Source organism: Schistocerca piceifrons, chromosome 8 (genome assembly GCF_021461385.2).
Source record: "Schistocerca piceifrons isolate TAMUIC-IGC-003096 chromosome 8, iqSchPice1.1, whole genome shotgun sequence".
In the NCBI taxonomy this organism is placed as follows: Eukaryota; Metazoa; Arthropoda; class Insecta; order Orthoptera; family Acrididae; genus Schistocerca; species Schistocerca piceifrons.
In genome coordinates, this window is record NC_060145.1 from 71,922,197 (window position 1) to 72,066,375 (window position 144,179).

Sequence of the window (144,179 nt, forward strand, 5' to 3'; positions counted from 1 at the left end):
AAACTTTCCAATAATACCATAATAATACTCGACGGTGAGTGTTCATCGGAGGTGAGGGCATCATCTGGAGTGCCCCAGGGAAGTGTGGTAGGTCCGCTGTTGTTTTGTATCTACATAAATGATCATTTGGATAGGGTGGACAGCAATGTGCGGCTGTTTGCTGATGATGCTGTGGTGTACGGGAAGGTGTCGTCGTTGAGTGACTGTAGGAGGATACAAGATCACTTGGACAGGATTTGTGATTGATGTAAAGAATGACAGCTAACTATAAATATAGATAAATGTAAATTATTGCAGATGAATAGGAAAAAGAATCCTGAAATGTTTGAATACTCCATTAGTAGTGTAGCGCTTGACGCAGTCTCGTCGATTAAATATCTGAGCGTAACATTGCAGAGCGATATGAAGTGGGACAAGCATGTAATGGCAGTTGTGGGGAAGGCGGATAGTCGTCTTCGGTTCATTGGTAGAACTTTGGGAAGATATGGTTCATCTGTCAAGGAGACCGCTTATAAAACACTAATACGACCTATTCTTGAGTACTGCTCGAACGTTTGGCATCCCTATCAGGTCGGATTGAGGGAGGACATAGAAGCAATTCAGAGGCGGGCTGCTAGATTTGTTACTGGTAGGTTTGATCATGACGCGAGTGTTACGGAAATGCTTCAGGAGCTCGCGCGGGAGTCTTTAGAGAAAAGGAGGCGTTCTTTTTGTGAATCGCTACTGAGGAAATTTAGAGCACCAGCATTTGAGGCTGATTGCAGTACTATTTTACAGCCGCCAACTTACATTTCGCAGAAAGACCACAAAGATAAGAGAGATTAGGGCTCGTACAGAGGCATATAGGCAGTCATTTTTCCCTCGTTCTGTTTGGGAGTGGAACAGGGAGAGAAGATGCTAGTTGTGGTACGAGGTACCCTCCGCCATGCACCGTATGGTGGATTGCGGAGTATGTATGTAGATGTAGATGTAGATGTAGATGTAGATGTAGATACGAATTCTCATCAAATAACTATATTTAAAAGTCGAATATTAGCAAGTTCAGACACTTTTCTTTATAATCAGCGCCAAATGGCGTCCAGCTTACAATCTTGACCAATGAAAGCTACCTATTGAAACGTCCCCTTTGAACAATTATACAAGACTGTGCTTAAACTGACACACAATATTTTGTTAGCGCAACGCAATCTGACTTTCAAAATTCCCTACAAAAGAATGGCCCTGACTAACATTAAACTATACCTTTCACAAATCACTTACCTCACAAAAATCTTCGCTGCTCAAGCTACTGCAATACAGCGAGCGCCACTACTGCCAGCTAAATAAAAGATTCAAACTATGGAAGGCACTAACTACTGATAGGGATAGTTAGCAAATGAAAGATATTAATAGAGAACAAACAATGTATTTACCTTGATATCATCATATATAAATATAGCAGTTCATGACAAATTTCAAAACTCCGCCATCTCTCTCTCCACATCCACCACTGCTGGCGGCTCACCTCCAACTGCGCAACGCTACGCGCTGTTCACAGCCAGCTGCCTAACACTACAATGGCGAGTATTACAACAATGCAAAGCAGCCACAGACTGCACACAGCACAGCCAGTGATTTTCATACAGAGGTGGCGTTACCAATAAAAAAAACCTAAACAGCCTACTTACATAGCCCCCATGCTCCCCACAAAAAATTTTACAAATTGGATTGGGCAGTGGCCAATACAGATTTGAAAAATTTTTTTCATAATTACAATAACAAAGAAATCAAATGCACACGCTTATTGATACAATGTTGGTCAAAAGCTAAAATTGTCTCACAGTCCATAAAGACAGTCCTAATCGTACATAACAGGAGAATAGCAGTGTTTTTCTCAAAGTCTGAGCAGTAAAAGAAAATGCACACGGAAGTAGTGGATTTCCATGCAGTCTTGAAGAAGTAGTGTTGTCCTTCCAATGGAAAGACAGTGCTGACTCTCGACATGCAGACAGGTAATGGGCCACAACAGAGCAAACCCACAGCAGAGTCAGTCGAAATTGTGAAGAGTATTGGTAGGTAGGTCATCACAGAGTAGAAACACTGTAGTCCTGGTAGAGATTACGGTATTGGTGGGCCACCAGAGGTGCAGACCCACTGCAGTCCTTGTAGAAATAATGGCATGGTGGGTCATCATAGATGCAGACCCACTGTAGTCCTTGCAGAGATAATGGTACTGGTGGGTCATCAAAGATGCAGACCCACTGTAGTCCTTGGAGAGAAAGCCAGCAGCCATCTGTTGTGACTGCGCAGGTGCACAATCACCGTTGAAGAGTCTTGCGGATAATATAGCAAGTCCATAAACCACCACTTGTGCACTCACAAAGTTTTTGAAATTGTCCTTAGAACCAGCAATGCTGTTATCCAGTCCCTTGCTGAATCATTAACACACGTGCAAACACTAACAGTCCCTACTTCTCACATATTGTCCATATACTATGACCAACAGAAACGTATGCAGTGAAATGTAACTTACAAGTTAATAATAAGATGAACTGGTGTCAATTACAATTTTATAACATGAGAATACAATTACAAAGGTACAAAACACATCATTAAAAACATAATAATACAGATAACGTTTGTAGTAATAGGGGCTTTACAAAAGAATAGAAATAAACATATACATCAGTGTTACAGGAATTATGACATAAGTAAATACATAAAAGATCAGAATAACTTTTGAAACATCAACTTTACACATGAGCATTAAAACAAAACAGAATTAATAATGTCTAACATCTTTACAAAGTAAATAACATATTATTAACGCAAATTATATTTGAGGATAACAGTATTCCTCATCATAGTTCATGTAGCTGAGTATGAGAAAAATTCTACAACAAAAGTCTGATGAGGTAAACATATAAAGACAGGAAGAACATATATACACAAGGGTACCCAAACACATAGTGGGATAACACAAAAGGAAAGGACAGGGTTTGTTTCATTGCAGTATTTTGCAAACAAAACTTTCTTTGCTTCTTGGAGATCTCCCTTCATGCATCATTATTCCCAAAAGTCCTATCTAAGCCTGCCTTCTGTATTTCGTTCACATCCTCTGTCAAAAATAGTTTTTCTCTCTGCTTTCTGTATTCTGTTCACATCCTCTGTCAATAATAGTTTTTTTCCACTGTACAGTATCCTTTTTATTTTGCCAGACCATTTTCTGATAGCTTCTCAATGCATTTCTTATAAATTTATAATAGTTAGTTTCTTATATAGTCTCCTCTTAAGCTAACTTAAATCTACTGAGCTCAGATACTAAACTAAGGGACGAGGCAATGCAGCAGCACATAACAGATTAACACAAACAGCAATGCAAAAAAAATGGAAAATTGCAAAGCAAGCTACAGTAAATATAAATTACCAAGCAATGCAACATTACAACTAATATGAGCCAATGTACAGTAGCAAGAAAAATAAGTCAGTAGTAAAATTAGCTTAACAGAGTAACACAATTTAAAATTCAGTAGCACTATGCCTGGCAAACAGCAGCAGCAAATATAAAAAATATAAAAAATATAAAACTTATATCTATACATGACAAAGCTCAAGCAGAAAAAATATTACAGTAAAAACAACAATGCAGATAAGGGAAGTGTATATTCACATCTTAATATCTATGTAATTAAAGTGGTGCACCACAACAACTGATTGTAAAAAGAAATATTACCATGTACTTGAAAAGAAAATTATGTGTTACTGTTACTAGTTCCTTCTTATTGTTCTTTCCTTTCCAAGTGCTCCTTTTTTAAAGAATGTGGATCATAAAATAATTATTTAATAGATCTGTTGACAGAAAGTGTTCACATTAGCAAATGCATTTTATTTTATAAAAGCAATGCTGCAACACAGCTGGAAACCAGATATCAAGTGAAATAAGCAACTACGAAAAGCAAACCATAAAAATATCATTCAATAGTCATGTGGCATTTCGTAAGTCAGTAGCTCTCAACTCTCATAGAAAGACACTTGTCATAATCAGGTGTGCAGATGTACGAATATTTCCCATCAATTCATAAGCATTGCAGTAATTAGCGCAAAGTACGAGTAATCATATGTTTTCAGGTAATGAGCGTGTAATATTTGCGATGCTTTCTACAAAGGAATGTCAATAGCAAGGTTAATGGAAGTAATGAGGGTGCCGCATTTGCAATATTTTCTCTAAAGGAATGTCAATGGCGAGGATAAAGGCCTGCCTCTTTTCCTTTTTTTTTTTCTACCTGTGCTTCCGGAAAGGCACACCCTAATGGCTTGTTCTCCAGGTGTTTGACACAGCTGCGTGCCCACAACGCATTACGTGCAGGTGGTCAGTTAACTTTCTTACGGAAATATTTACGACACCAGTTTCCGCTACAGTGACAGTCTCACATAAAAATATTTCACAGGTCAAGAATTAGCGTTGCAAATCTGTAGAAAGAAAATCCTATGAATATAACGTTGTCCAAAAAATTTTCGCCGGCATTGTGATACATTCACGCATTTACACACATTTCATAACTCTTAAAGTACGATTCTTGGTTTCCAACATCCTTTTTCACAAGTCAAGAGTCCCTACCCACTATTCATTACTGCTTACCTTATTACACATATACGTATCCATCGACACTCGTCAATATTTCGTCATTATAAATATGAAGCATAATCAAATAACTCATATAGCCTCAGCCTATTAATCGTAAACATACCTCAGCAGCATAATACACATCGTCGTCGTAAAAATAACATCATAACACCTCAGTCAAATCTCAAAATCGTCGTAGCTTCCTCCAATAATTAAAAAAATTCTCTGCTCATGTCAAAAGTGTCATCTGCCTCAAACATACTTTAAAATCATGCTCCCTTACCAAATACATCATTCAAAGCTCTCATAGTATCACAATGATTCCGAAAAAATATGAACAGTTTACAAAGTACAGACAAAATACAGTTTCATAAGTGTGAAGTTACCCAACTGTGTATTGCGTAAACATGTGTCACTGATGTAGTAAAAAATGCTTATCTCTCAGTTAAATGATCAGATAGCTGTGTAATTTGTGTGTTAGAGAAATATGGTACCGATGTGTAAAGTTGTATAAGCAAATACCATATTAGCTAGGGTTCCTTGTGGTTGCCACACACATGGTACACAAAGTAAGCGTGTACCCCCCTGAGGATTAATGTAATTATACCCTCAGGTGTTACAGATTACAGCAATAGAATGAAATATATCACGGAAAACTTTCTTTGTAATTCAAAAATCTTGAAAAATAAATGGCTTAAGTACAAAATCTCTCAAATGCGTGTCCTGTAGCGCTAAATGTGCGTCTTGCTGTAAGATAATTCTGTGGAAGTGTCGTACTTATCGTCCTCCGAAAGCCAAGTTCTGCAGAAGTCAATGTACTTACCTCATGATAAACAAAAGTGAAATGCTTTATGTATAGATATCTTAGTTATTACGCTTATTGCCGTGATGAAGAAAGTACTGTGCTGTAACGTATTGTTGTGCTACGGAAAAGACAATCTCATTGTTGCTGTACCACAAAAGTTACTACTAAAACATGTTTTACTTTCCAGAAGAATTCAGAAAAACTGTGCAGATATAAAACAGAAACACTGCAAAAGCAACATTGTAAATTGTCACTCATTAGTAGCATCGTGATAAAATCGTGTAGCTGACACATAAACTAACCACTGTGCCATCTGGTATCTCACTGAAAGTACTTTAAATCCAGAATATATTTTCAAGTAAACCAAAACGTTGCATTAAAATCTCATTAGCAGTACTGGTAAATGTTCTAAGTATGTAAGCCTTATAGTCGTTCCATAATCGTGCAACTAACAAGCAAGAATGTACACACACAATGACACTGTGACGTCTGTTCACTATAACAATGAATTTGTCATTTCTGTTTAAGTAAGTTCTCTTGGTTCTTGATTGGATATTTAACTTCAAACGTTGTTGTATGTTAACAGATTCTAAGTCTGACAATGCATATTAGTAATGTGAAGCGAAAAATTTTATGGCAAAGACTAAGTTAAAAAGCAGATTATCTTTCAATAAATGGTTTTGCATGTGAAATGTGGTGTAAACCTTTTCTCTACCTATTACGCAGAGTTTCAACTTCAACGCAATTATCATGTGGTATACGTTGGATTCTGTAAGGTCCATTGTAAACTAGAAAGAATTTGTGACTCAAGTGTTTCTTCTTATGTGACAATAAATGTGCTTTAATGAGAACTTTCTGACCAATATACAACTTCTTTGCATTTGCTTTACCGTGTAGTTTTCTCCTTTTGTCTGCTGCAGATTTTATATTTTTAAGAGCCAAATCAATTATGTCTTTGTGTCGAAGTTTACGTGTATTCGGGAAAGGTACAAGCTCTCTGATTCTGTTCGGTGGTTCTTCATTCTTCAGTACAAGAGTAGGTGGTAAAGTAGTGGAGTCGTGAGGCATTTCATTCAGCACATTTTGAAATAAGTGTAAATATCTGTCCCAATGCTGATGCTTTCTGTGACAGTAAAGTCTGCAAAGCTTATTGATTTCTTTCATAATCCGTTCAGACGGGTTGCAATGTGGTGAGTACAATGAAATAAAAACGGGTTTGATTTTATGGTTGCGAAGCATGCGTGACCAAACAGCAGATCTGAATTGCGGTCCGTTATCTGAAATGACTTTACTAACGTGTCCAACTTCACGTAAGAAATTTTTAACAAAGGCGTTGGATACAGATCGTCCAGTGGCTTTACGTAACGGAGTGAAAGAAACAAATTTTGAAGTAAGTTCAACAGCGACTAGAACGTACGAAAATCCATTAGATGTTCTGACAAGCGGTCCCAAGAGATCAACAGCAGCAAATTCTTTTAATTTAGAAGGAATGATAGGAAACAACGGAGCACGATGTGAGACAGTAGATGGTTTCGCCTTTTGACAAAGTTTACAAATAGACAAGACTCTTCGAATTCGCTTTTCCATATTGTTAAAATAACAAGTCGTTCGAAGAATATGATAACATTTTCGTGGGCCAAAATGTGCGTAGCTGAAATGAATGTACCAAATGAGCTTATTGACAAAATCGTCTGGAATGCAAAGTACCCATAGCTTGTCATCAACAGTGCAGCGTTTGAAGAGTATGTTGTTTCTAACCAGGTAATAATGCCGAATCTGTGTGTGTGTCTTTTCATGCCATTTGCTCTTGATGTCTTTCCAAATCGGATCTTTATCTTGTTCATGAGCAATGTCCTTCAAAGATGTGGTGATGAAGTTTTCAAAGGCGACTTTCTGAATGTAAAGAATACTGAAATTTTTCTAAATGTTGCCTTCTGTGTTACTTTTCTCAAGCCCAGCCGGTGCGCGTGACAGTGCGTCCGCAACAATGTTCTCCTTGCCGGGAATGTAGACTATTGTGAAGCGGAATTCTTGCAGAAACAATGCCCAACGTTTTAACCTGTCATGATTTAATTTTGAAGACATAAGAAATTGTAATGCACGATGATCACTGTATACTTTTACGTGCTTACCAGAAAGAAAGAAACGGAATTTGTTAAATGCCCAAACGATTGCTAAAGCTTCTAATTCAGTAACGGAATAATTTTTTTCAGATTTTGTTAGCACTCGGCTAGCAAAAGCAATGGTTTTCTGAACAATAATGTCATTTTCTATGGCTTCTTGAAATAAATGGGCACCAAGACCGACTTTAGAAGAATCCGTGCTAAGGCAGAAATCTTGTGATAGATCTGGATGAGCTAATATTGGCGCATGAAGTAACGCTTCTTTTAAAGAATCGAATTCCAACTGTGCTTGTTCGTCCCAGTTCCAAACAGTATTTTTTCCAGTGAGAGAACAAAGTTTTGGTGTAACAAGAATTTGCATATTCAGAAAACGACGGTAAAAATTTACGAGACCTAGAAAACTGCGGACTTGTCTTTTTGTGGATGGAACTGGAATGGCTCTGATTGCTTCTAACTTTTCAGGATCCGGCTGAATGCCTTTAGAAGAAATAATATGTCCCAAAAACTTCACCTTTGTCCGACCGAATTCAGACTTTTCCAAGTTAACTGTAATTCCAGATTCTGCAAAAATACGTAACAAACTGTTGAGGATGCGATTATGTTGTTCCCATGAAGCTTCTGCTATTAGAATGTCGTCCACATATAAGGTGATGTGACGTTTTAAGAACTCAGGCAATATGGAATTTAGCCCGCGAATGAATGCTGCTGAAGAAATGTTCAAACCAAAGGGAAGTTTCCGAAACTGATAACAAACGCCGAAACAAAGGAAAGCTGTGTATTTTCTACATTCTGGATGAAGTTCGATCTGATAAAAGCTGGATCTGAGATCAATGGAAGACAACACTTTTACACCATTAAAATTTTGAAGAAGTTCTTTCAACGTTTGCGGCCTGTCTGTTTCAGGAATAATGATAGTATTGATTTGTCTCGAATCTAAGACAAGTCTGATCGATCCATTTTTCTTCTCAACAACATGTAATGGATTGTTGTATGAGCTTACTGCAGGCTCAATAATGCCCTCATCAAGCATAGATTGTACTTCTGTTCTAACACGGTCCCTATAATGCGCCAGAATTACGTATGGTCTAACACAAAATTTAGTATGCTCACGAACACGAAATTGGTATTGAAATCCCTTGATTGTTCCTGTTTTGTGAGTAAAAACTGTGGAATGTGCTTGTAAAATCTCAAAGAGGTCCTGCCTATCAGTGTCATTACAATTCTCAATTGTTTGAATTTTATTCTGAATTAACTTATTAGTTTCAAATATGCCGTCGACATCATCCCTGTCAGTACTTGCAGAGTGATTGTTAGTGTCAAGTTCCGTTGAAAATTCCGAACTGTTGTCTAACAGGAGGTAAAGCCGATTAATTTCTTCGTCATGGTTTGAGAGCCAATCTTCAAATTTCAAAGCTACTGACTTACCTTCTTTTTCTAAACTTATTTCAGCATCGTGAAAGCTTAAGATTGCTTTGTATTCATTCAAAAAGTCTACTCCCAGTATAATTTCCGTCGACAGTAATGGAACAATAAGAAAGCTCATAGAGAAGCTGTGGCTTTGACAAAAGAATTCTAAGTTGGTTTGTTGGCGTACATCTACACTTTTTCCAAAGATTGCACCTTGTAATTTAATCTTACGTAACGGAAGTGTGGGACAATCGTTCGATTTGTTGCATTTGCTAAAGGCTGTTTCACTAATTACTGAAATGGGACTGCCAGAGTCAAGTACTGCCGTAAATTTTACATCATTTACTGTAATGTGAATCACAGGATATGCAATGTTGTTATGTTTTATGTCGTGTTCCTGGAGTAAGATGTCCCTAATGTCTTCCATTTTTACGTAATTACTAGCTACGGCAGCTGCGTCGTCAGTTTCATAAGTACGTTTTGTTGCTGCCAGCGGTGTGAGTCATTGCCTATTGTCTCTTTGTTGGCGCGCGTCGTTATTGGGGTTTGGAGACCTAACTTCTACAAATTCACCGTGACGAGAGGGCCCTGCTCTGTTTGAATCCCGCCAGTTCTGATGCAATTCAGGTCTGTCGTTACGATCACATCGTCTGTCGTCATGTCGGTAGTTCCTGTAGTTTCTTTCTTGTCGGTTAAGTGGTGGAGAATTTCTCCCTGAATCGTAACTGCGCGCTGGACCGTTGCGTCTCAAGTTATTCTGTCTCCCGTAATAATAATTGTTTTGGTTCCCATATTGTCTGTTTCTCTGATTGTCTCTGTGATAGTCATTACCGCAGAGAGGTGATCTTTCCCTGTAATTATTACTACTCTGCCAACGGTTGTCATACGGGTGGTGTCTGTTTTGGTCACGATTTGTGTTGTGAGAATAGCCTTGTCGCGTCCAGTTATTATCGAGGAATTTTGACGGATGTGACCTGTAATTGTTGTGTTCCTGTTTCCGCATTCCGCGATTGTCAGTGTCAATTTCCAATTCTTGTAACAGTCCCTGAAAAGCTTCAATGTCGTCTTTGCAACGTCCTGCCAAAATAATGTGTCGTAAATGTTCAGGCAATTTGATTAAGCAAATGCGGATAAGTTCTGAGGGGCTGTATGGGTTTGACAGGTACTGATTCTTGTGCAACATGTCTTCAAAATATTTCATAAGACTGGAAAATTCAGATTGTTCGAAACGTTTCATCATTATGATGCTTTGTTTTACTCGGTCTTGTGTGGCCTGAGACCAATATGCTGAGAGGAAGGCATGGTAAAACTCTCCTTCACTGTGGCAATCGTGAATGACCGATCGCATTCTTACAGCTGGTTCATTCTCTAAGTAGCCACACATAAATTCTAATCTGTGCTCTAATGACCAGTTGGGAGGAAAACACTGAGAGAATTGATGGAGCCATGCTTGTGGATGAATGTCGTTGCCAGAATTCTTAAATGTTTTGAATTTACGTGTAGTAATGAACAGCTTATAGTCAAAGTCATCATGTCGGCGAGTCGCATATCGGTCATTGTTACGTCGTTTCGGCGGTTCCATTTCAAAATTCGGAGCACCTTGCCAATTTCTTTCATAACTTCCGAGGTGTCCTGTGTTATTATTTTGTGGTTGTTCCGTATTTCTAAGTCCCTCTTCCCGTATTGGAGCGCGAGTGGCCTCTGAAATACGTAATTCTTGTATTACCTGAGTCAGCTGATCTTGTACTTCCCGGATTTCTCTTTGGTGTTGCGTATTAATTTGATTCTGATTTTGTTTGAATTTCCTAATTTGCTCGCACTCTTCTGTGTCATTAAGACTACCGGTTTTGTGTCGTTCAGATTATCATCTACCTTCGTAGATAAGTTAGTGAACTGATTCGAAAGTTCGGCTACTTTCTCCGATAGTGAACACATTTCCTCAATGTGTTTTTCTGAACCAAGTTTCAGAGTGTCCATTTGTGTTGAAATCGAATCTACTGTGTTCTTTAAGTTTTCCTCAGTTTTTGCAAGTTGCGTAACCGAATCGGCAGATGCAACTGAGTCAAATTTAGCTTGCAAGGTCTCATGATTTTCATGAACAATAATTTGCAGTTCTTTTATGGCTGTTCGTGATTCTGTAATGCCTTTTCATGCCGCGAAAAAATAGGTTGAAAATGCTCACAAATTTGAGTTTTTACGTCATTACAGACTTTTTGACATTTCGATTCAATGTTATGTAACTCAGTAGTTAAATCTTCACGCGTTTGTTCAAGAGTTTGTTCCAATGAGTCTAACTTTTGAAGCTGTTGCTGTGTTTGTCTCTGATTTTGTTCCACTGTGTCTAACTGTTGCTGTGTTTGTCTCTGGTGTTGTTCCATTGTGTCTAACTTTTCAAGCTTTTGTCCCATTTGTTGCATTAATTGTAATAACAATGCACTGGTGTCTGAAACATGTTCCTCAGTGCTTTTCGGCAGTGAAGTTGCACCGGCAACATTCACATTTTGACAAGCGGAAAATGTGTCTTGACTCATTTGAGAAAACGGTGAGAACCCAAAACCTGAGTCTGCAGTATTTGCAATATTGTGTTCTGTCATTCCCGATTCCTGAGGCGAGCTGTTGCCGACCAATCGATCGATAACGCTTCCCTGTTCACTACCTGTTTCACTGTCTACACAATTGTTTGCCGCCCGCTCCATTTCCCTATGCGCAATTACTACTTTGAACATTAGTTAATTCATTACTCTGCGGCGGTAACACACTGCTTTCGTCTTTACTGTCATTTCTCAGTTTACTTTGGAGCCTAGTATTACGTTTTTCACACGCCATAATTGTCACAATATTTCACACGATAACACAGAAAAGCACAATTTGAAGAGCAAAATAAAATAACATAGCAATGGAAATAATGTCTACTTAATTGCCAGCGCAGCTGCGAAATACTTGGTGCAAATCTACATGCATGCCAGAACTGTTTTACTGTACAACAATGAAAAACTACAACTACAAAGGAAATTCTCTCTATGATTACGCGCTATCAAGAAACAAAATCTACACTAATTACACAAACTACAAGAAAAAAAATCAGAAGATTCCAGTGAGGTATCCTCGGCTAAGGGTCGACATATGAAACGTCCCCTTTGAACAATTATACAAGACTGTGCTTAAACTGACACACAATATTTTGTTAGCGCAACGCAATCTGACTTTCAAAATTCCCTACAAAAGAATGGCCCTGACTAACATTAAACTATACCTTTCACAAATCACTTACCTCACAAAAATTTTCGCTGCTCAAGCTACTGCAATACAGCGAGCGCCACTACTGCCAGCTAAATAAAAGATTCAAACTATGGAAGGCACTAACTACTGATAGGGATAGTTAGCAAATGAAAGATATTAATAGAGAACAAACAATGTATTTACCTTGATATCATCATATATAAATATAGCAGTTCATGACAAATTTCAAAACTCCGCCATCTCTCTCTCCACATCCACCACTGCTGGCGGCTCACCTCCAACTGCGCAACGCTACGCGCTGTTCACAGCCAGCTGCCTAACACTACAATGGCGAGTATTACAACAATGCAAAGCAGCCACAGACTGCACACAGCACAGCCAGTGATGTTCATACAGAGGTGGCGTTACCAATAAAAAAACCTAAACAGCCTACTTACACTATGCGTTAAACATAGCGTCTCTGCGTGACTCCAAGAAGACGACAACGAGAATATTATTCTTACACTACTATTTGTACAATGGATGAGTGTCATGAATTCTTCGAGTTTTTCTTTATTAATTCCTTTTATGAGGCGGTTTCAGAACTCGCAGACACAGATATTATTTCACAAATCCACTACTTAATCCTTTACTAATACAAAATATAACATAATTGTGCCTTTTCTATTATTATTCAGAGTCCACAGACATCTATATATACGTATATAATTGTAATTAAATAGTTATGAAGATTGCTTTCCGAGTAAACGTTAGAAGCAGTCATATTCGATTAATTATTACAGTGTTACGTTGGGAGGGTGGTGCGGAAAAATGGAGTGTCAACTCAACTGTTCAGTGACGTGGAGTGTAAAAGACGCACGAATTTCGTTGCCTAGTGATCGAAGAGCGCCTTATGAATCAGTGCCAGAATCGGCCCGTAATTCCATCTCGATCTCTCCCGCCCCCTAGGGGCTACCACCCCCACGGCCGCCGCCGGCGACAGTGATGAATGGGGAGGCGGTTATTAATCTTGTATATTTCATTATTTGACAGGCTGATAATACGGCGCCGTTGACGGGGGCACGCCACGGCACGCGCACGCAGTAGTCAGCCGAGCAGCCCGGCACGCAGGTAGCTGTGACTGGCCTGCCATCGCGTGCCTGGGGCGCCCCAAGTGTGTCTTGGCTACTGGCTACTGGCTACCGGATCCGTCTCCAGTGACTGACGCAATCTCTCCGGCGCACGGCTGCGATACCTTTCTCAGTGCACATTTTATACACAACAAAAACAGCCACATCTTCACCAACGTACCTGATCAAAACTATATAGACACCTATCGGTCGTGCGGTAGCGTTCTCGTTTCCCGCGCCCGGGTTCCCGGGTTCGATTCCCGGGGGAGTCAGGGATTTTCTCTGCCTCGTGATGACTGGGTGTTGTGTGATGTTCCTTAGGTTAGTTAGGTTGAAGTAGTTCTAAGTTCTAGGGGACTGATGACCTCAGAAGTTAAGTCCCATAGTGCTCAGAGTCATTTGAACCATTTTTCCTCTGATTCCACGTGATGTTTTTGCAACCATCCTTCGCAATGCTAGACGGTCAGCGTCGGTTAGCGTACGAGGTGTGCTTGGTCTTGGTATAGCTGTGGATTTTTCTTCGCTTTTCTATTTCACAATGGCAACAACAGTCGACATGGACAGATTTAGAAGGTTTAAAATGTCCCTGACTGGTTTGTTGCTCAGGGGACATCCAGTGACTTGTCCATGTTCAAAGCCACTGACCTCTACTTAAAGCGTACCTATACTCTCCGATATATAGAAAGATTTTTGTGATACTGGTACCTAGTGTTCCGTAATTATTGGAAACATCGAATTCGAAGATCATTGATTACCGATGAATATAGCTAGTTACAACCTGAACGTTATCGCACGATTGTTTACCGTGCAGAACAACGGCCGAAAACAGAAATAGGTACTAAATGAAAAATTCATTTTAGTTAGCCGTAATTCTGTACACCAAAAACTGTTCGAATGAGCTTATGTTGCACAAGAAAAACTGTCGCCAGCTCCAAAACGAGCAAAAGTTAAATTTGGTAAATGACTGTAACGACTTTCAAACCATGCAAATACTGTACTGGGCAAGAGTGACTATGTGGCAAAAGAACTATAATCTGCATTTTGCTAACTCAATAAATTTTTAACCAAACGTCTAAATGAATCAGTTTAATGATTAACGTCAATGCTAAATCTATTTATTGAAGAATATATGTAGGTCGAAAGGAGTACTTACCAATAACTGGGTGAAATAACGGAAAGTGTAGCAGTGTGTGAAAACTGTTTCAATTGTCATAATATGTAATGGCGAACTGATAAGTAAAAACTCGAGTGGTTGATTTGGGCTCTCCGTGACAGAATAGCAGAACCTAAACTACTATTTAGACTTGGTCTCACTAGAGTTCAGGAGAACGCAGAACCAAGTGATCAGGGAGTCTGGTTTAGGGGGCAGTCCAGTTTAGGGCACTTTCTTCTGATGCCACCAAGAAAGCGTGTTGGTTAGAATTATTGGACTAAGTGTTTCTTCAGTAGCGCCAGTGGCCTTGCCGCATTGGTAACACTGGTTCCGGTGAGGTCACGCGAGTTACAGGCTGTTGGGCTTGTCTAGGACTTAGATGGGTAATAATAATTGGGTGCAGAGTGTTGTTGTCAAGCGGGGATCACTGATCCCTTGAGAGCTAACGTTGTCTGATTTGATCCATTATAAATGGTTTTTGAAAACCTGAGACTGTAGAAATAATAGGTTTGTTTATAAATAAAAGCCAGCCGGGATGGCCGAGCGGTTCTAGACGCTACAGTCTGGAACCACGTGACCGCTACGGTCGCAGGTTCGAATCCTGCCTTGGGCATGGATGTGTGTGATGTCCTTAGGTTACTTAGGTTTAAGTAGTTCTAAGTTCTAGGGGACTGATGACCTAAGAAGTTAAGTCCCATAGTGCTCAGAGCCATTTTTTTATAAATAAAACTTCTGCTACCAGTCACGATTTTTCTTTGTTTTACTTTTCTCCCGACGCGTTTCGAGAAATAATTCCCATTTTCAAGTGCGGTTTTTGTGTATATTAAGCCATTACTTTTGATGTTGTCAGTGTGTGTGACTCTGCTTCATTTCGTTGACTTTTACTGCAATACATAAGAAAAACGCGATTTTTTAATTGGTATCAGTTCTTCTTGTGAAGTTTGGCGAAATTTTAGAAGAATTTGTACCTAACAGTTTTCTAATGGTCACTTTGTGCAGAGTCTCACACACACTAAGCATCACACTCAACTTGCTGTACACTTTACACATAGAAAATATCTTATTTAAACAAAACGGTTACAAAGATCTCCTTACAGGTAGTCCACAGAGATAACATTATAGGTCTTCCACAGATTATGATATGCTTTTGTACAGAGGTTATTTACCTTAACAATTTGGCTCATAAATTACTTACATTGATTTTACAATTGTGCCTATTTCTATGTTTTACTATTTTTATTTAAATATATTATCGAAACATGTAAAGAAATTCACTGATTCACATTCAAGTTTTTCACTTAATATTTTATCTTCATATTTTCTGTGATGTGAATATATCTCCAGTTCTTCAAGCAAATCCATTTTATGTCCTTTATTTAGTCGGTGGAGTACTTTGACATTTTGCTCTATTTTTCCAAATGGGTGTCGTGTATTATGTATGTGTGTTGCTATTGATGATGTAATGTGTTTGTTGTGTGTGTATGCTCTAATGTGCTCTGTGTACCTGGTGTTGAAATTTCGGCCTGTTTGTCCTAGGTAGAGAATTCCTGGCATGTTACCTTGTCTATTCCAGAGTCTGAATATGGATCATGATTACACTTTATATTATGTATAAGTTTTTGCTGTAGTTTATTAGATGTAGAAAACCCTATTTTTACTCTGTGATTTTTGAAAATATTTGCAACCTTCTGTGATACATTGCCTATTTATGGAATACTAGATACACATTTTTTTCTATTGTGTGGTGCAGTTTGTACCTGAGTTTTTCTTCACTTTGTCTAAGATTGTGTCAACCATGGAAGCATTGTAACCATTGGCAACTGCAGTCTTTTTCACTGTGTTTATTTCGTGTTGCATATTTTCTTGGTTCAATGGTATTTTTGTTGCCCTATGCGGCATTGACTTGTATGCTGTCTGATTATGGATATTTGGGCGACATGAGGTTGCAGGGATTGTGGTGTCAGTCATTGTGTTTTTCCTATAGATTTTGAATGTGCATGTGTTTTTGTGTCTTGTAATATTGAGGTCCAGAAGGTTGATGCTTTTATTTTGCTCATATTCCACTGTAAATTTGATTTTCTCATTTATTATTGAAATGATTTAGAAAGTCTGTGATGTCTTTGGTATCCCCTTTCACTAACAGAAGTGTGTCATCTACATATCTCCTATAAAATTCTATTTTCTTTAGGCAAGGTTCTTGGCTGTCAAATAATTTTTGTCCTAAGTGATTTATGTATATGTCAGCTATGGTACCGGATATACTTGATTCCATTGCTAGGCCATCTGATTGTTTATAAATGTTGTCATTAAAGGTAAAGTAGTTGTAAGTTATGGTTAGCTGAAGGAGTTCCATAAATTCAACAATCTCTGTGTATGAAAATTTCTTGTGTTGCATAAGGTTCTTTTGTATTACTGTTAGAGCTTCTTGTATGGGTACGTTTGAATAAAGGACGGTGATGTCAAGTGATATAAACTGTGCATCAAGGGGGAGCTGTCTGGTTCTTAGTTCTTTAGCTAGAATCATGCTGTTTTTTATGGAATATGTTGTTTCATATGTATAATTTTTCATCAGTATGTTATTCAGCTTTTGTGACAGTTTGTATGCTGGGCTAACATTGTGCCTGTTCGGAGTTTACTTTGGTTCCTTTCGTAGCAGTGACACCTTCAGCCAGTATACATTTACATATTCGTCAGGACTTCCGTGAATCGGCGAATTTTAGTGGTTCTATAAAAAAAAGCCAACGTACGGCTGTTGTCGTATACGGTAGCTATAAAGCAGATTTTCTTTGACTTTTAAAAATAATGGATGCCGCAAGGATACACATCAACGTATTGTCTCCATTGCAAATGTTGCTACTTGCGCCGGGCGAACGGCGATAAAAAGCGAGAGAAGAAGAAAAAAATAGTAGGAAGCAGGGGGGATTGAGAGTAGCGGAAATGGAGGAAAGCTGCTGCCGATGAATATCTGAGTCGAATCTGAATAATATTCGGTCGTTTATAAGCGTATATACGGGTGAGTGTGACGCAGGAGTTTGGAGGCGGGGTTGAGGAGTAGGTAGTAAAGAGGAGGGAGAGGGGGTGGAGTTGGACTGTAGGACAGTAAAAGCGTCGCGTGGGGGCGTCGGCCCGCGAGATAAGACCAAGTGACGCCCGGCGGTCGCGACAGCCGTGAGATATCGGCGCCCTCGGCGCCGTGCAGGGTAGGAGGCCGCTGGCGGCCGCGTCGGTGGGCACCGCCTGGGAACCGGGCGGCGGCGCGCGATTTTCACCAGATGTAGAAAAAGACAGGGCCCACCGCCGGCGCCGCGGCTGCTGTGTTATCCCTAATGGCCTGAGACAAACAGCCGGAGCCCCGGGGCGGCGCCTCCCCGCCGCCGCCTCCATTGCTCCTTCTGCTCTCATCCTATCCCTCCCCCCACCTACACCCGGCTCATTCCCTCCCGAGGGGGGAGAATTGAGGGAAACAGAAAGGGATAGATAGGCGGCGCCGGGGGCCGCGCGGGCAGGCAGGAAGGGATCGGGAAATGAAGCAACAAACCTACAAATGGCCCGGAACGGCATTAAAACAACCGCCCGGGAGAGCTGCGGCCTTTTCCTTTCGCCGACGCCGACCGCTGGCGATAAAAATCCGAATCCGGAACGCCTCTCCCCGCTACGCTCTGCTCGATGAGGCTGTGAGGGTGGAAGAGAGCGGGGGCGGTCTGAGGGCGTCGCGGCGATTCCCGATCTGAGTGCTTCCTGCCTGCCGTTCGTAGCTGGCAGCGCACTAAGTTAAGGGCCGTGTGTTGGCACAAGAACGTACGAGTCAGTTACAAGTAATACACTGGAATATCATATCTACCGGGTGATCAAAAAGTCAGTATAAATTTGACAACTGAATAAATCACGGAATAATGTAGATAGAGAGGTACAAATTGACACACATGCTTGGAATGACATGAGGTTTTATTAGAATCATAGTACGTTCCAGTAGGTATTTATCAGCACGGCTGGGGATGATGCGATTCTGTAACATATCGGCGTACCTCTCACCCGTCACGGTAGCAGTTACAAAACCAGAATCACTCATTTCGTCGAAGAAAAAAGGCCCCATAACAGTAGATGTGGTAAATCCAACCCATCCCGTGACTTTCTCGTCATGCAATGGAGTTACCACGACAGTTCTAGGATTTTCGGTAGTTCAAATTCTGCAGTTGTGGGCGTCGACAGACCCTCGGAGAGTGAAATGAGCTTCGTCGGTCCACAGCACGTTACTCATCCAATCGTCATCTTCCGCCATCTTTTGAAACGCCCACACCGCAAATGCCCCCCGCTTCACTAAATCGCCAGGTAACAGTTCATGATGCCGATGGATTTTGTACGGATAGCATCGGAGGGTACGCCTAAGTGCCAAACAAACAGTAGTGTATGGAATGCCGGTGCGACGTGCGACTGCACGAGCGCTGACATCCCCGTGCATAGACGAACCCTCTACAGCCTCCATTTCTTCCTGAACTGTCTCAGCAGCATTACACCTTGTGCTCGGTCAGCCACTACGGGGTCTATCGTCTAAACGACCCGTTGCTTCGAACTTCGAAATCATTCTCGCCACAGCTGCATTGTCAGCGGACCTTTACCCGTTTGAATCCCCTTGCTATGACGATAGGATCGTAACGCTGAACTAGCACATACCCCATTCTGATAATACAGCTTCACTAAAAGCGCCTTTTCAGGTAACGTCAACATGCTGCGACTGCTGGCGCATCTGATTCTCTCTCTCATTACAGCTCCTTTTATACAAGATTGTCATGCTCAGTCATTGACGTTTCGCTGTCCAGCGCCATCTGTCGGAGAATTTGTGCACTTTTTTTTGTTCTAATAAAACCCCATGTCATTCTAAGCATGTGTGTGAATTTTTACCTCTCTATCTACAATATTCCGTGGTTTATTAAGTTTTCAAATTTATACTAACTTTTTGATCACCCGGTACTACGAGTGGCGTCTGGGAAGTAAAGCAAAACATTTTTCTTCTGAAAGCAGGTTGATCTTACTCAGCACTCCAGTACACCAAATTATTCCCTACTCATTTGGCTACAAAACCCTACTTTTCAGAATACTCCGTTCAATCAGACAGCCTTAAGAGACCGTACTGGGGAGGGGGAGAGAAGGTTCAAATGGTTCAAATGGCTCTGAGCACTATGGGACTTAACATCTGACGTCATCAGTCCCCTAGAACTTAGAAATACTTAAACCTAACTAACCTAAGGACATCATACACATCCATGCCCGAGGCAGGATTCGAACCGTAGCGGTCGCGCGGTTCCAGATTGAAGCGCCTAGAACCGCTCGGCCACAGTGGCCGGCGGGGGGAGTGGGGCGGAGGGGGGGGGGGGGCAGTATGCCCACATGGTACCACTCTACTGGTAGACATCGGAACCAACGTCTTAGTGCATCGATAACCTCTCCATCATCAAAAAAAAAAAAAAAAAAAAAAAAAAAAAACTTTACTTCTGAGGTCATCAGTCGCCTAGAACTTAGAACTAATTAAACCTAACTAACCTAAGGACATCACACACATCCATGCCCGAGGCAGGATTCGAACCTGCGACCGTAGCGGTCACGCGGTTCCAGACTGAAGCGCCTTTAACCGCACGGCCACACCGGCCGGCTCCCCATCATCCAAGTACTGCTTCCCAAGGAGTGCATCCATAACACTGGGCAACAATGAAAATGTTTCGGGCTTAAAAATAGTAAATTTAAGCGTATTTTCATCTGCTGAATTCAAAAATCACCATACAAATGACAGATTAGCTCTTGTGCGAATTTTAAAATTCCTGAAGATGGGCGGCAGGTGCCCAGTTGAAATATCGTGCGAAGTATTGAACGACGACAGGCTGCAAGCCCGAAATTTGTTTTAACAGATTAGCTCTAGTGTTGCTTGAGGCTTTCCCGGCGGACTTGTTGCATATATGGTTCTCGGGCTTGACGTCGGATGTCATAGTGAAAACTCCACAATATTTCGTCAGCGCAACTGGCCGACATCTTCAGGTGCGACGAACACCTGAAGATGTCGGCCAGTTGCGCTGACGAAATATTGTGGAGTTTTCACTATGACATCCGACGTCTCGCCCGACAGCCATATATACAGATTAGCTCTTGTTTTGTGGATAAAGTGACATTTCATTATATAGAGTGAAGATTTTAAATTTGGGGGAATTTCTTTTCTGAGTTGGCACACCTGTCAAATAACAAAACACAAATGCTCTTCTGCTGTTTGTAAGTCATAAACATAGATACTGTTGCTGTGACTGTGAATTAGATGTAGTTTCTACTCAAATTAATGCAAAATTTCTGGTTCGCGAGTGCTTTTTTAGTGTAAAATTTGTAAAAATGCCACGAAAATGTGTAAATATGGTGATTAACTTTCGTTATAGTTGTGGTGAAATAACATTTTCCTCACAGGAACGCAATCTGACGCCTCTTGTAAAGACTGCCTATCAGTATTATTTCGGTACGAAAGTAGAGGACGAGGATGAGTAATGGGCTCCACATATATGTTGCAACGCATGTTCAGTTACACTGCGAGAATGGCTAAAAAGAAGAAACGATCTATGGCTTTCGCTGTGCCTATGATTTGGCGGGAGCCTACAAACCATACAGATGACTGCTATTTCTGCCTGACTCCACCTATAAAGGCATGATTGTCTATGAAGAAAAGAAGAACAGTTCAGTACCCGAATCTTCCATCTGCAGATCGTCCCATTCCACACTCGGATAGTTTACCAGTTCCTACTCCACCCGAAAATTGTGTGTTTGAAGTAGAAAATAAAGACAGTGTGGAACAAGAAGAACCAAACAAGCCTTCCACATCACATGACCCAGATTTTGAGGGAAAAGATGATAAACCGCACAGACTGAGTCAAGCGGAATTGAGTGATCTTAATAGAGACCTTGGCCTGTCAAAGGAGAATGCAGAAATTCTTGGGTCTCGACTACAGCAATGGAATCTTCTCCAAAGTGATGTGAGAATCTCACAGTACAGAAAACGTCACATGGAACTGCTTCCCTTTGTTGAGAAGAAAAATAATCTTGTTGTTTGCTGCGACATTAATGGCTTGATGAAATCTTTGAATTTGAACCATGATCCAACTGAATGGAGTCTATTCATAGACTCCTCCAAGCTTAGTTTGAAAGCTGTGTTACTTCACAACGGGATCCTTCTTTCATCTATTCCTGTTGGTCATGATGTTCACATGTAGGAGACATATGCAAATATGACAGCTCTCTTGGACTCAATTAAATATCATGAACACAAATGGAAAATCTGTGGTGATCTAAAAGTCATTGCCATACTCTTAGGAATGGAACTGGGTTACACAAAGCATTGTTGCTTCTTATGCATGTGGGACAGTAGAGATAGGAAATTGTATTACATTAAAGAAGACTGGCCTGCAAGAAATCTTCATACTAGCGAGAAAAATGTCGTTGCCAAGCCTCTTGTCCAAAAGACATTCTTCTTCCACACTTGCATATCAAGCTGTGTTTGATGAAAAACTTTGTCAAAGCTGTGAACCGAGAAGGACGGGCCTTTAAGTACATAAGAGTGAAATTTTCGAAATTAAGTGATGCAAAAGTTAAGGAAGGCATTTTTGTTGGACCACAAATAAGAGAACTTGTAAAGGATCCTGCATTTGACCAAGTTTTAGAGGGGAAAGAAAAGGAAGCTTGGGAAGCCTTCAAGGGCATTGTTCATGGATTTTTAGGCAACAAAAGAGATGACAAGCATTTGGCGACAATGTTCCTGCAAAAAATACCGTAACCTTGGACGCAACATGTCCCTTAAGATCCATTTTCTCCACTCCCACCTAGACTTTTTCACTCTTATTTGTGGAGCTGTTTTTCTCTGCCTCGTGATGACTGGGTGTTGTGTGCTGTCCTTAGGTTAGTTAGGTTTAAGTAGTTCTAAGTTCTAGGGGACTGATGACCACAGATGTTAAGTCCCATAGTGCTCAGAGCCATTTGAACCATTTGTGGAGCTGTTAGTGATGAACATGGTGAGAGATTCCATGAGGACATTTCTGTTATGGAACAAAGGTATCAGGGCCGTTGGAAAGAAGTAATGCTTGCGGATTACTGTTGGTCTTTGTGTAGGGATTCTGCGGAACTCCATTACAAGAGGCAAGCTAAAAGACGACGAAGTCAATAGGCCTCCACATGATTCTCTTCAGACTCGACCATCTGCGAAGTATTTTTCCAGCAATTTAGAACTCTTAGCATGTGATTACCGGTTAAAAAAATCAAATGCACTTTCATTGTTGTTAGCAAGTATGTAATTAAAATGTATGCTTTTCTCTCAATCCGTTAATATTTAATACTTCCACCTTGCGTATATGATAGAAACTCGAGCTAATAAAAATTTTTCTTTGTCATATTTGTTTTTCTCAACCCAAGATTAGTAGGAATTGTCTCATCAAGTGCTCGAAATATTCAAAATTTATTTTTTTGTTGCCCAGTGTAATTGGACCAAAAAGATGGAAATCGGAAGGCGCGAGATCCAGGACGGATGAAGAAGAACAACCAAAAGAATTTTCATGATTTCCTCTCGGGTACGCAGACCTATGTGAGGCCTTGCGTTCTCCAGGAGAAAGAGAAATTCGTTTGCATTTTTGTGGCGGGGAACACGCAGAAATAGTGTCTTCAGTACACTTCAGAATTGATCGTTGTACCATTAGAGAGGACATCAAACAGAGAAGCCCGATCAGAGTCCCCGAAGACTGTTGCCATAACTTTAATGGCTGAGGATGAGACTTTGAACTTCTTCTTCGGAGGAGAGGTAGTACGGTGCCACTCCATGGACTGCCGTTTTTGTTTCCGGATAGAAGTGATGAATCCATATTTCATCATCTGTGACGATGTTCGACAAGAAAATTGTTGCTATCAGCCTCAGCAATTTCGCATGTATGGTCCTTCGTTGATCTTTACTATCTTCTGTTAGGCAGCGAGGAACTGAGCCAGCACACAACTTTGAGTTAAAAAAAAAATGGTTCAAATTGCTCTGAGCACTATGGAACTTAACATTTGGGGTCATCAGTCCCCTAGAACTTATAACTACTTAAACCTAACTAACCTAAGGACATCACACACATCCATGCCCGAGGCGGGATTCGAACCTGCGACCGTAGCGGTCACGCGGTTCCAGACCGTAGCGCCTAGAACTGCACGGCCACTCCGGCCGGCAACTTTGAGTACGCCAACTGGTGGAAGGCAATACCAACAGAGGCGTCCAGTAGAGCAGCCAGGTCTTTGATTATGATTCATCGATCACCTCGAAAGAGCGTGTCCACACTGCAGAAGACCCAGCTTAGTGCGGCCGATCGCCACTTGGGACATCGGAGGGGTTCACGCGACTTTCTTCCTATGACGACAGACCCCTCGCCCAAAGACTCACCGTGGTTTTTTTTCACTGCCAGTTCCCCGTAGACATTCTGCAAGGGGCCTAAGAATATTTGGGATGGTCTAGTTTTCCGCCAAAAGAAACTCAGTGACATCTCTTTGCTTGCAACGTACCTCCGTTACAGATGTCATTTTAAAGGCTACATATAGCGCCGCCACGTAGAGGAACCTCATGAAAGTACGGGGGCTGAAGCGAGGATATTCCACGATATTCTAAAACAAATTCCGCATTTTTTTCAACCGTACTTAGCCGATAAAAAAATGTGTACATTACTTATTGAACGCCCCTCGTATTATCACCTGTGAAGTCTCACACTCAAGTCATTGGAAGAATCCTAAGGGAATGCAGTCCGAAAACAAAGGAAGTAGGATACAGTACACTTGTTCGCCCACTGCTTGAATACTCCTCACCGTTGTGGGATCCGTACCAGATAGGGATGTTAGAAGAGATAGAGAAGATCCAACGGAGAGCAGCGCGCTTCGTTACAGGATCATTTAGTAATCACGAAAGCGTTACGCAGATGATAGGTAAACTCCAGTGGAAGACTCTGCAAGAGAGACACTCAGTAGCTCGCCACGGGCTTTTGTTGAATTTTCGAGAACATACCTTCACCGAGGAGTCAAGCAGTATATTGCTCCCTCCTGCGTATATCTCGCGAAGAGACCATTAGGACAAAATCAGAGAGATTAGAACCCACACAGAGACATACCCGACAATCTTTCTTTCCACGAACAATACGAGACTGGAATAGAAAGGAGAACCGGTAGAGGTACTCAAGGTACCCTCCGCCACACACCGTTAGGTGGCTTGCGGATTATGGATGTAGATGTAGATGTAGATGTAGAAGGGACGGCGAATACAGTGTGAAATTAATTAGGAAGATCTAAAAGACACACCTCAGACAGAAAACTGAACAGAAACTTCTGTTATTAATCACTGGGACAATATGCATATCAGTTTATCGTGTGATGTGAGTGCGACCGAGGAATAATGATGATACATATATACTATCTGATAAAAAGTACACGGACACCAATAAAATGCACAGCTGGCCACTAGATGTCACGATAGGCGGACCCAACAGTATAAATGTCAGTAGAGAGGCTGTAACGACAGAAATGTGTTGGTCTTAGAACTTCGTGTCTTCGAACGTGGATTTGTCAATGAATATCAGCCGGTAGTTAATCCATCAGGGACATTCCAGGCATTTAAAGCTGCCCAAGTCTTGAAGTTGTGACGTGTAATCACGAAGGAACAAACGAAACAAGGCAGACATCATACACTAACGGACAGTGGTGGCCGAGGACTGCGGAGACTGCTTGAAAAAAAATTGCATGACAGCAGCAGAAGGAACCACTCCGGAATCCCGTAATTCTATTATCAATCCAGCTAGCACAATGACTGTGCGCAGGAGGTTAAATGAATGGGGTACTTTAGTCGAACGTCACATTTTGGAGCGAACACTAAGCGACACTTAAGGTGGCGTAAAGAGCGACGGCACTGGAAAGTGGATGACTAGGAACGAGTGATCTGAAGGGGGGAAAAAAAAGTTAGACTCTACCCGATGGTAGGGTTTGGGTTAGTTAGATAAATGCCTGGAGAAAATTACCTGCCGTAATAAATAATGCCAAAAGTCAAGTACGGTGCAAGTAATATTGCAGTATGGGGTTGTTTTTCGTGGCCACCTTATAGACTTTACAAAATGCCGAGTGCAGAGCGACTTGACTACATTTCACTGCATTGTGTTGTACGTACAGTAGGAGAACAGTTCAGGGACTAAGATTGTATCAGCACGACGATGCACTTTTTCATAAAGCTGCATCTGTGAGGCTACTTTTTTTTTATGCGGCCCACTACGAATTTCTTTCCTGCGCCAACCTCTTCATCTCCGAGTATCACTTGCAACATACGTCCTCAATTACTTGTTGGATGTATTCCAATCTCTGTCTTCCTCCACAGTTTTTGCCCTCTACAGTTCCCTCTAGTAACATGAAAGCCATTCCCTGATGTCTTAACGTCCTATCATCCTGTCCCTTCTCCTTGTCGGTGTTTTCCAAATATTCCGTTCAACACTCATCTCTAGCACCATATCGCAAATTCATCGATTCTCTTCCGTTCTGGTTGTCCCACAGTCTGTATTTCACTACCATACAATGCTGTACTCCAGACATTCATTCTCAGAAAATTCTTCCTCAAATTAAGGCCAATGTTTGATACTAGTAGACTTCTCTTGGCCAGGAACGTCCTTTTTTCCAGTGCTGATCTGCTTTTGATGTTCTCCTTCTATGTCCGTCATTGGTTATTTTGCTGCATGGATGGCAGAATTCTTTAACGTCATCTACTTCTTGACCATCAGTCCTGATGCTAAATTTCTCGCTGCTCTCATTTCTACTACTTCTCATTGCGTTCGTCGTTCTTCGATTTTGTAAGTAGGCTGTTTATGTTTTCTTATTGGCAACGTTACGTAGCAGTATGTGGCTGCTTTGCATTGTTGTAATACTCGCCATTGTAGTGTTAGGCAGCTGGATGTGAACAGCGCGTAGCGTTGCGCAGTTGGAGGTGAGCCGCCAGCAGTGGTGGATGTGGGGAGAGAGATGGCGGAGTTTTGTAATTTGTCATGAACTGCTATATATATATGTTATGACTATCAAGGTAAATACATTGTTTGTTCTCTATTAATATCTTTCATTTGCTAACTATCCCTATCAGTAGTTAGTGCCTTCCATAGTTTGAATCTTTTATTTAGCTGGCAGTAGTGGCGCTGGCTGTATTGCAGTAGTGGGAGTAACCAAGATTTTTGTGAGGTAAGCGATTTGTGAAACGCATAGGTTAATGTTAGTCAGGGCCATTTTTTTTTGTAGGGATTTTTGAAAGTCAGATTGCGTTGCGCTAAAAATATTGTGTGTCAGGTTAAGCACAGTCGTGTATAATTGTTCAAAGGGGACGTTTCATATGTCGACCCTTAGCCGAGGATACCTCACTGGAATCTTCTGATTTTTTTCCTTGTAGTTTGTGTAATTAGCGTAGATTTTGTTTATTGCTAGCGCGTAATTGTAGAGAGAATCTCCTTTGTAGTTGCACTCTTTCATTGTTGTACAGTAAAACAGTTGTCACATGCAAGTAGATTTGCACTAAGTATTTAAGTAGACATTATTTCCATGTCTATGTTAATGTGTTATCTTATTTTGCTCTTCAAATTGTGCTTTTCTGTGTTATCGTGTGAAATATTGTGACAATAATGGCGTGTGAAAAACGTAACACTAGGCTCCAAAGTAAACTGAGAAATAATAGTGACGACGAGCGTAGCTTATCAGCACCACTGTGTAATGAAGTAACAGACATTCAAAGCAGTAATTTGGTAACTGTGCATAGGGAAATGGAGCGGGCGTCAAATAATGGTGTAGACAGTGAAACAGGTAGTGAACAGGGAAGCGTTATCGATCGATCGGTCGGCAACAGCACGTCTCAGGAATCGGGAATGACAGAACACAATATTGCAAATACTGCAGACTCAGGTTTTGGGTTCTCACCGTTTCCTCAAATGAGTCAAGACACATTTTCCGCTTGTCAAAATGTGAATGTTGCCGGTGCAACTTCACTGCCGAAAAGCACTGAGGAACATGTTTCAGACACCAGTGCATTGTTATTACAGTTAATGCAACAAATGGGACAAAGGCTACAAAAATTAGACACAATGGAACAAAATCTTCAATAGTTAGACACAATGGAACAAAATCAGAGACAAACACAGCAACAGTTAGACACAATGGAACGAAATCTTCAAAAGTTAGACACGATGGAACAAAATCAGAGACAAACACAGCAACAGCTTCAAAAGTTAGATTCATTGGAACAAACTCTTGAACAAACACGTGAAGATTTAACTACTGAGTTACATAACATTGAATCGAAATGTCAAAAAGTCTGTAATGACGTAATAATACAAATTTGTGAGCATTTTCAACCTATTTTTTCGCGGCATGAAAATGCATTACAGAATCACGAAGCAGCCATAAAAGAACTGCAAACTATTGTTCATGAAAATCATGAGACCTTGCAAGCTAAATTTGACTCAGTTGCATCTACCGGTTCGGTTACGCAACTTGCAAAAACTCAGGAAAACTTAAAGGACACAGTAGATACTCTGAAACTTGGTTCAGAAAAACACACTGAGGAAATAAGTACACTATCGGAGAAAGTAGCTGAACTTTCGGATCAGCTAAATAATTTATCTACGAAGGTAGATGACAATCTGAATGACACAAAGCCGGTAGTCTTTAATGACACAGAAGAGGGCGAACAAATTTGGAAATTCAAACAAAATCAGAATCAAATTAATACGCAACACCAAAGAGAAATCCGCGAAGTACAAGATCAGCTGACACAGGTAGTACAAGAATTACGTATTTCAGAGGACACTCGCGCCCCAATACGGGAAGAGGGACATAGAAATACGGAACAACCACAAAATAATAACACAGCGCATTCCGGAAATTAGGAAAGAAATTGGCAAGGTGCACCGAATTTTGAAATGGAACCGCCGAAACGACGTAACAATGACCGATATGCGACTCGCCGACATGATGATTTTGACTATAAGCTGTTCATTACTACACGTAAATTCAAAACATTTAAGAATTCTGGCAACGACATTCATCCACAAGCGTGGCTCCATCAATTCTCTCATTGTTTTCCTCGCAATTGGTCATTGGAGCACAGGTTAGAATTTATGTGTGGCTACTTGGAGAATGAACCAGCTGTAAGAATGCGATCGGCCATTCACGATTGTAACAGTGAAGGAGAATTTTACCATGCCTTCCTCTCAGAATATTGGTCTCAAGCCACACAAGACCGAGCAAAACATGGCATCATAATGATGAAACATTTCGAACAATCTGAATTTTCCAGTCTTGTGAAATATTTTGAAGATATGTTGCACAAGAATCAGTACCTGTCAAACCCATACAGCCCCTCAGAACTCATCCGCATTTGGTTAATCAAATTGCCTGAACATTTATGACATATTATTTTGGCAGGACGTTGCAAAGACGACATTGAAGCTTTTCAGGGACTCTTACAAGAATTAGAAATTGACACAGAGAGTCGCGGGATGCGAAAACAGGAAAATAATCGCTACAGGTCACATCCGTCACAATTCCGTGACGACAGAAACGATAACTGGACGCAACAAGGCTATTCTCACCACACAAATCGTGACCAAAACAGACACCACCCGTGTGACAATCGGTGGCAGAGTAGTAATAATTACAGGGAAAGATCACATCTCCGCGATAATGACTGTCACAGAGACAATCAGAGAAACAGACAATATGGGAAGCAAAACAATCATTATTACGGGAGACAGAATAACTTTAGACGCAACGGTCCACCGTGCAGTGATAATTCAGGGAGAAATTCTCCACCACTTAACCGAGAACAAAGGAACTGCAGGAACTACCGACATGACGACAGACGATATGATCGTAACGACAGACCTGAATTGCATCAGAAATAGCGGCATTCAAACAGAGCAGGGCCCTCTCGACAAAGTGAATTTGTAGAAGTTAGGTCTCCAAATCCCAATAACGACGCGCGCCAACAAAGAGACAGACAATGACTCGCACCGCAGGCAGCCACTTGCGCCGGCTGGCTCAGAGAAAAATAACATAGACGCTAACCTTGAGAAAAATTCCAGTATTATTTACCGACGAATACTACGCAACGACTATAAGGCTCACATACTTAGAACATTTTCAGTACTGCTAATGAGATTTTAATGCAACATTTTGGTTTACTTGAAAATACATTCTGGATTTAAAGTACTTTCTGTGAGATACCAGATGACACAGAGGTTAGTTTATGTGACAGCTACAAGATTTTATCACGACGCTACTAATGAGTGACAATTTACAATGTTGCTTTTGCAGTGTTTCTGTTTTATATCTGCACAGTTTTTCTGTATTATTCTGGAAAGTAAAACATGTTTTAGTAGTAACTTTTGTGGTATAGCTACAATGAGACAGCCTTTTCCGTAGCACAACAGTACGTTACATTATAGTACTTTCTTGATCACGGTAAGGTATGTAATAACTACGATATCTATACGCAAAGCATTTCACTTTCGTTTATGATGAGGTAAGTACATTGACTTCAGTAGAACTTTGCTTACAGAGGACGATAACTACAACACTTCCACAGAATTATCTTACAGCAAGACGCACATAAATTACACAGCTATCTGATTATTTAACAGAGAAACAAACATTTTTTTATTACATCAGTGACAGATGTTTACGCAATTACACAGTTCGATAACTTCACACTTATGAAACTGTATTTTGTCTATACTTTGTAAACTGTTCATATTTTTTCTGACCCATTGTGATATTATGAGAGCTTTGGATGATATATTTGGTATGGGATCACGATTTTTAAAGTACGTTTGAGGCAGATGACACTTTTGACATGAGCAGAGAATTTTTTTTAGGTTTTGAAATTATTGGAGGAAGCTACGACAGATTTGAGATGTGGCTGAGGTTTTATGATGTTATTATGACGTTGATGATGTGTATTATGCTGTTGCGGTACGTTTATGATCAATAAGCTGATGCTATATGAGTTATTTGATTATGCCATGTATTTATTATGATGAAATATTGAAGTGTCGTAGCAAGATTGACGTGTCGACGAATATATATATGTGTAATAAGGTAAGGAGTAATGAATAGTGGTTTGGGACTCTGACTTGTGAAAAAGGATGTTGGAAACCAAAAATCGTACGTTAAGAGTTTTGAAATGTGTGTAAATGCATGAATGTATCACAATGCCGGCGAAAATTTTTTGGACTCTGTTATATTTACAGGATTTTGTTTCTACAGATTTGTAACGCAAATTCTTGACCTGTGAAATATTTTTGTATGAGACTGTCACTGTAGCGGAAACTGGTGTCATAAATATTTCGGTAAGAAAGTTAAGTGAGCACCTGCATGTAATGCGTTGTGGGCACCCAGCTGGGCGGCAGTCGCCTGGAAAAAAGCCATTAGCGTGTGCCCCTTCCAGAGGCACAGGAAGAAAAAAAAAGGGGAGGCCATTATCCTCGCTATTGACATTCCTTTGTAGAGAGCATCGCAAATACGACACGCTCATAACTTGGAAACATTCTTACATCTGCACACCTGATTAGGACAAGTGTCTATCTACGAGAATTGAGAGAATTTCTACTAACTTATGAAATGCCTCATGACTACTGAATGATTATTTTATGCTTTACTTTGTGCATAGTTGCTGTTTCCAGCTGTCTTGCAGCATTGGTTTCATAAAATAAAATTAAATGCATTTGCTAATGTGATCACTTTCTGTCAACAGATCTATTAAATAATAATTTTGTGATCCACATTCTTCAAAAAAGGAGCACTTGGAAAGGAAAGAACAATAAGAAGGGACTAGTAACAGTAACTGCATACATAATATTCTTTTCAAGTACATGGTAATATTTTTTTTACAATAAGTTGTTGTGGTGCACCACTTTAATTACATAGACATTAAGATGTGATTATACATTTCCCTTGTCTGCATTGTTATCTTTAATGTACTATTTTTTCTGCTTGAGCTATGTCATGTTTAGGTATTTCATTTTCTGCTGCTGTTTGCCAGGCATAGTGCTACTGAATTTTAATTTGTGTTACTCTGCTAAGCCAGTTTACTACTGATTTATTTTTCTTGTTTGCTGCTCATTGCCTTATATTAGTTGTAATTTATGCTGCTTGCTTCGCCATTTGTATTTTTGATCATTGCTGTGTGTGTTAACTGTTTTGTGCTGCTGCATTGTCTCGTCCCTTAGTTTAGCATCTGAGCTCAGTAGATTTAAGTTAGCTTAAGAGGGGGTAGACCACATAAGAAACTGACTATGGACAATAGGAAAAAATGCATTGAGAAGTTATACAAAAAAAAGTACAGAAATCAGGTATAGATAGGACCTTTGGGAATAATGATGAACTAAGGGAGATCTCCATGCAAAATACTGCAGTAAAACAAACCCTGTCGTTTCCTTTTGTATTATTTTGCTATGTGTGTATGTTCCATTGTGTATTTGTCTTTTTCCTGTCTTTAAGTGTTTAGCTAATAAGATTTATGTTGTAGAATTTTACTAATACTATGTCATTTACTTTGTAAAGATGTTTAGACATTACTTGTTCTGTTTTGTTTTAATGCTCATGTGTGAAATTGATGTTTCGAAAGTTATTCTGATCTTTTATGTATGTACTTATGTCATAATTCCTGTAACACTGATGTATATGTTATTTCGATTCTTTTGTAAAGCCCATATTACTACAAATGTTATCTGTACTATTATGTTCTTTAATGATGTATTTTGTACCTTTGTAATTGTATTTTCATGTTGTAAATTTATAATTGTATAGACACCAGTTCTTCAAATTAAGTTACATTTCACTGCACACGTTTCTGTTGGTCATAGTATATGGACAATATGTGAGAAGTAGGGACTAATAGTGTTTGCACGTGTGTTAATGATTCAGCAAGGGACTGAATAACAGCATTGCTGGTTCTAAGGACAATTTCAAAAACTTTGTGAGTGCACAAGTGGTGGTTTATGGACTTGCTGTATTATCCGCAAGACTCTTCAATGGTGATTGTGCACCTGCACAGTCACAACAGATGGCTGCTGGCCATCTCTACAAGGACTACAGTGGGTCTGCGTCTTTGCTGACTCACCAATACCATTATTTCTACAAGGACTACAGTGGGTCTAAACCTTTGCTGACTCACCAGAACCATTATTTCTACAAGGACTGCAGTGGGTCTGCACCTCTGGTGGCCCACCAATACCGTAATCTCTACCAGGGCTACAGTGGGTCTGCTCTGTGATGACCTAACTACCAATATTCTTCAAGACGTCAACTGACTCTGCTGTGGATTTGCTCTGTTGTGGACCAATACCTGTCTGCATGTCAAGAGTCAGCACTGTCTTCCCATTGGACGGACAACACTACTTCTTCAAGATTGCATGGAAATCCACTACTTCCGTGTGCATTTTCTTTTACTGCTCAGACACTGCAAGGTTACTGTGATGAATGATTAGGACTGTCTTTATAGACTGTGAGAAAATTGTAGCTTTTGACCGACATTGTATCAATAAGTGTGTGCATTTGATATCTTTGTTATTGTAATTATGAAAAATTTTATCAAATCATTATTGGCCACTGCCCAAAACAATTTGTAAAATGTTTTGTGGGGAGCATGGGGGCTATGTAAGTAGGCTGTTTATGTTTTCTTATTGGCAACGTTACGTAGCAGTATGTGGCTGCTTTGCATTGTTGTAATACTCGCCATTGTAGTGTTAGGCAGCTGGATGTGAACAGTGCATAGCGTTGTGCAGTTGGAGGTGAGCCGCCAGCAGTGGTGGATGTGGGGAGAGAGATGGCAGAGTTTTGTAATTTGTCATGAACTGCTATATATATATATTATGACTATCAAGGTAAATACATTGTTTGTTCTCTATTAATATCTTTCATTTGCTAACTATCCCTATCAGTAGTTAGTGCCTTCCATAGTTTGAATCTTTTATTTAGCTGGCAGTAGTGGCGCTGGCTGTATTGCAGTAGTGGGAGTAACCAAGATTTTTGTGAGGTAAGCGATTTGTGAAACGCATAGGTTAATGTTAGTCAGGGCCATTTTTTTTGTAGGGATTTTTGAAGGTCAGATTGCGTTGCGCTAAAAATATTGTGTGTCAGGTTAAGCACAGTCATGTATAAATTGTTCAAAGGGGACGTTTCAATTTTACTCTCAGTCCATGTTCTGTACTTATTAGACTGTTCGTTCCATTCAGCATGTAATTCTTCTGCGCTTTCCGTCGTCAGTTAGTTAGTTAGTTGGTTAGTTACACGTTCCGTAGATCATTTGAACGATTCTTTTATCGAAATGGCGTGAAGCGAGTCAATTTACAGGATATCTGTACATGATTAGTGTTAACATTAATGAATACATTATCATTATATTCCTACTCACGTTTTCAAATTTTTTTTACTGGCTACCAGTTTTAAGTAGAAATTAGTCAATGGAATAGACAGGGTTGTCCACGAGATATGATTACAAATTCGAATTAAATCTTGCTTCGCTACCTGTCAGACATTTTATGTCAATGTGCAAATTATCAAAAATTGTTATTGCTGCATACTGAACTCCTGTGTGAACCACTGACAGCTTTAACAGTGGGGAATACAGGTCATTTTCCCTGTCGTGTTGTAGGAATGAACAACATTGTTCTTCTCAAACTGCCATGGATTATTTATGACTAATTTCTTTGGCGAAAATATGTATTGTGACGGCGCAGTTAAAATGCCTAGCTCGTTGAAGAGGTACTTACATGACATCTGTGGGTGAACGCCACATAAAAGTTGTAAGTAGGCTGTTTAGGTTTTTTTATTGGTAACGCCACCTCTGTATGAAAATCACTGGCTGTGCTGTGTGCAGTCTGTGGCTGCTTTGCATTGTTGTAATACTCGCCATTGTAGTGTTAGGCAGCTGGATGTGAACAGCGCGTAGCGTTGCGCAGGTGAGCCGCCAGCAGTGGTGGATGTAGGGAGAGAGATGGCGGAGTTTTGAAATTTGTCATGAACTGCTATATTTATGTATGATGATATCAAGGTAAATACATTGTTTGTTCTCTATTAATATCTTTCATTTGCTAACTATCCCTATCAGTAGTTAGTGCCTTCCATAGTTTGAATCTTTTATTTAGCTGGCAGTAGTGGCGCTCGCTGTATTGCAGTAGCTTGAGCAGCGAAGATTTTTGTGAGGTGAGTGATTTGTGAAAGGTATAGTTTAATGTTAGTCAGGGCCATTCTTTTGTAGGGAATTTTGAAAGTCAGATTGCGTTGCGCTAACAAAATATTGTGTGTCAGTTTAAGCACAGTCATGTATAATTGTTCAAAGGGGACGTTTCATATGGCGACCCTGCCAGGATTCGAACCTGGAATCTTCTGATTTTTTCTTGTAGTTTGTGTAATTAGTGTATATTTTGTTTATTGCCAGCGCGTAATTGTAGAGAAAATCTCCTTTGTAGTTGCAGTTTTTCATTGTTGTACAGTAAAACAGTTGTGGCATGCATGTAGATTTGCAGCAAGTATTTCGCAGTGCGCTTGCAATTAACTAGATATTATTTTCAGTGCTATGTTAATGTGTTCTCTTATTTTTGCTCTTCAAATTGTGTTTTTCTGTGTTGTCGTGTGAAATATTGTGACAATAATGGCGTGCGAAGAACGTAATACTAGGCTCCAAAGTAAACTGAGAAATGACAGTGAAGACGAAAGCAGTGTGTTAGCGCCACCGTGTAATGAATTAACTAATGTTCAACATAGTAATTTGGTAATTGCGCATAGGGAAATGGAGCGGGTGGCAAACAATGGCGTAGGCAGTGAAACAATTAGTGAACAGGGAAGCATTATCGATCGATCGGTCGGCAATAGCTCGCCTCAGGATTCCGAAATGACAGGACATAATCTTGCAGATACTGTAGATTCAGGTTTTGGGTCATCACCGTTTTCTCACATAAATTAAGACACATTTTCTGCTTGTCAAAATGTGAATGTTGCCAGTGCAAATGCACCGCCGAAAAGCGTAGAGAAACAGATTCCAGACACTAATACATTATTATTGAAATTAATGCAACAAATGGAACAAAATCAGAGACAAATGGGACAAAATCTTAAAAAGTTAGACACAGTGGAACAAAATCTTAAAAAGTTAGACACAATGGAACAACACCAGAGACAAACACAGCAACAGTTAGACACAATGGAACAAAATCTTCAAAAGTTAGACACAATGGAACAATACCAGAGACAAACACAGCAACAGTTAGACACAATGGAACAAAATCTTCAAAAGTTAGACACCACACTTGAACAAACACGTGAAGATTTAACTACTGAGTTACATAACATTGAATCGAAATGTCAAAAAGTCTGTAATGACGTAAAAACACAAATTTGTGAGCATTTTCAACCTATTTTTTCGCGGCATGAAAATGCATTACAGAATCACGAAGCAGCCATAAAAGAACTGCAAACCATTGTTCATGAAAATCATGAGACCTTGTGGGCTAAAATTGACTCAGTTGCATCTACCGATTCGGTTACGCAACTTGCAAAAACTCAGGAAAACTTAAAGGACACAGTAGATTCGATTTCAACACAAATGGACACTCTGAAACTTGGTTCAGAAAAACACACTGAGGAAATGTGTTCACTATCGGAGAAAGTAGCCGAACTTTCGGATCAGGTCACTAACTTATCTACAATGGTAGATGATGATCTGAATGACACAAGACCTGTAGCCTTCACTGACACATAAGAGTATGAACAAATTAGAAAATTCAAACAGAATCAAAATCAAATCAATACACAGTACAAAAGAGAAATCCAGGAAGTACAAGATCAGCTGACACAGGTAATACAAGAATTACATATTTCAGAGGATACTCGCGCCCCAATACGGGAAGAGGGACACAGAAATACGGAACAGCCACAAAGTAATAACACAGGGCATTTCGGAAGTTATGAAAGAAATTGGCAATTTGCACCGAATTTTGAGTTGGAACGGCCGACACGACCTAACAATGACCGATATGCGACTCGCCGACGTTGCAAAGACGACATTGAAGCTTTTCAGGGACTCTTACAAGAATTAGAAATTGACACAGACAGTCGCGGTATGCGAAAACAGGAAAACAATCACTACAGGTCACATCCGTCACAATTCCGTGACGACAGAAACAATAACTGGACACGACAGGTCTATTCTTACAACGCAAATCGTGACCAAAACAGACACCACCCATGTGACAACCACTGGCAGAGTAATAATAGTTACAGAGAAAGATCGCATTTCTGTAGTAATGACTATCACAGAGACAATCAGAGAAACGGACAATATGGGAACAAAAATAATTATTATCAAGGGAGACAGAATAACTTCAGACGCAACAGTTCGGCGCACAGTTACGATTCAGGGAGAAATTCTCCACCACGTGACGGACAAGGAAGAAACTACGGAATCTACAGACATGACGACAGACGATATGATCGTAACGACAGACTTGAATTTCATCAGAACTGGCGGGATTTAAACAGGGCTAGGCCCTCTGGGCAAGGTGAATTTGTAGAAGTTAGGTCTCCAAATCTCAATAACGGCGCACGCCAACAAAGAGGCAGACAATGACTCGCACAGGAGGCAGCCGCGTGCGCCCGCTGGCTCCGAGAAAAATAACATAAGACGCTAGTCTTGAGAAAAATTCCACTATTTTTTACCGACGTATACCACGTGATAATTGCGTCGAAGTTGAAACACTGCGTACTAGGAAGAGTAAAGGTTTACACCACATTTCACATGTAAAATCATTTATTGAAAGATAATCTGCTTTTTAACTTTGTCATTGGCATAAAACTTTTCACTTTACATTACTAGTATGCTTGTCAGACTTAGAATCTGTTAACATGCAACAATGTTTGAAGTTAAATATCCAGTCAAGAACCAAGAGAACTTATTGAAACAGAAATTACGAATGCATTGTTATTGTGAACAGACGACACAGTGTTATTGTGTGTGTACATTCTTGCTTGTTAGTTGCACGATTACATAACGACTATAAGGCTCACATACTTAGAACATTTACCAGTAGTGCTAATGAGATTTTAATGCAACATTTTGGTTTACTTGAAAATACATTCTGGGTTTAAAGTACTTTCTGTGAGATACCAGACGACAGAGTGATTAGTTTATGTGACAGATACACGATTTTATCAAGACTCTACTAATGAGTGACAATTTACAATGTTGCTTTTGCGCTATATCTGTTTTATATCTGCACAGTTTTTCTGAATTATTCTGGAAAGTAAAACAGGTTTTAGTAGTAACTTTCGTAGTATAGCTACAATGAGACAGCCTTTTTCATAGCACAACAATACGTTACATTATAGTACTTTCTTGATCACAGTAAGGTACGTAATAACTACGGTATCCATACACAAAGCATTTCACTTTCGTTTGTGATGAGGTAAGTACATTGACTTCTGCAGAACTCAGCTTTCGGAGGACGATAACTACGACACTTCCACAGAGATTATCTTACAGCAAGACGGACAGTTAAGCGCTACAGTACACGTATTTGACTGATTAATTTTGTACTTAAAACATTTATTTTTAAAGATTTTTGAATTACAAAGAAAGTTTTCCGTGATACATTTTGTTCCATTGCTGTAATCTGTAACACCTGAGGGTATAATTACATTAATCCTCAGGGGGGTACACACTTACTTTGTGTACCATGTGTGTGGCAAGCACAAGGAGCCCTAGCTAATATGGTATTTGCTTATACAACTTTACACATCGGTACCATATTTCTCCAACACAGAATTACACAGCCATCTGATCATTTAACTGACAGATAAACTTTTTTACTACGTCAGTGACAGATGTTTACGCAATTACAGAGTTGGATTACTTCACACTTATGAAATTGTATTTTGTCTGTACTGTGTGAACTGTTCAAATTTTTTCGAACCCATTGTGATACTATGAGAGCTTTGAATGATGTATTTGGTATGGGTTCATGATTTTTAAAGTACGTTTGAGGTAGGTGACACTATTTAAATGAGCAGAGAATTCTTTTTATTATTGGAGGAAGCTACGGCGATTTTGAGATTTGACTGAGGTGTTATGATGTTATTATTACGACGACGATGTGTATTATGTTGTTGATGAATGTTTATTATGCTACGTATTTATCATGATGAAATATTGAAGAAGTGTCGACGAATAAGGTAAGGAATAATGAGTAGTGGCTAGGGACTCTGGTTTGTGAAAATGGTTGTTGGAAACCAAGAATCGTACTTTAAGAGTTATGAAATGTGTGTATATGCGTGAATGTATCACAATGCTGGCGAAAATTTTTTGGACGCTGTTATATTTACAGGATTTTGTTTCTACACATTTGCAACGCAAATTCTCGACCCGTGAAATTTTGTATATGAGACTGTCACAGTAGCGGAAACTGCTGTCGTAAATATTTCCGTAAGAAAGTTAAGTGACCACCTGCACGTAAGTAATGCGTCGTGGGCACGCAGCTGTGTCAGACGCCGGGAGAACAAGTCATTAGTGAGTGCCTCATCAGAAGCACAGGTAGAAAAAAAGAAAGGGGAGGCCATTTTCCTCGCTATTGACTTTTCCTTGTTGAAAGCATACTGTGGAGCTCGTAATTTATGATATTTACTAAAATGCCTAATGAAATGATTAGAAACATTTTACATCTATTGTCTTTGTAGTTAAGAGATTGCTCATTTTGTTAAATATCTGGTTTCCAGCTGTGTTGCAGCATTGGTTTTATAAAATAAACTTAAATGCATCTGCTAATGTGAACACTTTCTGTCAACAGATTTATTAAATAAGTATTTTCTGATCCACATTCTTCGAAAAAGGAGCTCTTGGAATGGAGAGAACAATAAGAAGGGACTAATAACAGTAACTGCATCTATAATTTTCTTTTCAAGTACTTGGTAATTTCTTTTGTAGAATAATTTGTGGTGCACCACTTTAATTACATAGACATTAAGATGTGAATATACATTTCCCTTATCTGCATTGTTGTTTTTACTGTAATATTTTTTCTGCTTGAGCTATGTCATGTTTAGGTATAAGTTGCTGCTGTTTGCCAGGCATAGTGTTATTGAATTTGACTTTACATTATTCTGTTAAGCCAGTTTTACTAATGATTTATTTTTATTGTTTGCTGCACATTGCCTTAGATTAGTTGTAATATTACAATTGCTTTGCTAATTTCTTAATGCTGCTAGCTTCGCAAATCTGCGTTTTTTTTCATTGCTGTTTATATTAATTGTTTTATGTGATGCTGCATTGCCTCGTCCCTTAGTTTAGCATCTGAGCTCAGTAGACTTAAGTTAGCTTAAGAGGGGGTAGACGATATAAGAAACTGACTATGGACAATAGGAAAAAAATGCATTGAGAAGTTATATGAAAATGATTTGGACCAAAATGAGTATTGTGCAGTGGAGAAAAACTATTTTGAAAGAGGATGTGAACAAATACAGGCAGCAGGCTTAGATAGTACAATTGGGAATAATGATGAACAAAGGGAGATCTCCATGCAAAATACTACAGTAAAACAAACCCTGTCCTTTCCTTTTGTGTCATCCCTCTATATGTTTGTGTACCCTTGTGTATTTGTGTTTTTCCTGTCTTTATGTGTTTATCTGGTAAGAATTGTAGAATTTTTCTAGTACTAAGCTACATTCACTATGATGAGGAATACTGTTATCCTCAAATATAATTGGCATTAATAATATGTTATTTACCTTATAAATATGCTTACACATTATTTATTCTGTTTTGTTTTAATGCTCATGTGTGAAGTTGATGTTTCGAAAGTGATTCTGATCTTTTATTTTTGTACTCATGTCATAATTCCTGTAACACTGATGTATATGTTTATTTCTATTCTTTTGTAAAGCCTGTACTACAAATGTTATCTGTATTGTTATGTTTTTAATGATGTATTTTGTACCTTTGTAATTATATTTTCGTGTTATAATATTGTAATTGACACCAGATAATCAAATTAAGTATCTTGTAAGTTCCATTTTACTGCACACGTTTCTGTTGGTCATAGTATATGGACAATATGTGAGAAGTAGGGACTGTTAGTGTTTGCACGTGTGTTGATAATTCAGCAAGGGACTGGATTACAGCATTGCTCGTTCTAAGGACAATTCCAATAAACTTTGTGAGTGCACAAGTGGTGGTTGTGGACTTGCTATATTCTCCGCAAGACTCTTCGATGGTGATTGTGCACCTGCACAGGCGCAACAGATGGCTGCTGGCCGTCTCTACAAGGACTACAGTGGGTCTGCATCTATGATGACCCACCAACGCCATTATTTCTACAAGGACTGCAGTGGGTCTGCACCTCTGGTGGCCCACCAATACCACAATCTCTATCAGGACTACAGTGGGTCTACTCTGTGATGACCTACCAATACTCTTCAAAACTTCGACTGATTCTGCTGTGGGTTTACTCTGTTGTGGCCCATTACTTGTCTGCATGTCAAGAGTCAGCACTGTCATTCCGATGGAAGGACACTACTTCTTCAAGACTGCATGGAAATCCACTACTTTCGTGTGCATTTTCTTCTACTGCTCAGACTTTGAGAAAAACACTACTATTTTACCGTGATGAACGATCAGGACTGTCTTTATGGACTGTGTCAAAATTTTAGCTTTTGACCAACATTGTATCAATAAGTGTGTGCATTTGATTTCTTTGTTATTGTAATTATGAAAAATTTTTTCAAATCTGTATTGGCCACTGCCCAAACCAATTTGTAAAATTTTTTTGTGGGGAGCATGGGGCTATGTAAGTAGGCTGTCTAGGTTTTTTTATTGGTAACGCCACCTCTGTATGAAAATCACTGGCTGTGCTGTGTGCAGTCTGTGGCTGCTTTGCATTGTTGTAATACTCGCCATTGTAGTGTTAGGCAGCTGGATGTGAACAGCGCGTAGCGTTGCGCAGTTGGAGGTGAGCCGCCAGCAGTGGTGGATGTAGGGAGAGAGATGGCGGAGTTTTGAAATTTGTCATGAACTGCTATATTTATGTATGATGATATCAAGGTAAATACATTGTTTGTTCTCTATTAATATCTTTCATTTGCTAACTATCCCTATCAGTAGTTAGTGCCTTCCATAGTTTGAATCTTTTATTTAGCTGGCAGTAGTGGCGCTCGCTGTATTGCAGTAGCTTGAGCAGCGAAGATTGCGTTGCGCTAAGAAAATATTGTGTGTCAGTTTAAGCACAGTCATGTATAATTGTTCAAAGGGGACGTTTCAAAGTGACGAGTTACCTCTAAAAATTGTTCCGTACAACATTACTGAGAGCAAATATTTGAAATATGTCCTGAGGCTGATACGTTTGTTTCCAAAATTAGCAATTGTTTGAAGAGCAAAAGTAGAAAACCTTGTTTGAGACGCTCAATATCACGTTTCATCCGTCTCAGTTTTCATCAATATGTTCGCCCAAAATTTTGGCGTATTCTACCGCACTTTCTGGCTCCAGCTTATGTGCTACAAAAAATGCTGGTATTACCCTGTGTGTTGTACAGAAATGAATGTAGTGTGTTTTTTCCAAAATTTAGGGACAGTCCATTTTCTGAGTACCAGTTAATAATTCTTCTGTTGCTGTCCCTCTAATTGGAATTATTACTAGTATCATCTGCAGAAAGGACCAATTTTAAAACTCTTTGGAACTTTGTTCCAGAAAAACAGCGATCTGTTAATATTATAACTAATATAGTAATCACAGTCTTGGTCACATTTAAGTTGTTAATTTCTATTTTTAGATGGCCAGTTTCGATTTTCTAAAAAGATAGTATTTTATCGGTCTTCAGCGACTGTAGTCGTATATAATGAAATAATAAACAACTAGTTACATTAAAGAAATTTAATTTATTTACTGACTTCGGTCACTTAGTGCTCTTCTTCACTGCCTTGTGCGGTAGGCATAACCTTCCGGCCGGCCGGTGTCGCCGTGCGATTCTAGGCGCTTCAGTCTGGAACCGCGCGGCCGCTACAGTCGCAGGTTCGAATCCTGCCTCGGGCATGAATGTGTGTGATGTCCTTGGGTTAGTTAGGTTCAAGTAGTTCTAAGTTCTAGGAGGCTGATGACCTCAGATATTAAGTCCCATAGTCCTCAGAGCCATTTGAACCACAACCTTCCGAAAAAAGGGCACTAAATTCCCGAAACCAGTAAAGAAATCAAATTTCTTTTATGCTGTTGGTTTCTTATTATTTCATTCTAAAATATCATCATCAGACCTACATTTCTTGATGACAGTAGGAGCAGGTGTTCAGAACTCTGCAGTGTTCTCCACGCCTGCACGGACGGAACCTGCTCCACGCCATCGATTCCTACTGTCATCAAGGACTGCAGACCTGATGACGATCTCCTCAGAAGATCGAAACTGGCAATCTAAAAATAAAATTTAAGAATTTAAATGCAACGAAGACTCCGTCTACTAAATCAATATCAATTTTGGCTATTGAATATTGAGTGGAAGGTCATTCACATATGTAAGGAATAGGAGTGGACCCAGAATTGGGCCCTGTGGGACTCCCTTTGTAATTCACCCCAGTTACTAAAATTTTCCACCTTTCTGATATATATATATATATATATATATATATATATATATATATATATATATAGAGAGAGAGAGAGAGAGAGAGAGAGAGAGAGAGAGAGAGAGATCAAGGGAGTGGGCGAGAAAGAGATCGACGCCCCGCCTACGCTGTCACCGGGTTCGGATGCGGCAGTATCTCCGGCCCGGAGAGTCGCAATCAGACGGCGGAGCGGCACTCGTCCAGACAGCGGGCCGCCGCACTTCCCAGAAATCCATCTCCGGGGATTTAATCATAGACGCCGAACGGGCGCCGCTCTGAATTGGGACGACTGGAGCGTCGCGGCGGGGCGGTATGTGGCCCGGGCGCAAATCAAGTTCGCGCGCGGATTTGATTAAACCGCGTGGGCCGCCGGTTCGCTCTCCGCCCGGCGCCGACGGCGCCGCCGCCATCTGTCTCTGCTCCACACGAATCGCCAGACCGTCGGCCGCCTCAGGCAGGATTTTTGTTTCCGACAGCGAGGAATCCTCGGCACTTGTGCCTCTCATCTCAGTGTAATCTGACTGGTAGTATATTTTACAACTCCACAGTTCTTAAGGAAAACCTCGCCTGCCAACGATTAGAGGCCGGGTGCAATTATCGGTGAACCGCTTCATATTAATCCTACAAGACATTCGATCCCACTGGTTAAAAGGTACAGGTACCGGTGGTCTCGTCGTCGTCGTTGTTGTTGTGGTTTTCAGTCCTGAGACTGGTTTGATGCAGCTCTCTATGCTACTCTATCCTGTGCAAGCCTCTTCATCTCCCAGTACCTACTGCAATCTACATCCTTCTGAATCTGCTTAGTGTATTCATCTCTTGGTCTCCCTCTACGATTTTTACCCTCCACGCTGCTCTCCAGTACTAAATTGGTGATCCCTTGATGCCTCAGAACATGTCCTACCAACCGACCCCTTCTTCTAGTCAAGTTGTGCCACAAACTCCTCTTCTCCCCAATTCTATTCAATACCTCTTCATTAGTTATGTGATCTACCCATCTAATCTTCAGCATTCTTCTGTAGCACCGCATTTCGAAAGCTGCTATTCTCCTCTTGTGTAAACTATTTATCGTCCATGTTTCACTTCCATACATGGCTACACTCCATACAAATACTTTCAAAAACGACTTCCTGACAGTTAAATCAATACTCGATGTTAACAAATTTCTCTTCTTCAGAAACGCTTTCTGTGCCATTGCCAGTCTACATTTTACACCCTCTCTACTTCGACCATCATCAGTTATTTTGCTCCCCAAATAGCAAAACTCCTTTACTACTTTAAGTGTCTCATTTCCTAACTTGATTCCCTCAGCATCACCCGACTTAATTCGACTACATTCCATTATCCTCGTTTTGCTTTTGTTGATGTTCATCTTATATCCTCCTTCCAAGACACTGTCCATTCCGTTCAACTGCTCTTCCATGTCCTTTGCCGTCTCTGACAGAATTACAATGTCATCGGTGAACCTCAACGTTTTTATTTCCTCTCCATGGATTTTAATACCTACTCCGAACTTTTCTTTTGTTTCCTTTACTACTTGCTCAATATACAGATTGAATAGCATCGGGGATAGTCTATAACACTGTCTCACTCCCTTCCCAACCACTGCTTCCCTTTCATGTCCCTCGACTCTTATAACTGCCATCTGATTTCTGTACAAATTGTAAATAGCTCCCTGTATTTTACCCCTGCCACCTTCAGAATTTGAAAGAGAGTATTCCAGTCAACATTGTCAAAAGCTTTCTCTAAATCTACAAATGTTAGAAACATAGGTTTGCCTTTCCTTAATCTTTCTTCCAAGATAAGTCGTAGGGTCAGTATTGCCTCACGTGTTTCAACATTTCTACGGAATCCAAACTGATCTTCCCCGAGGTCGGCTTCTACCAGTTTTTCCATTCGTCTGTAAAGAATTCGCGATAGTATTTTGCAGCTGTGACTTATTAAACTGATAGTTCGGTAATTTTCACATCTGTCAACACCTGCTTTCTTTGGGATTGGAATTGTTATATTCTTCTTGAAGTCTGAGGGAATTTCGTCTGTCTCATACATCTTGCTCACCAGACGTTACAGTTTTGTCAGGACTGGCTCTCCCAAGGCTGTCAGTAGTTCTAATGGAATTTTATCTACTCCCGGAGGCTTGTTTCGACTTAGGTCTTTCAGTGCTCTGTCAAACTCTTCGCGCACATTCATATCACCCATTTCATCTTCATCTACCTCATGTTCCATTTCCATAATATTGTCCTCATGAACATCGCCCCTGTATAGACCCTCTATATACTCCTTCCACCTTTCTGCTTTCCCTTCTTTGCTTAGAACTGAGTTTCCCCCTGAGCTCTTGATGCTCATACAAGCGGTTCTCTTATCTCCAAAGGTCTCTTTAATTTTCCTGTAGGCTGTATCTATCTGACCCCTCGTGAGATAAGCCTCTACTTCCTTACATTTATTCTCTAGTGTCTCGTCGTAATCTCCTCTCTTTCTAAAGCATTACATCTACATCTACATTAATACGGATACTCTTCAAATCACTTTTAACTGCCTGGCAGAGGGTTCATCGGATCAGCTTCACAATTCTCTATCATTCCAATTTCGTATACTACGCGGAAAGAACGAACCCTTATATCTTTCCGTACGAGCTCTGGTTTCCCTTGTTTTATCATGGTGATGGTTTCTCCCTATGTAGGGTGGCGTCAACAAAATATTTTCGCATTAGGAGGAGAAGGATGGTGATCGGAATTTCGTAAGAATATTCCTCCGCAACGAAAAACGACTGTGTTTTAATGATGTACACCCCAAATCACAGATCATTTCAGTGAAACTCTCTCCACTATTTCACGATAATACAAAACGTGTTGCCCTTCTTTGAACTTTTTCGATGTATTCCGTCAGTCCTGCCTGGTGAGGATCCCACACCGCTCAGCAGTATTCCAAAAGAGGACGGACAAGTTTTAAGGTAAGGTGTCCGTAGGCGCTTACTATAACTTTGCACTCGGCACAGGTCGATAGGGTGAACAATCGATTGTGACGTGTTGCGAGAGCGAGTGTCGAGATGCGCCAGAGTGGTTGGCCGGAATGGTGAGTGTGTGTGTGTGTGTGGAGGCCATTATTGGAATACAGGGTTAAAACTGAGAAGGGTGTCACCATCGCCGTGGCTAGACCCCTAAATAATAAATAAATACCGGGAAAGTGGTGAAGTACCTTTATAAAAGTGATCAGTGACGTTACTAGTGCCGATATTTAGTTTCGCGTCTACCGCGCCGGCCTGACCTTGGATTGCAGTGTTGGATGCAGTGATGGATTAGCGTGTGACGATAATGGCAAATGAAGAAAGCCTGTGCTGAGATTAGCCGTAATTAGATATGTATGACGAAGGCAGTGGCTGTCTCCTTTTTGTGTTTTGAGAAGAATATAAGTTCGTAATTAGTAAAACTGCGTTGGTGTTCCTTATTACCATACATTCAGTATGATAGTATTGAACAGGACGAACTGGAAAGTAACAACTTCTGTAGCAGTCAATTCGGATTACTAGCCCCATCAGGTTCACGGTCATGTTAATAATAGATACTGGGCTGCTATTCGATCAGATCAAGTCGGGATAAAAACGGAGGTGTTACGAAGTGTAGTGTAGGCAGTCTCCTCAGTAGAACTGTTACAGTTTCTTAGTGTCCTGCCAGTAAAACGCAGTCTTTGGTTAGCCTTCCCGACAACATTTTCCATGTATTCTTTTCGATTTCAGTTGTCCGTAATCGTAATTCCTAGGTATTTAGTTGACTTAACGGCCTTTAGATCTGACTGATTGATAGTGTAACCTAAGTTTAACGGATTCCTTTTAGCACTCATGTGGATGACCTCACACTTTTCGTTATTTAGGGTTAATTGCCAATTTTCGCACCATACAGATATCTTTTCGCCGGCCGCGGTGGTCTAGCGGTTCTAGGCGCTCAGTCCGGAACCGCGCGACTGCTACGGTCGCAGGTTCGAATCCTGCCTCGGGCATGGATGTGTGTGATGTCCTTAGGTTAGTTAGGTTTAAGTAGTTCTAAGTTCTAGGGGACTGATGACCACAGAGGTTAAGTCCCATAGTGCTCAGAGCCATTTGAACCATTTTTAGATATCTTTTCTAAATTGTTTTGCAATTTTGTTCTGATGACTTTATTAGTCTATAAACGACAGCGTCATCTGCAAACAACCTAAGAGGGCTGCTCAGATTGTCTCACAAATGGTTTATATAGGTAGGGAACGGCAAAGGGCCTATAACACTACCTTGGGGAACGCCAGAAATCACTTCTCTTTTACTCGATGACTTTCCGTCAATTGCTACGAACTGTAACCTTTATGACTGACAATCACGTATTCAGTCACTTAACTGAGAAGATATTCCATAAGTACGCAATTTCACTACAAGCAGCTTGTGTGGTACAGTGTCAAAAGTCTTCCTGAAATCCAGAAATACGGAAACAATATGAAATCCCTTGTCAGTAGCACTCAACACTTCATGCGAGTAAAGTGCTGGTTGTGTTTCACAAGAACGGTGTTTTCTAAATCCATGCTGACTGTGTGTCAACAGACCGTTTTCTTCGAGGTAATTCAAAATGTTCAAACACAAATATACGTTTCAAAATCCTGCTGCATATCGACGTTAATGATATGGGCCTGTAATTTAGCGGTTAAAGGTCGTTGTGTACATATCTCATCCTCGTGTATCAGAGGAACGTTTGCTGATCTGCTGCACACATGCTGATGAACCAAAACGATTATAACCACGGCCCAGTGCGACAATGAAATATCGGCTGGTGGCTTTGTTAGGACGGGATGGGGCAAGGAAAGTGTGTAAGTGGAGGAGACAGAAATGGGGAATCATTCTGGCGACGATAGTGGCAGCAGATGGGGAAATCCACTGCTATGACAATGGGCTGATTGCTACGGCCCGGCACCTGACAACGAGCATCTGTGAAAAGGAGAAGCTGGTGGACTGTATCACGTGCTGCTGTCATGAGCATCTGCGGAAAGTGCGAGTAGGCAAAATATGAAAAATGCGCTTACAGACAAAAACATGTTTTAATTCCTGTTTTCTGGTCTTTGTCTATGTCTTTCTTGTTCTGTGTCGTCCCTTGTCATCTCCGTTGCTTGTTTTTCTTCCTTATGGGTGTTTCATAGTGATGGAAAAAGGGACCGATGGCCTTTGTAGTCTGGTCCCTTCAGCCCCCACTAAAACATGTATTTTGTTGTTGGAGGACAGTAAAACCATGAGTGGGCTACAACATGTTGTAAGTCCACGTCTTATCACAGAAAGTGTTGGCCGGAAACTTGCCCTCTATGTAAAGAAGGTTAGACGGCTGTCTGTGGCAGATCTGATGTCAGTTTCGAAGCACACCGTCCAGTGTACATTGATGAACATGGGGACCCACAGCAGAAGACACCTACGTGTCCCCGTGAGTGCAGTGGACCAATGGAAAAGAGTCGGATTAATCGCGTTTCTTGTTACATCAGGTCGATGGTCGAGACATGCACCAAGCAGTGGACACAGGGCGGAAAGGGCAGTATTATGTTATCTGAGACATTCAGCTCGGCTGCCTTAGGATCCGTGATAGTAATCAAAGGTACCTTGACAACATAGAACTATGTGAACATTATTGTGGATCTCCTGGATCCCCTCATGCTTGCCATCTTCCCCAACAGTGATGCATCTTCAGTAGTATAACTGTCTAAGGCGATAATCGCATTCTAGTGGTTTGAGAAATATAATAATGAACTGACGTTGATGTCTTGGTCATGAATGTCTGCCTGATCTTAATACAATGGAACACATCTGAGACACTACAGTTCTGCGACTATACATCACCAGCCTGTAATTTAGAGAATTTTGTGAACATTTGGTGCCACATACCTTCGAAAACCTACCAAGGACTAGTCGAATCTATGTCACGCAGTATCACTGCCGGATTCCTTTCCAAAATGGATCAAGAGACTATTAAAAATGTAGCTATAACTTTTCATCTAAACAACAGCATTTGTCCAAAATACCATGACATCACTCTTAACCGTTCTTTCACATAAAAATCCACTTGCAGCCGACTGGACAAACGCAAAGAATACTAGAAATAACATAACGGACACTTGGTACCTAGTCAACATTCCTTCACAACAGGCAAGTAGAAACTTGAGTTTCCAGTTACCAGTTGTGAAGGAATGTTGACTAGACACATCCATTTGGAGAAGTTTCTACTGAATCAGAGTAATGACTTCAAGCATTTGCCTTTATTATGATATAAATATGAAACACGTGAGGTGTATTTGGATAATAAAATTGTGGTCGAGACATCTCCATAAGTTTAAGTGCATCCAATGGCAGCTTTGTCTCACAGTGAAAATAGTAGCTAAAACATCACCTACTACACAAATATCACTAGGAAGAAATGCTTCAGTAAACTATTAAACACAGATGATCAAATAATAATTCAACAAAATAAACTCCTGATAGCCTCCATTTGTTTACCTTAATTTATTGGCTTCTATATCTAACTTGAACATCTCCATAAATAAAGAGAGGGCTACGGATTTCAAGGCAAAATCTCTTATAAGACCCAAAATTATAGTAAATAAATATAGAGGAGGTAAATAAGTATAGAGGAGATAATCTACTATCAGTATCTTGGCTTTGGCATTGGACGAAATACTGATAAAAGCTGTTAACAAAATCCCAAAGCTTAACACGATCTATGGCGCAATAAAGTAAATAATTAAAAAAAACCTTTTATGGAGATACAGATGAAGTTTTACAAAGTCATGACAGTCTCTGCTGACCTCCATGGATATGAAACCTTGGTTCCCACGCAAAAGTATATGAACAAGATTCAAGATGCAGAAATAACATTTCTCTGTAAAGGTAGACTAGAAAAGTTTGCTGCAGAACTGAAGACATTAGAAATGAGTTAGAAGTTGATTCAGTGCACAAGAAAATAGATGTAAACAGGACCAGATGGTGAGAACATGTAGTTAGACTGCATGAAAGCCTTGCAAAATAAATTCTCGACAGTAAACCTAGAGGGACAAGACAGAGGCGTAGACCACAGGAGAGATGACTGGTCCTTGTTGAGCGGAACAGGTGTAACCACATATCCATGAAGGGAGAGTGAGAGTAAGTGGCTTAAGAAGATTTGTTAGACTGATCCTTAAGCCTTGCTCTCAAGTCTGGTGCACTTAGAAAAGACAGAGAATATCCAACGATGAACCTCGCGTTTCGTCTCGTGATCATTTACGCAGCGCGAAAGCGGCACGGAGAGGATCAACAAACTGCAGTAGCAGACGGTACAACAGAAGCGATTTGCATCACAGAGATGTTTGATGTTGAAATTCCGAGAGAATCCTTCCGGAAAGAGTCGTACAACGTATGACTTCTGCCCACATATGTCTCGCGAAATTACCAGGAGGAGAAAATCTGAGAAATTAAAGCTCATATGGAGTTTTACCGACAGTCGTTTTTCCCACGCACCATTCGCGAATGCAGTGGGGGAACAGGGGAAGAGAGAGTGGTACCAGAAGTACCCTCCTCCGCACCACAATCGGCTGTGTGCCCACAGAGTGGAAAAATGTAGCCGTTGGTGTTTCAAATGCCCGTGGTACCTGTATAGGAAAGGTAGTAGGATCTGAGCCGTAACTTCTCTGAAACGATTAGTGTGTCGGCTCTTTCTCGCGCCCTCGCTTTGCCGCGGTGCGGTTGATTGAGGTGGCCTATTTAGGTGCGCACGGGACGATTCGAAGGTTCGGCGCATCAGCGAGACGTGGTGCAATTGAAAGGGTACAGTACCGCCCGACATTGAAAATAGGTACAACATACTTCATTATTTTTGTCAGAAGAACACGTTTTATTTGTAAAATAACTCAATTTCAATTAATACAGCGAAGCCGGATACCAGTGTGGGAAAGAATGACAATTTATTTATTTAATTGATCACATGTGCAATCCCACAAAGTAAATCCCTACATCCAGTTTGGTGAGATCTGTGAAATGAATGAATGTATGGTCGTCTGCTAACCGCAGATAGTGAATGTGAATATATGATCATCTTTGAGTCGATCCTTTGAGCGCCTGAAATGTGGCTGACCAATGCGGTAGAAAGGTGCTCCCCACTTCGACAGAGGTGGGAGAGAACCTCAAGAACGGCCATGTTTCAGCACTCTGCCGCTGGATCTTGTGCTGTTAAGACCAGTTTTAGTTGTGCTCCGTAATGATGAAAGAGTGGAGACATGGTATGCATGTGGAATATTTAAGAGTAGTTTGAAATAATAATTTCTCTATTTCAGGAACTTTTGTGGGGAGAATTAAATGTCAGGCAGGTAATATTAAAGGGATTGTAGTAATCTTCGGAAGTGACCAACGGTCACAATGAAACCACGTGTAGCAATAAGTTGAAATACTTCCGTGTGCTTAAGTTAAGCTGAATTACTAGCGTATGTACAATAAGTTGAAATATTTAAGAAATAGCGTGTGTACAATAAGTTGAAATATTTAAGAAATAGCGTGTGTACCATAAGTTGAAATATTTAAGAAATGGCGTGTGCAGGACTTGAAATTAGAGACGAGTACTTCCACGTGGTGAGTACTGTGTGAGTCTCAATCTGTGTATGAGACAAAGTATAAAGAGAAGTACACATCCATGGTATCAGTTGAGGACTCGCGTGTGTGATGAATACGTTCTTAATATTACCTTACGTGATATAATTCCGTGTGACGCTAGATTCAAACTCTGAGAGAGAAGCAAGGTGAGTCGGTCGTCTATCCAGCAACGCCACTTGGCTTGCATTGCACAGGAAGACGTGCATATATCTCCAGAGTTCAGAGTAGGAAAGTAGAATTATGAAGTGGGGCAGTGTCGTGTGAAACTGGGATAAATATTAATTGAAGTGGGAAAGCTGAAAGTGATAGTGTTGTGACTATTTAGTGTTTTATATTTCTTATTGCAGTGTGATGTATGTCATGTAATTTGGGTATGTGTGGTTTGCATGGGAGAGAAGCAAGGTAGTTTCAAAAGATTAGTGGGTTATGCTTGTTCCTTCGGTACCGCTCGGTCTGGAGGAAAGTTTCGTGATGATGATTGTGAGAGTCGAAGTGTGAGGTATAATAAAAGATCCACCATCCTATCCAGAAAGTGCACTGTAGCGTTAAATAATTACGAGACCATAATATAGAGATACACCAATGTAAAGCCATGCCCACTGGGCGGAATTTCTCATGTGATATTGTTGTAGGTTATAGAATTCGTGTGTTTAGGTTAGAGAATTTATCGGAATAAATAGAATAGTGAAAAGAAAAAGATTGGTGGACTTTTCCTTCGAATTGTATGTTGTCATAATGTCCCAAATTTATAATGTGTGCGCCATTCATATTCAGTGCGGTGGCCACGTGTTGACAAAAGCCGTTAAATGAAAAAAGAAAGAAAACGTGGTATTGCCAGTGCGTAGTGTACAGTCAGAGTTCTGTAAATTACTGATAGTCAGATGCGTGTTTCCGTTGCGTATTAATCATATAGGAGGATAACTTGTAACTTAAGTGTGAGTACTAGAGTTCATGTTACTCGATAAATATGAATGAATCCACTCGCTTGGCAGACCGCTCATCTTGCAGGCCTGACTACTTGATGCCACAGTATGAGTAAGGCATGTGGGTGCCTCTCACAATGTTCAACTGTTCATACGTGTGTGAATTCCTAAGGGACCAAACTGCTGAGGTCATCGGTCCCTAGACTTACACACTACTTGAACTAACTTAACGCTAAGGACAACACTCACACCCATGCCCGAGGGAGGACCCGAACCTCCGGCGGGAGGGGCCGCACGATTAACGCCATGGCGCCTCCAACCGCGTGGCCACTCCGCGCGGCGACGTGGTGACAGTTACGCTGGTTGTGAAGAGAGGGCAGTGACCCTGTCAGTCGTCTTTGTGGAGTACTGGTCGTGCCGCGATCGTGCCGTGGTCGGCGCTGGGTCGTGCGAGCCCGGAGTTCATTTTGGCCGAGTACGGACGTTGCAACGCTCTCGAGGGGCAACGTGGCATGTGACACGTCATGCTGGTAACGGAACTGGAGCCTTGCTAGGTCTGGAGGACGGTGTAGCCGCGCAGAGGCCTGAACGCAATCACCTGCATCCTGTTACCGTGCCAAGACTTCTATCCGCTGCTCTCATCTTCAGCTGCGTTAAATCTAGTGGGTAAGCTGTTTTCCCACTAAGGATCGTTCTTGTACGATTAACTGTCGGGTGGCCCTTTATGACTTCCGCGTTGAGTTGTGGTACCTCAAATGTACTGTGGCGTTTGTGTGCGGGTGTTCCTCGCCCTGTAGGCGCCATTGTGCTTACAAGTTCTAACTGTGTCTGTTGGGTGATTTACTTACGAAAGCCGTGCGAATTGTTCAAACTGTATAGAGCTTGCGTCCGGGAAATGTTGTTGGAGTAGTATCTATTTAAAGCCCAGGGCCTGACAAGTTCAGTACTCGATACTGTGGTAAAGTCTGCTGTGTTCTTTGAAGTATGCTGTATTGAACTGCAGCGTGTGTGGTTTGAATTGTGAGTCACCAACTTACTGGTAAACCTTGCTCTTGCAGCAGTTGATTACGCACTGGCTACCTCCACTCAACTGTGTGCGCAAGCAGCTCAAATTATGCAATGCCATTTTAGTGGTAAATCTAAAGGTGTGATTTTTTTCTTAACGCTGTAATGAACTGTGCATTTACTGCTGTGTGCACAGCTGGAGTATATCAATAAGCATCCTACTTAAATCATTTGGTGGTTAAAGTTGCAATGAAAATGTCTTGGTGCTTTAAAGTGTTACAATTTGCTTTAAGAACTTGGGGCTTATTGGCTGTTTGCATGGCTGTTCGTTAATATCTGATTTAACACCTTGCATGCAAACGATTGGCTGGCTTCACAGTTGTCGTAGTACGGGCCATGTTCTAATAGCTGTCTGGTGTGCTACAGAAGCAACTTGTTGACCGAGCGGTGGGGCCGAGCGGTTCTAGGCGCTACAGTCTGGAACCGCGAGACCGCTACGGTTCTAATCCTGCCTCGGGCATGGATGTGTGTGATGTCGTTAGGATAGTTAGGTTTAAGTAGTTATAAGTTCTAGGGAACTTATGACCTCAGCAGTTGAGTCCCATAGTGCTCAGAGCTATTTGAACCAAGGAACTTGTTGTTTTCTAATCCGGCAGGACAGCTGTTCACGCGTTGCCACGGAAGGATGCTAAGTTTGAGAAGTACTATAATGGATGCATGTATTGTGTCTGTAAGAAAACTGTAGTTTCTAAATCATCATTTTTTGTGTTTTAAAATATTTAAAGAATTTGAATCGCTTTTGCAGCCGCCAGGTTTGTCAGTCTTCTGGCAAATAATTTTGTATGAAGTATTTGCACTGAATGAGTAGAACACCTGTAAAGTCTTTTCTTGAAACTCATTGCTTTATCTTTTAAGAAAACTGTATTTTGCAACTAAGTTTGCTCAGAAACTAAAGCATAAGTTCCACGTTGGAAGAAAAATTCTTTTATTGAAGGAAATTGCTGCCAGTTGTCTCAAATTAAAGTATATATTCTTAAACGTTACGCTATTTGATTGGCAAGATTTTTCTGAATTTTTTGATTTCATTTATTATTTGCACAATTAGTAAGTTGTAATATCATTGTACCTCTGCGCTGTTACCATTGTTGGTTGTTTCGATTCCTGGTAAATAAAGTTTGTTGTTCAGAATCCTCTATGGGCTTGGTTCTTTCTCTCTATGTAGCCTTGAGACCTGTTATCAACATAGCAGGGTCTCAGTTGTTTACCTCGAGGTACAGTGCAGATGTTGATGCAGATAGCGGTTTTATTGGCAATACCTTACGCGTACCTATGAATCGTAGCTCGAAGAGCCGAGAACAGGACGACAGCAGCGGGAAGTGGCAACGACTTGGAAAGGGTAGGACCCGGCCGGACAGAGGGAGGCGCGGGAGACACGAAAGGGCGGTCTAAGGAAGGGAAGCGGAAGTCGTGCGTCGGGCAGCGGAAGCAGCACGGCGGCCGAAACAAAGTGTTGGCCGCTCCCCCGAGGACCGGCGGGGGCGGCGGCGCTGTTGCTCGCCTCGGATGGCCCTCCCACGCAAATGGAAACGGCCGGTGGCGCTGCCGGCCCGAGCCGGGCCGGATTTATCGCGCTGTGCTGCTGTGGAGCCGCTGCCGGGGGCGGCGGGGGCGGGCGCGGGGGCGGCGAAAAGAAGGACGGCCACTCCTCGGGGGCGGCCTGCACGGCACTCCGTGGCCTCGGCAGGAACAGGCCTCCTCTGGCTCAGGGTACCTTCTCACGCAACCCGCCTCTGGCAGCCGCGGGAGCAAACCCGAGGCGCAGTCCTCCAGCCGGCCGATAGTTGCGAAAATCCCAGGTTCCTCGAGTTCTGGAGGTACCGAAACAAAGCTGACCGCGGCTGCTGTAAAGACGTCATCATTGCCAATTGGGCGGTGACTATCGACCGCTCGGTTATTTGCATCCGCCGAGGCACGCTATCCAGGAGAGGTCTTTCGTTTCCTCGACACCGCTTACCGCTAGGGAGTATAAACCACAAGGCTGTAGCCGGAAGGTTACGTCATGCTGTCCAACTTGCTTTCATCGTCCGTTTACCTTCCCCCCAAGTGGATCCTCAGTTCCCATCCCCCCACTGCCATATCGAACACCGCACATCCTGCTCTGGATTGTAAGGGACAGTGAAATGGAAACCAGTCAGATGGAAAAAAAGTAAGTCAACCGTTTATTATTTTCAAAGCAATCACCGTAACTGATCATATGTTTATCCCACTGTGAGACAAGAATACCGTCAAGAGTGACACAGAAACCACTGTTGTTCTCTATATACACTTTTTTTTTTTTTTTTTTTTTTTTTGTCATCAGTCTACCGACTGGTTTGATGCGGCCCGCCACGAATTCCTTTCCTGTGCTAACCTCTTCATCTCAGAGTAGCACTTGCAACCTACGTCCTCAATTATTTGCTTGACGTATTCCAGTCTCTGTCTTCCTCTACACTTTTTGCCCTCTACAGCTCCCTCTAGTACCATGGAAGTCATTCCCTCATGTCTTAGCAGATGTCCTATCATCCTGTCCCTTCTCCTTATCAGTGTTTTCCACATATTCCTTTCCTCTCCGATTCTGCGTAGAACCTCCTCATTCCTTACCTTATCAGTCCACCTAATTTTCAACATTCGTCTATAGCACCACATCTCAAATGCTTCGATTCTCTTCTGTTCCGGTTTTCCCACAATCCATGTATCACTACCATACAATGCTGTACTCCAGACGTACATACTCAGAAATTTCTTCCTCAAATTAAGGCCGGTATTTGATATTAGTAGACTTCTCTTGGCCAGAAATGCCTTTTTTTGCCATAGCAAGTCTCCTTTTGATGTCCTCCTTGCTCCGTCCGTCATTGGTTATTTTACTGCCTAGGTAGCAGTATTCCTTAACTTCATTGACTTCGTGACCATCAATCCTGATGTTAAGTTTCTCGCTGTTCTCATTTCTACTACTTCTCATTACCTTCGTCTTTCTCCGATTTACTCTCAAACCATACTGTGTACTCATTAGACTGTTCATTCCGTTCAACAGATCATTTAATTTTTCTCCACTTTCACTCAGGATAGCAATGTCATCAGCGAATCGTATCATTGATATCCTTTCACCTTGTATTTTAATTCCACTCCTGAACCTTTCTTTTATTTCCATCAATGCTTCCTCGATGTACAGATTGAAGAGTAGGGGTGAAAGGCTACAGCCTTGTCTTACACCCTTCTTAATACGAGCACTTCGTTCTTGATCGTCCACTCTTATTATTCCCTTTTGGTTGTTGTACATATTCTATATATGAGCCGTCTCTCCCTATAGCTTACCCCTACTTTTTTCAGAATCTCGAACAGCTTGCACCATTTATATTGTCGAACGCTTTTTCCAGGTCAACAAACCCTAGGAAAGTGTCTTGATTTTTCTTTAGCCTTACTTCCATTATTAGCCGTAACGTCAGAATTGCCTCTCTCGTCCCTTTACTTTTCCTAAAGCCAAACTGATCGTCACCTAGCGCATTCTCAATTTTCTTTTCCATTCTTCTGTATATTATTCTTGTAAGCAGCTTCGATGCATGAGCTGTTAAGCTGATTGTGCGATAATTCTCGCACTTGTCAGCTCTTGCCGTCTTCGGAATTGTGTGGATGATGCTTTTCCGAAAGTCAGATGGTATGTCGGCAGACTCATATATTCTACACACCAACGTGAATAGTCGTTTTGTTGCCACTTCCCCCAAAGATTTTAGAATTTCTGATGCAATGTTATCTATCCCTTCTGCCTTGTTTGACCGTAAGTCCTCCAAAGCTCTTTTAAATTCCGATTCTAATACTGGATCCCCCATCTCTTCTAAATCGAGTCCTGTTTCTTCTTCTATCACATCAGACAAATCTTCACCCTCATAGAGGCTTTCAGAGAATTCTTTCCACCTATCTGGTCTCTCCTCTGCATTTAACAGTGGAATTCCCGTTGCACTCTTAATGTTACCACCGTTGCTTTTAATGTCACCAAAGGTTGTTTTGACTTTCCTGTATGCTGAGTCTGTCCTTCCGACAATCATATCTTTTTCGATGTCTTCACATTCTTCCTGCAGCCGTTTCGTCTTAGCTTCCCTGAACTTCCTATTTATTTCATTCCCCAGCGACTTGTATTTCTGTATTCCTGATTTTCCCGGAACATGTTTGTACTTCCTCCTTTCATCAATCAACTGAAGTACTTCTTCTGTTACCCATGGTTTCTTCGCAGCTACCTTCTTTGTACTTACTGGTCATTAAAATTGCTACACCAAGAATAAATGCAGATGATGTCATTGGACAAATATATTATACTTGAACTGACATGCGATTACATTTTCACGCAATTTGGGTGCATAGATCCTGAGAAATCAGTACCCAGAACAACCACCTCTGGCCGTAATAACGGCCTTGATACGCCTGGGCATTGAGTCAAACAGAGCTTGGATGGCATGTACAGGTACAGCTGCCCATGCAGCTTCAACACGATACCACAGTTCATCAAGAGTAGTGACTGGCGTATTGTGACGAGCCAGTTGCTCGGCCACCATTAACCAGACGTCTTGTGACGAGCCAGTTGCTCGGCCACCATTGACCAGACGTCTTCATTTGGTGAGAGATCTGGGGAATGTGCTGGCCAGGGCAGCAGTCGAACATTTTCTGTAGCCAGAAAGGCCCGTACAGGACCTGCAACATGCGTCCCTGCATTATCCTGCTGAAATGTAGGTTTTCGCAGGGATCGAATGAAGGGTAGAGCCACGGGTCGCAACACATCTTAAATGTAACGTCTACTGTTCAAAGTGCCATCAATGCGAACAGAAGCTGACCGAGACGTGTAACCAATGGCGCCCCATACCATCACGCTGGGTGACACGCCAGTATGGCGATGACGAATACACGCTTCCAACGTGCGTTCACAGCGATGTCGCCAAACACGGACGCGACCATCACGATGCTATAAACAGAACCTGGATTCATCCGGAAAAATGACGTTTTACCATTCGTGGACCCAGGTTCGTCGTTGAGTACACCATCGCAGGCGCTCCTGTCTGTGATGCAGCATCAAGGGTGACCGCAGCCATGGTCTCCGAGCTGATAGTCCATGTTGCTGCAAACGTCGTCGAACTGTTCGTGCAGATGGTTGTTGTCTTGCAAACGTCCCCATCTGTTGACTCAGGGATCGAGACGTGGCTGCTCGATCCGTTACAGCCATGCGGATAAGATGCCTGTCATCTCGACTATTGGTGATACGGGTACGGGTCCGTTGGGATCCAGCACGGCGTTCCGTATTACCAGCCTGAACCCCCCCCCCCCCTCCCCGATTCCATATTCTGCTAACAGGCATTGGATCTCGACCAACGCGAGCAGAAATGTCGCGATACGATAAACCGCAATCGCGATAGGCTACGATTCGACCTTTATCAAAGTCGGAAACGTGATGGTACGCATTTCACCAGGCAACGCCGGTCAACTGCTGTTTGTGTATGAGAAATCGACTGGAAACATTCCTCATGTCAGCACGTTGTAGGTGTCACCACCGCGCCAACCTTGTGTGAATGCTCTGAAAAGCTAATCATTTGCATATCACAGCATCTTCTTCCCGTCGGTTAAATTCCGATCTCTCCCTGTGCGATTTCCGTATTTCTGGAGCCCTGAAGAAAGACAATCGTGGTCATCCATTTGCTTCGGGCGAAGTAATGCACGCCTTCGTACTATCATGGTTATGTAGATAACCACAAACGATTTTCCATAAAGGTATTGACCATCTTGTCACCGTGGGATAAATGTATTATCAGTTATGGTGATTACTTTTGAAACAAAAAGCAGTTTACTTACTTGTTTTCCAGAATTCTTGTTTCCTGTTGAACACCCATAAAGGTTCCAGTTATGAGCAATTGCACACGCAACAAAATAACCTTCTGAATTTTTTTATATTTTCTATAGACTATTGGAATTGTGAGTAACCTTACTCGTAACTATGGAACCTGCGAATAAGCTATCTGCGCTTCTTGGAAAATTAGAAAGTGTTTCGAAAGAACTGTTGTATTTGGTGGACAAATCCACCAGCATACTGCGCTCCCTAACTAACCAGCTCTCTACCGAACGTTTCACGAATGCTTTCATACAGTCCTTACCGCGTGTCTCCAAGTACACTTTGTGGTCAAAGGTATCCGGACACCTCCAAAAAGATAAGTTTTTCATATTAGATGCATTGTGCTGCCATCTACTGCCAGATACTCCATATCAGCGACCTCAGTAGTCATTACACATCGTGAGAGAGCAGAATGGGAGGCTCCGCGGAACTCGGACTTCGAACGTGGTCAAGTGATTGTGTGTCACTTGTGTCATAAGTCTGTACACTTGATTTCCACACTCCTAAACCTCCCTAAGTCCACTGTTTCCGATGTGATAGTGAAGTGGAAACGTGAGGGGACACGTACGGCACAAAAGCGTACAGGCCGACCTCGTCTGTTGACTGATAGAGACAGCCGACAGTTGAACAGGGCCGTAATGTGTAATAGGCAGACGTCTACCCAGACAATCACGTAGGAATTCCAAACTGCATCAGGATCTACTGCAAGTACTATGACAATTAGGAGAGAGGTGAGCAAAATAGGATTTCATGGTCGAGCGGCTGCTCATAAGCCACACATCACGCCGGTAAATGTCAGCGATGCCTCGCTTAGTGTAAGAAACGTAAACATTGGACGATTGAACGTGGTGTGGAGTCACGAATCACGGTACACAATGCGGCGATCGGATGTCAGGGTGTGGGTATGGCGAATGCCTGGTGAACGTCATCGGCCAGCGTGTACAGTGCCAACAGTAAAATTTCTGAGGCGTTGGTGTTATGGTGTGGTCGTGTTTGTCATGGAGGGGGCTTGAACCCCCAGTTTTTTTCCGTAGCACTGTCACAGCATGGGCCTACACTGATGTTTTAAGTACCTTCTTGCTTCCCATTGTTGAAGAACAATTCGGGGATGGCGATTGCATCTTTCAGGACGATCGAGCACCTGTTCTAATGCACGGTCTGTGGCGGAGTGGTTACACGACAATAACATCCCTGTAACCGACTGGCGTGCACAGAGTCCTGACCTGAATTCTATAAAACACCTTTGAGATACTTTGGAACGCCGACTTAGTGCCAGGCCTCACCGACCGACATCGATATCACTCCACGGTGCAGCACTCCGTGAAGAATGGGCTGCCATTATTCAAGAAACCTTCCAGGACCTGACTGAATGTATGCCTGCGAGAGTGGTAGCATTCATCAAGGCTAGGGGTGAGCCAACACCATACTGAATTCCAGCTTTACCTATGGAGGGCGCAGCGAACTTATGTCATTTTCAGCCACGTTTCTGGATACATTTGATCACATAGCGTATGTGATTAGTTGTAAATAACTGTGCACTGTTCATTTCAAAAGTACGTGGCCCACAAGCTCAAGATAAAATTTATCAAAATGTTCGGCTACTAGGAAACCATTTGCAACCATTCATGAACTTCGCGTGCCCAAACAAAGATGGAAACGTTTATGCATCTACATCTACATCTACGTGATTACTCTGCTATTCACAGTGAAGTGCCTGGTAGAGGGTTCAATGAACCATCTTCAAGGTGTCTCTCTACCGTTACAATCTCGAACGGCGCACGGGAAAAACGAGCACTTACATTTTTCTGCGCGAGCCCTGATTTCTCTTATTTTATCGTGATGATCATTTCTCTCTATGCAGGTGGGTGCCAACAGAATGCTTTCGCTATCGGAGGAGAAAACTGGTGCTTGAAATTTCATGAGAAGGTCCCGTCGCAACGATACTCCTGAATAGGGCGGACAAGCGTGGTGTCAGCAGTCTCTTTAGTAGACCTGGTGCACCTTCTAAGTGTTCTGCAAATGAATCGCAGTGTTTGGTTTGCTCTATCCACAACATTATCTATGTGATCATTCCAATTTAGGTTATTTGTAACTGTAATCCATAAGTATTTAATTGAATTTACAGCATTCAGATTTGTGTGACTTATCGGGTAATCGAAATTAGGCGCATTTATTTTAGTACTCATCTACATTTACATCTACATTTATACTCCGCAAGCCACCCAACTGTTCCACTCGCGTATGGTTCACGGGAAGAACGACTGCCGGAAAGCCTCCGTGCGCGCTCGAATCTCTCTAATTTTACATTCGTGATCTCCTCGGGAGGTATAAGAAGGGGGAAGCAATATATTCGATACCTCATCCAGAAACGCACCATCTCGAAACCTGGTGAGCAAGCTACACCTCGATGCAGAGCGCCTCTCTTGCAGAGTCTGCCACTTGAGTTTATTAAACATCTCCGTAACGCTATCACGCTTACCAAATAACCCTGTGACGAAACGCGCCGCTCTTCTTTGGATCTTCTCTATCTCCTCCGTCAAAGCGATCTGGTACGGATCCCACACTGATCAGCAATACTCAAGTATAGGTCGAACGAGTGTTTTGTAAGCCACCTCCTTTGTTGATGGACTACATTTTCTAAGCACTCTCCCAATGAATCTCAACCTCGTACCCGCCTTATCAACAATTAATTTTACATGATCATTCCACTTCAAGTCGTTCCGCACGCATACTCCCAGATATTTTACAGAAGTAACTGCTACCAGTGTTTGTTCCGCTATCATATAATCATACAGTAAAGGATCCTTCTTTCTATGTATTCGCAATACATTACATTTGTCTATGTTAAGGGACAGCTGCCACTCCCTGCACCAAGTGCCTATCCGCTGCAGATCTTCCTGCATTTCGCTACAATTTTCTAATGCTGCAACTTCTCTGTATACTACAGCATCATCCGCGAAAAGCCGCATAGAACTTCCGACACTATCTACTAGGGCATTTATATATATTGTGAAAAGCAATGGTCCCATAACACTCCCCTGTGGCACACCAGAGGTTACTTTAACGTCTGTAGACGTCTCTCCATTGATAACAACATGCTGTGTTCTGTTTGCTAAAAACTCTTCAATCCAGCCACACAGCTGGTCTGATATTCCGTAGGCTCTTACTTTGTTTATCAGGCGACAGTGCGGAACTGTATCGAACGCCTTCCGGAAGTAAAGAAAAATAGCATCTACCTGGGAGCCTGTATCTAATACTTTCTGGGTCTCATGAACAAATAAAGCGAGTTGGGTCTCACACGATCGCTGTTTCCGGAATCCATGTTGATTCCTACATAGTAGATTCAGGGTTTCCAAAAACGACATGATACTCGAGCAAAAAACATGTTCTAAAATTCTACAACAGATCGACGTCAGAGATATAGGTCTATAGTTTTGCGCATCTGCTCGACGACCCTTCTTGAAGACTGGGACTACCTGTGCTCTTTTCCAATCATTTGGAACCCTCCGTTCCTCTAGAGACTTGCGGTACACGGCTGTTAGAAGGGGGGCAAGTTCTTTCGCGTACTCTGTGTAGAATCGAATTGGTATCCCGTCAGGTCCAGTGGACTTTCCTCTATTGAGTGATTCCAGTCGCATTTCTATTCCTTGGACACTTATTTCGATGTCAGCGATTTTTTCGTTTGTGCGAGGATTTAGAGAAGGAACTGCAGTGCGGCCTTCCTCTGTGAAACAGCTTTGGAAAAAGGTGTTTAGTATTTCAGCTTTACGCGTGTCATCCTCTGTTTCAATGCCATCATCATCCCGGAGTGTCTGGATATGCTGTTTCGAGCCACTTACTGATTTAACGTAAGACCAGAACTTCCTAGGATTTTCTGTCAAGTCGGTACATAGAATTTTACTTTCGAATTCACTGAACGCTTCACGCAAAGCCCTCCTTACGCTAACTTTGACATCGTTTAGCTTCTGTTTGTATGAGAGGTTTTGGCTGCGTTTAAACTTGGAGTGAAGCTCTCTTTGCTTTCGCTACTCATGTGAATAACGTCACACTTTTCTTTATTCAGAGTCAATTGCCACTTTTCTCACCATACAGATATCTTATATAAATCATTTTGCAATTCGTTTTGGTCGTCTGATGACTTTGTCGGTAAATGACAGCATCATCTGCAAACAATCTAAGATGGCTACTAAAATTGTTTCCTACATCGTTAATATAGATCAGGAACAATGGAGGGTCTATATCACTTCCTTGGGGAACGCCGGATATTACTTCTGTTTTACTCGATGACTTTTCGTCTATTACTACGAACTGTGACCTTTCTGACAGGAAATTACGAATCCAGTCGCACAACTGAGGTGATATTCCCTAGGCACGGAGTTTTGTTAGAAGACGCTTGTGAGGGATGGTGTCGAAAGCCTTCTCGAAATCTAAAAATATGGAATCAATTTGACATCCCCTGTCGATAGCACTCATTACTTCATGAGTATAAAGGGCTAGTTATGTTTCGCAAGAACGATATTTTCTGAATCCGTGCTGATTATGTGTCAATAAATCGTTTTCTTCGAGGTGCTTTATAATGATCGAATACAGTATATGTTACAAAACCCTACTGCAAATCGAAGTTACAGATATGGGCATGTAATTTAACGGTTTACTCCTACTTCCCTTTTTGGGTAGTGGCGTGACTTGAGCAATTTTCCAGTCTATCTGTACGGATCTTTCTGTGAGCGAGCAGTTGTATATAACTGCTAAATATGGAGCTATTGTATCAGCATACTCTTAGAGGAACCTGACTGGTATACAATCTGGACCAGAAGCCTTGCCTTTATTAAATGATTTAAGCTACTTTGCGAAACCGAGCTTATCTACTTCTATGTTTCTTACCTTGGCAGTTGTTCTTGGTTGGGATTCAGGAATATTTGCTTCGTCTTCATTGGTGAAGGAGTTTTGCGGAACCATGTGTAGTAACTCTGCTTTAGTGGCACTGTCATCGGTGACTTCACTGTTGTTATCGCGCAGTGAAGGTATCGATCGCGTCTTGCCACTGGTGTGCTTTATATATGAGCAGAATCTCTTTGGGTTTTCTGCCAGATTTCGAGACAGAATTTCGTTATGGAAATTATTGAAAGCATCTCGCATTGAAGTACGTGCTATATTTCGAAGTTTTGTAAAACTTTGTCAGTCTTGGCGATGTTGCGTCCTTTTAAATTTGGCATGCTGTTTTCGCTGCTTCTGCAACAGCGATCTAACCCGTTTAGTTTACCATGGGGCATCAGTACCATCACTTATTAATTTATATGTTATATATCTCTCAATTGCTGTCGATACTATCTCTTTGAAATCATTCCACAACTTTTCTACGCTTACATGATCAGATCGGAAGGAGTGCAGACTGTCTCTTAAAACGGCGTTAAGAGCATTTTTATCAGCTTTTTTAAATAGATACACTTCGCGTTTGTTTTTGATGTTCGTAGGTGTTACGGCATTCAGCCTAGCAGCAACTGCCTTGCGGTCGCTAATCCCTGTATTCGTCACGATACTCACTATTTGTCTAGGATTATTTGTTGCTAATATGTCAAGTATGCTTTCGCAACCATTTACGCTTAGAGTGGGCTCATGAACTAATCGTTCAAAATAATTTTCTGAGAATGCATTTAGTACAATTTCGGATGACGTTTTTTATACCTGCTTCCGGCTTTAAACGTGTAATTTTTCCAGCTTATCGAGGTTAGATTGAAGTCACCACCGACTATAACTGTATTAGTGCGGTACCTAATTGAAATGAGACTCAAGGTTTCTTTGAAGTGTTCAGCAACTATATCTTCTGAGTCAGGGGGTCGTTAAAACGATCCAATTAATAGTTTAGTCCCATTGTCAAGTATAACCTCTATCCATACTATTTCGCAGGAACTACCTACTTCGATTTCATTACAACTACTTCCGACAGCAGTAAATACTAGACCACCAACTGTATTTAATATATCCTTTCCAAACCCTTAGATCACCTGAAAAAATTTCGGCCGAAATTATTTCCGGCTTTAGCCAGCTTTCTGTATCTATAACTGTTTGAGCTTCAGTGCTTTCTATTAGGGTTTGGAGCACTGGTTCTTTCCAAACACAGCTACGACAATTTACAACTATAATACCGATCGTTTCTACAACTAACTTACTGTGTTTTACCCGTCCCCTTTCAGACAGACGCCCTTGATGTGGTTTCCTGAGACCCTCTAACCTAAAAAACCGCCCAGTCTTTTCCATACAGTCCCCGCTACCCGTGTAGCCGCTTCCTGTGTGTAGTGGACTTCCTCGAGCTGAAGCAGTCATCACATTCAAACATTTAATTTCCACGTGTCTTACCAATGTAGCCCTTACCTTTCGAACTTGCTCTTGTATTCACACGCGTTGGCAAGATATTCATCAAACATGTCAAAGCATGTCATATATGTTATTTTTACTGACAAAAGCTTGAGTCAAACGTTTATGTGGACTTTTCTTCTCCTCTGAACGCTACGAATATATTCTAGATGGATTTGATAAGACAGATATTACTTTAATTTGTTTTCCAAATTAATTCTGTTGTTGAATCTTCGTCATAGACAGAAACGATGTACCGGATTATTGGCGATGGTCTTACGGACTGAATTATTTTGGCACGACTCCTACGCCCTCCTAACAAATTTAAAACAAAGAATACTGCGAAGCAGTGGCTTAGCACAGCCCGGAGGATTGTTTCGAAATTCAGCCCTCAGCGGAGCAAGCGCTGATTTGAAGCTTCCTGGCAGATTAAAACCGTGTATCGGATCGGGACCCGTACAGTCTTAACATGCCCAGAAGTTTGAAACAGGCGCACACTCCGATGCAGCGTAAAAATTCATGCTGTGGCTTGATAACGTATTGCGCGAGATACTGTCGTTTTTGAACAATCATTTGTTATTGACAACAAGTTGCGTAAGAGGAATAAAGACACTGAGCTATCTTTACAATGGTGTGTTACTTATAAGCCTTCGCCCTACGAACTGTAATGGAAGAAGTCGTTGATAATATGTATCTACATTCTGATATCGTAAGAAGAGACAAATGACACTACATTTTCTGTGAGTAATTTTAAGAATTAACTCGATCTACGCTTCCAGCACTTATAGCAAATTTTCTAGGTTCTGTGTATACTGGAACGAAATGCCAGTGGTGTGTGTTCATCGTGAAATGAGAGTACGTACGCGAAACTTATCGTATTCAGTCACATGGAGACAAAAACAGTATAGTGTTGTGGATATAATTACGAAGGGTTCCATAACCTTATTGGAATGTTGTTCCAGTTAATGGAACATTTGTCACTGTCTCTAGGAGCTATAATTCGTCCACTTCTGCGTAATGCGGAGCGCGTTATGCTGTTGACCACGAAGCGTGACCTAATTAAGCACCATCATCCAATCAGCTCTGTGTCCCTCGAGACAATACATTCGATAAAATACTGCCATACTCGAGTGGTCCAGACATTTTCAACGCAGAAACACAGTCCGGTCGTCTAAAACAGCAGCAGCACCTCTTTTCCAATAAAATACGATCACAACTTATCACGCAGAACCTAAGAAAACCCTTTATTTCCGTTATGTAGTTAAAACTTGTTTCAGGTGATTTTTATGTATGATGTACATACAGCATACAACTAAGCGAACCGGAACGGCGGGAAAGGGAGTTCACGGGGAAAGTGTAAGAGTGCGTAACAGAGGAGAGAACACTGATGCCTATTCTATATATCGGTTTTTAATGTAAAGATTGTAATAAAGGGTAAGACAATGAACAGAAGTACTACAGTACATACTGCTGTGAAGCTGTCCGAGTTACTTCATCTGTCTGCCTGAAAATACTGAACTGGGAAAAAGAAATCTATTTAGCATGAGACACGGTTTTTTCTTATGATTCCTTCTTCCGAAAACTGGTGATGTTTATGGCTATTACACGTACAGAGAGTTCTTGGAAAGTGGAATAATAACACAGATGCGCGGAATATAGCAGCAAATGGCACTTGTATCATTGAGGACTGATTGTGTGGGCAGTATCAAACTTGACAAACGTGCAGATTTCCACACTGTCTGAAGCAGAAAGAACTGTAATTTTTTCTGTGCTATATGTGTCATACCCCTTAAATATTCGTTCAGCGCAAATGCATTCATTTTAATATAACCACAGTGTTACCTATACCCGCTGCAGGAACCCTTTACAGTCAAATTAGAAGGATTTTTATAATGAGAAGCACTGCTATTGCGTCTAAAAAAATACACTATAGTTAGCTAGTTATTTGTTTACGTCGTACTGGAGTCCTCTGCAGGCTCCAATAAATGTTTTGCAGAATTATAGCTGTAAGGTTGTAAGACCTTCGAAAATACTACAACACACTTTAGGCTTCCCTTCACAAACATGTCCACCTTCTCATGTATGTATGTGCCCAGAGCTTTGACGTCGCCAAATGTAATCTTGAAATTTAAATAAATTACAAATCAGAGTAAAACTTACTTAAAAGTCTTACCCAGTTAACCGCTAACCGACTTTTGCAGCGAGAACAGTTCGGTTTATAATTCCCAATCTGGAGTAACTACAAGCTAATTTGCTGCTGAAGATTATGGAGAGTGCGACCATTATGAAGTATGGAACTAATGAAAAATACTCAATTTGTATTCCCTATCTGGTACACCGGAACCTTGAGCAATGCTCTTGCACCAATGGGCTCTCCATGAATAATTAGTGGCCGACTTCGAGCTTCAAGTCCGGTTCTACCTTCTGTTTTCAGATCTCTCTTCTGCGGCCTGCTTATTGTAATTAGGCTCCGCAGTCTACTGGAGTGAGGTAGAACATTCTTGTATGCGATTTCCAACTACTGTAACGTATTTCTGGAACGGTATAACCCACAACCATATTAAGGCTGTTTCTCTGCCAGCGGTTACAGTACAGTTCCATCGTCTCGGAATGAAAAATTCAGTGCTAATCAATACATACTTTGCAACAGAATTAAAGGATCACTTTTACGAAACACTGTAATGCCCACCCACTGCGACGCATAAGTCTGAAATTTGACTCAAAAACCGTGCCTTCAACATTTCTCTTTAATAGTGCAAGAGCGTGGCGCCCTACGACGGCACACTCGGGCTCTAAGACGCTTCAAACACCTAGGTGTCGACACCTGCGTGAAGAAAGGTCATAGCTGAGAAGTTCATTGGACGTGTAAGGTAAGTTATTGATGTCACAGTGGCATCATGTTTACCACAATTCTGCTCAACGTTACCATGGATGTCTCACATGATGGGCAGGTCATCACTGCCCCTCTTACCCCTGACATTTAACCCCTTCTTTTGGCGCCTCTGCGATGGAGGTTAGAAACGCGACGCCAAGGGTTGAAATCATGCGATTTGCTAATGAGTGGCTGACGAAAACATTGAAGACATTTCGCCGCTCAGATATGGCACGAAAAAGCCTCAGTGGTGGCATAAATGGCGTCATTGTAACCACACCTTTCCCTGGGATGTTGATTCTCACACATTTCATGGCCGAAAGCGACAATTCGCAATGTGATAATCAATAGGAAGATGTTCTTATCGAATTTTAACATAGCTGACACCTTATGTTCTATGAATCCTTCTCTGTGTATATTTTGGGGTTTAAACGTGATCTGACGCCTTTGGAGCACAGCGCGAGCGCAATTGTTGCTTTGGTGTATATGTTGGAATCACTAGGGTCTGATCAAAACCATTGGGTGAAATCTGAACGTGATTAGTGGGTGGAAAGGATACTTATGCATTTTCATACCTCGTATTGGTACTACAGGGAGCTGCAGAAGGTTAAAAACTGTAGAGGAAGACAGGAAAAACACTCCTCTTTCGTCTCTTCCTGTGCCGTAATCGCGCGGTGCGCGAGGGTGGAAGGGATGGCTTGGGGGGGGGGGGGGGGGGGGGGAAGCCCTGGGGGGAGGGGAGGGGAAGGTTGGGGGGGGAGGGGGAGAAGTCGCGACATTCACACACAGCAAACGGCAAAGTGTCCCTCTCAGACTCCCCAGTTCGGCAAAACCCTCGATGGAACCTGCCCACTTTTACTGAGAATTTTAAAAGCCATCGTGTGAAGAAACAACCCATAAAGTAGTTCCAGGCGCCTGCAGGTGGACAACTCGCTGGCACCTCTGCAAATCCAGTTACCTGCCTACGAGCGCCTCTCACGGCCCCATTGACTGTTCCTCTTCACCTTCATTTCTAAAATTCCCAATAAAAGCTGGCAAGTGCCATCGAGCGTTTTGCCGAACTGGGGGAGGGGGGGTGGCTCTTAGAGGGATCCTTCGCTATTTTATTCATGCATGTGTCAGTGGCGCATCCCGCTGTGATCACCCCACAGGAGGACTCGAAATGGAAGGGGAGAAAAAAACATAAGATGAATCACTTTAAAATTTCGTCGAATGCTTTTGTATGATCTCTAGTGTTTCCAACCTGCACAAAAAAAGTAGTGTTCGCACTGCGCTTAAAAGTAAGTCAGATCACGTTTAACGGGGATGCAGCCCCACAATGCCCTTACAGCAGGATGGAAACGTCCGAGGGTATCAGCAATGTGAAAGGTTCTCAAGAACGTCTTCCTATTGCTCACAGTACTGCGGACTGTCGTTTTCGATCATGAAACGTGTGGGAATCAAAACCCCAGGAAAAGGTGTGGTTACAGTGACGCCCTTTATGCCGCCCCTGAGGCCTTTCCGTACCTATTCTGAGTGGCGGTGTGTGTGTGCAACGTCTCTCTTGACCATTCATAAGAAAATCATGTGATTTCAACGCTGAACGTCGGGGTTCTAATCTCCTTTGCAGAGGCCTCAAAGGAAGGGGTGAAATGTGGGTAGGAGGGGCTGTGACGACCTTCCTATCATGTGACATATCCATGGTGACTTTGGACGGAATTCTGGTGAAGTTTATTGCCAATGTGACATCATTAACCCACCCTGTACGCCACTGAACTTCTGAGCTGTTACCTTTCCTTCGTATGTGGTGACACGTTGATGTTTGAAGTGTACTCCAGCAAGCCGCAAGCTGCAACCTTTTGTGTAATTACAGAGGAATGGGAGAAAATTATGAGATTGCGAAAACGTGATCCTTTAACTCTGATGCGTAGAGTGTTTTCAGGAGGTGGTCCCCAGAAGCTTGTAGATATTTGGAAAACGTCACGGTCACCGCCTTGAGCTGCTGATGAAATCTTTGTTTCAAGAACCAGCTTCGGTCGCCTGACCATCATATGGTATTTAAAAGCACTCACATGCATGATATTATAATCACTGACGTCAGATAATAGAAACATATATTTATCACTGTTGCCACATCGTAACAAAAACAACAGTATATAAACTGTAGCAGTACCTTCTTTCCCGTCACACTAGCAGTCGGTGTCTAGTCTGCAAACGGACTGACAGCATTTGGTGGCTGTATGCACTCTACTGCTTGCGTTGACATGGGACTAACTTCATTGCTGGTTCAGTATCATTCACGTAGCATCAAATGTTTAGTGTTCATCACAGACTGTACAAGCAAGTAACATCGACTGTTACTGTTTAGACAAATTTTGTTCTGGTTCAGTGCAATGGAACTGTACTAAAATGCGGAGTTGGCAGATGTCCACTTGCTGTACGGATTAGCAGGTGTCACTGGCCGTTGCACTCAACGATTGTATCCTATTGTATCGTATTGTACCGTGTAAGACCGGTGCTCCGGCAGGAGGATGCTTGAAGCACTTGATCGTCGGCTTTGGGAGCATGGGACGTTTAACCCAACTTTTCGCGAATGGGGAAGCGCTAGAAGGCTGAAGACACCTCAGCGGTTGGAGAAGGAACTTGTTCGTGCGGTTGATGACAAGGTTAGCGTCAGCGTAGGACAATTCCTGCAGCAAGTCAAGTTGACCCTATTACTGTCTAGAGAGGGCTCCGTGACAACCCGCTGTGTCCGTACCGTGTACAGCGCGTGCAGGCACTATTAGCTGTTGATTTGCGTGCTCGGGTACATTTCTGCGAATGAGTCATTCAACACCGTGTCAACTCTCACTTTATTGCAAGTGTACTGTTCAAGGATGAAATTTTCGTGTAAGAGCGATGCGATTGTAAATTTTCACCATCAGTTTGTATGTGCTGCTGAGAATACTCACGTCATTACGGAATCACGTCATCAACAGAGGTTTTCTGTCAAAGTTTGGGCCCGCATTGTTGCTGACTATTGGGTCTCATGTTCTCTCACGAAATAAAGATTTTGCGGACGCTTGTCCATGTAACGCATTTTTTCCCTTTTAGTGTGAGGAAGGTTTCGTGAAAGTTTGTGCACACCCTTTCTTGCACCCTGTATACAGTTATACACTGATCAGACAGAAAATTACGACCACCTACCTAATAGCCGATATGTTCACCTTTGGCACGGATAACAGCGGCGATGTGTCGTGGTTTGGTAGCAGACAAACCTTGGTGGGTCGCAGAAGGGAGTTGGCACCAAATCTGCACACACAAGCCACCTAATACCCATAAATTCCGGGGAGGGGGTCGATGAGTTCCGGAGCCACGTTCAGTCACCTTCCAGATGTGCTCTATCGGGTTCAGATCTGGCGAGTTGGAGGACCAGCCAGCATACCAGCTGGAACTCGCCCACTATGTTCCCCGAACCTCTCAATCACAGTCCTGGTCTTGTGGCTTGGCGCATTATCTTGTTGAAAAATCCCACTGCCGTTGGGAATCATGATCGTCATGAAGGTATGTACATGATCTGCAGCCACTGTACAATGGATGTTCCCCAGAGGATAACGCAGCCCCTGCCAGCTTGCCCCCGTCCCGCAGTACACGTGTGAAGGAGCTGTTCCCTTGGAAGACGACGGAATCGCGCCCTCCCATCGGCGTGATGAAGAAGGAATCGGGTTTCAACACACTACGCAACGCTCTGCTACTGTGCCAACGCCCAGTGCAGTGCCCATTTCAGTCGTAGTTGCCGATGTCGTGGTGTCAAGACGGGCACATGCGTGGGTCGTCGACTGCGGAGGCCCATCGTAATGGTGAGTTCAGACACACTTGTACTCTGTCCATCATTAAAGTCTGATGTTAGTTCGGCAACAGTTCGCCGTCTGTCCTGTTTTACCAGTCTGTCCAGCCTACGATGTCCGATATCTGCAATGAGTGGTCGCCGCACAACCCCACGACATCTGGACGTGGTTTCACCTTCGTTTCGCCATATGTTGAAGTCACTCACCACAGCACTCGTCCAACACTCGGCAAATCGGGCAGTTTCCGAAATGCACGTGCCGAGCCTCTGGGCCTTCGGTATCTGCCCTCGGTCAAACTTAGATAGATAGCGCGTTCTACACATGGACAGCACGCTCGCTGATATTGCACGCGCCGTGCTTGTGTCTGAGTAGCCGTTATTTGGCGCCAGGTGACGGTGCTATCGTGTGGAATACTTTATATCGATATTATGTCGGAGGTATTAATGTTCTGTCTTGTCAATATGTACGAGGGTCACTTCAAAAGAAATGCACACAATTTTTTTAAAAATCCATCTTTTATTCTACATGTTTGAAAGTTTTACAGTGTTTAGATACATCCTTTACGAACAATATTTTCATTTATCCACGTAATTTCCATCCCTCTCAACTGCCTTACGCCAACTTGGAACTAGCGATGTATACCCGCACGGTAAAATTCTGGACCAACCTGTTCGAGTCACTGTTTGGCAGCGTGCACAAGGGAGTCATCATCTTCAAACTTTGTTTCACGAAGAGAGTCTTTCAGTTTCCCAAAAAGATGATAGTCACGTGGAGCCAGGTCAGGACTGTAAGGCGGGTGTTTCAGTGTTGTCTATCCGAATTTTGTGATCGCTTCCATGGTTTTTTGACTGACATGTGGCCGTGCATTTTCTTGCAACAGCAAAACATCCTGCTTTTGCCGATGTGGTCGAACACGACACAATCGATCTCGAAGTTTGTTCAGTGTCGTCACATATGCATCAGAATTTATGGTGGTTCCACTTATGTCCACAAGCAAGAGTCCTTCGGAATCGAAAAACACTTTTCCAGCAGAAGGTGTGGTTTTGAATTTTTTTTTTCTTGGGTGAATCTTCTTGATGCCAGTCCATTGATTGCCTCTTCATCTCTGGTGAAAAATGATGGGGTCATGTTTCATCACCTGTCACAATTCTTCCAAGAAATTCATCTCCACCATTCTTGTACTGTTCCAAACGCATACCGCTTTTCTTGTTTCTTTTTGAGCCACCACTGTCAACATCCTGGGAACCCACCTGGCACAGACCTTTTTTAACGCCAACACTATCAGTATTCTGCAAACACTTCCTTCCCCTATCCCAACGTAGCGTGACAGTTCATTCACTGTGATGCGTCTGTCAGCAGTCACCAATTCGTTAACTCTCTGCACATTGTCTGGAGTCTGCGCAGTAAGAGGCCTGCCGCTGCGAGGACAATCCTCAATATTGCCGTGCCCGCTTTCATCACGTAACTTGCTTGCCCACCGACTAACTGTACTGCGATCGACAGCAACATCTCCATATACCTTCTTCAACCTCTTGTGGATGTTTCCCACTGTCTCGTTTTCACAGTACAGGAATTCTGTGATAGCACGTTGCTTCTGACAAACGTCTAGTGCAGCAGCCATCTTGAAGACGTGCTGTGACGGCGCCACTCACGGGAACAGGTTGAACTAAGTTTGAAAACAAGCGGGAAGGATGTATCTACACAATGTAAAACTTGCACACATGCAGAATGAAAACTGTATTTCTACAAAAGTAGTTTGCATTTCTTTTGGAGTGACCCTCGTAGCCAATAATGAACGTAACCGATTTTATTTGTCCTGGGAGATACTTTGTTTATACTCGATTACAATCTGCTGCGTTCACTCCATGAAGTAATTCCATATTTAGTGTTGTAACCGCTACAAATTCAGTAAGTCTTTCTCGGTATTGCAGTGGTTACAGACACGACGAAGCTAGTCACCGGCTTTCCTTAATATGACGTCTGTTCACATACTTAGTGAAACCACCAATTTTAGAAGCTATCTGTATACACTGTGAATGTACATTACACGTTTTTTGACGTCTTCAGAAATACCGTTTTCGACTTTGTTATGTTTGGAAGAAATAAAAACTTTGGAAGAAATAAAACTTTGAGGTTGGCCGATGACATTGTAATTCTGTCAGACACAGCAAAAGACCTGGAAGAGCAGCCGAACGGAATGGACAGCGTCTTGAAAGGAGGATATAAGACGAACATCAACAAAAGCAAAACGAGGATAATGGAATGTAGTCGAATTAAAGCGGGCGATGCTGAGGTAATTAGATTAGGAAATGAGATGCTTAAAATAGTAAATGAGTTTTACTATTTGGGGAGCAAAATAACTGATGATGGTCGAAGTAGAGAGGATATAAAATGTAGACTGGCAATGGCAAGGAAAGCGTTTCTGAAGAAGAGAAATTTGTGAACATCCAATATAGATTTAAGAGTCAGGAAGTCGTTTCTGAAAGTATTTGTATGAAGTGTAGCCGTGTATGGAAGTGAAACGTGGACGATAAGTAGTTAAGACTGAAACGTCCCCCTAGAAAAATTAAAAATGACTGTGCTTAAACTGACACAAAATATTTTTTAGCGCAACGCAATCTGACTTTGAAAAATCCCTACAAAAGAATGGCCCTGACTAACAATAACCTATACCTTTCATGAATCACTTACCTCACAAAAATCTTCGTTACTCGGACTACTGCAATACAGCGAGCACCACTACTGCCAGCTAAATAAAAGATTCTAACTACTGAAGGCACTAACTACTGATAGGCATAGTTAGCAAATGAAAGATTTTGATAGAGAACAAACAACGTATTTACCTTAATAGTGTTCAAAAGTCATAATATATATATATATATATATATATATATATATATATATATATATATATATATATATATATATATCAGTTAATGATATCCAGTATTACAAATTTACTCTCTCTAATGGACACACGTCCAGATCATCCGCTCTCAAAACTCCGCCATCTCTCTCCCCACATCCACCACTGCTGGCTGCTCACCTCCAACTGCGCAACGCTACGCGCTGTTAACAGCCAACTGCCCAACACTACAACAGCATATCTCCAAGAATGCAAAGCAACCACAGCCTTCACACAGCACAGTCAGTGATTTTCATATAGAGCGCTACGTGGCGTTACCAACATAAAAACCTAAACAGCCTACTTACAAGGCAGGAAGAGAATAGAAGCTTTCGAATGCTGAAGATGCTGAAGATGAGATGGGTAGATCACATGACTAATGAGGAGGTATTGAATAGAATTGGGGAGAAGAGAAATTTGTGGCGCAACTTGACTAGAAGAAGGGATCGGTTGGTAGGACATATTCTGGGGCATCAAGGGATCACCAAATTAGTGTTGGAGGACAGCGTGGAGGGTAAAAATCGTAGAGGGAGAGCAAGAGATGAATACACTAAACAGATTCAGAAGGATGTAGGTTGCAGTAGTTAGGCTACTCGGAGATGAAGAAGCTTGAACAGGATAGAGTAGCATGGAGAGCCGCATCAAACCAGTCTCTGGACTGAAAACCACAACAACAACAACATTTTGATGTCTCGGCCCGAGACTGGTCACTGAATAAAAAATAAAATATTTCGAACTTGGAGTGGTTTTTCGCTGTGTTAGAAGATGTTGTTTTCCATTTGCGGGTTTCTGGAGAGGCTCTCCCTCCACGGAAGACGCTTCGGCCGGCAGTGTGCCCTGGCTGCAGCTGGCTCCTGCTGGAGTGCCTTCCGTGCGGCACGTGGCGGCCGGTCGGAAGCGAGCGGGCCGCCGCCGCTTTAATTGGGCCTCCGCTGCCGACGACCTGCCTAAGTAGGAAACGATATAAACGATCCCCATTATCCAATCACGGGCGATCACGCGCCCACCGGCAGGCGGACCGACCGACCAGCGAGCGAGTGGGCTGGGCGCTGCTCCTCTCTGGCCCCGGGCGCCGCCGCAGCTCTGCGCTGCGCCAACACCGACTCAAAGGAAGGCCTCGGCGCTTGTTGGTGACGTCACGTCAGCTAGGCACGGCGAACGCCAGGTCTGTTGCAGGCAGAAACGCCTGGGCGTGCTTATCACTATCAATCTCTCATTTTTGTACAAGATGTTTGGTAGTGTTTTGGATTGTGCAGTTTTATTTTTATTTATTATTTTTATTATTTATTATTTATTATTTTTATTTATTATTTTTATGAAAGATTTTCTTACCATCGTAAAGCTACAAATGAAGATCATAGTTCTGTATTACTGAATCCTGCCGAAACAAACGTAGATCAATACGACAAGATGCTTTGCCCCATTGCAAGCTTCGGAAATTTTACATTCAAGTAACTATATTTACTTGATCAATCCTGTTATCGAAACTTACCCCAACCCTCTCACAATGAACTCGTTTCTTTTATTTATTTTCGTTTGAAAACGTCACTGGAAACGTGAACTAATTTACATGTGTAAATGTCCAACTGTAGCCAGTCATTAGATTACAGTCGTTTTCAAAGAAAGGAATTCCAAACAGGAAACAAAATAGCTTCATATATCGAAAATACTGCTGAGCTTAAACTTTTTTAAACATGCAGGTTAGAAAAGATAAATAATCCCCTCTTGCAACTGAAAGGAGAAACTTAATAAGATTAAAAAAAAATTATTTGATAAAACAAGTATCTCTCTTTTGTTTCTTCTTCCGTCCACCACCCCACCCCCTCCCCCAACGTGTACAATCGCAAGAAATTTCATTAACATTCAATGCTCCTCACCCCATAGTCAACCAAGATACCTAAAGAAGAGCACCAATATGTCCACAGTTTTCTTGTAAAGGCAACCCAGTACAAACGTAACTTCCTCAGATATACAAATAAGGTAAAGAACCACAAATTCTGTTGCTGCTGGACCATGAAGTTGTTTTTTTATGTCAACCCTTAAAACAGGTGGAAATTTAAGTTCAGGAGTACACCATTTGTTAAGAAGTGTAATGAATTGCACAATTAATTGAGTGCAGAAATCTCTCAGAACATTGTGTGTTGGTCAACTAACGCCAATAGTTTCACGTTGTCTTGTGTCAGAGAGGGAGACACCACCATTACGAGTATGCCTGCAGCAGACCTGGCGTTCGCCGTGCCTAGCAGACGTGACGTCACGAACAAGCGCCGAGGCCTTCCTTTGAGTCGGTGTTGGCTGCGCGCGCCGCGAGTTCCGCCCCCGTACAACAACGCGGGGTACCCGTGTTGCTGAAGCGCGCAGGGCTGCTGAGCGGCGATTGCACTGAACACTGAAAACAAACCGCTGCTATCAGCTCGCAGAGAACTGTGTTAGACTGGGTTATATTCAACCCTAAATTGCGTTAGTTTCAGGCACTAGTAGCCATTAAAATTGCTACACCACAAAGATCACGTGCTACAGACGCGAAATTTAGCCAACAGGAAGAAGATGCTGTGATATGCAAATGATCAGCTCTTCCGAGCATTCACAAAAGGATGGTGCCGGTGGCGACACCTATAACGTGCTGACATGAGGAAAAGTTTCCAACCGATTTCTCATACACAAGCAGCAGTTGACCGGCGTTGCCTGGTGAAACGTTGTTGTGATGCCTCCCGTAAGGAGGGGAGATGCTTACCATCACGTTTCCGACATTGATAAATGTCGGATTGTAGCCTATCGCATTGCGGTTTATCGTATCGCGGCATTGCTGCTCGCGTTGGTCGAGATCCAATGACTGTTAGCAAAATATGGAATCGTTGGGTTCAGGAGGATAATACGGAGCGCTGTGCTGGATCTCAACGGACTCGTATCACCAGTAGTCGAGATGACAGGCATCTTATCTGCTTGACTGTAACGGATCGTTCAGCCCCGTCTCGATCTCTGAGTCAACAGATGGGGACGTTTGGAAGACAACAACCACCTGCACGAACAGTTCGACGACGTTTGCAGCAACACGGACTATCAGCTCGGAGACCGTGGCTGCGGTTACCCTTGACGCTGCATCAGAGAGAGGAGCGCCTGCGATGGTGTACTCAACGACGACCCGAGTGCACGAATGGCAAAACGTCATTTTTTCGGATGAATCCAGGTTCTGCTTACAGGATCATAATAGTCTCATCCGTGTTTGGCGACATCGCGGTGAACGCACGTTGGAAGCGTGTTTACGTCATCGCCTTACTGGCGTATCACCCGGCGCGATCGTATGGGGTTACACGTCTCGGTCACCTCTTGTTCGCATTGACGACACTTTGAATAGTGGGCGTTACATTTCAGATGTGTTACGACCCGTGGCTCTACCCTTCATTCGATCCCGGCGAAACCCTACATTTCAGCAGGATAATGCACGACCGCATGTTGCAGGTCCTGTACGGGCCTTTCTTGACACAGAAAATGGCCGACTGCTGCCCTGGCCAGCACGTTCGCGAGATCTCTCACCAATTGAAAACGTCTCATCAATGGTGGCCGAGCAACTGGCTCGTCACAATATGCCAGTCACTACTCTTGATGAACTGTGGTATCGTGTTGAAGCTGCAAGGGCAGCTGTACCTGTACACGCCATCCAAGCTCTGTTTTACTCAATGCCCAGGCGTATCAAGGCCGTTTTTACGGCCAGAGGTGGTTGTTCTGGGTACTGATTTCTCAGGATCTATGCACCCAAACTGCGTGAAAATGTAATCACATCTCATTTCTAGTAGAATATAATGAATACCCGTTTATCATCTGCATTTCTTCTTGGTTTAGCAATTTTGATGGCCAGTAGTGTAGAAATACACTGAAGCGCCAAAGAAACTGATTTCAGCATGCGTATTGAAATACAGAGATATGTAAACAGGCAGAATGCGGCGCTGCGAGCGTCAACGGCTATATAGGACAGCATGTGTCTGGCGCAGCTGTTAGATCGGTTACTGCTGCTACAAACGCAGTCTATCAAGATTTAAGTGGGTTTGAACGTGGTATTAGTCGGCGCAGGAGCAATGGAACACAGCATTCTGAGGTAGTGATGAAGCAAGAATTTTCCCGTACGACCATTTCACGAATGTACCGTGAATATCGGGAATCCGGTAAAAACATCAAATCTCCGACATTGCTGCTGCCGGATAAAGATCCTGCAAAGATGGGACCAACGACGACTGAAGAGAATCGTTCAACGTGACACAAATGCAATCATTCCGCAAATTGCTGCAGATTTCAATGCTGGGCCATCAGCAACTGTCAGCGTGGGAACCATTCAACGAAACATAATCGATTTGGGCTTTCGGTGCCGAAGGCCCACTCGTATGCCGTTGATGACTGCACGATACAAAGCTTTACGCCTCGCCTGGGCCCGTCAACGCCAACATTGGACTGTTGACGACAGGAAACCTGCTCTTGGTCGGACGTGTCTCGTTTCAAACTGTATCGAGCGGATCGACATGCACGGGCATGGAGGCAACCTCATGAATCCATGGACCCTGCATGTCAGCAGGGGACTGTTCAAGCTGGTGGAGGCTCCGTTATGGTGTGAGGTGTGTGCAGTTGGTGGGATACGGGACGCCTGATACGTCTAGATGCGACTCCGACAGGTGACACGTACGTAAGTATCCGGTCTGATCACCTGCATCCATTAATGTCCATTGTGCATTTCTATGGGCTTGGGAATTTCCAGCAAGACAATGCGATACCTCACTCATCCATAATTGCTACTGAGTACTCCAGAAACACTCTTCTGAGTTTAAAGGCTTGTGCTGGCCACCAAACTCCCCAGATCATTATTTAGCATATCTGGGATGGCTTACAACTCGTTGTTCAGAGGAGGTCTCCATCCTGTCGTACTTTTGCTTATTAATGGGCAGCCCTGCAGGATTCATGGTGTCAATTTCCTCCAGCACTACTTCAGACATCAAGTGCAATCGTAGGAGGATGAGTGTCTGACAGTGACAGACAATCAGCTGCGATTGGCAAAGTCAACTATCCGACCGTAGCGTTCCTCATGCCGGTCACTTAGGCGAGGTCAATTGATCCAGACTTTCCTCCGAACTGACCCCAAACGTATGGCTTTTCACTCCGGTGAACGGAGCCCTCCGCCCCCCCCCCCCCCTCCCACTCAGTGATGCCTGTGGCATGCAATGTACGCCACGTTTTAAGTCGGTGCGTTTTATGATCTGATAAGTTGGCAGAAGCAAATTTAGTTGAAGACCTGCCCTGCATTTTAGCTGATGACGAGACGAGTGTGACCAAGCTTTCACGATTTTCGCGGTAAATGATAACAGCCAAAGAGTTGGGGGATATAGATTTATTGAAATCCTTGACCACGGTTTCGGTATATCTAAATATACCTTCATCAGAAGCAAAAACACACCTGAACAGGAAGACACATTCATTAGCAAAAAACTTAGCACCTTAGCTGCGAGTGAAAAAAAAAAAAACACTTATGGCTGTAAGTAACCGTAAAATTACCAAAGTATTACAAGCACAAAAACTTTTAGTCACCTACTAAAATCACATCCTGCAGTGAAGATAAACAATCGTGCCTAAGGTGTCGTCAGTAGTTAAAATTAAAATATCACCTCTATTTGTACAGCATAATTATGAAGGAAAGGTCGATGCGAACACGGCATTGGGATTTTACGTATTTTTGATGTTTGTTGTTCGCGGTTTTCGATTTGTATGTGTGGTTTAAATGATTGTTATGTTTTTATTCACGACGACAGATGGTTTCGATTTACTACAACATTTTGGTTGTTTTCGCTAGTATGTTCCTAGTCTTTAAGTCGCGCGAGATTCTCACGCATGTCACTAGTGCCCTCTCTCGTTAGATGTGTTCCTTAGCGCAAGCGTCATCAGCTTGACACTAGGACACAGTCAAATTAGTTTCATATTTATATTGTATGTTCTGATATGTTTTATTTATTAAGACAGAGGGTTTGAATTAGCACACCTTTAAAATTTTGATGTCCCTGGGTTTTAATGTCCGCGTGTGTCTCACGCATACCACATGTGCCCGCTCTCCATGAAACTGTCTGCCCTAGGGCTTCCACACCCTCTTTGCGCTAGTTCACAGGCTAAGTACTGATAAAATGCCGTGTTCGCATTGACCGTCTCTTCACAATTATGCTGTACAAACGGAGGTGATATTTTAATTTTAACTATTGGCAACACCTTTGGTACGGTTGTTTTATGTATCTTAACTGCAGAATGTGATTTTAGTAAGTGACTAAAAGTTTTTCTGATTGTAATACTTTGGTAATTTTACGGTTACTTAAAGCTATAAGTGTTTCTTTTCTCTCTCAGTTATGGTGCTAAGTTTTTTGCTAATGAAGGTGTCTTCCTGTTCATGTGCATTTAGATATACCGAAACCGTGGTCAAGGATTTCAATAAATCCTTATCCTGCGACCGTATGACTGTTATCAGTTGCTGCTTCAGCCATGTTTAAAACTTTCGAAATTTTATAATTCTGGTATAAGCTGGGTATTTTACTGTGTTGCGGAGTGGTTGGCTCATCCATTTTCATCGCAGCGGTCAGACAGCCGCAGCGATCTGTTATATCACTTCTTTCCATTTTCACTGCTTTTTTCCGTTTTTCTTGAAAGTTTTACAAACGACCACTTGATTTTCTTTGTTTTTTCAGTCCATCTCGCTCTTTCTCTCTCTCTCTCTCTCTCTCTCTCTATCTTTCTCTCCCCCTCCCCCGCTCTCTCTCTCCGTGTGTGTGTGTGTGTGTGTGTGTGTGTGTGTGAGAGAGAGAGAGAGAGAGATAGAGAGGGTGTGTACACGTGTTTAGGGCGTTATAAATGTCTTTGCTTGCGATTCACGTTTAAATAACTGTGCGACCATTATCAACCCTCGTTTCAGAAACTTTTGGCACGAGGGCTGAGGACCTTTCATTCGTACGGCCACACCATAATATCGTCACCATCTTCCATCAACTGCATCATTAGCTCCCTGAGCATCTCTGTTAAACTTTTGTTTTGGCTCTGTCGAGAATGTTAGCTTGCGGCATGAGTCTCTCCGAAAATACTGCGACAGTTTCCGCCCACTGCCAGCACTATCTTCTAAAGACCACAAAAGCTGGGGCAGTACTCTAGAGTAGGTCAGACTAGATTGTTGTAAAAAGCTTCACTTTTATTTTATTCTATTTATTTTCTCGTGTGTGTGTGTGTGTGTGTGTGTGTGTGTGTGTGTGTGTGTGTGTGAGTGGGTGGGTGTATGTGTTTGTGTGAGAGAGAAAAAGAGAGACAGAGAGATGGAGAGGTAGAATAAGTAATTACAAATAAAATAAATCTTTCTATATCCTACACTTCAGCCTTCTGACACACAGATGTACAGAATGAGTTGATAAACAAACTCGCATTGATCGTGTGGTGCAGTCGGTAACGTAATGGACTGTATACCGTACTTAAATGCGATTAGTCGTGCGTTAGTTCAAATTTCCCCCAGTATCATTTTTTTTCGTTCAATTTGAAATACCTACATCTCCTAATTATAAAACTCATCATCATTTTTTATGAATAATGCACGCCTTCTTGTTTCTAATTACCATCACGCGCAAAATTCCTGTTTTCGTTTCTAATACAAGTTCTTAGTTATCGATGTTTATGAAAGACTGTTCATAAAAGTTGCTTAAATTAAGAAAACATAACAATTTAATTTTTAAGGCAGAAATGAAAAACCAAATCTCTTTTTTGGACTATGTCCATCGTTTTGTACCACAGAGATAGATAAATACCGTAGAAACCTGGAAAACAATCATTTTGACAGCATCGAGGACATGATAAAAATGCTGCATCTTTACAAAAAATGTTTCAAATGGCTCTAAGCACTATGGGACTTAACATCTAAGGTCATCAGTCCCCTAGACTTAGAATACTTAAACTTAACTAACCTAAGGACATCACACACATCCATGCCCGAGGTAGGATTCGAACCTGTGACCGTAGCAGCAGTGCGGTTCCCGACTGAATCGCCTAGAACCGATTGGTCACAACTGCCGGCTCAGAAAACAAAAAACAAAATTGTGCTGCGAGTTGAACCAGCTGATGATATCACAGCGGCCGGCTGCATTTTTACATTTGCTACTGTACCATCACAATATGAACCCAAAAGAATTGATCTAGAACCAATTTAAGGGATTTGGCCCGAGAAGTAAACAGACTGTTAAGGTGCCACACTGTACTGGAAGTGAGGCACACAGCTTTTTCACACGTCACTGCCGAACGCTGGCGGGATATACACTCCTGGAAATTGAAATAAGAACACCGTGAATTCATTGTCCCAGGAAGGGGAATCTTTATTGGCACATTCCTGGGGTCAGATACATCACATGATCACACTGACAGAACCACAGGCACATAGACACAGGCAACAGAGCATGCACAATGTCGGCACTAGTACAGTGTATATCCACCTTTCGCAGCAATGCAGGCTGCTATTCTCCCATGGAGACGATCGTAGAGATGCTGGATGTAGTCCTGTGGAACGGCTTGCCATGCCATTTCCACCTGGCGCCTCAGTTGGACCAGCGTTCGTGCTGGACGTGCAGACCGCGTGAGACGACGCTTCATCCAGTCCCAAACATGCTCAATGGGGGACAGATCCGGAGATCCTGCTGGCCAGGGTAGTTGAGTTACACCTTCTAGAGCACTTTGGGTGGCACGGGATACATGCGGACGTGCATTGTCCTGTTGGAACAGCAAGTTCCCTTGCCGGTCTAGGAATGGTAGAACGATGGGTTCGATGACGGTTTGGATGTACCGTGCACTATTCAGTGTCCCCTCGACGATCACCAGTGGTGTACGGCCAGTGTAGGAGATCGCTCCCCACACCATGATGCCGGGTGTTGGCCCTGTGTGCCTCGGTCGTATGCAGTCCTGATTGTGGCGCTCACCTGCGCGGCGCCAAACACGCATACGACCATCATTGGCACCAAGGCAGAAGCGACTCTCATCGCTGAAGACGACACGTCTCCATTCGTCCCTCCATTCACGCCTGTCGCGACACCACTGGAGGCGGGCTGCAAGATGTTGGGGCGTGAGCGGAAGACGGCCTAACGGTGTGCGGGACCGTAGCCCAGCTTCATGGAGACGGTTGCGAATGGTCCTCGCCGATACCCCAGGAGCCACAGTGTCCCTAATTTGCTGGGAAGTGGCGGTGCGGTCCCCTACGGCACTGCGTAGGATCCTACGGTCTTGGCGTGCATCCGTGCGTCGCTGCGGTCCGATTCCAGGTCGACGGGCACGTGCACCTTCCGCCGACCACTGGCGACAACATCGATGTACTGTGGAGACCTCACGCCCCACGTGTTGAGCAATTCGGCGGTACGTCCACCCGGCCTCCCGCATGCCCACTATACGCCCTCGCTCAAAGTCCGTCAACTGCACATACGGTTCACGTCCACGCTGTCGCGGCATGCTACCAGTGTTAAAGACTGCGATGGAGCTCCGTATGCCACGGCAAACTGGCTGACACTGACGGCGGCGGTGCACAAATGCTGCGCAGCTAGCGCCATTCGACGGCCAACACCGCGGTTCCTGGTGTGTCCGCTGTGCCGTGCGTGTGATCATTGCTTGTACAGCCCTCTCGCAGTGTCCGGAGCAAGTATGGGGGGTCTGACACACCGGTGTCAATGTGTTCTTTTTTCCATTTCCAGGAGTGTAGAACGGCTCGTTTTAAAAGTAGAGAAAGTGCTGCGCCTGAGTGGCTTCGTGGATTCTGTTGCTGATAGGCTCGTTATCAACGTAGCAGGTGACACGTCCAGAACTGCATTTCTCGGATTCGGATAAGGAAGGAACTAAGAGATTACCATACGACTGACTGTAAGTAATACCTTCAGTGGCTTCAATATTTAACTATATGGTGAAATCCTTCAGTATTCTCTTACGTTACACACAGTTGAAGCAGAAGAATAACCCGTGATTAAGTCAGGAGCCGGCCGAGGTGGCCGAGCGGTTCTAGGCGCTACAGTCTGGAACCGCGCGACCGCTACGGTCGCAGGTTCGAATCCTGCCTGGTGCATGGATGTGTGTGATGTCCTCAGGTTAGTTAGGTTTAAGTAGTTCTAAGTTCTAGGGGACTGATGACCTCAGAAGTTAAGTCCCATAGTGCTCAGGGCCATTTGAACCATTTGATTAAGTCAGGAATTTTCATCATTCTTGTTTTTAATTACAATGGTCTTCAGCTAAAAAGGATAACGAGTTTCGGATTTCGTGTAGTCGTCTAAGGAGCGTATTGTGGAAGATTTGCTGTGTATTATTTAATTCTGCTTAATAATTAAATGACATTTGAAGCTGTGTTGCTCCTCTGCTCGGCCCTTTTTACGTGTGAGCTGCAGCTCGCCACGTCACTGATGGCTAGCTGTACCAGCTGACCGGCCAGTGCTGTCCAAGTTAAATGCTGTTCTCCATTAGTACCGCTAAGTAGATGAGCGCGTAACGCACAGCACAAAACGTAACCATATTATCGTACCTGACAGTACTCGAGACAGCTTGGCTGCAGCCCCACGTGAAACCGAAATGCAGTGAGGTTCCAGCAAACGCGGAATGTTTACATCAGCTTTATTCTTATTATAGTATCTTAGATAGGAGAGAGGTGTGAGGGAGGGGGGAGGGGGGAGGAGGCTAGAACTCATGTGAATGACGAAATAGTCTCGAAATTTCACGGCAAAGTGTTTTGGATACACTTGCTGCTAGTCAGTATCCACTGCGTTTTCCTGTTTTCTTCAGATGACGAGCTGTTGTGTCTGGAAGCGGGACACACTGTATTTTCCCCGTACCCTTTCAAGAAATTAAGTGTTTAGTTTTACCTGTTCTGTGGAACAATTATCCGTATACAGCATACACTTTTACCTTGGAATAAATGTCGCTTTCACTACTTGGCCTCCTCTCGTTCTGAAATCGTAGTAGCGAGACGCTTACGACTCACGCCCGGGTTCCCGGGTTCGATTCCCGGCGGGGTCAGGGATTTTCTCTGCCTCGTGATGGCTGGGTGTTGTGTGCTGTCCTTAGGTTAGTTAGGTTTAAGTAGTTCTAAGTTCTAGGGGACTTATGACCACAGCAGTTGAGTCCCATAGTGCTCAGAGCCATTTGAACCAGCTTACGACTCATTGCAAGATATCGATACACGCGCGACTAGTCCACTTAACATCGAGCCCCTACCCCATCACATGAACAGACGGAGCGGTTGGTTCAAATGGCTCTGAGCACTGTGGGACTTAACATCTGAGGTCATCAGTCCCCTAGAACTTAGAACTACTTAAACCTAACTAACCTAAGGACATCACACACAACCATGGCCGAGGCAGGATTCGAACCTGCGACCGTAGCGGTCGCGCGGTTCCGGACTGAAGCGCCTAGACGAAGCGTCCTTGCAGGAATTCTTTCACGGTCACCGCTCGAGCCTTTGACTTGTATTATCCCGCGCACCACCCTCTGCCGAGGCGCGGCCGCTGCGCGTGAAATTTTCAATATACGGGGAGAGGATATGCAGGAGAAGGAGATGGAGTGTCTTGATATTGTGTACATATTAAATGTAATAAAGTCGGAGCCGCGAGCCACCGCCGCCTCTACTGCACTGCCTTTGTAAGCCGACCGTGAAACCAACCCTACCTTCCCTGTCAACGGGGGCCGAAGCCTCCCGCGACTCTATTTCTGCCCCCCCCCCATCTCCCCCATTCCCCCTCCTCCTTCATCTGCTTGCACCCGCCCCCTCCCCAGTAACCGGCTTTGGCTGCTAACCTCTTCGCCGCAGTATCTCGAGACATCCTATACTTGTATTTGTCATCCGCCTTTTGAAGTTGTAGCGTCCCTCCCACTCCGCCCACGCGCGGCAGCCAAGTTGACTATTAAAACCGAGTCGAGTCGAGTCGACTACCAATTCTGCAGCAGCCCCCACCCCGACCCTACCCATCCAGCGGAGAAGACGGCGCGGCTCAGACAGATATTAACATGCAACTGGCGATGGCTCGGCTGAGCTGCGCCCCGCTTCTGTTATACTACCGCCGCGCGCGGCAAACATCATAATGAAATTCGCGATTTATGATTTGAACTCCGGAACTGACGTCTTCGCTCGGCGATGCCCCAGCCTAGCTATTGCGAGGCTCTGCTTCCATATATTATATCGCGCTGTCTTCTCGTGCTGCTTCTGCCGCTGCCGTTTGCAGTTCACCGTTGATTGCCTCAAAAGCGTATCCAATTCCGCGATTCGAAGGAGCGGAGGAGAAGGACCTCTTTCTGGTGCACAGAAGAGCGGTCTCTGCGCTCTCGATTCGGTCGCTGGACAAAGTGCTGGAGAAGGGGAGTCCCTCCCCCCTCCCCCGATTATCTGTAGGAGGTCAAAGGGAAATTTCACAGTGAAATCGCTCCCGCAGTGTGCCGGCGTCAAAGGCTTCAAACGTTCGATTACACACAAGTCGTGTTGTATGCGCGTAACAGACTAATGTATATGACTTCCGTTAAGAATCCAAGGTAGTTGCAAAATGCAGTGTAAATGAACAGTTTCAAACATTACTTACGGAAGAATGAGTTTTCAGGTAAGAGGCCAAACAGATTGTTCATTGTTAATGGTGCATTCAACATCTGCGCATGTAAATGAACTGGGAAACTCTCAACCTCCTATGCTTACGAGAGTCTTTATTGAAATCGTCATGATAACAAAAATTAGTAACTAGGTCGAGGGTTTCAACTGGTAAGTAGTCAGAACAGAAAAGACACAATTCGAATAGTTATTGCAAAATCCATACGTACTATAAAAATAGATGTATGTATGTAGGTATGTATGTTCCACGTCTCCTTGTAAACCACTAAACCTGTTTCAATCAAATTTCGTTCACACGTTATTTACTGGCGGGAAAGAATCGCTGCGAGGATAAGAACCACGTATTTATCGAGGGGTTGGGGTGGCGCAAAAACCCGTATTTTATCCATCTAACGTTTGACAATGAGAGCACTTAGTGACTTTCAAGAAATTTTACACATAATTTCACCCTTAACTAAACTTTGTACTGTTAAGAACCCCGCATAATGATGAAAGGAAAAAAGTTTACCGCTTACTACATTTTCGCTGTTGATGCAGTAAAACTAACGCATGAAGCTTGGAGTTTCAGTTTATTTCTTCCTGATTACTAACTTCGGCGCGACGCACTGGGCACACAGTATTCCTTTATACCACTGAATGTACCAGCAAAGTCATATCGCTGGAGGGCACATACTTCAAGAGATATTACCTCATAAATACTGAGATGCGTGAAAAACTACTGCATAACGCATGATGTTTAAATTTATTACGTCTTTGCTACTCACTCTGTTCGCAACACATTTCGTAGAGAGTATCCAAGCACGCGTAAAAATGAAACAGGAGGGCAAAATACGCTAGCGATATAGCTGAAATATGTTAAATATATATGTGAAATAAATTTGGCATGTGGTAGCGCAGGCAAAGCCATGTGTATTAAGCACATCCTAAAGCACTGGAAAGATTTCAGTCTAATTTGGTACATATCAGTTACGATATGGAAAGAAATAGTGTAGAGGTATGAACTGGCGATGACTTGGACGGAGAATGTTGGTAGAAGGAGATGTACAGACGGAGAGGGGCAAGTAGAAGATGGACACAAGTAGGAGGGAGTAGGAGATGAACAGAGTAAGGAAAGAGGAACTGATGGACAGAGAAAGGGAGGAAGATGGATAGGAGGAAGAGGAGGAGGAGATTGACAGAGAGAGAGAGAGAGAGAGAGAGAGAGAGAGAGAGAGAGGTAGAACTGGAGATAGACAGGGACTGGAGAGACGAAGAGATGGGCAGCGGGACGGTGGATGAGGGGATGGACAGAGAGAGGGTGAGAGTGTAATGACACAAATCGACTTAACATGTGAGAAATGTGCTAATTTTGAGATGGATTGTTAATATCAGCTGTACTGGTAGTGTTTAAGGCACAGACTGTAGTTCAACGAACTTCGCTCTATGCGCACTTAAGAATTAACGTATTTTCGGCAACGAAAGAAAGTGAGTGCGGCAGTAAACTCTGTGTAGGCGATGCTACTCTTTGGTATTATAGCATCTTTGACACTGGATTAGTAATACCTTTTACTATGCCCTGAAATACTAGACTAGAAAAACTTGTTATATGATCGAGTCTAGTGGTATTGTTGCACGGCAACCATTAGGGAATTAGAGAATTGAGTTTATTTAAACGCTGAGGCGTAATATCTTATTAACAGAACTAAGAAACTGGTTTTTTGTTAAACAGAGCTATAGTATAAATAAATATTTATTCAAAGGTGAGAAATTTAATCATTTCAAGAACTTTGGACATATCTGCGTCAACTTTACATGTACGCCTGATTACACTTCGTCCCGGCAGCTTTGTGTTTTCGAGCATGTGCGCGGTTCGGTTTCGTGGCAATAGGTCGTCCTTGGATTGGAGCTGTGATTTCCTAACATTTTCTTCCTTAACAAATTGGGACGACCACATTCTTACGTTCCAGAGCATACTACAACTGTAGGTGACCATTCATGTCTAACGTGAGAAATAAGCTTTTCAGGAGAGTGGCGTGCAAATGATTCAGATGGCTTTGAGCACTATGGGGCTTAACATCTGAGGGCATCAGTCCCCTGGAACTTAGATCTATTTAAACCTAAGGACATCACACACATCCATGCCCGAGGCAGGATTCGAACCTGCGACCGTAGCGGTCGGACGGTTCCAGACTGAAGCGCCTAGAACCGCTCGGCTACAGCAACCGGCAGCAGCGTGCAACGGCAGTGATGCGGAGGCTACAGCCTCGTACCGCTACCATGTGATCATTACGGCCACTGTTCGATCCTACGTCATACAAGTAAACTTATTAAGCAAAGGGAAAGATGGACAGTCCTGAAAACTTAGATCCATCTGAAGGCACTCTTGATTAAGGGGAAAAACTTCTTGAGAAGCACATTAACATTTAACTTAACATTCCAGTAACAATCATTCCAAATTTAACATTCAAGTTTATCATTCATTGAAGTAAATCGCAATTTAAATGGCTGTCCTTTTAGTTTTTTGTCGCTATATATGAAGTGGCGACCATGACAGGACTGTCAGTAGAACTTTTAGGGGAAATTTATGTATCTCTCCTTTGTAAATTTTGTTCCGTGCTTGTTGTGGAGTTGTGTGTACTCGCGGTACTTGAGCAGCCTGTTCCATCACAAACGAACTTCTAGACTCAACGATTATTAATACAGGCAAGATTAGAGAATTGTATTTGATTATAGAATCCTGTACCAGTCTTCTAACACACGAACTCTCTAACAGGAAAACGTGCTGCGTTTTATATATCTTCTAGAACCTAAGGTTATGTAGATACATAATAGTGCTGTGTGTTATATGCGTGTTATGTTTGATTTTGGTATAATGTAAGTTCAATGTGAGGATAGGTCAGGTGCATGATTTATTTACTGTCACTGGGTTATCATAAGGACTCGTGTTCAGTTTTACAAAATGCACAGTGAACAGTAACCGGATGTTCAGCCAGCTAGTGAAGCTTCTGCAGATCAGCTATTAACTGCATCCAGATCGAATGTAATTCCTTTAATGAAATATTGAACAGATTGACTCTCTTGGCCACTAAAGTTGACAAAAGAGATGAGATCAGTACGAAGATAGACAAAATGGACGAACTTGGTGCAACAATGTCTAGTCTTACTACTACTGTGAAAAAAATAATTAGTAATCAGGCTGACATAAGTACTAAGGTGGAAAATATCGTCACTAAGCCGGTCTTGTGAGAGATTATGTCATGTGTACCAGAGATAGCTTCACAGAAGGCGAGTACGGCATTCGAAATATCTGTTTTGCAGAAACACCACAGTACAGCTGAGTCTACAGTAGAGCGTCTGAATACACAGATTACTACCATGGCGTCATGTTACGAAGCAGCCGGCCGAAGTGGCCGTGCGGTTAAAGGCGCTGCAGTCTGGAACCGCAAGACCGCTACGGTCGCAGGTTCGAATCCTGCCTCGGGCATGGATGTTTGTGATGTCCTTAGGTTAGTTAGGTTTAACTAGTTCTAAGTTCTAGGGGACTAATGACCTCAGCAGTTGAGTCCCATAGTGCTCAGAGCCATTTGAACCATTTGTTACGAAGGGTTAGTTATAGAAAAATTTGACGAGCATCGAAAACATTTTTCTAGCAAACTTGAAGAGTGGACTAGAATTTAAGAGGAGCAAGTTGGACTTGTGTGCAACAAACCATACAAGCAACCGTAGATAATTTACCAAGAGATGGTTTACGCTCAAGTACCAAATGCAAAGCTTTTTTGGAAGAAGTACAGTTGCAAATAGTTCCAGTGGAGGGAACAGATTAATGAGTCGGAGAAGATAGACCCTCAGGGCGGTGCAAACACCGAAGGTAGAGGAATGTGGAGCTCAATTCCACAGTCCTCGAGCGACGTATCAAACACAAATGCGAGTAATAGGCAAGCGTATCGAACATTCATGAACTGCAGTGAAGGTGTATTGTCACCGACAAACCTACAAGCGAGCACGTTCATGGAAGAAAAACTACAGAAACACAGGCAGTTTGGAAATTGGAAATTTGTGGTAAGGTCTTATGGGACCAAACTGCTGAGGTCATCGGTCCCTAAGCTTACACACTACTTAATATAACTTACGCTTAGGACTACACACACACACCCATGCCCCATACCCGAGGGAGGACTCAAACCTCCGACGGGGGCAGCCGCTCGGACCGTGACAAAACGCCTTAGACCGCGCGGCTACACGCGTGGCTCACAAGGACAGTTTCAACCGTTTACTAATGAGAGAAAATCTATGAACCAGGTTGTTTTCAAACGAACACTTCGTTGAGTTTTGCCAAGAGCATGGTCTGAAGCTCAGAAAGTTACCTATATGGCAGGCTATTGCCAAGGAGCATTGTGGGCTGCAGATAAGGTTGAGCAGTGCACTAATTATAAAGAGTATGAAAGAGATTTTCTTGCGAAATATTTGTCAAGTGGCAAATAAGAGAGGCTAAAAGACAGGTGTTCAATCCAGAAGTCTTCTCTTACAGAAATGGGAATTTGAGACGAACTTTTGGAAAGTACATAAATATGTCGTGGTATTGGGATGAGCCTATTGCCCAAAAAGATTTCTTGCGCACACTAAAATCAAAATTAGAATCGAAATAAGGAACAAGATCATCCCTGTCAATGACGACAACGCCGAAGAGTTCTGGCAAGATGATTCAATAGATGTTATTCAAGAGGACATTGAAGTTAGACACGAACCAATGAGTAGTAATATACCCGGTCCTGGTCAGCAGAACGACCGTGCGTCCACTGTAATTATAACCAAATCAGCGGTCAAATGGTTAACATTAGTAACAATATCAGCCATAAGACCACCAGTACCGAAATAATGGTAGTTACCATAACACCATAGTGAATGGAAATGGTTCTAGTTTTAGACCGAATCAGAGTAACCATAGTCGGCCAGACCTCAGTTCAACCCAATGTATGAGAACAACAATAATATGAACCATAACCCCCAGTGGAATCAGGAAAACAATCAAATGCCACAACCACAACCAGTGGATGCGAACTGATGGGAACAGACACCACGGATGTGACCGAGAATGCCGGCCCTTGTGGCCGAGCGCTTCTAGGCGCTTCAGTCTGGAACCGCGCGACCGCTAAGCTCGCAGGTTCGAATCCTGCCTCGGGCATGGATGTGTGTGATGTCCTTAGGTTAGTTAGCTTTAAGTAGTTCTAAGTTCTAGGGGGCTGATGACCTCAGATGTTAAGTCCCATAATGCTTAGAGCCATTTGAACCATTTTTTGAGCGAGAATAGTGCTCCACAACGGGGCACTGTCCCGTGTCCCAGAAGAGCGGTCGGTGAGGACTGCTGGCGCTATCAGTAGAAGGTTAACTTCTGCCGATATAATCAAGGTGTTGACGTGAAAGAAGAGCTCTGTGCGGATACTAACCAATATAGTGAAGACTGTCCAACAGTACCAATTTCCGCGCTGAAAACGACTATGGGCGGGATCCCAGTTACTGTTGCGTTGGATGTGGGTGCACCAGTTAACGTGACCTTTCTCAGTTTGTTGGACAAACTATCGCCGAAGAAAAGATTTCCTATTCTTCCAGTATACAGGATAGTTGGTGTATCTGGCAGCCAATCATAATTAATTAAGATGAAACCGACGTTGGCAGTCGAATGCACGATCCTTGTCATAAATAAGTTATCAGTCGATTGTCTCGCTGGTTGGGAAACCATTTATGAGAGGGACGAAGGTATCGACTTCCTGGCAGGAAAATTTGCATTCAAAGTGGTCTGCGCCGAAGTCCAATTAGACAATCTCACGCAGGAGAGTAATCACGAGCGATACTGCAGAGGGGCACATATTAAATTCATTATGGACGGCAAGCATAATTACTCCATGCCTATTAATAAAGGTAAGAGGCCTCCAAAAATTTAAATGGCTCTAAGCACTATGGGACTTAACATAGGTCATCAGTCCCCTAGACTTAGATCTACTTAAGCCTAACTAACCTAAGGACATCACACACATCCATGCCCGAGGCAGGATTCGAACCAGCGACCGTAGCAGCAGCGCGGTTCCAGACTGAAGCGTCTAGAACCGCTCGGCCACAGCGGCCAGCAAGAGGCCTCCCAGTTTGGAGGAACACGTCTGTAAGAAATTAGAAGGGCCAACACACATTAATGAAGATCAGAAGGATCAGTTAGCTAGTTTATTTAAGTATTACTATGAAGTCTACCAGGAAAAGTCTGGTCGTGTAAAGGGATATATGTGCGACCTTGAAGTTTATCCACATAAGACCTTCTGCAACAGTTTCTATCCAGTCCCCTGGAAGCTCAAATCTGCCGTGGAGGACGAATGGTTTCATGGGACTTAACACAGATTTCGATCAATCCCTACTGTAGCCCACTCCTCGTGGTACATAAAAGTGACGCCAAATTTTGCTCAGCACTCGACGCCCAGTTGATTAATACAGTACAAACACAGAGAACATTGATGAGTGAATATAAATGTTTCATGGCGTACAGTACTTGACCATTGCAGATATGTGTACATCGCACCGACTGATTAATCTTCATCAGTCTTCACGAAAGTATACAGCACTCTTATATGCAAGAAGAAGCTACGATTTGAAAGTTCTCCCATTCGGCCTTAATGTAAGCGCTGGAGTATTCATTCAAGCTTTGGATTATATGTTCAGACCTGCATTGAGAAGTCGCTTGACACTCTTCGTGGACGATCTGCCAAGAGCAAGAGTCACCTGGCAGGATCGCCAAAAGCTATTGTACAGAATAATAGAGATTTTTGGAACAGCTCGAGTGAGAGTAAAATTTCAAAACTGATACTTTGCCTTGGGAAAGACGGAGTTTCTTGGTCATGTGACTGACACGAAAGGCGCCGAAAGGCGTTCTTCCCGATTCTGAGAAGATCCGAGCGATTACGAACTTCCCCCCCCCCCCCCCCCAAAGTTGAAAGGGTTACTGGGACTCGCCTCGTTCTTTCGAAGATTCGAGCCGAATCAATTGCTTAATGCTGAACAGTGTATCTGTTGGGGAAGAACCCCGCCTGGCACTGGAAGAGCGAATGTAATGAAGCATTCAATGCTGTCAAAAAGGCGTTAATAGAATCCATGCTGTTGTACCATTCAGACATGTCATTAGATTTTTATCTGATGAAAAAGGCCCCTTCAGTTGGATTAGGAGTCTGTCTATTCCAGACGAGGATGAAAGGCACAAAGCCAATATTTTATCAATAGGATCTGCAACCAGAGCATTGTCGCGTTGCAGAAAGTCAGACACTACGGCAGAACGGGAAGCGTTGGCTTTGGTCTGGGCTTTCCGCAAGCCCAATTACTATCTCTTTGGAGCCGACACACCACTATATTGTGACTACCACGTTCCGACGTTCTTGAAAACTTGTAACTTAATGCATTCTAGGCCGTCAGGATGACTTTCGTTAATGCAACAATACAGTTTTACTATCGCTTATGCAAGATGAGTCACCTAACGTTACCGCTGGATATATTTCGTAAACCACATCAAATACTGACGAACCCATTCCACAGACCGAACGTGAGCAGAGGGGCTAGTGTAATTGTTTAATGCAAACCATACAAAAATGCACGGAAGTATGTTTTTTAACACACACCTACGTTTTTTTAAATGGAACCACGTTAGTTTTGCTAGCACATCTGAACATATAAATAAGTACGTAATCAGTGCGTTTGCTGCATTGTAAAATGTTAATTACATCCGGAGATATTGTAACCTAAAGTTGACGCTTGAGTACCACTCCTCCGCTGTTCGATCGTGTGTATCGGAGAACACTGCAACATACATCGCGTTTCTACAGAATGATCTGCCAATGTTGCTCGAAAATGTCCCACCGGAAACGCGTCGACGTATGTGGTATCAGCATGATGGTGCACCTGCACATTCCGCAATTAACACTAGGCTGACCCTTGACAGGATGTTCGACGGGCGTTTCATAGCACGTGGAGGACGCATAAATTGGCCAGCCCGTTCTCCTGATCTTACACCTCTGGACTTCTTTCTGTGGGGTACGTTAAAGAAGAATGTGTACCGTGATGTGCCTACAACCCCAGAGGGTATGAAACAACGTATTGTGGCAGCCTGCGGCGACATTACGCCAGATGTACTGCGGCGTGCACGACATTCATTACGCCAGAGATTGCAATTGTGTGCAGCAAATGATGGCCACCACATTGAACATCTATTGGCCTGACATGTCGGGACACACTTTATTTCACTCCGTAATTGAAAACGGAAACCCCGTGTGTACGTGTACCTCACCCCTCAAGGAAATGTACATGTGCGTCAGTGAAAAAGACCAATAAAAAGGTGTTAGCATGTGGACGAAATGTGCTGTTCCAGTCTCTTCTGTACCTAAGGTCCATCACCGTTCCCTTTGGATCCCTACGTAATTCGGTGCTCTCCGATACACACGATCGAACAGCGGAGGAGTGGTACTCAAGCGTCAACTTTAGGTTACAATATCTCCGGATGTAATTAACATTTTACAATGCAACAAACGGCACTGATTACGTATTTGTTTATATGTTCAGATGTGCTAACAAAACTAACGGAGTTCCATTTAAAAAAACGTAGGTTTGTGTTAAGAAACATACTTCCGTGCATTTTTGTATGGTTTGTATTAAACAATTACCCTAGCCCCTCTCCTCACGTTCGGTCTGTGGAATGGGATCGTCAGTATTTGACATGGTTTACGAAATATATCCAGCGGTAACGTTAGGTGACTCACCCTGTATAAGTTTGAAGGAGAACTTAGTAGCGGATGCCCTATCGGGACCTCCCGAAGGGTTAAATCTGGAAAAGACTGTGGATGTAGAAATGGGTGATATCCTTATCTTGCTGATGCAGGATCAGTTAAATAGGAGATACTACCTGGAACTTTTCTGGAGTGTGGTTGTGCTGCAAGAAAAGGACAACAGTCGGTCAAAGGTAAGGCAGTCGCTGCAACACCAACAAGAGCACGAACTGTACAAATTTATAAGACCGTAAATCAAGTATTATTCCAACGTAAGAGTGAGAATGTACAAGACTGATGTGTCTACATTCCTCAAGAGCACGAAAAACAACTCACTACGTTTGGCGTACGGAAGTGTGCCAGGAACATTAGAACCTATTGCAACTTTCCTGATATGAGATGCAAAGTGTTGAAAGAAATCAAGTCTTGTCAAATATGTCACAAAACAAAACCGAATAATTGAAGGATTAAAGTATCGTTACACCCCATAATACCGGATAAGCCCTTGGCCATCGTGTGTGTGGACGTCTGTCGGCCGGTACCCAGAGCCAGAGGTGAATGGCAAAAAATTATACATTTACCAAACTCATTTACGTTTTCGAAAATTGTTCAAAGTGACCACATTCGGCTTGCGTACATCCCCATATCATGCGATGCCATGCTAGTACAAGCATTACGGAGAAGTGACTGCAGAAAATTTTTACCTGAACAAAATAAGCCTCTGAGAATTGAAATTTTAAATAGAGTAAGCGTTTCGTGAATCTCCCTCCAAGATGCCACACCCGGCCAAAAAGTCCTAAAAGTTGCAAAAAATGTTTTTTCTTAAATAAGCAAAGAACTACAGCTCTGATCGAGAAACTTTAAGTGAGGAAGATGTAGGCCTTAAAAATATGTGTACAGCCCGCAGTAAGTAAAAAAAAGACTTGTCTGAAAAATTAAAAAATATAGATTATTTTCAAGATATACCGACTCCTTGAAGAAAAGTGTTCTCGATAACTGGCTTAATCTTCCCAGCAGATGGCCCTACAGTAATGGTCTCAGGCTTGATTCCTTCACAAATATTTGTGATACCATGCCATTAAATAATTTTTACGATTTTATTAATTGCAAGGATCCAAAAATAACTTCGACGAACTTGGATTTCTGTTGGGTGTGCTTTTTCTAAATAACCACCTCAATATTTATTTTATGAAAATAACTTTCCAAGATCTTGCGCACATTTTTTCAAGAATTAAAGACATTTTACGACTTTCTGAATCCGATATAATTTGAAAAAATCTAGTGGACGCGATTAACATTTTACAGTGATGGCACCGATGGAGACTAATATTTTATACTTACATTTTCTAAAAGATATACTGGGATATGCTTAACTGATTTTTGGTATTAGTAACTGAGTAATAAATTGATGCGTGTAAGTGCGCAGTGCGTCAGCTAGAGGGGGTCGCGGTGTCGGGGGTGGAGGTGACGGGTGAGGGTGGGGGAGGACCAGTGAGCGTTTGCTCTGGAATCTGATTCTAAGCGCCCCACGCTTGAATGATTTTTGATGTTTCAGCTCCTGGATCACTTAGCAAAATCCTTTTGTAATTACTCTGGAGTAGTTTGATCAGATAAACACGAATATTATAGTCATTTTCGCCTTAGAATCGAAATAGCCTAGAAAATATTTGATTTTCATTTAATTTACATTTTGTTTACACAGATAGTCATTTGAATAATTTTTTATTATTACAACAGTATTTTTCATGTATTATCTTAAATATTTTGATTAATTAATGATACGAGTACTTACATTATACTTGTTGCTAATTTCCTTAACACTTGCTTCATTATTGTAGCACTTAATTATCTTTGGCACAAAATTAAATAAATGCAGTATATAAGAATGAGTTCAAAGTCGTTTATTTATTTACATAAATATTTAATAATACATCTATCTACAAATATTTTTTAACATCATATAATGAAAACTGTGCGTCCGCTACAATTTTTTAAGTTGTCTCGGCTCCAGAAGGTCATTGATTCTTTTTAAATTTGTGAAAAAAGTGCTTACAGTTAATAAAATCTAAAAAATATTTGCTACAATGGTAGCAAAACTCTTTGGAAAAAAATAAGTCTGAAACGTTTACTCTAGGATCATCTGCTGAGAAGATCTAGCCAATGATCGGGAGGGCTTTTTAACATATCTTGAAAAATAATAGTTTTTAACTTTTCAGATAAGTACATTTTGGACTTATCGCGGTCATACAGTAAATAGTAAGTTCGGGAACGTGAGTGTTAACGAGTTATAGAGAACCCGAGCTTAACAGGTTTTTTGTCATGTCTTGAAACGCAAGAGAGCAATCGATACTATTTAATCCTACATTTATCTCATTCAATATTTTTATTGGCGCTATGGTTTCTTACTGATTTAAGAAAACCGTTTTTTCTTTCAATTCTTCAGATATTTTTGTCCATGTCCACCGTCTTGGATTGACATTAATGAAAAAGAAGCTCTGTCTAAAATTTCATTTCCTTTAAGCTCACATTTTTTGATTTCAGGTACTAAGCTTCACAAATTTAACCTTAGGCCGTCACAGTATGCTTGGACTATACGCTGTGGCAAACTTCTGGCGTTTTCCATGTTTGGTCAGTTTCCCTTTGGATACGCTCCCGTAGAACATCGACGTTGGACATTTTAAATGTCAACAGAGACAAAAAAAAAATTTAAAAAAAAATCCGTTGGATTGAGATATGGAGATCGGGTGTACAATGCGAAGGGTCCCTCTCAACTGCTTATCAAGATTCATCATCCTGTTAATGTTGCAACTCGTATCTGACAAACAGTAGATACTTTTCTTCAATAAGACATTTCGGAAAGAAGTAGAGATCAATGAACAATCCTGCATCATTATAACCTATACTCTGAGGCTGAATCTCTTTGATGTTTGTCTTATCGCACTTTATGAGGGACTTCACAAGCCCAGATGTGATTGTTATGGTAACTGAAGATCCCATGAATTGAAAAGCTAGCATCATCAATGAATAAGGCACCTCCAAAGAACAGCAGAAACATAGCGCACTATCCTAATGTATCTTCACAGAATGTTAATCTTGGCTGAAAGTCTTCCCATTTAATCCTTACACCCAATGAAGGAGCCACGGTTACAGATGTTCTTGCAGAATGTTCCAGATTGACATGCGATTAACCCATTGTTTTCTCGCAGTTCTTATTCTGCTGGTTGATGGAGTTTCATCCGCAGTATGAAGGACCCGTTCTTCACGCTCAGGCGTTCGTACGTCGCGTTGTCTCTGATCATCTACAACACGCTTCTCAAACGATCCCTCGCAAGCGTTGCTGGAATTGTACAAACGTTCTTGCACAAGGTAGATGCCTCCCAGGGTAACATTCAGTATAAACATGTGTTGCGCCCGTATTCCTATCTGCTAGACCGTAAGCGTAGTGCATAGCAGTCATTTCAGACGCTGAATACTATTGTACAACACAAAACAACCATCAGACAAAACCAAAAAGTATCAAGATCAACTATAACCGACAACATGAGTAAAAATGCACATTTCAAGTAAATTACACAACTATTGTCAGTACAGAGAATTCTTTTCATACTACTCTAACGAAAGGTTTTCTGATCCCTGCTCGTACGAACTTTTCAGTTCTGCCGGCCGCTGTAGCCGAACGGTTCTAGACGCTTCAGTCTCGAACCGCGAGACCGTTACGGTCGCAAGTTCGAATCCTGCCTCTGGCATGGATGTGTGTGGTTTCCTTAGGTTAGTTAGGTTCAGGTAGTTCTAAGTTCTAGGGGACTGCATTCCGTGTAAAAATCGGGGGAAGAAATCCTGTGGTGCCACGGGACGGAACTGCCCCACTTACCGGATGCTTGAACAACGCCTGATCTCAAGAATCGACTATGGCTGAGCAGAGCACAGCTAACAGGATGCTCAAACACAAGTCCCCGAGTAAGAGAAGGAGGGATGCTGTGAGAGCTAATAAATTTAAAGAATTTCTAAGGTCGCTTTCGGGCACCTTATGCATCACAACAGTTGAGAAGGAAATACAAACAGATCCCTTTATGGTGGACAGAGGCATACAAACCGATCCTCCGGACAGAAACACAGCTCCCCCTCCCCTAAATCGCGGAGAAAGGCCGAACAACAACATCCAACGGCAGAAGCATCCTGTAGTGGTAGCGGCCTCCGGGGCCCCTGCACAAAAAGTTGAACAAACAAAAAAACCTCTTCAAGAAAGTACAGTCACCAGCACCAACCCAACTGAGGCAGAAACTCCAGTAATCAGGCTACCGCCTGTAGATCCGATCAGGGTGTATCCCAATTTAGAATTCACCATGCAATTGGCAAGATTGGAGCAGCCGGCTATCCTGACCACTGCCTTACGACATGTGGTCCGGGTAGGACACGAAGACGGAAGAAAGGTCACCTTCTCGGTAATGGAGGCTGTGGACAGGATACAATTAAAGTCAGTGAATCTTCCCACCGACTTCGGGGCCCTGCGGGACTTACTTAAGAAAGTGTTCGACAGACGTGGGGAGAAATTTGACTTGAATGACATCTATACTCAATCAGTCCTAGCTCATGGTCGAATCGCCTTTGATTGGAGCAAGACATGGCCTGATGACAGATTACATACTTACTTCCCATAATGACAAAACTAACTGTTGGACAGTTGAATACGCATAACAGCAGACTCGTGATGCAGGAGCTCCGAAGAGAGGCGGAGGAGAAGAGGCTTGACGTACTCTGCTTGCAGGAGCCGTACTCTCAAGCTGGAAAACTCTCATTTGCAGCCGCTACATGGCAGATAGCTTGTAACGGGGAAGCCCCCAAAGCGGCAATTGTCATTACCAATCAGTCCATACGAGCAACAACACTTGAACAATTTTCCACCACTCATTGCAACGTCGTGGAGGTACAGGCTCCCACGGGAATTATAACTTTTATAAACATGTATTTCCAATACGGGGATAATATCGAACAACATCTGGATCACCTGACCAGAGTAGCCACGGCGTTGCGAGGTCGCAAGCTGATAATAACAGCAGATATAAATGCAAAATCCCCCCTGTGGTACAGTGGCACAAGAGATGAAAATGGAGAAAAAGTAGAGGAAATGATTATGGCTCTGCAACTTGTGGTTGCAAATAGACCTGGCAACCCTCCCACTTATGCAGCGGGAGGGGGGCGCGGCACTAATATAGATGTAACGTTAGTTACACCAAATTCTGCTAACATCATTCAGAATTGGGAAGTAAAGGAGAATGCGACAACAAGCGACCATAATCTAATAATGTTCAGCTTAGGAAACGGAGGCTGTCACTGGGCCACAGGGTGGGAGTTGCAACTGAACTTCAAGAGAGCGGACTGGGAGAGACTAGCGAGAGAGTGCGACATACCTCCATTGCCTGAAGGTGAAGCACGACAGGACCTGGACATAGACAAGCGGGCCGAAGAACTGGTAGACGCAATAACCAGAGCGGTCAAGGCAGCTGTTCCAACCAGGAGGAGAGCCATGGCGGCCTCCCCGTCACCATGGTCAGCTGAACTTCAGGAAATGCGTCAGTCTGTCAGAAGGCTGAGGAGGCACTACCAGCGCAGTGTCGTCTGGTGGGAAAAACAGCGATGGTTACAGCTATACCGGGAGGCAAAAGACGAATTTCAAAAAGAACTAAAAGAAGTCAGGCTACGTAGCTGGGAAAGGTTTGTGATGGACCAGCTGGCCATGGACCCATGGGGAATACCCTATAAATTAGTGAGGGAAAAGATCCGGTCCCCAATGATGTTATCAACAGTTAGACGCGGGGATGGGATGACAGAGTCTTGGCAGGAGACTGCCGAGGTTCTTCTCCGGTCCCTGCTGCCTGATGACGATGAGGCCAGCGACACAGAGGGACAGTCCCAGCTACGAAACCAAGATATGGACAGAGTTGATAACGACAGAGCGGTCTACCCCTTCTCTGAGGAGGAGGTGGCTGGCCATATTAAAGCAATGAAAACTGGAAAAGCCCCCGGCCCAGACGGCATTGTGGCGGAGGTGGTGCAGTTCCTGGCACCTCAACTGGTGGCACCATTAACCCAGTTATACAATGAATGCCTAAGACAAGAAAAATTTCCGAAAATCTGGAAAGAGGCAAATGTTGTTATAATAAAAAAGGGACCCAACAAGGACCCAGCGGATGTTAAGTCGTATAGGCCAATTTGCCTATTGAACATCCTTGGGAAATTATTTGAGAAACTGCTAGCTGACAGATTGACTGCACACCGAGTGCTGTGTGGGATGAGTGGCAGGCAGTTCGGCTTCAGGCCGGGCAGATCGGCAACTGATGCGATCGCTCTGGCGGCCGAGGTCTGCGACTCTACCCCATACAAGTACGTTGTTGGCATCATGGTTGACATCAGTGGCGCCTTTGACAACCTGTGGTGGCCTTCGCTCTTCTCCTGCTTGCGGGAGAAAGAGTGTCCAGGGTCGCTATATGGTTGCCTGAGGAGCTATTGTGAAGGGCGGGAGGTCTGGCTATCATCCCCTAGCGGCAGAGTAGGAAAATCCATAACTAAAGGATGTCCCCAGGGCTCCGTACTAGGTCCCCTGTTCTGGGACATCCATATGGAACCACTTTTGGACAAATTAGAACAGAGTGAAGATGTGCTAGAGGTGATAGCCTACGCGGATGACCTCCTCTTGCTGGTCGGCGGCCGAAGCCGCGAAGACATCGAACCAAAAATAGACAGAGCGATGACCGAATTACAACTGTGGTGCACAAATACTAAGATGACGATCTCACCGACCAAATCGACTTACTTATTACTGAAAGGACAGCTGGCGAGGAACCCTACAGTCAGAATAGGAGGCTCACCAGTAATAAGACGACAAGAGACTCGCTACCTAGGCGTCATCATCGATGAAAGGTGGAACTTTGGAAAGCACATTGAGTCCGTATCCCAAAAAGCATTACAATTATTAAACAATCTCATATCAATCGGTCATAAACGATTTCATCTTCCACCTCACCTAATCAAGTTGTATCATAACAGTATATTAGCATCAGTAGTGGGTTACGGATCGGGAGTCTGGGCACATAGGCTCACAAGGGTGATGCCTGCCATGGCAGTGAGAAGAGTACAGAGAAACATGCTTCTAAGATCCATAGGGGCGTATAGAACTTCTCCAGGAAGTGCACTCTTAGTAATAATGGGGCTCTGTCCTTTAGATATCAAAATTCGTGAACAAGCGGCTTGGTACTGGGTCAAAAAGGGGAACAACGTGAAAACAGAAAACATCATGGGAATACCGGTAATAGATAAGAAAGAAATACGTAGAAAGGGCGAGGACCTATGGCAAAGGTCTTGGGAAACAGATGAAACAGGCAGAAGAACCTTTGAGTTCTTGCCAGACGTAAAAGAAAGGTTGGGGATAAAGTACTTTGAGCCAACGCGGGGTTTAATACACTTTCTCACTGGTCATGGGCCCTACCCGACATACTTGTGTCGGTTTGGGAAAAAGGCTACACCCGAGTATGACTGTGGTGCTTCGGAGGGCACTCCCGACCATGTGGTTTATGAGTGCCCCCTTTTCGATGATGTAGCAATGACGCTGAGACAACAACTTCCGCACAATAATACATACGACCTATTAAGACAAAAAGAAACTTTCGAAACTTTAAACAAATTGGCAGACGAGGTTTCACGGAAAGTATTAACGGCATATCTGAGTGATTTACACGTTTAGGACATTTACCAAATGTGTCCCACTAGGGGATACATGAGGGTAGTTCACGATTAGTGACATTTTACCGAACGCGACAATTACCCTCATCCTATACCGCCTGTACGTGGACTGGTCGACTTCATGAGTTGCAATCCGCCACGTGCAGGACTAGGGGGATGGGGGTTCCCGAATGAAGACCAAAGCACCGGAATTGACGTAGGTTAGTAATAGTTGTAGCTTTAGATATAGATACTAAGTTAGGAACCTGCAGCGACAAACAGTCCTGGCCAGCCCAGTGTCAGGGGCACGCTCATCGGGATTAGCTCGATGAGCAAGGCCACAGTAGTAGGTTTATATTTATGCTGACACACCTGTAACGCTGCAGGCAGTTAGAAATTAACCAGTAGGAAATATTAAGTAAGTAGATTTTAGCTGTAGTCTGCCCATTATCTTATTCTGTCTGTAGCTTCAATAACTAACATAGCGTAATATACAATAACATTGTGAATTAGCTGCTGAATATGTATTATATATATAGATTAGCTACGACCCACTAATCACTAAGGTAGTGGGTTCTTTTGTATAAATATTAATGATGAATAAAGAGATATATTTTTTTAAAAAAAAAAAAAAAAAAAAAAGTTCTAGGGGACTTCTGACCTCAGATGTTAAGTCCCACAGTGCTCAGAGCCATTTGAACCATTTTTCTGGTCTGATGTCAAGAATAAATTCCTTAAGATCGTGATACGTAATTTTATACACTCCGTATGAGTAAAAAGATCGACGCGGAAACTGTCTTTTCAAGCAACTTTTTTCCTTTTGATAGCTGACAGTGTCCGTTGCGTTTCGTCAAAAGCAAATTGTGAGATGGATTCAGATATAGTTCTTATATTATTAGCATCAGCTACTTGTTACAGGCAAATTGTGTACATCTTAAATATAGGTTATGATGAACGAAAAGCCTTCATACCCAGGCGTTTGGCTGGGTATCGCTCGAGAGTTTGCAATCGGTATTTGACTTACGAAAAGAATGGAGGATTCAGTGGAGAATGACGCAGATGCGTACACCAAGAACATGACATGCTCTATCAGATGTAAAAATAGATTAAATTTTGGAGAAAAGGAATCATATCAGACGAACTGTCATTGATGTGGCTAGAGGAAGCGCTATACAATATTATCAACATGAAACGCTTGTTTTTAGATATCGATCTGCACAACAACACAGCAGTCTGACAGTGATACTCTGAATTGAAAGACTGAATTGCTATAATAATAATTATAAAAGGTGGCAAGTTTATTTACGCACTGTCTTTTAAATAGATATGATGGTATCTGATACTCAAGTACTAATGTAAAGAAACGTAATGATGCTAAAATGTTTTAAATTCTTGCTATGATTTAATCTTTAAAATTTAATAATTCTCTTCCTGTTAATATTTAATTAATTATCTTACGTCGTTCAGATTTCGTAACGCTGACGACGTTAAAATTTAAAGTTGTTAAGTCCCTGTTTTGTTTTCTTTCAATTGTTGGGAGCCAGCGATGGTGCAATGCTGTTCGCTTTCAAGTCTACACATTTATAAAAATCAGGTCCAGGAAACACCTTTGTGATCTCGGTTGCGATTTAGACGGTAATCGCGTAATTGTACTGATTAAGAGTCATTGTTTCCGAAAGATGCAGGTTCGATTAAAGCTGTGTGCACTTTTGTGCGTTGTTGTTGTTGTGGTCTTCAGTCCTGAGACTGGTTTGATGCAGCTCTCCACGCTACTCTATCCTGTGCAAGCTTCTTCAACTCCCAGTACCTACTGCAACCTACATCCTTCTGAATTTGCTTAGTGTATTCATCTCTTGGTCTCCCTCTACGATTTTTGCCCTCCACATTGCCCTCCAATACTAAATTGGTGATCCCTTGATGCCTCAACACATGTCCTACCAACCGATCCCTTCTTCTAGTCAAGTTGTGCCACAAACTTCTCCCTAATCCTGTTACAGGGTGTTTCAAAAATGACCGGTATATTTGAAACGGCGATAGAAATACACCGTTTGTTGCAATATGCTTGGGACAACAGTACATTTTCAGGCGGACAAACTTTCGAAATTACAGTAGTTACAATTTTCAACAACAGATGGCGCTGCAAGTGATGTGAAAGATATAGAAGACAACGCAGTCTGTGGGTGCGCCATTCTGTACGTCGTCTTTCTGCTGTAAGCGTGTGCTGTTCACAACGTGCAAGTGTGCTGTAGACAACATGGTTTATTCCTTAGAACAGAGGATTTTTCTGGTGTTGGAATTCCACCGCCTAGAACACAGTGTTGTTGCAACAAGACGAAGTTTTCAACGGAGGTTTAATGTAACCAAAGGACCGCAAAGCGATACAATAAAGGATCTGTTTGAAAAATTTCAACGGACTGGGAACGTGACGGATGAACGTGCTGGAAAGGTAGGGCGACCGCGTACGGCAACCACAGAGGGCAACGCGCAGCTAGTGCAGCAGGTGATCCAACAGCGGCCTCGGGTTTCCGTTCGCCATGTTGCAGCTGCGGTCCAAATGACGCCAACGTCCACGTATCGTCTCATGCGCCAGGGTTTACACCTCTATCCATACAAAATTCAAACGCGGCAACCCCTCAGCGCCGCTACCATTGCTGCACGAGAGACATTCGCTAACGATATAGTGCACAGGATTGATGACGGCGATATGCATGTGGGCAGCATTTGGTTTACTGACGAAGCTTATTTTTACCTGGACGGCTTCGTCAATAAACAGAACTGGCGCATATGGGGAACCGAAAAGCCCTATGTTGCAGTCCCATCGTCCCTGCATCCTCAAAAAGTACTGGTCTGGGCCGCCATGTCTTCCAACGGAATCATTGGCCCATTTTTCAGATCCGAAACGATTACTGCATCACGCTATCTGGACATTCTTCGTGAATTTGTGGCGGTACAAACTGTCTTAGACGACACTGCGAACACCTCGTGGTTTATGCAAGATGGTGCTCGGCCACATCGCACGGCCGACGTCTTTAATTTCCTGAATGAATATTTCGATGATCGTGTGATTGCTTTGGGCTATCCGAAACATACAGGAGGCGGCGTGGATTGGCCTCCCTATTCGCCAGACACGAACCCCTGCGACTTCTTTCTGTGGGGACACTTGAAAGACCAGGTGTACCGCCAGAATCCAGAAACAATTGAACAGCTGAAGCAGTACATCTCATCTGCATGTGAAGCCATTCCGCCAGACACGTTGTCAAAGGTTTCGGGTAATTTCATTCAGAGACTACGCCATATTATTGCTACGCATGGTGGATATGTGGAAAATATCGTACTATAGAGTTTCCCAGACCGCAGCGCCATGTGTTGTTGAAAATTGTAAGTACTGAAATTCGAAAGTTTGTCCGCCTGAAAATGTACTGTTGTCCCAAGCATATTGCAACAAACGGTGTATTTCTATCGCTGCTCGTTTAGTTTTTATTGCCGTTTCAAATATACCGGTCATTTTTGAAACACCCTGTAAATACTTCCTCATTAGTTATGTGATCTACCCATCTAATCTTCAGCATTCTTCTGTAGCACCACATTTCAAAAGCTTCTATTCTCTTCTTGTCCAAACTATTTATCGCCCATGTTTCACTTCCATACATGGCTACACTCCATACAAATACTTTCAGAAATAACTTCCTGACACTTAAATCTATACTCTACGTTAACAAATTTCTCTTCTTCAGAAATGCTTTCCTTGCCATTGCCAGTCTACATTTTACACCCTCTCTACTTCGACCATCATCAGTTATTTTGCTCCCTAAATAGCAAAATTAATTTACTACTTTAAGTGTCTCATTTCCTAATCTAATTCCCTCAGCGTCACCCGACTTAATTCGACTACATTCCATTATCCTCGTTTTGGTTTTGTTGATGTTCATCTTATACCCTCCTTTCAAGACACTATCCATTCCATTCAACTGCTCTTCCAAGTCCTTTGCTGTCTCTGACAGAATTACAATGTCATCGGCGAACCTCAAGTTTCTAATTCTTCTCCATGGATTTTAATACCTACTCCGAATTTTCCTTTTGTTTCCTTTATTGCTTGCTCAATATACAGATTGAATAACATCGGGGAGAGACTATAACCCTGTTTCACTCCCTTCCCAACAACTGCTTCCCTCGACTCTTATAATTGCCATCTGGTTTCTGTACAAATTGTAAACAGCCTTTCGCTCCCTGTATTTTACCCCTGCCACTTTTAGAATTTGAAAGAGAGTATTCCAGTCTACATTGTCAAAAGCTTTCTCCAAGTCTACAAATACTAGAAACGTAGGCTTGCCTTTCCTTAATTCACCTTCTAAGATAAGTCGTAGGGTCAGTATTGCCTCACGTGTTCCAACATTTCTACGGAATCCAAACTGATCTTCCCCGAGGTCGGCTGTTACTAGTTTTTCCATTCGTCTGTAAAGAATCCGCGTTAGTATTTTGCAGCCGTAACCTATTAAACTGATAGTTCGCTAATTTTCACATTTGTCAACACCTGCTTTCTTTGGGATTGGAATTATTATATGCTTCTTGTAGTCTGAGGGTATTTCGCCTGTTTCATACACCTTGCTCACCAGATGGTAGAGTTTCGTCAGGACTGGCTCTCCCAAGGCTGTCAGTAGTTCTAATGGAATGTTGTCTACTCGATTAAGAAACTTTTGCTCGTATAATGATAATATTCCTAACACGTCGCGTAACAAAAAGTAACATGCGAATCACAACCGTGGTCAAACGAAGAAAATATATGATGACATAAATGTTCTTCGCTGTTATTCAGGACAGGTTGAAAGGTGGCTACACTGAGCCACAGCGCCAGAGATTGCGCCAAAGAGTATTATTCAGCCGCCTCCACTGGCAGTGTTTGTTGAGATGTCGTAGTGGAGAGTGCTTATTGAGAAGTAGCAGTAGGCAGTGCTTGTTGAGATGTAGCTGTGGTGAGTCGTTGTTGAGAAGTTCCCATAGAGAGTGCTTGTTCAAAACTTGTAGTATTGTTTTGATGGGCTAGACACCAGATGTTATTGGATTGGGGATGCTGTAATGTGCTTTTCGTCCAAATATATGAAGGTAAAAAAAAATTCCTTTTTTTTGTATTATTTTAATGTCTTAAACAATAATGCCTCTTGGTCACAGATTCAGTCAACAAAGCATCTGGCTCGTGTTCTTGTATTAGACTGTATTTCTGGTTTCTATGTGCAATTATAGTATTTCTGGTTTTTTTAATTACTTCAGTATAAATGGTGTTTAAAATATCTGGTCTTATTGAGGAAGAACCGTGCCAGATGTGTACGTTGAATCACACTTCCACACCCAGAACAGCTACACTTGTGTTTTGTTGTTTCCTAGGTTTTATAGTTGCTGGGGACTTAATTAATTAATTGTGTTAACGGAAGTTTTCTTTCATTCTTTGTTGTTATTCTATGCAGTCAGATTGCGTACTAATACTAGTCAGGGCCAACCGGTTACGAGACTGCGTAACCGAACAGACAGCTACTAAAAATATTTGCATTTTTAATTTAATTAAGCCCCCATGCAAGGTTTAGATTAAACACCGCAATTTTCAGTCTTTAGAAATCGCAAGACGATAGACTTTAGAGATATTTGTTTTGAATAAATTGTATTTGCCTTTTATTACACAATATGGTGATTGTCCGCAAGGATTATCTCTTTCTCTCTCTCTCTCCTTTTCGTAGTCTTTATACATTCACATTACATACATCGATTAAGAAACTTTTCTTTCTCTACCGACCAGTTCGAGAACAAAATCCGCCACGACCAAATGTCTTACATAGAATCAGTTCTCATTTAACAATGATACATAGGGTGTTACAAAAAGGTACGGCCATACTTTCAGGAAACATTTCTCACGCACAACTAAAGAAAAGATGTTATGTGAACATGTGTCCGGAAACGCTTAATTTCCATGTTAGAGCTCATTTTAGTTTCGTCAGTATGTACTGTACTTCCTCGATTCACCGCCAGTTAGCCCAATTGAAGGAAGGTAATGTTGACTTCGGTGCTTGTGTTGACATGCGACTCATTGCTCTACAGTACTAGCATCAAGCACATCAGGACGTAGCATCAACAGGTTAGTGTTCATCACGAACGTGGTTTTGCAGTCAGTGCAATGTTTCCAAATGCGGAGTTGGCAGATGCCCATTTGATGTATGGATTAGCACGGGGCAATAGCCGTGGCGCGGTACGTTTGTATCGAGACAGATTTCCAGAACGAAGGTGTCCCGACAGGAAGACGTTCGAAGCAATTGATCGGCGTCTTACGGAGCACGGAACATTCCAGCCCATGACTCGCGACTGGGGAAGACCTAGAACAACGAGACACCTGCAATGGACGAGGCAATTCTTCGTGCAGTTGACGATAACCCTAATGTCAGGGTCAGAGAAGTTGCTGCTGTACAAGGTAACGTTGACCACGTCACTGTGTGGAGAGTGCTGCGGGAGAACCAGTTGTTTCCGTACCATGTACAGCGTGTGCAGGCACTATCAGCAGCTGATTGGCCTCCACGGGTACACTTCTGCGAATGGTTCATCCAACAATGTGTCAATCCTCATTTCAGAGCAAATGTTCTCTTTACGGATGAGTCTTCATTCCAACGTCATCAAATTGTAAATTTTCACACTCAACATGTGTGCGCTGACGAGAATCCGCACGCAATTGTGCAATCACGTCGTCAACACAGATTTTCTGTGAACGCTTGGGCAGGCATTGTTGGTGATGTATTGATTGGGCCCCATGTTCTTCCACCTAGGCTCAATGGAGCACTTATCATGATTTCATACGGCATACTCTACCTGTGCTGCTAGAACATGTGCCTTTACATGTATGACACAACATGTGGTTCATACACGATGGAGCTCCTGCACACTTCAGTCGAAGTGTTCGTACGCTTCTCAACAACAGATTCGGTGACCGATGGATTGGTAGAGGCGGACCAATTCCATGGCCTCCACGCTCTCCTGACCTCAACCCTTTTGACTTTCATTTATGGGGGCATTTGAAAGCTCTTGTCTACGCAACCCTGGTACCAAATGTAGAGACTCTTCGTGCTCGTATTGTGGACGGCTGTGATACAATACGCGATTCTCCAGGAATGTATCAGCGCATCAGGGATTCCATGCGACGGTTGGTGGATGCATGTATCCTCGCTAACGGAGTACATTTTGAACATTTCCTGTAACAAAGTGTTTGAAGTCACGCTGGTACGTTCTGTTGCTGTGTGTTTCCATTCCATGATTAATGTGATTTGAAGAGAAGTAATAAAATGAGCTCCAACGTGGAAAGTAAGCGTTTCCGGACACATGTCCACATAACATATTTTCTTTCTTTGTGCGTGAGGAATGTTTCCCGAAAGTTTGGCAGTACCTTTTTGTAACACCCTGTATAGTTTCGTAGTACAAAGAGTGCTAGTTTATTCCGTGCACTAGAAAGTCTTTGATTCACTGAGCACAAAAATTAAAATAATAAAGTTATAATTACATTTTTAATATTGTCAGTTCTTCTTTATATCATGAAAATAAGGTTTGACATCGTCGTAATATTATTTTTCATCGTTGTAGCACTATAAGATCGACATGGAAAGAGACGTTTGAAGCAATTTTGTAGCTGAAAGTGTCTGCTACGCTTCGTCAGAAGCAAATTGTATTTAGCGAAAATTTAGGTTACGTTCAACAAAAGGTTTTCTTATCTAAGTATTCGATTGGCCATGGATCGAGGGCTCGCTTGATTTACGAAAAGAATGGAGTAATCAGTGGAAGTACGTAACGACGTACTCCCACTCCCGAAGAATTTCCATTGATGTTCCTACTTTCTACCCCTGTGCTCGAATACCCCTTGCAGTGCTACCACACACTTCCCTTCCGGGATCCAAGTGAGGACAACATAAACTTTATTATGTAGATTTCCCATTTCATTCGCGTATATCTCCGATAACTGTATAGTTTCTTCTCGAGACCTTCTCTTCCCTCTTTCCACTTGCTTTCTCACTTTCAGAGCCGCATCGTCAGGTGGTCCACAGAGATGTTCTAATACGCTCAACACTTCTCCGTTCCTCGAAAGCAGCTTTTCCTTTCAATGATCCGCTTTTCTGCGTGAGCACATCCATGTAACAACACCTTCTTTAGATTCCCTCTGCTAAAGATACGCGTAGCCTTTCTAATGATCAGGAGGCAACGCTTGTTCGTTGTAATAACTTCCATACTGATGGTCACGTTGGGAACTTCGAAAGCAAACTGGGCGGGCGGGTGAGGAGGAGGAGGAGAAGGAGGAGGAGGGGTGGGGGGACTAGGGACCGGACCCATCGGAGCAGGTAAAACCGTGGCAAATGTCCGGCGTGGCAACTGTCCGGACACCGAGGACAACAAGTTACGAGCCACCCCGGCCGCGCCTAATATGCTGTACGAGTGTGAACGAGCATCATTTACGGGGCAAGGGCACAACGGAGATTTCCCATTGACAACGACGACGGCGGCGCTACGTGAAATAAATAACAACGCTCTATTTATAGCGGCGGGACCTGATCGGCACATTGAGCGAGGTGATCTATTCCGGTACGGGGTCACCGCCAGCCGGCGAATGGAACTGCGTCCTTGGGCCAATGTGCGAGGTCAGCGCGCGCCGGCCGGTGGCTATTGGAAGCGGCAGCTGCCCGTGTCAAGTGGGCAGGGTCAATGGACAGCGGCGGGTGACTCGGCTCCGCAGAGCTGCTGCGTCGCTTCGACTCGCGGCCAATATTCGTCAAAGAGGCTGTGCTAGGAGGCCTGGTAAGGGGGAAGGGGGGGGGGGGGGGGCACGCGCTGCGCCCCATCAGCTCCGAAATAGCGGTGACGCGGCGGCGCCGGCGCGCTGATTGGCGGCAGCCCTGAGTCAGCGAGTGGCGCGTGCCGCCGGCCACGGGGTCAGCACTCGGCACGCTCATTGAGAACGGCGCCTCGGCGCGGATTCCAAGCCGCGCACATCATTGATACTTCTGACGGCTGCGGGGGCACCTCCCGTCAACGGCTGCGGCGGCCACGCCCCGAGGCGGTGAACGAGACAACTCGTGGATCCAGGGTTCGTTTCTGGGGTAAGGGGTGGGGTGTCTTAGTTACTTACAGCCCCACCCACCCACTTCACCGTAACACGTATCGCCGCCGTCCAAAAGAGATGCACACTATTTATTTTTAATCCATCTTTTATTCTACATGTTTGAAAGTCTTACAGTGTGTAGATACATCCTTTACGAACAATATTTTCATTTCTCCACATAATTTCCATCCTCCTCAACTGCCTTATCCCATCTTGGAACCAGCTTCTGTTGGAGCCACTGTTTGGCAGCGTGCACAAGGGAGTCATCATCTTCAAACCTTGTTCCACGAAGAGAGTCTTTCAGTTTCCCGAAGAGATGATAGTCACATGGAGCCAGGTCAGAACTATAAGGCGAGTGTTTCAGTGTTGATCATTCGAGTTTTGTGATCGCTTCCATGGTTTTTAGACTGACATGTGCAATGTCGTGCAACAGCAAAACATTCTGCTTTGGCCGATGTGGTCGAACACGACTCAGTCGAAGTTTCTTCAGTGTCGTCACATATGCATCAGAGTGGTGGTTCCACTCGGCATGATGTCCACAAGCAAGAGTCCTTCGGAACTGAAAAACACAGTAGTCATAACTTTTCCAGCAGCAGGTGTGGTTTTGAATTTTTTTTTCTTGGATGAATTTGCATGACGCCTCTCCATTGATTGCCTCTTCGTCTCTGGTGAAAAATGAAAATGATGGAGTCATGTTTTATCACCTGTCACAATTCTTCCAAGAAATTCATCTCCACCATTCTTGAGCTGTTCCAACAGTTCGCTGCATACCGTTTTTCTTGTTTCTTTGTGACCCACTGTTAACGTTCTGGGAACCCACCTGGCACAAACCATTTTTATCGCCAACACTTCCAGTATTCTGCAAACACTTCCTTCCCCTATCCCAACGTAGCATGACAATTCGTTCACTGTGATGCGTCTGTCAGCAGTCACCAATTCGTTAACTCTCTTGCACATTGTCTGGAGTGTGCGCAGTACGGGGCCTGCCGCTGCGGGGACAATCCTCAATATTGCCGTGGCCGCTTTCATCGCGTAACCTGCTTGCCCACCGACTAACAGTACTGCGATTGACAGCAGTATCTCCATACACCTTTTTCAACCTCTTGTGGATGTTTCCCACAGTCTCGTTTTCAAAGCACAGGAATTCTATGACAGCACGTTGCTTCTGACGAACGTCAAGTGTAGCAATAATCTTTACGAAATGCTGTGACGGCACCACTCACGGTAACAGGTTCATCTAAGTTTGAAAACAAGCGGGAAGGATGTATCTACACACTGTAAAACTTTCACAAATGCAGAATGAAAACTGTATTTTTACAGAAATAGTGTGCATTTCTTTTAGAGTGACACTCGTATGACGGGCTTTCCATATAGTACTACGCTTTACTTCTTTCCAATAATCCATTGAGCGCCGTTTGACTCAACGTAACAGTTGCAGATACTTAGTACTTTCGTCAAACCGTAAGTGGCAGGATACTAGAATTGTAATCCATGACCAGTACAGGCCAATTTCCCAACTGCTCTCAGTACGTGAGAGAAATGCGTGGAGTGTGATCATCAAGAACAGCGCTGGACGGCGGAGTTTCTCTGGAAGAAGGGTATCATCACTGCAGATATTCACAGGCGACTGGTGGCCCTGTATGTGTGCAGACTACACGACTGGCCATTAAAATTGCTACACCACGAACATGACGTGCTACAGACGAGAAATTTAACCGATAGGAAGAAGATGCTGTGATATATGATTAGCTTTTCAGAGCATGCACACAAGGTTGGCGCTGGTGGCGACACCTACAACGTGCTGACACGAGCCGGCCGGGGTGGCCGAGCGGTTGTAGGCGCTGCAGTCTGGAACCGCGCGACCGCCTCGGTCGCAGGTTCGAATCCTGCTTCGGGCATGGATGTGTGTGATGTCCTTAGGTTAGTTAGGTTTAAGTAGTTCTAAGTTCTAGGGGACTGATGACCTCAGAAGTTAAGTCCCATAGTGCTCAGAGCCCTTTGAACCATTTTGCTGACGCGAGAAAAGTTTCCAACCGATTTCTCATACACAAACGGCAGTTGACCGGCGTTGCCTGGTGAAACGTTGATGTGATGCCTCGTGTTAGGAGGAAAAATGCGTACCATCACGATCCCGACTTTGATAACGTTCGGATTGTAGCCTATCGCGATTGCGGTTTATCCTATCGCGACATTGCTGCTCGCGTTGGTCGAGATCCAATGACTGTTAGCAGAATATGGAATCGATGGGTTCAGGAGGGTGATACGGAACGCCGTGCTGGATCCCAACGGCCTCGTATCACTAGCAGTCGAGATGACAGGCATTTTATCCGCAGGGCTGTAATGGATCGTGCAGCCACGTCTCGATCCCTGAGTCAACCGATGGGGACGTTCGCAAGACAACAACCATCAGCACGAACAGTTCGACGACGTTTGCAGCAGCATGGGTTATCAGCTCGGAGGCCATGGCTGCGGTTACCCTTGACGCTGCATCACAGACAGGATCGCCTGCGATGGTGTACTCAACGACGAACCTGGGTGCACGAATGGCAAAACGTCATTTTTTCGGATGAATCAAGGTACTGTTTACAGCATCATAATGGTCGCATCCGTGATTGGCGACATCGTGGTGAACGCACATTGGAAGCGTGTATTCGTCATCGCCATACTGGCGTATCACCCGGCGTGATGCTATGGGGTTCAATTGGTTACACGTCCCCGTCACCTCTTGTTCGCATTGACGGCACTTTGAACAGTGGACGTTACATTTCAGACGTGTTACGACCCGTGGCTCTACCTGGGAAACCCTACATTTCAGAAGGATAACGCAGGACCGCATCTTGCAGGTCCTGTATGGGCCTTTCTGGATACAGAAAATGTTCGACTGCTACCTTGGCCAGCACATTCTCCAGATCTCTCACAAATTGAAAACGTCTGGTCAATGGTGGCCGAGAAACTATCTCGTCACAATACGCCAGTCACTACTCTTGGTGAAGTGTGGTATCGTGTTGAAGCTACATGGGCAGCTGTACCTGTACACGCCATCCAAGCTCTGTTTGACTCAATGCCCAGGCGTATCAAGGCCGTTATTACGGTCAGAGGTGGTTTTTCTGGGTACTGATTTCTCAGGATCTATGCATCCAAATTGCGTGAAAATGTAATCACTTGTCAGTTCTAGTATAATATATTTGTCCAATGAAAATCCGTTAATCAGCTGCATTTCTTCTTGGTTTAGCAATTTTAATGGCCCGTAGTGTACGTACCGTCTCGCAAAGTTCTGCTTCAAAACGATAACGCTCGTCCCCATACGAGTCACGAAACTATGACTTCCATTGCTGAAAAGGGATTCTATCTGTTGTCACACCAACCGTCTTCTCCCGGCTGTGCCCCCTCTGATTACCACCTGTTAGGTGGTATGAAGAAACCTCGGTACGAACATTGTTTCGCAGACTTGTAGGAACTGCGAGCAACTGTGTTGCGGTGGTACGACAGACTCCTGAAAACTAGCTCAAGGAGGGCCTTCAGAAATTTAAGAGGTCGATCTAGAAGAATACGGTGGTTGTGGCAGTAGCTGGAACCCTGTTTCAGCGATAGCAGCCGTGGTCTGCCGACTCGTATGAGAGCGAGCAGTGTTGTGTTGCAGTCGCACCTTTCGAGACAGTGCACACTCTCCACATACTTCCACGAATCGTCTGTGAATATCCGCAGGGCTCTTACCCTCCTTCCGCAGAAACCTGGTCGTTCAGTGTCATCTATGGTGATCACACCCCGTGTTGCTCACGTTATGACAGATATTGGAAAATTTGGCTATACGTGAAGGGTTTACACTTCTAGAGACTTTCTTGCCACCTACTTGTTAAACTGTAATGATGAGTCAAATGACGCACCATAAATAATGGCAAAAGGTAAAGTGTAGAAGAGTATGGGACGCCCCTCGCATAACTTTCCCGCACTAACACCTTCAGCTTGATACGAGATGCAACGAGTATTCGAAACTTCACGTGTTGTACGACGGCAGTTCATAAATTCACATCCTATTGGTTATTAGAAATAAACAAATGCTTCTAGCTTCATAGTTCAAGCCTGTTTGGAAAAGGAAACTTTTGAATGTCACTTTTCGTCAGTCAGCTGTCTGTTCCGTTCGTCAGTTTGCAAGTCGCTGAAACAGAATGCGTTAACTGCGTCTTCCGCCTTTTACGAGGTAAGTTCTGTTATTCCCTTCCTGCAACCGGAAGATGCCAATGCAGCCGAGATTCATCGTAGATTACGAATTTGTGGGCTATGACAGATGGTGTTGCGAGAGAGTGGTCTAGAAAATTCGAACCCGGTCACACACATGTGCACGATGAAGAGGTCAAGGGAGACACTGAGATGTGGCTTATGAACTTGTGCAACAAGTTGACGAAATGGTGCCTGCGAATCGTCGGATCCACAATTTCTGAACTTTCTGATGACGATCATCAGATTTCAACGACAACTCTCTTTAACATCGTCACAGACCATAGGTTTGTGAGCGGTGGGTATCAAAATTTCCAACCAATGAGCACAGAACAGGAATAATGGTGAAACTTCCTGGCAGATTAAAACTGTGTGCCCGACCGAGACTCGAACTCGGGACCTTTGCCTTTCGCAGGCAAGTGCTCTGCCATCTGAGCTACCGAACCACGACTCACGCCCGGTACTCACAGCTTTACTTCTGCCAGTATCTCGTCTCCTACCTTCCAAACTTTACAGAAGCTCTCCTGGATATCCTTTCTTTCAGGAGTGCTAGTTCTGCAAGGTTCGCAGGAGAGCTTCTGTAAAGTTTGGAAGGTAGGAGACGAGATACTGGCAGAAGTAAAGCTGTGAGTGCCGGGCGTGAGTCGTGCTTCGGTAGCTCAGATGGTAGAGCACTTGCCCGCGAAAGGCGAAGGTCCCGAGTACGAGTCTCGGTCGGGCACGCAGTTTTAATCTGCCAGGAAGTTTCATATCAGCGCACACTCCGCTGCAGAGTGAAAATCTCATTCAGGAATAATGGTGTTGGTATTGACATTCTTCCAGCGCTACCAACAAGTCAGACGGCGTCGGGTGAGTACCAAAGGAATCATTCGTCTTCATGACAATGTAAGACACCATAGTGCAAAGCGAACGGAGGAAGAACTCTGACTTTCTGGCGGGGAGATTTTGAAAAATTCCTCCCTTTGGTCTGTAGTTGACACCTAACAGTTTTCATGTCTTCTGCAAGATAAACTCCAGGCCGGATACTCAGTTCTAGACGACCGAAGATGTACTAAGCGTTGCTGTCAACAACTGGATGAAGCACCAGACAGCTCCATTCTTTGATGAAGGGATAAAGAAGTAGGTGAATATCAGGGGGATTAAGTAGAGAAGTAATATCAACCCTGAAGTACACACCGTGTACTGATCAGCCAGAACGTTATGACCACCGACCTACTGTCGATACAAATTCATCGCCGGTCGGAGTGGCCGCGCGGTTAAAGGCGCTTCAGTCTGGAACCGCGCGACCGCTACGGTCGCAGGTTCGAATCCTGCCTCGGGCATGGATGTGTGTGATGTCCTTAGGTTAGTTAGGTTTCAGTAGTTCTAAGTTCTAGGGGACTTATGACCACAGCAGTTGAGTCCCATAGTGCTGAGAGCCATTTTTTTTTTTTTTGAACAAATTCGTCCAGGCGATAGCAGCGTCACCTGCCGACAAATGACTGCTCGTCAGACGCACGCACAGTCCTTGTGCGCCGGCCGCTGTGACCGGGCAGTTCTAGGCGCTACAGTCGAACCCTGCCTCGTGAATGGATGTGTGTGATGTCCTTAGGTTAGTTAGGTTTGAGTCGTTCTAAGTTCTAGGGGACTAATGACCTCAGATTTTAAGTCCCATAGTGCTCAGAGCCTTTTGAACCATTTTTGAGTCCATGTGCTTTCAGTTCGCGTGATCTTCGTGTTTAGAATGGTCAAGACACGCGATCCATCTGAGCTTCACCAAGGGCAGACTGTGAGGGCCCAGAGGATCGGCACGAGTATTCTGGAAACTGCACTTCATTTTTGGAAAACAACCTACGACCAGCCTAGAGACAGAAGTGATGGCACTTTGTGCAGGACCTGACCATGATTTTGCAGGCCAATGCTCAAGCACGTACAGTCCAAGCTGTTACTGATTTGTTTGACTGATGGGGCTGCTAAGTGCTGTACCACCTACTGCGCTTCCCTGAGTTAAGCCCTCGCAGGTTCAACTCGAATTCTGAACTGGAGGAAACACTTCACGGAATTCGCTTCAGAACTGCTACAAATTCGTCGGGCAATATACCGCGCCGCTCAAACTGTCAGCATAGCCGGCACTGCTAAGAGTATCCAACGAATGCTGGCAATGGGTTATACACAATGCTGGTGACTACTTTCAAGGTCAGTAAAACTTTGAAACACGTTATCTATTTTATACGAGCAGTAAATAAAAAGTTGCCACTATTAAAGTTCCAATCCTCGTAATTGTACGTTCGGTCTTACATGTGTTAATGTGTTGGAGTGAAGAACTACGTGTGCAGCGGTAACATGTTCATCACATTGCCAAGTGTCAGTTTCCTTCAGTCTCACAGATAGGGATGGGACTCCAGACTGTGACGTGAGTGACCACATGACAACATATATAGGAAAATTTATAGGCGAAGATAATCACGAGACACCAGAAGTTAGTGGCCCTGAAGAGGACCACAGCAAAGCAATTTGAAACATCGGTGTTATGGTTTTTATTATTTCATACTTGTTGCTATTGTGGTGTTCAGTCCAGAGACTAGTTTGATGCAGCTCTGCATGCTACTCTATCTTGTGCAAGCTTCTTCATTTCCGAATAACTTCTATCCTTCTGAATATGTCTGTTGTAGTTGTGGCTCTCAGTCCAGAGGCCGGTTTGATGCAGCTCTCCATGCTATTCTATCCTGTGCAAGCCTCTTCATCACCGAGTATACACTACTACCTACATCTCACTGAATCTGCTTACTGTATTCATTCATCTCTTGCTCTGCCTCTACCATTTTTAACCTCCACGCTTCCCTCCAATACTCTATTGGCGATCCCTTGATGCCTCAGAATGTGTAATACCAACCGATCCCTCCTACTAGTCAAGTTGTGCCAAACATTCCTCCTCTCCCCAATTGTATTAAGTACCTCCTCACTAGTTATGTGATCTATCCATCTAATCTTGAGCATTCTTCATTAGAACCACATTTCGAAAGCTGCTATTCTCTTCTTCTGTACACAATTTATCGTCCATGTTTCACTTCCCTACACGGCTACACTCCATACAAATGCTTCCATAAAAGATTTCCTGACACTTAAATCTATTCTGGATGTTCGCAAATTTCTCTTCTTCAGAAGCGCTTTCCTTGTCATAGCCAGTCTAAATTTTATATCCTCTCTACTTCGACCATCGTCAGCTATTTTGCTCCCCAAATAGCAGAACTCATTTGCTACTTCCAGTGTCTCATTTCCTAATCTAGTTCCTTCAGCATCATCTGTTTTAATTCGACTGCATTCCATTATCATTGTTTTTCAAATGGTTCAAATGGCTCTGAGCACTATGGGACTTAACTTCTGAGGTCATCAGTCCCCTAGAACTTAGAACTACTTAAACCTAACCAACCTAAGGACATCACACACATCCATGCCCGAGGCAGGATCCGAACCTGCGACCGTAGCGGTAGCGCGGCTCCAGACTGTAGCGCCTAGAACCGCTCGGCCACTTCGGCCGGCCTATCATCGTTTTACTTTTGTTGACGTTCACCTTACATCCTCTTTTCAAGACACTGTCCATTCTGTTCAGCTGCTATTCCAGGACCATTACTGTCTCTGTGGGAATTACGATGTCGTCGGCAAGCCTTAAAGTTTTTATTTCTTCTCCTTGGATTTTAATTCCTAGTCCAGATCTTGCTTTTGATTCCTTTACTGCTTGCTGAATCTGCTTACACAGCGTAATACCCAAAATGATTTTATTGAAAGTGACACTGGCAATGTAAGCCTAGGAACTTATTTCAAACGAAAATGGTTCAAATGGCTCTGAGTACTATGGGACTAAACATCTGAGGTCAGAAGTCCCCTAGAACTTAGAACTACTTAAACCTATACAACCGAAGGACATCACACACATACATGCCTGAGGCAGCATTCGAACCTGCGACCGTAGCGGTTCCAGACTGTAGCGCATAGATCCGCTCGGCCACAGCGGCCGGCACACTCCGTAATACCCTAAATGATTTTATTGAAATTGACATTGCCAATGTAAGCCTAGGAACTTACATCAAACAAAGTATGTTCAGGTGTACCTGACAATCGCCGGCCGGAGTGGCCGAGCGGTTCTAGAAGCTACAGTCTGAAACCGCGCGACCCCTACGGTCGCAGGTTCGAATCCTGCCTCGGGCATGGATGTGTGTGATGTCCCTAGGCTAGTTAGGTTTAAGTAGTTTCAAGTTCTAGGGGACTGATGACCACAGCAGTTAAGTCCCATAGTGCTCAGAGCCATTTGTACCTGACAATCCATTGCTCTGCCCGTCAGTGTGCCTCAGTTCACAGATCTCCTAAAATCGTCGTAATGACGCAGTATCTACCCCTGTGCTAAAATCCATAGCACATGGTGGAAGCGCCACTACCAGCGGGTAGCTCCCGCGAGCGCCCACGCAAGTGTTTAGGGACGTGTAGCGGCATTAGGCACTCGGGCCGTAGCCTCCGGGCCACTGTGCGCGCGACGAACGAGCGGCTGGGGCTCAGTCTTCTCCCGCAAACCCAATCGTATTTCGTGGAAGCCGGGCGTTTCCTCGCAGAGCCGGCTAAGGCGACCGAAAGAGCTCCCTGTTTTTGTCGCCCGTTAATTACCGCCGGCCGTCCGGTCCGTGCTGGCCAGCGCTCGGCTTATTGGCCGGGATTAGGCCCAGGAGGCGCGCCGCTGCCTTCCTTGGGGCCGTCGAAGGAAGCGGCCGGCGCGGCGCCTGCGGCGGCGGCGGCGTCGTGTCGTGTCGCGTCGCCCCGGCGGCCTACGGGCGCCCCGAGTAATGGCCCCAGATTAGCGGCGGGAGCCGAGCCGCTGTTCCGCGCCGCTGCTTAATAAATAAGTGAGCGAACACGACCGCGGATAAATAGCCCGGCCTCGACCGCCTTTACTTACGCCGCGGCTACTGTGCGGGAAGGGGCGAGAGGGGTGTCCCCGGGCTGCGAGAAGGACGGGCCGGCGCCGGGGCGAACAGTCCGTCAGTTGCGGGACATCAAGTAGCCTGAATAATTCGTCCGCCGCCTCTCCTCCGGCGACCGTCTCGCTGGAGAGCGGCAGGGGCTATGAATGGGAAAGCGGCCCACGGCGGCTGCCAGAGTCCTCCCAGCTACCGGCCTCTCCCATCGTTCCTTTTCGTTGAGGTATAGTGTCATACAGTTTGTTTTCTTTAAATCACTTCGTTTCCGACTACTTCGACACCATCTTCCATCTAATCATACAATGAAGGCTTTCACGACCGGGTGGTACTGTTGTTGATAATTCTTCCGGGTCTACATCTACATCTACATCTACATGATTACTCTGCAATTCACATTTAAGTGCTTGGCAGAGGGTTCATCGAATCACAGTCATACAATCTCTCTACCATTCCACTCCCGAAGAGGGCACGGGAAAAACGAACACCTAAACCTTTCTGTTCGAGCTCTGATTTCTCTTATTTTATTTTGATGACCATTCCTACCTATGTAGGTTGGGCTCAACAAAATATTTTCGCATTCGGAAGAGAAAGTTGGTGACTGAAATTTCGTAAATAGATCTCGCCGCGACGAAAAACTTCTTTGCTTTAATGACTTCCATCCCAACTCGAGTATCATATCTGCCACACTCTCTCCCCCGTTTTTTTCCGGTCATCAGTCTACTGACTGGTTTGATGCGGCCCGCCACGAATTCCTTTCCTGTGCTAACCTCTTCATCTCAGAGTAGCACTTGCAACCTACGTCCTCAATTATTTGCTTGACGTATTCCAATCTCTGTCTTCCTCTACAGTTTTTGCCCTCTACAGCCCCCTCTAGTACCATGGAAGTCAGTCCCTCATGTCTTACACGACCGCTACGGTCGCAGGTTCGAATCCTGCCTCGGGCATGGATGTGTGCGATGTCCTTAGGTTAGTTAGGTTTGAGTAGTTCTAAGTTCTAGGGGACTTATGGCCACAGCAGTTGAGTCCCATAGTGCTCAGAGCCATTTGAACCATGTCTTAGCAGATGTCCTATCATCCTGTCCCTTTGCCCTCTACAGCCCCCTCTAGACCATGGAAGTCATTCCCTCATGTCTTAGCAGATGTCCTATCATCCTATCCTTTCACCTTGTATTTTAATTCCACTACTGAACCTTTCTTTTATTTCCGTCATTGCTTCCTCGATGTACAGATTGAAGAGTAGGGGCGAAAGGCTACAGCCTTGTCTTACACCCTTCTTAATACGAGCATTTCGTTCTGGATCGTCCACTCTCATTATCCCCTCTTGGTTGTTGTACATATTGTATATGACTCGTCTCTCCCTATAGCTTACCCCTACTTTTTTCAGAATCTCGAACAGCTTGCACCATTTTATATTGTCGAACGCTTTTCCCAGGTCGACAAATCCTATGAAAGTGTCTTGATATTTCTTTAGCCGTGCTTCCATTATTAGCCGTAACGTCAGAATTGCCTCTCTCGTCCCTTTACTTTTCCTAAAGCCAAACTGATCGTCACCTAGCGCATTCTCAATTTTCTTTTCCATTCTTCTGTATATTATTCTTGTAAGCAGCTTCGATGCATGAGCTGTTTAGCTGATTGTGCGATAATTCTCGCACTTGTCAGCTCTTGCCGTCTTCGGAATTGTGTGGATGATGCTTTTCCGAAAGTCAAATGGTATATCGCCAGACTCATATATTCTACACACCAACGTGAATAGTCGTTTTGTTGCCACTTCCGCCAATGATTTTAGAAATTCTGATGGAATGTTATCTATCACTTCTGCCTTATTTGACTGTAAGTCTCCCAAAGCTCTTTTAAATTCCGATTCTAATACTGGATCCCCTATCTCTTCTAAATCGACTCCTGTTTCTTCTTATATCACATCAGACAAATCTTCACCCTCATAGAGGCTTTCAATGTATTCTTTCTACCTATCTGGTCTCTCCTCTGCATTTAACAGTGGAATTCCCGTTGCACTGTTAATGTTACCACCGTTGCTTTTAATGTCACCAAAGGTTGTTTCGACTTTCCTGCATGCTGAGTCTGTCCTTCCTACAATCATATCTTTTTCGATGCCTTCACATTTTTCGTGCAGCCATTTCGTCTTAGCTTCCCTGCTCTTCCTGTTTATTTCATTCCTCAGCGACTTGTATTTCTGTATTCCTGATTTTCCCGGAACATGTTTGTACTTCCTCCTTTCATCAATCAGCTGAAGTATTTCTTCTGTTACCCATGGTTTCTTCGCAGCTACCTTCTTTGTACCTATGTTTTCCTTCCCAACTTCTGTGATGGCCCTTTTTAGAGAAGTCCATTCCTCTTCAACTGTACTGCCTACTGCACTATTTCTTATTGCTGTATCTGCAGCGTTAGAGAACTTCAAATGTATCTCGTCATTCCTTAGTACTTCCGTGTCCCACTTCTTTGCGTACTGATTCTTCCTGACTAATGTCTTGAACTTCAGCCTACTCTTCATCACTACTATATTGTTATCTGAGTCTATATCTGCTCCTGTGTACGCCTTACAATCCAGTATCTGATTTCGGAATCTCTGTCTGATCATGATGTAATCTAATTGAAATCTTCCCGTATCTCCCGGCCTTTTCCAAGTATACCTCCTCCTCTTGTGATTCTTGAACAGGCTATTCCCTATTACTAGCTGAAACTTGTTACAGAACTCAATTAGTCTTTCTCCTCTTTCATTACTTGTCCCAAGCCCATATTATCCTGTAACCTTTTCTTCTACTCCTTCCCCTACAACTGCATTCCAGTCGCCCATGACTATTAGATTTTCGTCCCCCTTTACATACTGCATTACCCTTTCAATATCCTCATACACTTTCTCTATCTGTTCATCTTCAGCTTGCGACGTCGGCATGTATACGTGAACTATCGCTGTCGGTGTTGGTCTGCTGTCGATTCTGATTGGAAAAACCCGGTCACTGAACTGTTCATAGTTACACTCTCTCTGCCCTACCCTCCTATTCACAGCGAATCCTACGCCTGTTATACCATTTTCTGCTGCTGTTGATATTACCCGATACTCATCTGACCAGAAATCCTTGTCTTCCTTCCACTTCACTTCACTGACCCCTACTATATCTAGACTGAGCCTTTGAATTTCCCTTTTCAGATTTTCTAGTTTCCCTACCACATTCAAGCTTCTGACATTCCACGCCCCGACTCGTAGAACGTTATCCTTTCGTTGATTATTCAATCTTTTTCTCATGGTAACCTCCCCCTTGGCAGTCCCCTCCCGGAGATCCGAATGGGGGACTATTCCGGAATCTTTTGCCAATGGAGAGATCATCATGACACTTCTTCAATTACAGGTCACATGTCCTGTGGATACACGTTACGTGTCTTTAATGCAGTGGTTTCCATTGTCTTCTGCATCCTCATGTAGTTTATCATTGCTGATTCTTCCGCCTTTAGTGGCAATTTCCCACCCCTAGGGCAAGAGAGTGCCCTGAACCTCTATCCGATCCTCCGCCCTCTTTGACAAGGCCGTTGGCAGCATGAGGCTGACTTCTTTTGCCGGAAGTCTTTGGCCGCCAATGCTGATTATTTATCAAAATTTAGGCAGTGGCGGGGATCGAACCAGGGACCGGAGATGTTTTGATTATGAATCAAAGACGCTACCCCTAGACCACATGGTTCTCCCCTATTAAGTGGTAATACAAATCGAGCTGCCCTTTTTTGCACCCTTTGGATGTCCTCCGTCAATCCCACCTGGTAAGGATCCCACACCGCGCAGCAATATTGTAACAGAGGACGAGCGAGTGTGGTGTAAGCTGTCTCTTTAGTGGACTTGTTGCATCTTCTAAGTGTCCTGCCAATGAAACGCAACCTTTCGCTCGCCTTCCCCACGATATTATCTATGTACTCTTTCCAACTGAAGTTGTTAGTAATTTTAACACCCAGGTACTTAGTTGAATTGACAGCCTCGAGAATTGTACTATTTATCGAGTAATCGAAATCCAACGGATTTCTTTTGGAACTCATGTGGATCACCCCACACTTTTCGTTATTTAGCGTCAACTGCCTTCTGCCACCTGCCACCTGCCATGGACGTGGTCCATGGAATTCTTCTATTCCTAACGTTTCGTCCAATACTACGTTGGACATCCTCAGTGGTACGGCAGGACTCAGCAGGACCAACCATACTTCTGAGGATGTCCAATGTAGTATTGGACGAAATGTTAGGAATAGAAGAATTCCATGGACCATGGCCATATAACCCGGAAGAATTATCAATAACATCTTCCATCTTTTTCTGTCTACTGCTGATCTTCTCCCAACTACTTTCAATATCTGTGGCATCCATCTGCCGTAGGTAGAATATATTCTGAATTTAAACGTAATGAGATATGTCAAACAGAATGACCTCCTCCATTGATTCCTCAGACATTGGTCAATTGTGGAACCCAACTTGAGCTTTTCTCTCATTTTGACTCATCACTGCATCAACATCTGCTAACGAAATCACCGTCATATGGTGTATGCACGAAATTTGTGTTGCAGTATAGATCGACTAACACAACGACAAGGAAAATTCAATTACGGTGCCGAAGCCACATGGCTGATGACACAGTTGACGTGCAGAACGCACTACATATTACACTACTGGCCATTAAAATTGCTGCACCACGAAGATGACGTGCTACAGAGGTGAAATTTAACCGATAGGAAGAAGATGCTGTGATATGCAAATGATTAGCTTTTCAGAGCATTCACACAAGGTTGGCGCCGGTGGCGACACCTACAACGTGCTGACACGAGTAAAGTTTCCAACTGATTTCTCATACAGAAACAGCAGTTAACCGGCGTTGCCTGGTGAAACTTTGTTGTGATGCCTCGTGTAAGGAGGAGAGATGCGTACCATCACGTTTCCGACTTTGATAAAGGTTGGATTGTAGCCTATCGCGATTGCGGTTTATCGTATCGTAACAATGCTGCTCTCGTTGGTCGAGATCCAATGACTATTAGCAGAATATGGAATCGGTGGGTTCAGGAGGGTGATACGGAACGCAGGGTTGGATCCCAATGGCCTCGTATCACTAGCAGTCGAGATGACAGGCATCTTATCGACATGGCTGTAACGGATAGTGCAGCCACGTCTCGATCCCTGAGTCAACAGCTGACGACGTTTGCAAGACAACAACTATCTGCACGAACAGTTCGACGACGTTTGCAGCAGCATGGACTATTAGCTCGGAGACCAGGCTGCGGTTACCCTTGACGCTGCATCACGAACCAGGGTGCACGAATGGCAAAACGTCATTTTTTCCGATGAATCCACGTTCTGTTTATAGCATCATGATGGTCGCATCCGTGTTTGGCGACATCGTGCTGAACGCACATTGGAAGCGTGTATTCGTCATCGCCATAGTTGCGTATCACCCGGCGTGATGGTATGGTGTGCCATTGGTTACACGTCTTGCTCACCTCTTGTTCGCATTGACGGCACTTTGAACAGTGGACGTTACATTTCAGATGTGTTACGACCCGTGGCTCTACACTTCATTCGATACCGGCGAAACCCTACATTTCAGCAGGATAATGCACGACCACATGTTGCAGTTCCTGTACGGGCCTTTCTGGATACAGAAAATGTTCGACTGCTGCCCTGGCCAGCACATTCTCCAGATCTCTCACCAATTGAAAACGCCTGGTTAGTGGTGGCCGACCAACTGGCTCGTCACAATACGCCAGTCACTACTCTTGATGAACTGTGGTATCGTGTTGATGCTGCATTGGCAGCTGTACCTGTACACACCGTCCAAGCTCTGTTTACTCAATGACCAGGCGTATCAAGGCCGTTATTACGGCCAGAGGTTGTTGTTCTGGGTACTGATTTCTCAGTATCTATCCACCGAAATTGCATTAAAATGTAATCACATGTCAATTCTAGTGTAACATATTTGTCCAGTGAATACCCGTTTATCATCTGCATTTCTTCTTGGTGTAGCAATTTTAATGGCTAGTAGTGTACATCAGTGCGTGGCGAGAGTGTCTTAATGGCTCGTTGACGCAGCAGCAGGGTTCCTCCAAGGCCACCCAGATTAAAAGCACCCTCTGTTTCATCCACACACCTTTGTTGTGTGCTTTAAAAATGTATCTTTACAGAGCTAACCTGTGACAGTGTCCTGGGCTCTCACAGACAGGAAACCCCTGATTGTGGCTACTGGCAAGTAAAACAGAGTAGCTTGCCTGTAGGCGCAGTAGGACAATCGTCATGAGGCGTCTCTATACAGATACATTTTTAAAGTTCTTAATAAACGTGGGCGGATGTCACCGACGGTGTTACCGAACAGGGCGGTCTTTACTGTTTTATTCACACGTGTGCCCCTCCTCACGATCATTTGACGGGAGGGCGCGAAACGGGAGGGCCGAAAAAGCATAAGCACTCATCGGTCCTTTGCATCGCCATCAAATTTCGTCTTATGATTTTTAGCATTCCCTAATAATTCCACCCTGTTTACTACATCAAAAATTGCGGTCGCATTGCACTCCAAAGCGTGCCGTCAAGTTCAGTGGGATTCATAGTCCACACTGTCCCTTGCGAAATCATTCGGGGGCTGTCAGCAGGGTCGTTGTTCAGCCCTTCGTCCTGTTGCTCATCGCACTACGAACTGCCGTTTTCGACTGCGAAATGTGCCGAAATCAACGTCCCAGGGTAAAGCGTCGTTTCACTGACCCACTTTACGCCACTCCCTACGGCAATTTCGTGTCAATTCTGAGTGACGATGTGACTCAAATGTTTTCGTCGGCCACCCATAAGAAAACCGTCTGATTTCAACACTGGGCGTTGCCGTAACGGTCTACATCGCAGGGGCGTCAAAAGAAGGGGAGAAATGTGGAGAAGGAGGGGTGTCACGACCTTTCCAAGGTGTAACATGTCCACGATGGCATTGCGCAGAATTTTGGAGAAATATGGTGCCAATAGGACATCATTACACCGCCTTACACGTCACGTGGACTTCTGACAGAGGCAGTTAAGCAATCATTAATCTCGCGCTTTACAGGGTAAAGCAACGGGAAGAACCCTAAAAAAAGTGATACAATGGGAGGAGTCCTCCATCATATACTTCATAGTGGTTTGAAGAGTGTTGTGTACATGTTGAGCCGCGCGGGATTAGCCGAGCGGTCTGAGTCGCTGCAGTCACGGACTGTGCGGCTGGTCCCGGCGGAGGTTCGAGTCCTTGGGGGTTTGGGGATTTGTGTTTGTCTTTAGGATAATTTAGGTTAAGTAGTGTGTAAGCTTAGGGACTGATGACCTTAGCAGTTAAGTCCCATAAGATTTCACAAACATTTGAACTTTTTTTTGTAGAACTACCGTCAGCATCCTTTTCGGGTTTGGCGTCGTGGAGTTGTAAAATTTTCGCTAGTTTCAGTAAACGATAACGTTTTAAAAAAATCCTTTGTTGCCGCACACTAAACACCGCTTAATGTTGTAACCAGAAAAGAGTCAAACACATATTACCTGTGATCTGTTATCAGTAGTTGACTTTCATAGCAAGCAGCTAGAATTTCTGTGACTCATGGAAGAATAGGACTGAAGTTGTGTTTATGGAAGTTAACAGATCACGTTTAGGTTTCAAATTAGCTGTTTCAGTGAAAGATAACTCTGCATTCACAGAAAATTCTTGTTGTTGTGGTCTTCAGTCCTGAGACTGGTTTGATGCAGCTCTCCATGCTACTCTATCCTGTGCAAGTTTCTTCATCTCCCAGTACCTACTGCATCCTTCATCCTTTTGAATCTGCTTAGTGTATTCATCTCTTGGTCTCCCTCAGCGATTTTTACCTTCCACCCTGCCCTCCAATACTAAATTGGTGATCCCTTGATGCCTCAGAACATGTCCTACCAACCGATCCCTTCTTCTAGTCAATTTGTACCACAAACTTCTCTTCTCCCCAATCCTATTCAATACCTTCTCATTAGTTATGTGATCTACCCATCTAATCTTCAGCATTCTTCTGTAGCACCACATTTCGAAAGATTCTATTCTCTTCTTGTCCAAACTATTTATCGTCCATATTTCACTTCCATACATGGCCACACACCATACAAATACTCTCAGAAATGACTTCCTGACACTTAAATCTATACTCTATGTTAACAAATTTCTCTTCTTCAGAAACGCTATCCTTGCCATTGCCAGTCTACACTTTATATCCTCTCTACTTCGACCATCGTCAGTTATTTAGCTCCCCAAATAGCAAAACTCCTTTACTACTTTAAGTGTCTCATTTCCTAATCTAATTCCCTCAGCATCACCCGACTTAATTCGACTACATTCCATTATCCTCGTTTTGCTTCTGTCTATGTTCATCTTATATCCTCCTTTCAAAACACTATCCATTCCGTTCAACTGCTCTTCCAAGTCCTTTGCTGTCTCTGACAGAATTACATTGTCATCGGCAAACCTTAAAGTTTTTATTATTTCTCCATGGATTTTAATACCTACTCCGAATTTTTCTTTTGTTTCCTTCACTGCTTGCTCAATATAAAGATTGAGTAACATCGAGGATAGGCTACAACCCTGTCTCACTCCCTTCCCAACCACTGCTTCCCTTTCATGTCCCTCGACTCTTATAACTGCCATCTGGTTTCTGTATTAATTGTAAATAGCCTGTCGCTCCCTGTATTTTACCCCTGCTACCTTCAGAATGTGAAAGAGCGTATTCCAGTCAAAATTGTCAAACGCTTTCTCTAAGTCTACAAATGTTGTAGCTCGTCTGTTGACTGACAGAGGGTCGTAATGTGTAATAGGCAGACATCCACCCAGACCATCACACAGGAATCCCAAACTGCATCAGGATCCACTGCAAGTACTGCAACATTTAGGCAGGAGGTGAGAAAACTTGGATATCATGGTCGAGCGGCTGCTCATAAGCCACCCATCACGCCGGTAAATGCCAAACGAAGTCTCGCTTGGTGTAACGAGCGTAAGCATTGGACGATTGTGGAAAAACGTTTTGTGGAGTGATGAATCACGGTACACAAAGTGGCGATCCTATGGCAGGGTGTGGGTATGCCCGGTGAAAGTCATCTGCCAGCGTGTGTGGTGCCAACAGTAAAATTCGGAGGCGGTGGTGTTGTGGTGTGGTCGTGTTTTTCAAGGAGGGGCTTGTACCCCTTGTTGTTTTGCCTGGAACTGTCACAGCACAGACCTACATTCATGTTTTAAGTACCTTCTTGCTTCCCACTGTTGTAGAGAAGTTCGGGAATGCGTTTGCATCTTTCAACAAGATCGAGCACCTGTTCATAATGCACGGCGTGTGGCAGAGTGGTAACACGACAATTACATCCCTGTAATGGACTGGCCTGCACAGAGTCCTAACCTGAATCCTATAGAACACCTATGAGAGTTTTTGCAACGCCGACTTCGTGCCAGGCCTGACCGACCGACATCGATACCTCTCCTCAGTGCAGCACTCCGTGAAAAATGGGCTACCATTCCCCAAGGAAGCTTCCAGCACCTGATTGAACGTATGCCTGCGAGAGTGGAAGCTGTTATCAAGGCTAAGGGTGGGCCAACACCATATTTAGTTCCAGCTTTATCGATGGAGTGCGCCGCAAAGTCGTTTTAGGCCAGGTGTCCGGATACATTTGATCACATAGCGTATGTGATCGTTCCAATTTAGATTATTTGTAACTGTAAACCCTAAGTATTTAGTTGAATTTACAGCCTTGAGATTTGAGTGAATTAAGCGAATTTCTTTAGTACTCATGTGAATAACTTCACACTTTTATTTATTCAGGGTCAACTGCCACTTTTCGCACCATACAGATAACGTATCTAAATGATTTTGCAATTCGCTTTGGTCATCTCATGACTTTACAAGACGTTAAATGACAGCATCATCTGCAAACAATTTAAGACGGCTACTCAGATTGTCTCCTATGTCGTTAATATAGATCAGAAACAATAGAGGGCCTATAACACTGTAACCTCCCCACAAAATTTAGTAAAATGAATAGTAATATGAATATGATTCTAATTTTTTTTGTGTAACCTCAGAACAAAATTCATTAAATAATAATATGATTCTAATTTTAGTTTAACCTCAGAACAAAATTGGTTCCCATTTATAACCTCCGTACAGAAATGCATTCACATTTAATGTACCCACAAAATTCTTTTCTCATCTAATGTAAACCTGAAACAGAAAAATTCCTAAACCTCGTAATAAAAATAAATTCAGTAACCTGGTAAATTTTGGACGACAGCAGTGCTGCGTCATGGCCCTGTAAGATCATTCTGAATAAAAGAAGCAAAAAATTCTTACCTCCATAAAAACGGCGAATACATCTGCTCTTATATAAAATTTTTCCGGCACAGCTCTGTGCAATGCAGGGCCGATAGATATGTCATTTATGAAAGGAAGCAACTGATTTTCCTTTGCAACAACAGGAATGATCATGGATTGAAGAAATTAGTAAATTCTTTAAATTGAAATGAATGTTTGTTAGAAATTGCTTTATATCACGAAGATTATTATTAGGACATTTTTAAAACATTTACATGGGAATTCAGATACATTACTAGATATGCGCGAGGCTGCTTTTTACCTTATACAATAATACTCAGGCTGCGGCATCACTGCACCGCGACCGGTCCAGCCAACATGATACACTACAGCAGACCAGAGCAGACAGCAGACAAGCGCAGACTAGCAACTACTTACTGCTACAGCTACACAGTTCCTACTGCAGTCAACACTGCTCTCTGGCCAGCTATTCTCTTATACCTTGCATATTGCAGGCAGCGCCTGACTCGATGACTTTCTCTCTGTTACTACGAACCGTGACCTTTCTGAGAAGAAATCACACATCCAATCGCACAACCGAGGCGAAATTCCATAGGCAGGCAATTTAGTTAGAAGGCGCTGATGAAGAACGGTGTCGAAAGTCTTCTGGAAATCTAGAAATATGGAATCAATTTGACATCCCCTACGGATAGCACTCACTACTTCGTGATTATAAAGAACTAGCTGTGTTTCATAAGAACGATATTTTCTGAATCTGTGCTGACTATGTGTCAATAACTCGTTTAATTCGAGATATTTCGTAATGTTCGAACACAGTATATCTTACAAAACCCTGCTGCAAATCGACGTTAGTGATATGGACTTGTAATTCAGTGGATTACACCTATTTTCCTTTTTGGGTAGTGGTGTGACTTGAGCAATTTTCCAGTCTTTAGGTACGGATCTTTCTGTGAGCGAGCTGTTGTATGTAATTGCTAAATTTGGAGTTATTGTATCAGCATATTCTGAAAGGAACTTGACCAGTATACAATCTGGACCGGAGGCCTTGTTTTTATTAAGTGACTTAAGCTGCTTTGCTACACCGAGAATATATACTTCTACGTTTCTCATCTTGGCAGTTGTTCTTGATTGGAATTCACGAATATTTACTTCGTCTTCTTTGGTGAAGGAGTTCCGGAAAACCGTGTTTAATAACTCTGCTTTAGTAGCACTGAGGTTAAACTTATGAGTCAAAGAACCCAGTGAATTCGATTGATGTTGCTGAGAATTTCTAAGGCTGAGCTGAGTGCGCTTCAGTCCGGAACCGCGCTGCTGCTACGGTCGCAGGTTCGAATCCTACCTCTTGCATGGCTGTGTGTGATGTCATTAGGTTAGTTAAGTTTAAGTAGTCCCAAGTCTATGGGACGGATGACCTCAGATGTTAAGTCCCATAGTGCTTAGAGCCATTTGAACCATCTGAACCATGCATGCTCGTAGGAATCCAAATGACTAGGGCATTCCGTCAGTGATTTCACCACAGTTAAGCGTCAACATGCACATCCCATCTGGTAACAATATTTTTGTAAAATGGGAACTCAAGTGAGGCACTAAGCCAAACTGTCGCTCTAAGAGGCGTCTGAAATGAACTGTTTGGGAATGTTGGCCTACAAGCCAAACTGATGGGATCAGCTCGTATTAAGAGATTATGGACCGTTATTACGAACACGGTCACAGTCTTGTATTCACCATCTCATTTCTTTTGAGACATCACTAATTTAGGCGAACATTACACGACGCTCCACTAATTGCAGTGAACGCTGCCTTAAGTCGGCGGAGAAGTGTAAAGAGGTTTTGTGAAGTGATAATTCATTGTAAAAAATGTAACATTCAGGCAGGAAGTTGCGGATCTGTTGCAAGGATGGAATTTGATTTGGGTAAAGACAAGGAAGCGGTCGTATCCTCTTGAAAGGAATCATCCAGAAAGGAAAGAAAGAACATTACGGTTTAACCTCCTCTCGGCGATGATGTCATCAGAGATTGAGCTATGGCTCAGTTGGGGAAGGGCAGGGAATGAAATGGACTGTGTTCTTTTTGGACTGAACCGTCCTAGCACTTGCCTTAAGTGATTTAGGAATATCACAGAAAGCTAAAAAATTTGCAGATTTTGAATCGTCCTGTATATTCATCGGACAATCACTTATATAAGTTCAGAAAGGGAGCAGACGCAATACCGAACGTTGAACTACACCACATATTACATTCGTCCATTCTTGTTTTATTTCTATGACACAGTCTGTCAATGTGACCTACTATATGTTTTCATGAATGTAAGACTCCTTTCATGCGACAGAGATTTCAGTAATGTCATAACATAAATATTCCAAATAATCTTTTCCCGACGCACTTGTTACTTAGTGGCTACGGTGAGAAAGGCTTTGATAGGGCCACAAAATATACTGAAAGGATACTTTTCCATTTAAATTATGATAGGGCAGGATCTCCTTTGGGGTTGTATGTTCGAAAATATTTGCTGTTGTATGCATAGTCTGCCGAAACAAACTTCATACATATCTCTCTTAGGAGCAGCATAACCCCTAACTAACTCCGTCCGAACACCCCTAAGAAGGCCCAACGGTACCGACCGACCGTTTGTCATCCTCCTCAAAAATACCTCTGTGAGTATTCATTGTGGGACGTGATACTGAGTACGACGTTCTTGAATTATTTGAATAAGCCTGAATTTTTTTTTAAACCTGAGTCGTGGGAAAACTGAAGAAGTACAACAAAATGAAAGCTTTTGTAATGAGGTGAATAGAGAAAGTATGAAATTAAATGGTAAGGCTAGTAGGGTAGAGCTTAGGCAAACTGTTGAAGAAATAAGTCATTTAAGCGACTGTTGCCAACCCGTCTACGTGAAGTTGTTTTACATTGGAAAGGGAAAATGGTTCAAATGGCTCTGAGCACTATGGGACTTAACTTCTGAGGTCATCAGTCCCCTAGAACTTAGAACTACTTAAACCTAACTAACCTAACGACACCACACATCCCTGCTCGAGGCAGGATTCGAACCTGCGACCGTAGTGGTCGCGCGGTTCCATACTGTAGCGCCTAGAACCGCTCGGCCACTCCGGCCGGCGGAAAGGGAAAAGTTGCAAGGATGGGCAAAGGATAGAGAAACGAAATATGTTACAGCGAACGTGGGTGTCATAGGTATGGAATCAGTAGATGAATTGAACAAAAGAGGAACAAATTATGTAATAAAGAATAAGCTAACAATATATGCGAAGACTCTAATTAACAAGAGGTTTTGGCTGAAAAAGTAAGTTAAAATAGAATATGCAGACGTATGGCATAGAAGAGTAAGGAGTAAGCATAGCGAAGTTAAACAGACTAAATACTAAAAAAAATATCCAGGTAGAGAAAAGCGTGTTTGTCACTCACATTAAAGACAGTGTGGGTCTAATACGATCGAGCCACATGGCTGGTAAACCAAGAAACAATTAATGTTCTCAGAATTCTTCTGGATCTTATTCCATTACGGCCGGCTGCGGGATTCTACAGAGATTTGATTGATAATTAACCGTATCCGAACGAGCAGGTCGCTTCTTAAGGCTTTACCTAATGGGATAGCTGTCTTGGGCGATGCCGGTGGCGTCCCGGCCGCAACTAAATAAGGTTAGGGCGGCCTGATGCGGTTTGGGCTACTTGGGAGGGATCAGGCGGGAGCTGGGAGGGTGCCCGGCGGTCCTTATCAGATCACTATGGGGATTACAGCCGAGTGACAGCCAGTAGCCAGGGGCAAGTGCTGCCGCCTGCTGCTCCGCCCCCGACGGCGGCATCACGACGCCTCTCAGAGGATCGCCTCAGCCCTTGCTAACCTGACAGCGCTATCCGATCACTGCACACCAGCTCCTCTTCAGTTCTCTCTCCACAGCTGAGAAGCTCAGTTATGCACACCAATCCTTCTACATGAAGTTGTTTCACATTGGAAACTGTATTACATTGGGAAGTGTTACACCATAAACTCTTTGACCGATACTCCAGTATTTCCACGCCTGTGGGATACGTTGTTCAAAATTTCATCCTCAAGCGTAGAAAAAAAGCTGTTCCTACATCCTAAGGCTGATGTGAGTGCGTGATTGATACTGGGTGTGTCTAACATTACTAGATCATTTGACGTGGAGATAACAATATACGCCCAGAGCATGTGCACATGCAAACTGCTGCCATCTTGCGGGCTTTGAGAAAGTGCGAATCATGGAAATGAGGGATATGTGAGCTTCATACCGACAGACAGCACAACAGTTGGCTGTGGTGCGATAACTGTAGAACATGTGGTGACGATGGACTTAGTTCAACAATGAGTGGGCATGGGTCTTTCCAGAATGACTTCACCACGATAAGATCGTAAGATTGTTGGACTGGCTCTGACGAATAGATCCATGACAACAGCTGGAATCCGAGTAGAGGCAGGGAGTCAGCACGAACAGGTGGGAGCAGATTACTGAAAGCTGGGTTGATATCTCGAGGTGTCACGTGTATTTTACCACTCACTCCGTACCACAGACAACAAACAGAGACTTGTGGTGTGGTGAGCCAGAGTCAACTGGACAATAGCTGATACTGGCTTCTGTTTGAAGCGGTCAGTTCGATGTCAACGTGTCCACAGACGACCGGGTGAAAAAAGATCACAGAAAGCAGTGATTTCCGAGAGCGATTCCTATCTTACTCGTGAATGATGGTATGGGGAGTTATTGGACGCGACAAAAATACTGATTTGGTAATCGTTGAAGAGAGAATGAATGCTTACCAGTACCTTTCATGACTATGATATCAAGTGCAATATTTCAACAGCATATGCAAGAGCCAACACTGACGTTCACACCACAAATGCCTTGATGAATACAAACATTCTTGACTGGCCTCGACGGTCTCTTGGTTTTTCACCCCTAGAGCGTTCCTAGGGGGTGAAGTACTTTTTCACACCAGAAATCCTTACGAGAAGATACACCATGTCTGTCACCCATACCAAGACATCCACCAACGAGACATTCACAAGCTACTTCCTTCAATGTCTCAACGAACACAACACTGTAATCGAACACGTGTGGGCCTGAATGCTGTGTAAGTAGGCTGTTTAAGTTTTTATATTGGTAACGCGACGTAGCGCTCTATATAAAAATCACTGACTGTGCTGTGTGAAGTCTGTGGCTGGTGTGCATTGTTGGAATTTGCTATTGTAGTGCTGGGCAATTGGCTGTTAACAGCGTGTAGCGTTGCGCAGTTGGAGGTGAGCCGCCAGCAGTGTTGGATGTGGGGAGAGAGATGGCGGAGTTTTGAGAGCGGATGATCTAGATAGAGACAGTAAATTTGTAAGACTGGATGTCATGAACTGATATATATATATATTTACTTTACTGATATATATATATATATATATATATATATATATATATATATATATGTATATGTATATATATATATATATATATATATATATATACTTTTGAACACTATTAAGGTAAATACATTGTTTGTTCTCTATCAAAATCTCTCATTTGATAACTATGCCTATCACTAGTTAGTGCCTTTAGTTGTTAGAATCTTTTATTCAGCTGGCAGTATTGGCGCACGCTGTATTGCAGTAGCTTGGGTAACGAAGATTTTTGTGAGGTAAGTGATTCATGAAAGGTTTAGGTTATTGTTAGTCAGGGCCATTCTTTTGTAGGGGTTATTAAAAGACAGATTGCGTTGCGCTAACAATATTGTGTGTCAGTTTAGTGTTGATCAGAATAGTTAAAGAGCGAAATATCTGAGTACATTCAGTTCTGCTCAGCTGTTTGAAAATCAAATAATGGCAGAGGTTTATCAGCACAGTAATTCATTAATTTTTCTAAGGTGACGTTTCAAGAGTAATGATCGTATAGCGACATGTAATAGAACAGTTATGTAAGAATTATGACCCCAAATTTTTATGTATCATGACATGCTCAAGATGTTCATTACCAAATTTGTATTTTTGATACTATCGAATTCTTTCTCTTTGTTATAAACATTATCTCGCTTATACCCACATTTATTTCCTTAGCATATGGCACTACACACATAGTTTACACTTATTACATTATGAAATTATATGACAAAATACACTAAATATACATAATTGAAGGATATGATGTTCATTACCAAAATTGTATTTTTGATACTATCGAATTCTTTCTCTTTGTTACAAACATTATCTCGCTTATACCCACATTTATTTACTTAGCGTATGGCGGTACACACATAGTTTACACTTATTAAATTATGAAATTATATGACAAAATACACTAAAAATACATAATTGAACGATACATATTCAGATGAAATATAATACATAAACATAATAAAAAGTAACATCACAGCAGATATTTTCCGTTACACAAGTCTTCAAATTCTGACTTCCAAATTGGCGATCCATTCGAGGCAGGGCGGTGTGGCGTTGAAGAAGTCAGCCCGACTACCCTGGTAGGCTCTTAATTCACAGTCCTGGGCGATGTGCTGTGTTGTTTGATTAGGTGGTGCAAATGGCTCTGAGCACTATGGGTGATTAGGTGCCCCACAGTCACAGCTAGGGCTGGGAAGCTTTCCCCACTTGTGTAGATTGTGTGCACATAGTCCATGTCCTGTTCGGATACTGTTTAGGCTTTTCCATAGCTGTCGTGGAAGTTCACAGCCCTTAGGTTTCTCTGATGGACAGATAAGTTCACGGTTATCAGGGGAGGCACTATCATTCCAGCTCTCGTGCCACTTCGTATCCATGCTGAAGTTGGCAGCTGGCAGTTGCTGGGCCAGTCTTAAAGAGGGATTTCTGGAGCGGAGTCGTGTTCTTTCCAAAGTTAGAACATCTTCATGCATAGGAAGTAGGGGCTTATTCATTATTTTTGTGTATTCCTTCATCAGAGCTTCCTGTCTTCGGAGGGAGGGTGGAGCTGTATGACTAAGTGAAGGAAGCCTATATAGTGGGTGTACCCACATTAAAAGCAATAAATTGGAAATATTTTCCAAGTGTTGTAGCTTGCCCTTCCGATCGTCCCAGAGCCATACTTTCCTGCACTGTCGGCAGCGGACCGTCTCGTGGAATTGATGATCTTGTCTGGTAAATCGTTCACGTATGTTAGAACACCAGATGTTACTTTCCGTTCTGTACGACAGTCGCCATTCATTTGTAATGTACTGGGTTGTTGTTGTTGTTGTTATTGTGGTCTTCAGTCCTGAGACTGGTTTGATGCAGCTCTCCATGCTACTCTATCCTGTGCAAGCTTCTTCATCTCCCGGTACTTACTGCAACCTACATCCTTCTGAATCTGCTTAGTGTATTCATCTCTTGGTCTCCCTCTACGATTTTTACCCTCCACGGTGCCCTACAATGCTAAATTTGTGATCCCTTGATGCCTCAGAACATGTCCTACCAACCGATCCCGTCTTCTAGTCAAGTTGTGCCACAAACTTCTCTTCTCCCCAATCCTATTCAATACCTCCTCATTAGTTACGTGATCTACCCACCTTATCTTCAGCATTCTTCTGTAGCACCACATTTCGAAAGCTTCTATTCTCTTCTTGTCCAAACCATTTATCGTCCATGTTTCACTTCCATACATGGCTACACTCCATACAAATACTTCCTGACACTTAAATCTATACTCGATGTTAACAAATTTCTCTTCTTGAGAAACGCTTTCCTTGCCATTGCCAGTCTACATTTTACATCCTCTCTACTTCGACCATCATCAGTTATTTTACTCCCTAAATAGCAAAACTCCTTTACTACTTTAAGTGTCTCATTTCCTAATCTAATTCCCTCAGCATCACCCGACTTCATTTGACTACATTCCATTATCCTCGTTTTGCTTTTGTTGATGTTCATCTTATATCCTCCTTTCAAGACACTGTCCATTCCGTTCAACTGCTCTTCCAAGTCCTTTGCTGTCTCTGACAGAATTACAATGTCATCGGCGAACCTCAAAGTTTCTACTTCTTGTCCATGAATTTTAATACCTACTCCGAATTTTTCTTTTGTTTCCTTCACTGCTTGCTCAATATACAGATTGAATAACATCGGTGAGAGGCTACAACCCTGTCTCACTCCTTTCCCAACCACTGCTTCCCTTTCATGCCCCTCGACTCTTATAACTGCCATCTGGTTTCTGTACAAATTGTAAATAGCCTTTCGCTCCCTGTATTTTACCCCTGCCACCTTCAGAATTTGAAAGAGAGTATTCCAGTTAACATTGTCAAAAGCTTTCTCTAAGTCTACAAATGCTAGAAACGTAGGTTTGCCTTTTCTTAATCTTTCTTCTAAGATAAGTCGTAAGGACAGTATTGCCTCACGTGTTCCAACATTTCTACGGAATCCAAACTGATCTTCCCCGAGGTCGGCTGCTACTAGTTTTTCCATTCGTCTGTAAAGAATTCGCGTTAGTATTTTGCAGCTGTGACTTATTAAACTGATAGTTCGGTAATTTTCACATCTGCCAACACCTGCTTTCTTTGGGATTGGAATTATTATATTATTCTTGAAGTCTGAGGGTATTTCGTCTGTACTGGGTTATATTAGTCAAATTATCATCGAGCCGGTTGCATCTTTGAAAACATGCTCCGTGCAATTTGGCTAAACGTTGACGATGTGGAACAGTGTAGAACAATTTTCGGAAATCTAGAAAGCTGGAATCTACCTTTTCATCTGCATCTGTTATCTGCAAAATGTCGTGCACGACAAAAAAGCAAAGTGTGTTTCACACGAGTTGTTTTTCTTGAATTTGCGTTGATTCTCTAAGAGAATCCCGCAGAATCGTCATAATTTTTGAGTTTAGAATATGCGATATTGGTCAGTATTCATGCTCATCCGCCTTTCTTTTTTGTTTGTAAACGAAAGTGGCTTGGTGTGTTTTCCAGTCACGTTTTCCAGTCGTGTGGGGCTATTCGATGCACGAAAGGTCCTCGGTCAGCGGTTTACAAACGTGACCTATGAGGTGAATTCACGCTTTTGGTGTCAAAGATCTACATCTACATTTACATACATACTCCGCAATCCACCATACGGTGCGTAGCGAGGTACCTCGTACCACAACTAGCATCTTCTCTCCCTGTTCCACTCCCAAACAGAACGAGGGAAAAATGATTGCCTATATGCCTCTGTACGAGCCCTAATCTCTCTTATCTTTGTGGTCTTTCCGCAAAATATAAGTTGGCGGCAGTAAAATTGTACTGCAGTCAGCCTTAAATGCTGGTTCTCTAAATTTCCTCAGTAGCGATTCACGAAAAGAACGCCTCCTTCCCTCCAGAGACTCCCACCCGACTTCCTGAAGCATTTCCGTAACACTCGCGTGATGATCAAACCTACCAGTAACAAATCTAGCAGCCCGCCTCTGAATTGCTTCTATATCCTCCCTCAATTCGACCTGATAGGGATCCCAAACGCTCGAGCAGTATTCAAGAATAGGTCGTATTAGTTGTGGTGTCACCGCCAGACACCACACTTGCTAGGTGGTAGCCTTTAAATCGGCCGCGGTTCATTAGTATACGTCGGACCCGCGTGTCGCCACTGTCAGTGATAGCAGACCGAGCGCCATCACACGGCAGGTCTAGAGAGACGTGGGGCACTCGCCCCAGTTGTACAGCCGACGTTCATAGCAATGGTTCACTGACAAATACGCTCTCATTTGCCGAGACGATAGTTAGCATAGCCTTCAGCTACATTTGCTACTACCTAGCAAGGCGCCGTATTTAATTCATAATTAATATTATGAAGCATGTACCGTAACGAGAGATGTTCTACAATTGTGGATTAAAGTTAAGTATTCTACAGTTACACATTAATTTTGCTAGTCTTATTTCTCTGACCTGTTCCAGACCTAACGCCAGTCAGCGTGTAATTAAACGCGTGCATTTCGGCCTCCTCTAGAAACACAGTGTTGGCTCTTCTGCCCACACTACAAATTGGCGTCGAGGATACAAACGGTCTCCTTTATATATAACTAATTTACTTGTGTCATGGGTTCGCCACAATCTCCAGATGTACTGTCCGAATTTTATCGCTTGCAGAATCAGCAGACGCAGGCCTTATTGGATGCCCTTGGACAGCTCGTCCAGGGTCAACGTGCAATGCAAAACGATGCGGCAGCCGCCGCTCCACCGCTACCGCAGCCACAACACGCAGTTGCACCGCCCTTTCGTCATTTCGTTGCGGCACTGGAAAGCTGGACGGAGTGGTCACCCCAATTTGGATTCCATCTCGCCGCCTACAGAATTCAAGGTAACGAGCGGCAGCCTCACTTATTGGCGTGTGTAGGGGTGCAGACGTACCGTGTGATAGTGAAATTGTTTCCCCGACGCGACGTAGCAACTCTGTCCTACGAAGAAATTTTGTCGGCATTAGATGCATATTTCAAAGAATCTGTCAATGTAGTTGCAAAAAGGTATACGTTCTTTCGTACCAAACGTACGGCCGGTCAAACTAATCGGGAGTGGGTTGCAACTTTGCAAGGCCTTACTAGGGATTGTGCTTTTGAGTGTGAATGTGGACTCCCTTATTCAGATACAATGGTACGTGATGCAATTGCACAGAACGTTTCTGATGTTCGTATACGGGAGCAAATTTTGAAACTAGTCAATACCTCCCTTCAACAAGTGATAGACATATTGGATAGGCAAGACACACTTGACTTTGCTCAGGAATCATTTGCAACTTCGCCAGCTGTGTGTCACATTAACCGGCCCGCGGGGCGAGCTGCACGGAACGGTAAACAGCCCTCGCGCACGTCCATGCAGCCACGTGTCCCGCGCCAGCACGCAAATGCAGTGCTAAAATCACGCCCGCGGTGTGCTACTAGACATTCGCGTGAAAATTGCCCGTCGCGCCGGGCTATTTGCTTTTTCTGTAATAAAAAAGGACATGTTCAGAGTGTTTGCCAGAACAAGCTCAGATCGGACATTCACAATCATTCCAGGCCCTTTGCTTCGCGCCGGAATCGAACCAAGAATA